Genomic DNA, 144179 nt, shown 5'->3' on the forward strand with positions numbered 1-144179 from the left:
TCCTAATAAAATTGATGAATCCATTCACATTCAGGCATACCATCGGTAGGGTGTTTGTAGGAACTCATTTGTGAGGGAGAGGCATGGAAGCTGAATGCACCATGTACTACTGTCTACCTTGATGAGCATGCAAGAATGATGATTCTGCGGTTTCTGGAGTGGTTGGAGGGAGTGGGTGCAGGTCCTAGGTTTGATGGCCACCAAGAATTGTTCTATGTGTTGCTGTTTTTTCAAAGATCAGTACTTTTGTCTTCTGTATGTTCTGCTGCAGGCAGCTGTTCTTCATCCAGTCAACGACACTTGTCTTGTATCTGTGGAAGTTGGTTCTTGTGGTAGTGGGGTTGTCACTGAGGGTGAAGATGAGTTTGGTGTCGTCTACATAGGAAATTATGTTGAGACCAGGGGATCTGATGTTGCTGGCTTCTGGGTTCTTCCGGTGAAGAAGTTGGTGATCCGTTGGATGCTGATGTGGTGGAGACTTATATTCAATGTGTTGTGGAATACAGTGTTAAAGGCTGCCAAGAGGTCGAGGAGGGTCAGGGCTGCTGTTTCTCCTTGGTCAAGGAGGGCTCAGATGACATTGGTGGCTGCGATAAGGACAGTGTTGGTGCTGTGATTGCTGCGAAAGCCAGATTGGGAGGCATTGAGTAGCTGGTACTGCTCCAGTTGACTCATGAGTTGCTTGTTCATTATCTTTTCCAGTATCTCTGCTTAGTTTGGGAGCAGGGAGATTGGATTAGTTCACAGGGGTCGACTGAGAGTTTTTTGAGTAGTGGTCTGGCTTTGGCGTGTTTCAAAGCTTCGGGAAATGTTGCATTGGTGATAGAGATGTTGAGCAGGGTGGTGAGATCCTGGTCAATCCTTTGGTTTCAGAGATTGAAGATGTGATGTGGGCATGGGTCTGTAGGAACTTCTGAGTGGATGTATTTCATGTTGGAGGTGGTATACTGGGTGGAGAGGAGGTTCCAGGTGGTCAGTCTGTGGTTAGTGCCTGTTGCAGTGGTGGTGTAAAGGTTGAGGAAGTCAGTAGGTGTGGATTGGGAAGTTTCTGTATATAGTTGCGATCTTGTGAAAGAATTAGGCATGGTGGTCGCACAGCTCCTGTGAGGGTGCAATGTTGTTTTCACTGCCAGCCGGGTTAGAAAATTACTTAACAATGTTGAAAAGTTCCTTGGTGTTTTTGGTGCTGATTTTGATCCATGTAGCTAGGGTTGTCTTCTTCTTCTCAGCAGGTGGTGGTAGAGGTTGAGGGAGGTCTTGAAGGCTGCCCTGTCAGAGGTGTCTCTGATTGCATGCCATCTCTTCTCCAGCTGTTTGCTGTCTCGTTTTGCTGTTCTGAATTCTTGGGTGTGCCAGCTGGCCTTTTTGGACGATTTTCTCTGGATGTTGCCCTTAATAGAGATGATGCTGTCTGCTGGGGCAATTGATGATCAAGGTGCTGAAGTTCTTTACTCGCTGTTTGAGTTGGAGGTGGTGGCGAGGTCGAAGGTTTTGAGGGCATCTGTCCAGCTGGTCTTTGAGATTTCGTTCCACCTCTGGTGGAGGGCGGTGCAGGAGTTGGACATGCTGAAGTGAATGATTGAGTAATCAGTCCTTGTGAGTTCTGTGATGTGGCTGTATTTGATGCAGTTCCTGGAGGTGAAAATGGGTTCCAGCATGCGTCCTACGGTGTGTGTAGGGTTAAGGACAGTCTGAGTTAATCTGAGGTAGCTCATACTGTCTAGGAGGTGTGCACTGTTGTCATTGGGGTCGTCGTTGTTGAAATTTACATTACAGAGGAAGATGTTGTCCTTGGAATTTAAGGCTAGTGGTGCAATGAAGTCTGAGATGTTGTTGCAGAAGGCGGAGCCCGCCTGGGTGTTGGTATATGAGGATGCCTCTGAGTGTTGTCTTGTCTGTGTGGAGCTTGAGATGTTCCATGGGGATGGTGGTATTGTAGGTGGTGGTGGTGCACTGCATGGTCTCTTTGTGGATGATGGCTGATCCTCCTTCTGGCTTGTTGATGCAGTCCTGGTGAGTGATTTTATATCTGTAGGGGATCGGTCGGGGATCGCTGTCGCAATGCTGGGGCAGATGTGGGATTGAGCAAGGTCTGTGAGGAAGACGATGTTGGCAATGGGGTCCTTTAATTTGGTGGAATGCTGGTGTATGCTGAGAAGCGCGCATGCAAGTTTGTGTTTTTGATCAGATGGTGTCTGTGGTGTGTTCAGGGTGGGGGTGGTCTGTGGGTTAATGTGTGTGCTGTGGCAAGTGAAGTGGCAGTGGGTGCAGAGGAAAGGTCCTACAGTGAAAAGTGGTGTGGTGTCAATGTTTGTTACAGGCAGTATTAATGAAGCGGAGGGTGCACAGCCTGGGTTAGAACAAAGTTCATGAAAAGTGATAAATAAGAGTTCAAAAGGTTGGGTGCTCCTTGAGGTGACGCGTCCGTCCCGGCACGTTAAGGATATAGCAAATCAATAGTGCAACCAATGAAAAGTGGGTGCCTTCCTCGATAGGGCACACCTTTGGTTCTTGGGGAAAGCAAGACTCCTTAGTAGTAGTAGTAGGTTCATAAAGTTCTGAATTTATTTAGGATCTGTAGGAGAGTAGGGTCTGCAATCCTATGGTCACCCCAGATTTTTGCTTTTTGCTTCACTGGTTTACGGCTTTCCCTGGCTGTGGGCCTGCTAATCAGACCCACAGCCTAGCTGTTCTCTCTCTAAATTGACATCCATGTACTTTAGGTGCATTTACCAATTGGTATTGGGTCACTCTGGTAAGTCCTTGTATAGTGTACCATAAGTACCAGGGCATAAGTGCACCCAAGGCCTACCAGGGGCTGCAGCATGTATTGTGCCACCCCTGGCTGGCCATCTAAACAGACACAACTGGCTGGTAACACAGCTGGGGCAAGGTGGTGTAATCACCCTTTGCTTTAGATATAGTATACCTATATCTAACCCTAAAATGGACACATATCCTCCTATAAGTCACTCCTATGGCAGGCCTTAACAATCCTGGAGGCAGAGTGCTTGGAATTATGTGAGATGGTGCTCTAGCATGAGCTGAGCCTGTCTGCAGCTTTCGGAACCAAGTCCTTTAGCTGTTTCCATGATAACGCTATACCATATACTCTTAAGTGCATTATAACCCCGCAGTTATTGCTAACTGTGGCATAGCATTATCAAAACATGTCGAGTAAGGTGTCATACGAATTGGAATACTACCCCTTCGCCAGTTCTTGTGACGCGGGTAGCATTCCACCCTTTTAGAGGGACGCAACATGTATGTAACTGTGAACCCCGGTTAAAGTTAACTCGAGCCTCAGCATCACAAAATAGATGCTGCCACCACAGACACAAGTCTGACTTCCTGCTGCTGGGAGTCTCTCTTTATTATACAGTTAATAAAAACCGTAATGTACAGATATAGCAATACATGTTGGAGTAAAATTTTAAAATGTATAAAAATCATGATCAGATTCTTAATGCTAAACGTTTATGCAGTGCTGTAAAAATAATATTAACGAACTTCCCAGCTCTTGCTAGGGCCTGGGCTGAATTGTTGCTAAAACACAAAGTCGATGCTTCCCTACAGTGTCTCAGTGATTGTTCCCGAAAGACAGGGATCAGTAAGCGACGTCGATCGGTAGCAAAGAATAGGCAGCAGCAAAGCAGGTGGAGCCAGAACTCATGTATGTAATTGCAAAACCTGCAAATTGGCTGCTCATTCCACCAAGCCCACTGTGGGTTAAAGTCAAAGATTGGTAGGGCAAGCAGCCTCATGTATAATATTTTGTTGCGAGTCTGGGGGTTGAGGGAGTAGTTAAAGTATAATTGAGGTTTCCCCTTGATATATGATTCATTCAAAGTGATGAAAAGTTCGTTTCTAGATAGCCCAGCAACGTCTGTCTGAAATGAAACTGAGATGATTTGTTTTGTTATTGTTTTTTTCCACATTGACAGGGGGATAGTTGAGTTAGTGAGAGAGGTTGGTTCAATCTTTAATGTGGAGATGGCGAGGTGCAACTGTTTACGCCAAAGGGAGTGTTCGTCCTTAAACGCAGCTTGTAGTTGCTCTTTCAGAGATTGTCCTGGTGCTCGTAAGGTGTGTATGTACAATTTGATTTGGTCTCCCAGGTAGTAGAGGTTTGCACGTGTCAGGCCCAGCTCGAGTCTCATCCTCGACCTCCTCGCGTGCTGCGGAACGGAGAAGATTTTCTTATAGGCTTTTATTTGTAAGTTTCCCAGAAATACATCCATTTTCCTGGGAAAGGCCAAGTGGCCGTAGGTCACTGCGGGTAGTAGTTTGGCCCGTAGCACCCTTAGGATTGGTTCGGCTGAAGGGCTATGCAAATGACGATTCAAACGCCTCATGCTGTGAATGATCCCCATACCCTTAGGCCTTAATTGTCTAAGGTGTGCTGCTTGGTTTGCCCTAGCGGTGAACCAAACTCCTACGTAGTTGTAGCTGGTACAGGTCGCTATTTGTGATCCCCCTGCTCTCCAAGTAAGATTTTTCTTTTTGTAGCTCCCAAAGATCAAAATTTTGGTTTTGGATTCGTTCATCACAAGATGGTTCTTTGTGTTATATTTATTGAGGGCAGTGAGCGATCTTTGCAATCCGATTTTCGTGTGGTCCATGATGATAATGTTGTCGGCATATTGCATTGTCTGTAGGTGCAGCCCGCCCAGTTTTGGGGCAGCCAGGGCTGCGCCTGCCAGTTCCTTTGGTAAATCGGCAGTGTAGAGTTTGAATAGTAGCGGAGCAAGTATGCAGCCTTGTTTTAGGCCGTTTTTAGTTGCAATTTTTTGGGATAATGCTTGTGCGCTAGTTTTAATCCTAACCCAGGTTTTGTGGTGCAAGGATATCAAGGCTGAGAGAAGAGGAGGTGGTATTCCCCAGGAATTTAGTTTGTTCCACAGCGTCCCTCGGTTGACTCTGTCGAAGGCTGCACTGTAGTCCACGAAGCAGCAGAATAATGGTAGCTGGTCAGGCAGGGTAGCTTTCCGCGACAAGAAGGACAGTTCTATTATGTTGTCCATCGTGAAGCAGCCTGCTCTAAAGCCTGACTGGGAGTGAGGCAGGATGTTATTTTCGCTGGCCCAGTTTTCTAGTTCCGCCAGTAAAACCCGGGCGTATGCTTTGGCTTCAATGTCCAGCAAGGCTATTAGTCTATAATTGGCCGATTTGAGAAGTTGCCCTTTTTGTGGATTGGGTGTAGAATTGAGCCCTGCCAGGAAGGTGGAATTTTGGCTGTGAGAAAAGCAGGTGCAAATAGGGGTGAAAGGAGTTCTACCCAAAACTGCCAACATTTTTTGAAGACTGCTGCAGGTATTCCATTTGGCCCTGGTGCTCCATCGTTCTTCATGCGGCTGATGATCTTGCTTACTACTTGGAGTCCTTCCATCGAGGGAGGCTTGGACAAAGGGTTTCCTGCCTTGGGAGGAGATAGCACCACCCCAGACAGGATTGTGTGTATTGGGTAGGACAGGCCTGAAAGGAATAAGACATGCCTGGGGCACACATGGTGTCCCTGTGCATACCCCGGTTCAAACCAGTTGCTGGGGCACTCCAGCCCAAGCTCTGGCGCGAAACCAGACAAAGGATAGGGGATGTAACCACCCCCCTTGCTGGTCCCACCCATAGGAGGGACCTAGTCATTGTACAGCCCCCTTCAGGCGAATAAAGGTAGGAGCTGGTCCCATTACAAATTAGATTAATCCTGACTTGAAACTTTACAAGCAGAAACTCTGGACTTCGATGTTCTGCTCCACAGAAGACTGAAGAAATCTCCCTTGTGGCCAAGGAGTGACCACCCTGCACAAGCAGGCACCATCAAGCGTTCCAGTGGTTCACTTTGTCGTCTTCCCTGGTGGATCCAGACTTCAGAGGCCGACGAGACCCGGACTTCCAGACCTCTCCGACCTCAGCTCACATTTGCAGCACAGCTGAGATACGTGGGTGCGACGATACACGTGGGACCGGCCATTTTGAAGAAACTGAACTTCGCTTCCAGCACAACTTCAGAGGCATCCTCGACGAAGTGCCTTGGGGATTGAGAAGCCCCAGCCCTGAGCAGCTCCTGCACAGAAGATCAGCCCTCCAGCATCAACGAGATCTGCGTGGGGCCCTTTTGCTTGATTGCTGCTTGACGCGTTGTCTGGTCACTTGCTTGCTGGCTAGTGGCCTCCTAGACAACGATCCTTGAAAACGACACTGCTGGTCTGGTTGCTCCAGACTGGCCCTTGCTTCCCTGCAAAGGAGAAGCACCCCGGACCCTCCTGTTCCGCACCAGACGCCTTTTCCACTCACCGCATGGGTTGCCTTTGCCAAGGCCTGTTGATGCCGATTCCGGAACCAACACTGCTGACAGCGAGAGCCTGCGTGGGACAGCTTGTGCCTCCATCCTGGTTGTCAAAGACACCTCCTGGTCCACGTGGCTGCAGAGTCAAGCGTCCACTCTTCACCTGATTGCGACAACAGCATCTGGTTCCTTCCTGGTTCCACTCCAGTCACTTGCTAGTGACTGTGAACATTGTCCCCTCTGCTTTCAGGTCTTCATCTTCCTTGATCCACTCTTGGATCACTCCGGACATCTTCCTCCTGGTCGCCTGCAGCATCTTTTCTTCCAGGCTCCATAGGCTTCAACGCGGAAACCCAACACACTTTGACACCTATGCACCCGCAGCCCGGGCATTTCGGTGCTCAAGGGTAGATTAACTCTCCTAGGGCCCGATGTAGGTCGGTCGGTAACGGCCGAAAATCGGTATTTTCGGCCGTTACCGACCGGTATTCAAGAATTGGCATGTAGGGGCACAATTTTACAGAATCGGTAAATTTACCGAATCGGTAAATTTACAGATTCTGTAAAATACCGAATCGGTATTTTTACTGATTCGGTAAATCTCAGATGTAGGTGGGACTCTTCTGAGTCCCAAAGGCCCTACAAAATCGGTATTTTACCACACAATCCTATTGTGTGGTAAAATACCGAATTCAGGTGTGCATGCACATGTGTGCATGCACACCTGGCCATGTGACAGACAGACATGCCCTTAGGGCATGTCTGTGTGCCACATGGCGCACATGCCTATTTTTGGGGTGCCAGAGGGTGTCAAAGTGACACCCCCTGCACCCTTGCAAAAATCGGTATTTACCGATTCTGTAAATACAGAATCGGTATTTCCCATTGATTCCTATGGGCTTCAAATACTGATTGTTACAGATTCGGTATTTCCACATCTGGAAATACCTACATATCCAACCTTTAGATTTACCGATTTTTAATTACTGAATCGGTAAAATTCGGTAATTAAAAATCCGTAAATCTAATTTACCTACATCTGGCCCCTAGTGTCCAGATTTCCAGTCGTTTTAGTCCTACCTAGTCGGAACTGTCTAATACTTACCTTTTCGTAAATTGTACTGTCCATTGACTTTGTTACGCATCTCGCGTGTGAGTTCACACTCTGCACACGCGTCCCGTGGGCCTCCTATTACTTACCTAAGGTTAGGGTAGTGTAGTCCCAGCGATCCTACAGCCTCTGGACAGCTCCATTCCTTCTATCGATTTCCTTATACCACTTGTTTAGTACATGGTTTCACGTGCCCCTAGGGCACCATTGTAATTTGTGCAACTTAACGTATTTTTCTTAAGAGTCTTTTTATGTGCTTAGCCCTCTGATCTCATAATGAGCTCAGAGGTGTTTGTTATTAATAAATATCTTGTTTATTTTTATAACAACCTATGTGGTGTCCTTTCACTTGGTATTCAAGGGGTTATATGTGGTAAAACAGCTGGCTTCACATGCCAAAAGAGTTTAGCCTAAGACTGCTTTGTCCATGCTACCATTAGGATAACTGGTCTATAAGGTTGACTTACAACCAATCACCATAAGGGTTTTTTGGACTGATACAAGGTGATCACTAGAACTAGTGAGCATCATATATCAGGCCAACTTCTCACAGGATCAATCTCCAATATTTCATTCAAATGTAGAAATTGAGTTCATTCCTTATATTCAATCACGGTCATCATTATACATGAATGCTCATACAGCGCTCCTATGCATTTCGGGCTAAAGAGCCCTTCATCTGGGAGCTTTGGGCAAACTGCAGTAGCGTGACGGTGTGGTAATGTGATATTCTCAGGATCAACGCTAGCTCATTCAGACAAATGTGTAGTATGAATGACGTTTAGAAAGAAGTTTGCGTCCTTAGCCTTGGTTAGTATCAACACCAACAGCTCAGATTATATGCATAAAAGGATTTAATGGCCTATTGTGATGTGATCCAAAGTCTGTTTTCAATTAAGAAATTGGTTTTGATACATCCTGCCCACTCTTGTGATGTTGGCCGTCTTCTGTTTATTAAGAAATTATATTATTGTATTGTGCCCATTTTTTTATGGTTTTAACTAACTACTCAATAAACTATTATATTGCATTATTGTAGGTGATCCTGCCAGGTTGAGCTAAAGACAGCAACATTGTCAACATAACCTGTACTAAAGAATTCCAACCCAACAAGGACTTTATTCACCAACCTATGGAAGGTGGCAGGGGCATTCTTTAGCCCAAAGGGCATAACAGTAAAATGCCTATTTGAGGTAGGTAGAAAATGCTGATTTCTCTATTGCTCTAAGGGTCAGACATATTTGCCAGTACCCTGCTGTCATATCAAAAGTACTGAGATATTTGGCTGCCCCTAACCTGTCAATTAGCTCATCAGCCCTAGGAATTGGGTGTGCATCAGTCTTGGTTACAGCATTGAGGCCCCTATAGTCCACGTAAAATCTCAACTCTTTCTTTTCACCCTGGGTATGAAGTTTGGGGACTAACACAACTGGACTGCCCAGGGGCTCTCAGAGGGTTCAATGACCTCAAATTCCAGCATCTAGTTTACGTCAGCTTTGATGCTCTGTAAATTTTGTTTTTGATAAGTAGGCTGTCCCGATTGTCCACATCATGTCTACAACAGTTGGTCCGAACAGGGGTCAAAAAGAAGAACTCACCATACTGTTTCCAATATGTTCAATATTCTTAGAGTGGGTTTAAGGTCAGCTCCATACTCATCAGACGGAGGAGGCTTTGTTGGCTTCAGATTCAATTGCTTTCCACCCTATTCTTGTACTTGTCGCTCCCAGAAGCATTTTAGTCTCACAGTGTTTTGATTGGGGGGGGTCGGGGCTTGTATCCTTCCAATGCATACCCATGTGGACTCCTTTTTATGTACCACTTAGCATTCCTTAGATGTGTGCATGCCTCCCATCTCTTTCCAGCCCATCCTCTACATGTTCTGTTTTGGCCCCCTATGCGGAAAGCCATGTTCAAAGTCCTGCTTTTCATCTGGCCCCTATAATACAACCCTTATTTATATTTTTACACAGGGAAGGGCAGCAGCTGCACAGTGCTCTGTGCCATTCATTTTTTTTTCTGGATGCTGGACAGTTGCTCCCCATACCGTTTCCCACTTTATTTCAGTGTTAATATAGGCAGGTGAAAGCGCTGCAATGCAAGTCACTCACTTTTTCGTGGTTTGTGAACGGTTTTGTTTACTGTTAGAAATTGGGTTGTTGGTTAACTGGTGTGTGAACCCTGGTTAAGCGCAACCTCAATCCTTGACATGGTAAGGCACAGGAAAAACCCAAATTAACCTGTGCTCAGCCTCTGGCAGCTTGGCACAGAGAAGTCAGACTTAACTTGAAGGCAATGTGTACAGTATCTGTGAACACTTCAAACAGTAAAATCATTGAAAACACCACACATAAAGATCCCACAACAGGTTTAGGAAAATAGTGAGAATAATAATAAATAAAACAAGATCAAACAGACAAAAGTCCTATCAGGGAAACTGGAGATATTGAATTTCAAGGTTTTGGGATAAAATAGCTCCAAAGTCCCAAGTTCAGCCCATTTACAATGGAGTGCAGGCCCGCTGCAGGTCCCAGGCTAGGCCCGCTGAAAGAAAGTTCCTTATATCCTGGCTGCGGGGCATTGCTTGGATCAGAGGTGAAGAAGCGTCATTCAGTCAAATCGATGCATCAGTTCTGAGAGGCGGATACATTTCCCATCAATGGGGTTTGCAATGAAAAGTCCGGGTATCAAGGATGTGGCACACAGCCAAGGCCATGCGTTGATACCGATGAGTTGCAAGGCTGAGACACGGGAGTCATCTTGATCGTTGAGCTGCCATCGACGGGAGACATAAGGACCTGGGTTTAAGATGCTCGCACCATTATTGATGTGCCTGTTCCAAGGATGAGAGGGTAATGCGTACCTTCTGAGCTAGGCCCAATCCATGCAGCAGCAGTGGTGCTCGGTTCTACTTAAGGATGCTCAGCTCACCTGCGGATATGCGTTGGCTCAGCTTAAGGATGCACTGCTCAGCTTTGAAGCACCTTAGGCCCACTTTCAAGGGTTTAAGGCAGGGGTGTCACCACTTGGCAGGGTAGACTCATAGCTGGCAGAGTCCAGCTGCAGATGATGCAAGGCTGTTGGAAGCCTATTATGTCCCCGAGGCTTCAGATCAGGAGGCCAGTCAACTAGCTTCTGGAGTCACTCTGGGTTATGAGTTCAAGAGATGCAGATCAAGTCCTTCTAAGCCAGGCCAGAGGGCAGTGGGCAACAGGTCCGCATAGCAGAGCAGGTAGTAATCCAGTGGAGTGACAGTCTTTGCAGCAGCACAGCAGTCCTTCTTCCTGGCAGATTAGCCACAGATCCAGACGTGTACTGGTGTGGTGGTGTCTGAAGTCCTTCTTTTATACACAGTTGTGCCTCTGAAGTGAAGAGAAACATCTAGAGACATGCCTTTGAAGTGCACAGATGTCTTACCCTGACAGCGCTGGCCTCAGCCTATCTGCAGGGGGTAGGCAGCCCTTTGTGTGTGGAGACAGGTGTAAGTGAAGCTGGGTCCAGCTCCTCCCTCCCATCCTGTCAGGATAGCCCACTATGTCACTCTGAAGCTTCCATTGTATGGGCTGTCTAGGTGAAATACACAAAACCCAACTGCCAACTACACCCTGCCATGTGATCAGATACAGGCTGTAAGTATCATAGAGGATAAGGCTAGACAATATCAACTTTCCAAAAGTGACATTTTCAGAATTGTAATTTAAAATCCAACTTCATCAACGATAAGGATGATAAATTAGGCTTACAGAGACACCAAACATGAACCATGTATTTTTTTCCATTTGGAACATACACTTATAAAATGCAAAAGGGTAATCCCAATGTTATCCTATGGGAGATATAAGCCCTGCAGTAGGGAAAAACAAATGTAAGAGTTTTTGACTACCAGGACATGTAAAACTTAAGAGTGCATGTCCTGCTTTTTAAATACATGGCATCCTGCCATCTAGGTTGTCCAGTGCCTAAGATTGGGGTGACTTTTAAGTATTGAAAAGGAAGGTTTGGGCCTGGCAAGAGGTTTAACTTGCAAGTGAACCCAGCAGTTTAAAACTGCATATACAGGTTCTGCAATGGAAGGCCCTGAAACATTAATAAAAGGCTACTTAAGTGAGTGGCACAATCATTACTACAGGCCCACTAGTAGCATTACATTTAAAGGCCCTGGGCACAGATAGTGCACTTTACTAGCGGTTCACAAGTAAATTACATATGGTAATTGTGGATAAGCCAATGTTATCACAATTTAAGCAGAGAGAACAAGCAGTTTAGCACTGGTCAGCAGTGGTAAAGTGCGCAGAATCCTAAGGCCAGCAAAAACAGGAGTCCTGAAGGCAAAAGGTTAGAGGAAACCATGCCAAGGATGCCAGGTGTAACATGTGTCCTTCTAGCTAAAAGTGGGGAGAGCTACCCAACCCTTGGGAGTTCTCCTCACTAAGGCGGAAGAACATGGAGAGACCATCAGCATTGGCATGGTTTGTTCCAGGACGGTGTTTCACAGTCAAGTCCATTTCCTGTAGGGAGATGGACCACTTCGATAATTTGGGATTCTTACGCTTCATCTGCATTAACCATCTTAGGGGTCTGTGGTCTGTCTGAACTTGAAAGTGAGCACCAAACAGGTATGGTCTTAGCTTCTTCAGTGCCCAGACCTCTGCAAAGGCTTCCATCTCTACTGCACTCCAGCTCTAGGATACGGGGTCCCTGGGGCCTAGAAATGGCCTGAGGAGTGGAATACATACCCCTCACCTTTCTTTAATGAATCTTCTTCAGGAGATAGGGTCCCAGGGGCCTGGGAATGGCCCAGGGAGAGGAGATGTATACCCCTCCTCCCCTAAGTAAATAAATTGGCCCTAGGGGAATGGGTCTCTGGGGGCCTGATACTGGTCTACAGATACCCTACCACTCCGGGCCCTGGTCGACTCAGGTGGGAGCCCGTGCATTTAAAAAGAAATGTAATGGGGATCCTCTGCGAATTAACGTTAAAAAGCAAAACAAACAATGTTTGGGCTGGGGGAGGTGGGTCCACCTGGCCCTCTATATGTTTTTCAGAACTTTGTTTCAAGGCAGGGGGCTGAGTTCCAGAATCCAAAATATGGCTGCAATCACATATTTATTGATGTGGTGGCAGACAATCAGATCGTATCTCTAGATCTGTTGGCTTCATGGATCCTTCACAGCATGAAATAACTACGCTTTTTAACTGTGATTTCTCAAGAACTAGTAATTTTCATACAGAGCATTCTTTCTGGACCAAGGTCTTACTTTCTGCTGAATATGGTGTAATTCTGTTCAGCCGATTTGGCTGCTGATAATTTTCCAATGGAAAATGAATGGAGAAAATTTGCTTTGCCACACCTTCCTTTTTCACAGCCCCTGCTTGATGGTCACCCCAAAACTTCCCAGGAAGAAGCTGAGGTGGATGTTTTTTGAAGATTTGTCAAACGGCAACAAAGTTATTTGCAAACTGTTGGACTTGGCCCTTTTCCCCAAAATTTGTTTACTTTTCGCCCCCCTAATTTGAGATGCCTCGCCCATGGTGAAGGTTACCGAATATGCCATGTGTGGTGTGAGACGCCATGTAAATGTTAAATGCAATGCAATGGTGTGTACATGTATTTTCCCCCATTGTAAACATGTACCCTGGTGAAATTCTGCATTTGTGTTTTGCTTTTAAAATGGCTGCCAAGGCTATGCGTTGTGCCACCTGACTGCAGGAGGTAAGCAGTCTATTTGTTAGGTACCCAGCCACCCCTGCATTTGGAGGGAAAGCCTGGCACCCAGGGTGCTCTACTCCTCCCCCTGAGCCAGTTAGAACTAGTTTGCCTGTCTGAGGTGGGTTAGCGGTCTAGTTGTCTGGTACCCAGCAATCCCAGCATTTGGAGGGACCTTCTAGAAGCTTCCAGCCTTTCTGGTATAGGGAGAGCAGTAGAGATGTGATGTGCAGAGACAGAGCTGGGACAGGAAGGTGAGGGGACCTGCTGCAAGGGGATTCCGCTACTTGGGCCTGTGTGCTGGGCCCTGCACCCATCTAGGACCCTCCTACTGTCCCCAGGGCTTGTGAAGCCCCACTTCAGGAGTTCAGGCTGCCATTTGGAAGGAGGGCCACGCTGCAGTGGGGATGGTGAAAACCTACCACCCTGCTTTGATGATGCCCCCACTACCTGCTGACCTGGCCCAGTAGTGCCTACTGCTCTGTCCCCCAGGCTCCTGAGGAAGGAGGGCCCCCCTATGTCCCTGGAGCTGCTGGGACCCTGCGCTACGCAAGCGCTGTGCAAAAAAGCACCCAGAAGGGAAGGAGCATCTGGGACCCTGCCACCCAGGAGGTGAGGAGTGTTATCCTGGGCCTGCTGCTGGGACTGTCCGCCCCCCTTGCGCTGTGTGTCTGGAAGTGCTGGCCTGTAGAAGACTGCTTGTGTCCCAAGAGCGCTGTGACCAAGACTGCCCTGCTGATTGCCCAAGCGCTATAATCTGGGAAGCGCTGGCCTGTTAAAGAACTGAATTGCTGAGTGCCTGCTAAGCGCTATAATCAAGGATGCACTGTTCTGCAGAAGCCCTGGGTGGTCTTAAACTGCCTGAACTTTACTGCCTGCTGCTGGCCTGAGCGCTGTCAGCGCTGTTGTGACTGCCCCGAAAGCGCCGCTGTGTACTCTAAGTGCTGTACATGCTGAGCGCCGTGTTGGGAGGATTGTGCCCTCAAGGAGCTGTGGCGCCTGTATGCAGAGTTGTTCAAGGAGGGATTCTACCCCTCATTGCCCCCGGGACTAGTGTTTGGCTGCCACGGAGGCCGTCCTGCCCCCTGGAGATTGTAGTTGGGCCCCGTTGGCCCCTGGTAAACTGAAGCGGCCTGCCCCAGACCTCAATGAGGAGCCAGTGAGCGGGGTGTGTGCTGGAGTTGGGGGGGGGGGTGTCGGGGCACAGGGTCGGTGCCCGCCCCCAGGGACAGTGTTTTTTTTAAAAAAACCTTTATTGCAGCATTCATAAAATACAAGTATGGGCTTACAACTACAGGGGCCGGCCACTAAACATAAGTAGAACCCAGTGTATCATGGTACAACACAGCTCTTCAGCCGACAACCCTGAGGTCCGGCAGCAATACAGGATAGAACTTGTATTAGAACGCATAGATAGATCAGGATATAATAAAGGTTTTATTTTATATTATTTAAATGAACGGATCAGGTGCCATACAATCTAACAAAAGGATACGGGGGACAGGCCAAAAAGACAGGATAAGTATCCAGAAACAGCCATTTATGGGACTCTGGCGTCAATGCTTATGAATCAGAGTAAACAACAATACAGTATACATTTTCATGAGCTCCAGTTTTCAGGGCCTGCCCACCCGGAAGTCCGACTAACGTAAGAAGCATGGGCACTAAATTCCAGATCACAATGAAATCAAAATAAAGCACAAACCATACTGATCCTAAAGGAATAGAGGGAAGGGAGAAAAAGGCCATAGAAAATAAAAAAGGCAGAACAAAAAACCCCTCCTCTAATCCCCCACCCTGTATCCCTGCCGATGGCTATAGCCTAACCCCACTAGCAGCATGCCTGTCGCCCCAAGTAACTTAAACCCTAAAAGAAGGAAGAAGAAGAAGAATGGAGGAGGGCATATTCGTATGTGCTCCCAGCTCCTTAGCCCCCCGCCAAAAACAGACATCCCCTGCCGCAAAAAGACGGATGTAAAGCGACTCCTTCGAAAGACAGTAGGGGGTACCGTGATACACCGCCCAGCCTCTAGAATCAAGCAGTTGCAGTTCGAGCGTCCATAATAGCAATTCCAATCCATCCTGATTTAATTGATCTTAACCTTGACCCTTTCGAACCAGCACACGAACCCTCCCCAGCGGGACCCAGATGCACACAAACAAGTCATAGAGGAGAGGGAAGTCATCGAACGTCAATCCATTACAACCTGTAGCTAGTAAGTCCACGAGAACTTCGAGCGGCAGAAAGTCTCCCTCTCCTAGCTGGAAATTCCCACTGTTTCTTGCCCCGGAATCGTAAAATCTCCAAAAAGGGAAGAGGCAACCACAAGATGAGAGAAGAGTCTACAACACAAGTCTCCGGGGGGGGGGGGGGGGGGGGGGGAATGCCATTCGATACCTCCAAAGTCAATGGTGATGGAAGGTACGGTGGTACACTCACGACCTCGGGGACACCATCTTCCAGGGCACCATCCGTTGGTTCCAATACTCGCTCCCGCACGGGGTCCGCGCACAGAGTCAAAATGGCCACGGCTTGAGGGGTTGTAGATTGCTGTTTCAACAGCGGGGCAGGGTCCGGTACCTCAAGCAGAATCCCAGTTAGGCTTGCATCCATTTTAGTCAATAAAACATCCACTTGCGAATGAAAAGCCCAAAGTTCTGCCAATATTGACCTCAGCGATAGCTCAGTCGCCATTCGGTCCATGGTCTAACGCCTGATACCAAGCACAATCAGCTCCCCGGGTGAATCTGGCATCTTTGGGGGGAACGAACAGGATCACGAAAGGGCAAGCGTGGACGGTGACCCGTCGTTATCTACAGCCGCGTTTACCCGGCTTAACACCGCAGGCCGGGGTCCCGACCCGCTGAACCCCGGCGGGAATCTATACCGGGTCCGCGGGACGGGGATCCGCACCCACAGTCAGTAACAGCAAGGTCACCTCTCTCTTAATGATGAGCAAGGAAAACAATCGCCACCAAAGTCGGTCACAGACGGAGCCTCCACTACGATTGACCGGACCCTGCCAGGGTCTCTCCACCGATGTTGTTGCACTGCTGCCTGGCCTTCCAGGTACTCGAGGCCCCGGCTTCACCGCTGGAACAGGCCACGATCTTCAACTCAATGTAATTTTGTGAAATTAGCGGATACAAATGTTTGGATTTCACCATCGGAATGAGGAACACTTCATCCACGCAGGGGCTGGGCGTAAAATCAGGATATTGTACAGGATCTTGTGGCGGAATACGGAGGTCGGCGGAGCCGGGAGCCTAAGCAGCCATCTTGTTTGCTGTCGTAGCCCCTCCCCCCCAGGGACAGTGTTGCCTTCCAGGTGCCCCATCTGTCAGTGGGTACCTGCAACGAAGGGCCAGACGATACAGGAGGAGACTGCCAGTTACCCCTGTGTGAGACCCCTAGAGTACCCTGTGACAGAAGGGGCCCAGAATGTTGAGGAGCCACTGCTGGAAGGGGACATTGAATCTGGAGCCCCCCTCCCCTTTGGGACTGCACCCATTACCACTGTTTAGATCCCTGAGGTAGCCTGTAGCCCATGTGTTGCCCCTAAAGAATGTGGGCCTAGATAATGGTGACACCTACATACTAATGGGCCTATGCCCAGGTGCTGAGGTTGAGGTCCCTTATTAAAGGTGTTTTAGGCCTGATATTGAAGTTGTGCCTATGCAAATGCCATGCCCCAGGTTAAATGCATTTAGACTAATGTTGGTGCCCAATGAAACGGTTCTGCCCATGGCCCCTTTATAATGACAGGTGGTCTATTGTCAAAGGTTTGCACCTAATGTTTTATCTGATGGTATCCTTACTTGCCCCAGGGTTCTCCAAAGAGTTATTGATGAGAGTTGTTGGTGTTTACCCTGTTGCATGACTATGCGTACATACCTGATGTGTATTAACTATCTAATGATTTATTTTACGCCTTACAGCTTGCTTCTAGGTGATGCCATGGATGAAGGCCTGGGTTTGCCCTGCAATATTGATCCTATGTTTTATGCATTTCCTGACATTCTTTCTATTTCAGCTGGACACTAATGGACTTCCTTAACCCTTTTTCTTACTCCTCCCATTTTTCCTTGTAAATAATCCCCCTTGCATTCATTGCTCTGGTGCCAGTTGGCACCCCGTTGTGATTACTGCTGTTATTGTGTTTTACCTTCGCAGGTTGGAGATAATACTAGACTTATTCTTTTTCCAACCAGAAGCAGTGTCATGTCTCTTTTGTGGTGTGCCTGGTGTGTCGTCTGTGGGTACTGCGTGAATGCTTTACACATGTCCTCTAAAGTTTGGCCTGCCCGCTCTGCTCCATGCTACCCCCTGTAGAATTGGCGACCCCATTTCTAACACAAACCAAAAAATGTACCCCATATATATGTATACACGCACACACGTGTGTGTGTGTGTGTGACAAAGTGGCACATTTCTTTCAACATTTCACTTTGGCAACTTTCCTCTATCATCCCAAATCAAATCTCCTCAGTATTTCCTCTCCTCCAAGTGTGCCACAGCCACTAATGTGCTTGTCAGCAAAGAAATGTGTCACCCATAAGATAGTCTGCGCGTCCTTTCCTGCAGCATTAACTTTTGAATGAAAAGCCATCTGTCCTCTCCCCTACATCTCAAAAAATAGACCTGACTCAGGGGCGGCTGTAGGCTCATGGCGGCCCTGGGCAGGGAGTGTAGGTAAGGGGCCCCGGAAGAGAGGGTCCGGGTGGGGCTGAGCGCAGAGGCCAGTGAAGAGGGGGGGGGGGGGGGATCAGGGTGTTTGGAAGTGGAACAGAGTCGGAGGCCGCCAAATCCCTGCCAGGGGCAGCCACGCAAATATGTATCCATCCTCAGAGGATTATTATATTAAGGATATATATTCGTGTGGCCCCTGGGGTTTGGTGGCCCTGTGCAGGTGCGCAGCTTGCCAATGCCTAAGGCCGCCCCTGCCTGACTGGTTCCTGCAAAGCTCCGCTACTCTCGGGGCTGAAATCACAAGGTCATTGTTAGAACTTATCTTCATTTGGTTGATTATCATATTGCCTAAAGCCTAAGGACCTGTCAAGAGCAGGCGCAGGGCAATTAGCCCTTGCTGCACTCCCCTAACTACTCTGGAAGGGTATGTGGTGGTAGGAATGGTGTACAGGGCGGTAGATGGAATAAAACCATGGTGGTAGAATGCCACCCCCTCAAATTACCATGCAGAGAAGGCACACCGTTTTCATTACTCCACAGGTCAGCACCTTAACCTAAAGCCACTTCTAAATGTCAGTGAGTGTGCTCTGTAGATGCTATAACTTGATTGTGTTAGTTCCTCAGAAATGCAAACTCTTCTGCTCTCATGAACCTTTAAACTAGTTAAATATTACATTTTTCTATTCAGAATCGAAGCCTGGGTACCCTGATACAAGCTCAATATTTAGGAAGAATTATATGTTCATAGTGTCCTATAGCATCTCATATTAATATCTGCGGTTTCAAAGATGTTCATTTGAACTCAGTTTTGTAGTACTATTGTCTAAGTTGTTGACATTTATTTACATTTGTTTTAGCTTTCGAGAGTGGAAATCAAGTCTTACTGGCAGTATACAGTTTATTGAAATGAACCCCTATACAAAGAGGCAATGAACCCTGTTGGAAAGTGGATTATTATCTGGGTTGGGCGACTGCCCAATTCACGCAGTAATAACACTCCTTGTCAGATGGAACCCTCATAGTCAGTTCAGTTCAAATAACTTTATTCGGATGAAATATTGCCCATAAAAGTGATATAAATACATCAGTTAAAAACATTTCCTAAAAAGTTCAAAATGGCAAAAATCAAAAAATCGATGGATACAGCAAAGGTAACAAGAACTAGCAGCCAGATTTAAAACAGCACAGTGCATTCAGCCCTTACGGCACGGAAGGAGCCTACATGTAAACTCGTTTCTGCATCAGATAGTTGCAGGGCATATGTAAATGCAACTCTAGACTGCCTGATGTTATAGCACTTCTTTGTAAACAGTGGAATTATAAACAGCCTAGTATACAATTTATAAAATGTGCACAAAAACATAAAGTGCATCATTGTTAGGCCTGTTTCACCATCACATAGACATGGAATAGCAGCTAGATTTGGATGAAAGCCGAGAGAGAAACACAGCAAATATTTAGCCATGTCGGCCCTGAGACGGAATAACAGAGAGTGCTCCCAACGCCCCCTTGGCTGCCAAAGATAAATGGGGGGAAGCTGGGGACTTTCAAAGACAGATATGTCATCATCTGTGTTTTCCTTTCCATTCTATTAAGGCGACAAGCCTTCTCGAAATCATAGAAAGCTAGTGTTACTTCTTTTTAATCTAGACTGGGGCATATGTCTGGATCAACGAAGGCCTATTTTGCCCAGTTCAGTTTTAACATATGCCTTCCACGGGATTTGGAGACTATTGCCGCAAGAGAATAGGTCAAGTATGATGCCGCCTTCTCAGTTTCTCAAATTGACAGCCAGAATATTAGCGGTATGGCTTCAATATAGTCAGTTATGTAATGCAGATTAAGTTCCTCATGGCAGTAGAAATTAGAACTGTGAGAAGCTGCCCACAAAGCCTATTTTCTTCATATTGTAGGGCCTTACAGTTTGCAATACCCATAATTCGACTTTGTGTGTTGTGATGGGTATACATTCGAATTTATATATCTGTAACAAAGGTGCCAATTGTCCCCCCGCCGTGGGGTTGAGGAGAGCTAAAAAGGGAGCCAATTACCTTAGATAATTGTATTTTAAGGTGTACAATACCCGGGGTCCACACACTTGAAGCAGTGAAAGTAATTCCTAAATATGGGTAGCTATTTACACTAGACAGCCAGTTGTCACCCACTGACATGGCAGAGAGCTGGGTGCAACGTGGGCCACCTACCATAATATGTGATTTTGAGAAGTTAGTACACAGGTCAAGAGTGGTCATGAACTCAAAAAAATCAAATATTAACAAGTTCAGTACTTTTGGCGTGCTGGCCATAAATACACTATAATCCGCATATAAAAGTGTTGGTAAAAGGCTACCCTTGATTTTTGGAACAGCCCTAGTAATACCTGCAAAAGACGGGTGCAGGTCATTAATGTATAAAATGTCCCTATGGATCTCTATATCCTTGGTCACTTCTTCATTGTCACTAATTCTAACCCTGGCTCTCATTTTTATGTGCAATTATGCAAGAAAGTGCACAAGGACTGCATCCAATGCCCGTCATATTAGCATTTGCCATCATTTTGGGCGGCTAACACAATCAAAAGCAGCAGATGAATCCATGAAAGCAAGGTACAGAGGGGTTAACTTTGCAACAGTATATTTGCCTAGCATCAAATTAAAGTTTACACATTGCTCAATTGTCCTCATCCTATTTCTAAATCCATATTGGGATGGGTGCAAAAAGGACTCCACATGGATCCACTCCTAAATTCTAATTAACACGACCTAAGATTTTAATAGTGGTGTCAATCAACGAGATATGGCTATAGCATCTAGGGTCATCCTTGTTTCTCTTATATATAGGGACAATGATTGAAGCTCGTCAGGAGGTAGGCAGATCAGCGTGTACAAGACTGCTAAAAATATTGACCAAGGACGGGGACCAAGAAATCCATATTGTGTTTCAATAAATCAATCGGGACACCATCCGGCCCAGGGGCCTTTCAGCCTCTGATTGATGTACTCTTCCACCTCGGCCAGGGTTATCTTAACATCTAGCAGTTTCATACTGTCAATTTCAAAAACATCCTCTGCAGGGGGAGCGGCATAAAACTCTCTAAATTGAGCTTCCCATGCCTCGCTAGTAATATGACAGGAGATTGAGGACACTATCTGGTTTTTGCGTCTAGTAGCCCAGTAACCCAGAAATGCCTACTATCTTTCAGGAGGGCTGCCTGTACTAGTGAATCCCATTGTTCAGATATTACAACCGGCCACCGCTTAGAGGTAACAGCCTTATATTGTTCTCTCCCAGGGTGGCAACTTTTAAAAAAAAATTTTTGAAAACCTTTATTATATCGTTCAACACAAGATACAAAAGTAACCCTGCAGCAGCAGGGGCCGGTACCATATGAATGTAACACGGATCCATAATGCCAATAACACAGCTCTTCAGCCGACAACCCGTCGGTCTGGCAGCGGTAAAGGATAGACGATGTATCGGAAACATTTCGAATCAAGGATATGAATAAGGTTTCATTTTATATTTAACCCCCCCCCCCAAAAACGAGATAAAGAAGAAAATACAGGATAGCCGGAGCTACACATTCGGAGGTATAAAATATGCGGGTAGGTGTTAAAAGCAGTCGTGGATCAAAATAGGCCAACAGTAAAAACGCAAGCGCCAGTAAGTTCACTAAGGGTAAAGAACTAAGCTACCTAGCTATAATCACAGCCACCCACTCCATACCCCTCCCACTCATTTACATCAGGATGAAACCGAAAGTTATCGCAACCGGACCCTGCGAGAAAAAGAAAAAGAAAGGGGCAATAGAACACAACAAAGGCAAAATAACAAACCCCCCTCACACCCCCCCACCCTGCTGCCCTGCAATGGCTACGGCCTACCCCACTAGCAGCGCGCTTGTCGCCCAGAGGAATACCCGAAAGAGAGAAGAGAAGAAAAAGGGGCCATAGAACAAAACAAAGGCAAAATAACAAACCCCCCCACCACCCTGCACCCCTGCAATGGCTACGGGTTAAACCCACTAGCAGCGTGCCTGTCGCCCAGAAGCATCCCTATAAGAAGAAAGCAGCGGAGGAGGAGAAACAAAAACACACACTCCCGGACTCCCCTCCCCTCCACCAGATGCGACCCCCCGGGAACAAATTCAAAAGGAAGGGCTGTGAAATACACAGTCAATCCGGGGAAGTACCAAACATACCACCCGACTCCCGCAGTTCACAGGTCACAATCCCAGCAACCGATTACATTATTGTCCCGTGTCCTGAAAAGCCCCACAAGTTAACACTGGCCAGTACGAGTGTTCACTGGAGCAATTGTAACCCAGGCCACAGCAGCAGTGAGAGCGCTAAAGCTTTCATGGAAATTCAAGTCAGTACGAACAAGCCAATTAAAGGATAAAAGTTCACAGTCTACACAAAGCAAGCAAGGAAAAGCGTGGCAGGATGATAAAACTCTCCAATAGTCACAGGTGATCTTCTTGAGGCAGTCAAAGTTGTCCACAGTGATGTTCGGCAAGATAGGGCTCAAGCAGGGAACGCTGACAATGTTCACGGGCGCGCGATCTGTATTATAGGAATCCGCAGCGCCAAAGGAATCCAGCTCCTGCACAGGGACCTCGAAGTCGGATATACGATGTTCCGTTGATAGCACCGCTGGCGAAGAAGATGGCAAAAAGCCACTATCCGGTCTCCGGCAAAGGTCGTCCATCGTTACAGACAGTGCCCGGTAGTTTACGATGATCTGTGAGTGGAGCGCTTTAATGGCCGCCATTACGGCGCGCAGCGGTAGCGTGTCTTTTGTCCCCTCCATCTCCTCTCGCAAGCAACAGATCAGGATGCAAACCCCTGGAGGCTGGCTTCTCCGGCGTAGCAGGCAAATCTGGTGCGGACACCAACAACGGGCGCTCTCACCTCACGATGTTGCTCCTTCGCTTCTGATCAGGGCTCCCGTCCGCACCCCCACGACAAGCTTACTGTGTCTCCAGGCGTCGGATACGGGGCCAGCAAACGATGTGACACGCCGTAGCGTGCGTGTTGCAGGCAGGATACGAAATCGCCGTCAAAAACCAGGAAAATTATAGCTCCGTTCGGGAGACAGGACATAGCCCAAGGTTCCAGACGATGTTGTTCAATTCCAGCCCGGATGGGTTGGAAATCGAGGCCCCGGCTTCAGCTCCGGGCTAGGCCAAGAATGAAACATGGCATATCTCTGTCGCCCGGTATCATAAAAAGTTCGGGATTGCGCCTTCAGAGTCAGCTACTCCTCACACATACGGGAGTCCGGTGTGAAATCAGGATAACTTGCAGGATATACGAGCTGCTGGCGGAGGTCGGCGGAGCCGGGAGCTTAAGCGGCCATCTTGCTTGCTAGCGTAGCTCCTCCTCCAGGGTGGCAACTTTTGCTCTTTCTCTAGGCTCCTTCCCGAGAGCTGTTCTCAAATCCATATAGGCCATAGTGCAGTTGTGGTTATATCAACAATGTAATTTATTAGGGGGCCGCACAGGTTTAAGAAGATCTCTCTTGTTGCTAAAACAGGCCTTTCAATGCGCCAACAATCTGATGCGGGGTCCCCCTCAGCCAGGCAAACCTCCACCATCCTCATATTTTCCTTGTTTACTAATACTAGTACTAGTGTTCTGGCAGGGTTGCACATTCTTCATATCAACCTTAGGTTTTCCATGCTAGGTTGGAGATTACTGTCCCCAATCTCCCTCTTATGCTTTTACCTAGGGACCATCCCTTAAAAGGACAGCCTCAAGGGGGTTATAATCACTAAAGGTAGATGGAACAACAGATCCATGTAAAAGTTTCTCCTCCATCCTCTTTGTGACAAATATATGGTCTTAATTGAGGATGCTCCTCTACCTCTTTATGTTGGTGGGGCAGTAGCTAACTCCATTATATCAACAAAGTCAAAGGATGCTAATAGGGACCTCAATTCCTGGCTTCTAGAATCAGACCCAACTGCGGAACAAGTTGTAGTATTTGGACATGAAGGGAGATGGGCTTTGAAATGGCCCGCAATAAATACATTTTTTAGAGACTACTTTGTCAAACAGGTCAGTAAGATAAGTATATAACTCTAAGAACTTAAGAATCAGTATGTTAACAAAATCATTATTATAAAAATTAACCAGGTAGAGCAGAGGTCTTCAAACTGGGGTGGGCCCCCCTGGGGGGCCTTAAGTAATCTCAAGGGGGGCACCAGTTTGCACTTTGTAATGGGCCATCACTAACAACTTTTGTCATTTGCATTCTGGGAGTATGTGAAATAGGAGTAGCACAACTTAACAGCAATGTTTAAATATGTTTAGACATATTTAAACATTGGCAATTTAGCAGAATAACTGTTAAAAAATTGTAGGGGGGCTCAATTATTTTTTTTTTACAGGGGGGTGCAGCATTAAGTTTGCAGACCACTGAGGCAGAGGGTAAAATGGTTTCTCCGTTGTACTACTTAAAAAACATCTAATAGCTGTCTCCACGATCTCTACATGGCCACCAAAAGCTATATTCAGCCACACTACTAGCCCATCCAATGATTGACCATAGTGCGACTTAGTAGCTGGGGTACTATAGCATTGAAACCCGTCAATTAAAGGGTACAACAATGTCATAGCTCTTGATAAATGACACCCAGTCAGGCAAGCAAAGCTTGGAGTGAAGTCCAGCCAGTTTCCAACACACAATTCTTAGCGTGGTGCTTTTGATAGTTGGGGGGGGGGCAACAATAAGGTTAGCAACCCATGCAATTGGCATATAGAACAGAGACTGCTCCAAAGGCGCAACCTCTAGTAGTCATTCAACATCCTCTAGACTATTGAGTACTTCAAACTGATTGTTGCAGTTAAGTGAGTGAGCCTGCCAAGAGGAAACAACTGTACAAAATGGTGGTACTGCTGGCTTATAGAAATAGCCAAGAGGTAGTGACACAATTTGAGGGTTGGTATTATGTGTCAATTCTTTCATTCTTAAAATTGTACATATAATGGATCCCGAAAATGTACCACAGTACAGTCCCTTGGGATGTCCTGACAACCCTGACCCACCCATCTTACCAGCTGCGCCATGATGATTTCTTCTGTGTTCTTAACATCCAAGCACTTGTGCCTATTCAGCCAGTGAACCGTTTTATTCTTTAATTGTGCCCAGGATTGGTCTAAACCCAACTTCAATGGAGGGGGGGGGACACCAGCAAGTATCAGCACAAATGGACCGGCTGCGGGCGGTAAGTTCAGCGTGTCTTTGCAGAGAGTGCAGTTAGGCTCCTGAGTGCCTGTGTCCTCAGGCAGATTGGTAATATCCATGGCGGCAGCCCAGCGGACAACCTCTGTGGCAACAGCCTTACTAGATGAAGTTATAATGGCTCGGGCAGAGGTTCCGTGTGAGTTGTTCACTGGTCTTGTTATGAGCCCTTCTATAAGGTCTAGACATGCTGTAATACAGCTCAGTTTTTGATCCAAGATTGCAATTAATTGGGCACATAGAGTGGAGATATTTAGCATTTCCTGAGCTTGTGCTGCTTCAAGAGGGTGTGTTTGCATTGATTGGGACTCATATTGAGGCTTGGCCCAAGTCAGTAACTGACCGTGGCGGGAACATTGTAAAGGCAGCTGTTTAGCTGTAGATACAGTCAGCTATGCGCGCCTCCTCGCGCAGGAAGTGTGCAGGAAGTGCAGCGGCTGCCCTCCTTGCCCCAAACACTGCTGGGGCTTGTGGTCTTCTGCCCCCTGCCTCTGGTGGGTGTGTCCTGCAGAGCGGGTTGCTGCAGTCAGCTATGTGTGCCTCCTGGCATGGAAAGTGCAGAGACAGCCCTCCTTGCCGCAAACACTGCTGGGACTTGTGGTCCTCTGCCCCCTGCCTCTTGTGAGCATGTACCCTCAAGGTCACTAAATAAACTTGAGCTTAACCTTTGGGAGCTAAAGCATAGAGCTGCCAGGCTTAACTTAGTGTAATGTGCAATGTATGGAGTATCAAAACAATAACAAAGTCAAAATAACAAGCAGTAAATATTCCAAACCAAATTAGAAAAATTGAGTAATATTTAATAAAGCACCAAAATGACAAAATAGATCCAAAATGCGCAAAGCGCTAATGATAGTCTATGGAAGTGGTCGACTGTGATGTATGCGCTATTTGAGGATGACCACTAGGGAACTCTGGTTGTGTACACCATGTGGACAGGTCCAGGTGAAAAGTAAGAAAATTCTAAAACATTCTAAAACCCACTTCAGAAAAAGACATTGGGCCTCATTATGATGCAGGTTGGACCGACCGTCTGACCGCTGTGGCCACGGTCTGATTCTGACTGCCTAGGACGTAAAATGTACCCGCTGTCTTACGATGCATGCAGGCCAAACTTCTGACTGCTATGGTTGGAGTGTTCTCTGCATGGGCCACAGCGGTCAGAAAGGTTGCCAGTAGGTACTCCAATGCAGTCAGGCTTGTGGTGCCACCACTGAGCTGATTACAAGAAAACCGTTGTACTGGTGGTCTCTTGCCCCCCCCCTTTTCTGAATCAGCATTTTTACAACAGCGCTAGATCGCCACGCTATGGCTGCCGCAAAGCACCACAACAGTGTCCATTGGATGCAGCAATGATCGACACAGTTGACGAAGCAAATACACCTACAAATCTCCCTACAAAACACATCCCATGCCAGACCATGATCCTTTGCCACTACACTGCAGCACAGCAAGATAGATGGCATTGTTGGTAAGAGAAGGCAGCCCTTTTCACACAATCCATCACACACACTCACTATTTTCATCGTCATTCCCTGGTTTAAAGGCATTTTCCTTTTCTTCACTGTCACTGACTGTATTTAATAAACATGTCACCTGCAAAAAAATCCACGTTTCGCTGACACCGAGTTCTCAGTCATGGTGGATGAAATAATTATAGTAGAGACACAATTGTTTGGAGCCCAAGTACAACAAACTCCTCTCAGTAGGAAGAATGAAATGTGGGACAGGATAGTCAACAAGGGGAATGCTGTAGGGACCAACCGGTACACAAAGGAGGACATCAGGAACAGGTGACACGACCTGAGGATGAGGGTGAGGAACCTGGCCTCCAGGCACCACCTGGCGGCCCAGAAGAGTGGCGGTGGTCCTCCCGGCCCACCATTAGAACTCACACCATGGGAGGAGAAGGTGCATTCCATCCCACATTCTGAGGGCTTGGCAGGAATAACTGGGGGAATGGAGGCTGGTAAGTAACACCTCACCAACTGTCACAACATTTCAATGTACCATTTGCACAAATCTCAGCTCCCGCTATAGTGTTGTCCATCTACTTTTCCAATATGCAGTAGCGAAAGTATCAGAGATATGTGCTTATCATTTACACTCATTGGCCTAACACATAAGATCACATGTATCAATCTCCATCACATCCCACATGTGAGAATGCTGTCTGTAAGCGCATTACCATCAAATCACCTGACAACCCATATTATGTGCAAATATCTAATAGTTTGGCCCAGTACAACTGCATTTTTTAAACAGGTATGTAACACAACCAGGTTTACTAGTATTGGCAACAGTCCCACATATCATTCAGCACACAACAGGCCTCACCAAACTGTTCTGTGGCAGATACCAATACCTCACATACCCCTTAGAGTGACCCAACACGTTCTTATCATGTATAGGATGGCCACATAATGTACTGTTAGGCATTGAAAATGTGGGCATGCGATGGACATGTGGGAACAGCATGCCCAGCCTGCAGAGAGCAAACCCTGACAATGATTTGTGCCCAGTGTGGTCAACGGCCCAGGCTGTGACATTGTGGCTATGAAACTGATGCATAGATTTCTCTCCCTGTAGTACTGCCAATCTTCTAATATGCCCTAAATTAGATTAACTGGACCAGGAATTGGCCTAAATGCACCTAGTATTAGAATGGTGCATGATGAGAACCCCAGACCCGAAACTACTGTCCATGGACCTATATAGTCAATTTGTGTAATTTCCTTACGACGGGCCCCTTGATCCCACATGTCCGTTTTTTACTGTCCTATTAGTGATGCTAGCATTGTACTGGAACAATGCTCATGTGAAACATGAGCACTGTAGATAGTTGGTTACATCTGCAGTGCAGTTCAGAACTGCATCGTCAGCTGTGTAAGAAGGATCAGTAAGACAGTATGTACAATGGTATGTTGATGTCACCCCATATACACTGCCACATATGGCATATGGTGTGTCCCGTAATGGCAGAAATTCCCTAACAAACACATTCAGACGTAGTATGATATCCCATTGACTAGATCACATGTCCTCACTTATTCTCCATGTGTTGCTTGTGTGGATAGCGCAGCGAGCTGGAATGTAAAGTGCTGAAGGCAGCCAGTGTCTGCCAGCTTCACCTTACAGTCAGGAGGTGACAAAGTGGGGCACCGGGTCACCTCTCAAAGTCAAGGAGAAACTTTAGGAATATCTTAATTTTTATTGAATTCTTCACAGCCTGTTTCTAAGCGCTCACCGCTGTGGCAGAGAATAGAAGTGCAGTGATTACCATATTAAATGCTTTTGTATAAATAAATGCAGCATGCTTGCTTTAAAATCTGTAAGTTAATGTGATAGGACGTCCATGTGGCCTTGAAAAGATGTGGGACGGGGTGGCCGGGGAATAATGACACCTCCCACTCTCCTGTCAGCTGGTCTGCCTGCCAGGCACCATGTTTACATTTTGGAGGTCCTGCAGTAGAAATATTCACATACAAACTTTTCTACGATTTACTGTGAATAGTAATACAGACCTGCATTCGACCACAGGCAGTGAAAGGATTAAATAGATCATCAGGTGATCGGTCGTGAACACATGCGTGCACACTTTTACTATTTTTACATTTAAAACATTTCGATTTCCAGAAAACAGAGAAGAAATAACTTGGACGGAATCACAGGATGGTTGGTCAAGTGCTGAAACTTGAGATCATAACCTTAAACCATCAGGAACACTTCTGACAGGCCTTGATTTTCATGCACTCAACATTCTGGGAATTGTAGTTCCACTCTTCCCTTACTGAGCAGTGGCCTAAAATTCACAGCATGCTGGGTGAGGGCTAAAATACACAACTCGCTCAAAGTCACTCTCGGCGTGAGGACAGTTAGCAGCTATCCATTGTATTTTAATTGACCTAACTTAAAGCCTTCCTTTAGCTGAAAAAATCTGCAAACTGGTATTTTATGTTCGGGTTTCGATTTTGAAAATAAATGGTCACTTTAAGGGATTTGGGACACCTGTGTTGTTTGTTTTCATGTCACGCAGATGGCTTTTCAGTTTTATGTCTGTTATTTCACTGGCTGGTGAAATTAGGGATGGGTGGAACTCCGCTGAATTGCACAGAGTTTTTAAGCAACTCCACGGAATTCCTCATAACGCATTCCATGAACTCCGCCCACCCTTAGTCAGTATAGGCATGATCAGGACTGAGGAGAGTTCTCAGATGACTTCAAAAGTGTGTATTCATGTGTTTCTGGTGCTCAGCATGTGAATATTACACATGTAGTGTGTGCACTATTAATCAATAGTTATGCTAGTTGTCTACAACCTCTGTTTCATCCAAGCAGATAACCTATATCCTGCATGTCTACTTAGACTCTTCATCTATTGCATCCATACAGCTCAACACACATCAGAAGCTGTCCATGTGGAAAGCCATCACCCAGAAGTGTGGACCCTGGGTGTCGGTCGTCTGCGCAGTTTTCAATGCAGAAAGATGTGGGAGGACCTGAAACGCTGGACCCGGATGATGTTGAAATCCAGATGGGGATGTTCTCCCACGGTAGAAGGGGCACGTGCCAGACCCTGACCCCACTAATGGGCTGCATACTGGTGGTGGCCTACCCAGAGCTTGATGGGCAGTTGCAAGCCCTACGGCAGCTACGAGGCGGTGAGTATTGGCCTGAGTGAAACATTTTGTATCTCCATCTACCTATTGTTACAGGCAGCTATTTCCCCATCAAGCTTTAAGGTGACTCATGTCTCACACAATGGGAAAGTTGTTGCATGTGTAGGTCTGGTTGTAGGTGCATGATGATAATGGTACACTATTGTCTATGTGACCATAAACTAACTAAGCAGGGTCCAGTCACAAGTCAGTTTCCAGAGTTGAACAGCCACATGGCTGCCCAATGTCACAGATAACCTACATTATCTTTTGATGTCATGTGCGACAGTTGTCCCAAACAGGCCGCTTGTCATCCTTGTGTCTGGAGTGATGTTCCCTCACTACTGTGTCTCAGGTGATGGTGGACCACTTACATTCGGCATGGCATAGAATGCACTCTGGGTGCAATCACTGAGCAGGACTACCCCTTGGTAAGTGGGGAATGTACAGTATCATGAGGTGGATGACACCACTGGTGCCATCTGTATTGATGCCTACATTCTGGCATATGTACCTTTACATGTTGTACTGTTATATGTACAACTGTTCAATATATGATCTGAGGGTCTACAAGGTTTTCATTCTGATTCTATCACATTTGTATGTGTTGGCCAGTGTGTACATGACAATAGTATTCTGTGATGGGGATACAGATTAGGTGTAACCACATGCAGGGGTGTGTCGACATGGGTTGGTCGCACATAACCAATGACATTGATGGAAGTTATTAGCCAGGTCAAATTGTTGGGTCAATGACACACATGGTAGAAAGACTTCCAGTACTATCTGTGGCAATGTGATTTAGCATGTGATTGAGAAGAGTGTATTCAGTTAGGTGTGATGCACATGGGCCTTTGTGGAGGGACATTCATTAGCTGGTGAAATGCATCAGGGAGTCACGTGCTGATATGTTGGGGTCATATGTGTGTGTCTGCACTCAATACTACATTGGTATTTGTGTTTGTGAGACAAGGAAGGTACAGTGAAGTCCATTCCCTTTTGGATATGAGAAAGACCTCTTTATAGACTGGATATTTCCTAAGCCTCACATACTTTCACTTTTCTAATGACATTGAGATTTGCAATGTGAAAAAGGTGTGCTCACCTGAACCATGCTTGACTGGGGATGTCAAGAATCATGTATAATGTTTTTTTGTGCAGAAATCTCATACTACTTTGAGCCACATAGTCTACATTTTACTCTTCTCTACTACATGTGACACTTAGCTAAGCCACTCGTGCGCAGCTTTCATCAGCCTCCTCTGGCAGTGCACGAATGTGAAAATGTCAATTGGGAAGTGTGAACAGTATGTCACCTTCTCCTTGGTAGCCACATATTGTTACAGCTTAGCTGTTACAGGTGCCCAGCAGTTCTACATGTTGTGGATTAGGAAAACCTGACCATTTGCTTCTGGCAGGGTCTTATGTGGATATGTGGTAATGCATTCCCTATTGACATCCAATTTGATGACATCTGGTAACTACGGTATGCTACAAAGACCTAAGTTGACAGGGTGAGGTTATCTCCTTCAACACATGAGGATGAATTTTTGACAAGGTCACACATGTAGTTGGAGTAGACTATGGGTATGACACCATTATGTGTGACTGTGCATCGGTCATATAGCATTCATGCATGTGGTCATGCCAATTTTGGAGCCAATGTAGTAATCTTGGTACATGTTGTGATATATGCAATTGCGTAATGTGTTGTGTTAGGATCTGTTTGCCCAGTGTGTTCAGGCAATTGCAATTAACCGTTTTCTACTAATATGTCAGCATCAACTCATTTTTTAAGAGTAGGCAGTGGTCCATGGGACAATGTTGTAACAAATATTCACAAAGTGGAAGGGGTCCCTTGGGGACACCTTTCCATTTGCAAATGGGTTACAACCTACTTAAAGTAGGTGGGAAAATGTGAATGTTTTCCATTTTGGTCACAAAACATTCCTACAAATCAATGCGATTTGGTATTAGGAAGGGACGCCCTAAAGACCCCCCTTCCTAATTGCGAATCATAAACCCATTTTGCGATTCGGTAACAGGTTATCAAAACGCAAAATAGGTTTTGCTGCATCTGAAAAGCATTTTTGCGTAACCAAACGGGCCCTTTACGAAGGAAAAAATACTTGATGGATGTGCCCCAAGACCCTCACAAAAGAAGAGCCATGCATCCAAAAACTGACACACCCCTCCTAAAAACCCAAAGGACCTCTTTTCCACCCCAACCCAAATATTCAAAGTCCAAACAAACCCTACAACACCTGTCTTCCACTCCCTAAACCGAGCACTAACCTCCATGGTTACAGGATCCGACGCATGTTGAAACCCAGCCCTCCCAAAGACAAACCTAGCACTCCCAATGCAAACCCCAGCGCACCCTAGAAACATTTGAGGTGCCGGGACTTTCCCGCTAGATGCCCCTTCCTGGAGAGGTTTCCCTGGCAGTGTTCTGGAAAGCAAGTTTGGTGGTACAGCAGTGTGCTGGCCCACAGAGTCAGACTTGGACTGGCCATTGGCCTTTGTTTTGTGCCATCAATTTCTTCTCCTTAATAAACAACTTGCTTGGTTTTACACACCTTTTTCCTGCCAGTGCCACTGCTGGTAATTGTTGTTATTGGATAATTTGGGATGTGTGACTACAGTTGTGTTTGTTTCATCATGATTGTGTATCCATATGCAATGGTAGGTATAGTCAGACCTTGGGACAAGTTAAGGTTGTTACAGAGGACAAGGGTAAATGTTCAATTGATGTATATGTGGGATGAGTTCCAATTGGGGCTGACATTGTATTGGTTGCTATCTTCTATGATATGTATTGCAGCTTACCATGGGCAAATTCCACATATTTTGGCTTGCAGTACTACCTGAGATGTAGGCTCGACATGTGTTTCATGTGTGCAAATTAGGTATTTGTTTCTCCACACATGCGGGGGTGTTGATTTATCATACCTAATTGGTATTTTGGATGCACATGTAACCATTTTCAGGTATGTTCTTTCCACATACTTTTACTAGATGTCTGACAACTGCTATTGTTGCTGTGTGTTTTTTTCAAACTTTGTGACAATATTGGTTGTCCCTGATATAACTCATGCCACAGGTCATGTGCGCATGGAGACTATAAGGCAGGTACAATATGGACTGTGGCCTTGGGCCATAGCCTCCCAGGATTCCCCCTGATTTGGGTAACCCAAATCTGGAGGTATTCTTTACATTGCGGCCTTTGAATGCTTGACACAGGGGTGTTTGGGATTGTCATTTAGCTGACTTTCCTTTTTCATGTGATCGATGTGTGGAGACCCATTACACTGATTTAGCAGTGAAGGTGTATTTTATTTTCCTGACACATCCATACTGATGTATGTTCAATATCACAACAGGACCTAGCTCATGAGCAATGTGAGGGTGTCATAGAAGGTGATTGTTATATTTTTCATGAGGATGCGCTGATTTGTGACACTGTTCACTGCACACATCAGTACAACTGCTTCTAAGATGTGCACACATGAGGGGTATGTGAGGGGGCGTGGCTTGGATGCCGAGCAGACTGGGGGCGTGAGCCCGGAGCTCCGCTCCTGATCCCCGCTTTTATCCTGAAAAACTGCACGAAATCCACCCTAAAGTGCATCATTCGGTCACTTAAGGACACCTGAACAGCAAGCAACCCCGAGCGACGGATTCAAGGTGCCCACGGCGCTCATCGGCTCGAAATAAGAACGAAGAAGCGCTGAAGGGGCGATGGAATAAGATGGCGACCGGAGCTGGCTTTCGAGACCCCTGATGGCGAAGTCCCCTTAGCGCCTCTTTGGGGGACGGCCTGAGACGAAGGGGTTGTCGCCTGAGCCCGCTTGATTATTCCACCGTGCTGTGAGCAGGGGAGCTTGCCGAACCTACGGCCTGAGTAGGTCGAGTCTCCTACGAACAAAGGTTGAGGAGCGCAAGATGGCGGCCTCCCTGACACCAAAGGGCCGTGGAGAGCTCAGCGTCTAGCAGTAGTGCGGGGAGACGAGAAAATCCTGGCTCAGAGGTGCACTGGGCACGCACCCGGACGCATCCTGAGAGAGGCCCCGGACTCCACGACGACAAAGTGGGAAGCGCCTCCCCGGGTTGTCGCCCCACGGAGGGGTTGAGGTGCTGGCCTGGTCGCCGGAGCGACACCAGCGAGAAGGAACCGGGTTCGGAAGACCGAGTGACTCCGGGACGACATTGACTGGAGCCAACGGAGGCTGCACCGGCGAACTGAATCCCACTCTCCCTGAGGGGCCTGGTGGCCTGGGGTCAGAGCTGACTTGAGCCTGCTGGTGACGGAGCGAGGGCCTAGGCTGCCACGCTGATCGGGTTTTGGCGCTCCCTGACGGTTTCAGACATTGGAGAGTTGGGACCGAGTGCACATTGAAGGTGCCCTCCACTGACCGGACGGAGAGAGTTCTGAGGTTTCTTCCCCCCCTCCTCTTCTCCAGTGCACAGTATGGGGAAACCTAGGGGAAAAGTGGAGGAGGCTGCGAGCTCGGGAGCGGCGGAAGGCCCACCACAATCCCCGACGGACCTGCAGCAGCTGCAAAATTGCATCTTGGAAGCCATCCAAGCAACCAAGGAAGCGATACAGCAAGATATTGCCCAAGTGGCGACGGGCCTGAGACTATTGCGAGCCGACCACGATAAACTGAAGGATAGGGTCAAAGCTGCGGAACATACCCTCAAGGAGATACTGCCCGAGCACAAGTCTATGAAAGGGAGACTAGGAGACGCGCTAGACCGCATCCAGGCCTTGGAGAGGAGGGCGGAGGATGCCGAAAACCGTAACAGGCGCAACAACGTGCGCTTAGTGGGCCTTCCGGAACAGAAAGAAGGGGACGATATGGTGGGATACCTCGAACAATGGCTGAGGACGGAGGTGGCACCAGAGGGCCTTTCTCCCTTCTTCACGTTGGAACGGGCGCACAGGGTCCCGGCTCGACCTCCTAAACCGGGCCAATTGCCCCGCCCGGTAGTGATAAAATTGCTGCATTACAAGGACCGGGACTGGTTGCTACAACGAGCAAGGGATGTGGGTCCTTTCCAGGTGGACAATAGCAGGATGACGCTTTTCCCTGATTACACGTATGAGATGCAGAAATTGCGGGCCTCGTTCTTGTCGCTCAAAAAAGAACTTCGAGCTGAGGGTCTGGCGTATTCACTTCTGTTTCCGGCCAAACTCAGGGTGGTGGTGGACGATAAGGCGCTATTCTTCCACAACTCGGCAGACGCCTGGGCGTGGTGGTACACATACAAAGCCGGCACCGATGGGGCGAAGCACAGAGCTGAGGACGAACGGACCCAGCAGCCGACCTGAAAATTGCAGAGGATCCGGAAGCGCCGACAGAGAGCCAAGAAACCAACGGAATCACAGACTGAAGGCGAGAGAAAGGCCGCGCTGCAAGCGGTAATGGAACTGTCGGGGACTACAAGATCCAGATCGTGCGACAGCTCGGAGGCGGAGGGCCTAGTTACTGGCTCAGAAGCTGAACAATCGGACTTGAACAGTGTTAAGGGCCCGGACGTCACGCCACAGACGTCGGGAGGCCTAGTGGACGAATGATACTGGGGATGCCCCATGTTGGGATGGTAAGGTGCCGGGGGGGGTGCCTTGGCTGGCAAATGGCGACAAACACTGAGAGAGGGATGGAACACTGGACTTGCATGGGGGGATCATGGGCTGGAAGTACTGGGACTAGGTTGACCACCTTCGGAGCCGAGCAACGCCTTTCGGGCCCATAAGGCCACCGTAGTGTCGACTGCGGGATAGTCGGGTTGTTGGGGGTAGGAGGCTAGGTCCTCAACAAGTTTGGATGGGAACTGCGCTTGCCAGGCTGGGCCCTGTTCTGGGGGGGAGGGCGCTTAGAGTAGTTGGGGGTGCTCGAGGCGGGGTGGGTGGGGAGGGGGGTTCTGTTGCGTTGGGACTGGGGGGGGAGTGTGACCCTGTGTGCTGGGCTGAACGCCGTTACTGGACTTTGCAGTGCAACATGGGATTATGGCTAATAATGGACATGTGAAGTGTTTAACCTGGAATGTGAGGTGTCTACACACGATGGCACGGAGGCATAAAATACATGCATACTTGGTTCAGAGAGAGGTGCAGATAGCACTGCTGCAGGAAACGCATCTGACGAAACAAGAGGGTATAGCGCTACAGAGAGGGTGGAGGGGACAATTATTTCACACCACATATTCCGCATTCGCCAGAGGGGTGCTGATTTGGGTGCGGGCGGGGACTCCTTTTCAAGCCAAAAAGCACATCATAGACCCGGAGGGTAGGTTTGTAGCAGTGGAAGGGAAACTGAAAGGCAAGGAAATAGCGCTCTGCAGTGTGTATGCGCCTAACATAGACCAGGCGTCCTTTTTCACCAAACTGTCTGGCGCTCTGGCAGGGTTTTTAGCTGGCCCCATCATAATGGGAGGGGATTTCAACTCGGTGACCGATATGGAGCTGGATAGATCTCATCCTCCACTAGGGACGTCTCTCATGCACCGGCTGGCGAAGCGTAGGGTGCTTTGGCAGGAGAGTTGGGAACTCCAAGATGCCTGGCGGGTGCATCACCCAACGTTGAGGGATTATTCCTTCTACTGTGGGTTGCACGACCTCCATGTCCGCTTGGACACTTTCTTGTGCTCCTCACAGGTGTTACCGGCGGTATCCAACTCTGAATACCTTGCACGCACGATCTCTGACCACAATCCCCTACTGCTGACCCTCAATTGGATGACTGAGACATCGCGGGTCTCGACGTGGCAACTGAGGCCGGACACGCTGGATGACTTGGTGTTCAGGGAGGCGCTGGGGGACCGGGTCACGTGCTACTTCGAGGAGAATGAGGGCACGGCATCGACTAGAGCATATGAGTGGGACGCCTTTAAGACAGTTATCAGGGGCCATTGTATAGGAAAGCACACGCGGGCTCGCAGATCTTTGTTAGACGATCTGGACAGAGCAGAAACAACATTGCGCGCTGCCTAGAAGGAGCGCCCCAACCGCCCGGAGTTACAGGAGACGGTGAGTGCTGCCAAAGAAGCGGTGGCTGTGGAGATGGAACGGCATCGCTGTTTCGATCATAAATCCTACTTGGCAAGGGCGCACGCGGAGGGGGATAAAGCGGGGACGCTGCTGGCCTGGTTGGCCAACCCCACAAGACGGGGCCACCCTATTTTAGCCATTGAAGGGGAGGACAGCCTGGTTCGCCACACCCAGGCGGAGATTTTGGAGCGCTTCCGCTCGTACTACGAGACGCTCTACGAGAGCGCGCTCGAGGGGCGGGAGACTGAGATAACTGCTTTCTTGGAGGGCCTGCTGCTGCTGTGCTTGGAACCAGAACAGGCGGAGGCTCTGGGCAGGGGTATAGAACTGGGCGAGATAAGGAGTGTAGTGAAGAAGATGGCCCGCAACAAAACTCCGGGTCTGGATGGGCTTCCGGTCGAATTTTATAGCAGGTATATTGATCTACTTGCCCAGAGGCTTCAGGCGGTGTACAACGAAGCTAAGGATGGGGGGGGCTGCCTGCTTCCATGTGCGTGGCGCTCATGATTCCGCTTCTGAAGCAGGGTAGAGAGAGCAAACATCCAGCCTCCTACAGGCCACTGTCCATGTTGACGGTGGACTACAAAATCCTGAGTACCATCTTGGCGACCAGGTTACTACAGCACATGACGATGTTGGTCCACAGTGACCAGTCTGGCTTCATTCCCGCACGCAACACGACCGCTAACATACGTCGATTGATTCGCCTGCTGGGGGAACAGTGGCCTGCCACGCACACGCCGGTGGTCTTGTCGATCGACATAGAAAAAGCATTCGACAGCCTGGAGTGGGAGTACCTATACAAGGTTATGCAACACTTCGGCCTTGGGGATGGGTACATAGGTTGGACGAAAGTCCTATACGCCTCGGCAGTTGCACGGGTACGGGTGGGTCCCCTTGTGTCGGACCCGTACCCAGTTAGTCGAGGCACCACCAAGCAGGGATGTTCCCTATCTCCCCTGCTGTTCGCTTTAGCGATTGAGCCCTTCACGGCGGAAGTCAGGAAGGGGCTCTCCTTCGCGGGCTTGACTTATCGGGGACAACCACACCTTGTCTCGCTATATGCAGACTATCTCCTGCTATACCTAGAAAACCCGAGGGAAGCCCTGGAGGGAGCGGAAAGACTCCTGGTGGCCTATGGCAGATTGTCTGGGCTGCGGGTGAATTGGCCTAAGTCGTGCCTATTCCCATTACGTCACGGTGAACAGGCACCTATCATCCGTACACAGCTGGCCTGGGCGCCAGATTGCCTGAAGTATCTGGGAGTGTATATATACCACAAGGCTGCAGACCTGCTGGAGGGCAACGTGGGTCGCTGCATACGGGCGCTACGTGGTAATATGACCTTCTGGTCTACTCTCCCGCTATCGGTCACGGGACGCATATCCCTGGTGAAAATGATAGCCCTGCCGCGCCTCCTCTATTACTTCTGCACGCTGCCTGTCTGGATACCTAGGTCGATCTTCCGACAGCTGAGATCTTTATTGATTTCCTTCCTCTGGGGTACGGGCAGGCGCAGAATTGCTCTGACAACGCTGCTCCGGCCGAAGGATGAGGGAGGCATGGCGGTCCCAGACTTTGAGTTATATTATCTGGCAGCGCAGCTGCAGACCTTCACGCAGGAGGTGGCGCGGGCGTACCGTGGACTGGAGGAGGACAGGGAGGCGGGCACCCCCCGCCATGTACTAGCCTTCATCACCTTACAGCAAAAGCTGTTTCTTAGGGATCTGTCGCTGGAAGAGCATACATACAGACTCTGTTGGAACCGGGCGCAGAAACGGGCCGAGGTGCGATGCATGTATGCGCCTGAGATACCCCTCGGTATGGTAATGGCACTCCCGCATGGGGGCGATTGGTCGAGGCTACAGGAATGGGAAGAGGCTGGACTGCCGATACTGGGAGACCTATATGAGGACGGGGAACTGATCCCCTACCAAACGCTGCAAGACCGCTTCGACCTTCCGAGGGGGGACTTTTTAATGCACGCAGCTATAACACGCGCGATGCAGGCACACTGGGGGGAGGGGACTCAAGAGCCCCCGACATCAAGAGTACAAGGAACGCCCGTTTTCAGCTTATCCACTTCTATGTACTGCATAGGGCCTATCTCACACCCAGGAGGATTGAAAAGTACTTTGGAGTGGCGGATGCGACGTGCCCCAGGTGCAACACAGTGGGGGCGGACCTGGGCCATATGCTCTGGGACTGCGCACACTTGCGGGACTACTGGAGGGAGGTTATTGAGACCTTGAATACGGTTACTGACCAGGATTTACAAATCTCCAAGGCTGTGGGTTTATTACACTGGTTCCCGCATACACCTAAGAACAGGATCTCGAGCAAGTTTGTGGATATGGGTCTGATCTTAGCTAAAAGAGAACTGACGAGGAATTTGAAGTCGAAACGATGCCCAACGCTGCGACGGTAGACTAACGAAATGCTTAAACGGGCTGCGAGCGAGAGCACGCTTAGGTATCAATTGGCCCGCCGCAGATCAGACGACAGGACGCTGGAAGCGGCCATGGAATGGGAGATGCTGGTGCAGGCACTCAGGGACAGCGCGCTAGAAGACGAGGATAGCCTCTCTGAGTCGAGTGTAGTAGCACCCAATCGCTAACCAGTTGCACACTCCCAACACGATTGCGTTAAGCACGATCGCTTGTGGAAGGTGTTGGAAGAACTTAAAGTGGAGGAGGCCATAATTTCTTTTTTAAGGCAACTTTATGCTGGGGCAAGGGCCAGGGTGAGATTTGGAACTGGAGGAGAGTGTTCCAAGCCCTTCCACATGAAGCGTGGAGTGAGGCAAGGGTGCGTTCTTGCGCCACTTCTTTTTAACTTATACACCAATGACTTAGAGGATGTTTTGGTGTCTAAAGTCATTGACTCACCCAGAATTAATTTTAAACAAGTGGTGTCCCTATTATATGCGGATGATGCCGTCATCATGGCCAGGACAGAGAGAGGTCTGCAGACAGCCATAGATGCCTATATTAATTTCATGGACTCTAGGGGTCTGAAACTGAATGTGAAAAAAAACTTTCGTGATGACGTGCGCCAGGGGTAAATCCAAAACCTGTAAGTTGTTTGCAGGCAGGGAGAAAGTGCAGGCAATTAAATCCTTTTCATACTTAGGAGTAGTTCTTGAAAGTGGGGGGCATTGGGGTCCGGCCATAAGGAGTAGGACATTGTCCTTTAAAAAAGCGACTGCAGCACTTATGGCTTTTTCGCGAAAGATGGGCAAAAAAACCCCTGAAATTTTACTGAAAATATATATGGCCAAATGTGTTAGTACGGCCATATATGGTGCTGGTGTTTGGGGCATCCAAGACACCAGGGAAATACAAACAGCGGAAAATGCTTTTTTAAGGTTTATTTTAGCTGTACTTTTTAGTTTATCTGTGTATAATTGTCACGCTGAGCTGGGTGTTCGTCACATCAGTGATCTGATAGCGATGCAACCACTGTTACTTTGGCACAGGGTTTGGACTGCAGTTGACTTGGAGCTGAACAGAGAGATTATCCGCAATGTTATGGCACTGGATAAATCAAACAAAATAGCATGGCTATCTTATATTCAAAAGGTTTGCCAAGATATGGGGAAACCTGAGTTCTTTACCGCAGCAGAGGGGCTATGTAAGATCACGAGGAAAGATCTAAAGAATAATTGTTGGTACCATATGGAATCCCTGCGGCTCGGGGTTGAGCTCGGTTGTGCAGCACCAAATGTCGCTAGTATCTGGTAACATGCAACCCTACTTGAATTGGTGCACCAAGGGATTTGATAGGTTTTTACTCACAAGGTTTAGATTCGATATCTTCTTTCGCCTTGCTTCATTACCAAAAACTAATTATTGGACTAAAATGCTCTGTAAGTGCCCATGTGATGGGTGGCCGAACAATCAACCCTTCATGTGATTTGCTTTTGTGGATTTTACTGTAAAGAGAGAGCCCGATGGATTAAACCTTTTCTGAAAAATAGCGGAACATGGTACCAGTGCCGCCCAGCCTTACTGTATCTTCAGTTGTTACATGATGAATTGTGTGTAGCCACTATGGCCGGTTTTCTAAAAAGTGTATTCAGAAAAAGGAAAAGTTTAATGTGTTTTTAAATTTACTGTACCTATAGTTAATCCTTAAACGTAACGATATATATGTGACAAGCTTCTATCCACAATATGTATTGATTATTTTTTGTGTTGCTGCTTTTATGATTTTAAAATTTTGCTAAAATCGAATTAAGCTTTCCTACTTCCTACTTCCACTCCCAACACAACATCGCCACTCCTGACTGCACACACACAGGAACTTTGAGGCAGAGCTTAGGTGCAGGGTCGGGAACTCGGGGGGGGGGGGAGGGTTTAGTTGGGGTTGGTGGGGCGTTGGGCAGAAGGGGGGGGGGTTGGGGAGGGTGGGGTGATTAGAGGGGCGTGGGGCGAAAATGTTAAAAGCAGGTACGATTACTCCGAATGAAACAGCAATCATATGTGCATGATGGTAAGCAGGTTGACCCGTTGACTGACGCCGCCCGACCCCCGGGTTGTGGGCTGAATGGCTGTGTATACCTTACCATTGAAGGAGGTCGGGCGAGGCGAAGCCCGCGGGTTTGAAACATTGTATATATGTGAATTGCATCTTTTCCTGCAATAAAAACGGTTTTAAAAAAAATGAGGGGTTTGTGAGAGTGTGCCTGCACATTGTCAGTGTTGTGGGCATAGAGGGCATCATGCAGATGTGATGGGAACATACATTCTGTGATGTTGCGTGCAGGGGCCCACAAAATATGTATGGAACAAGGATACAATTACCTTAGCCTCAACCTCAACCACGGTCTTGTGGCACCGGGGGAGGAGCGGATGTGTATGTAGTGTCACAACCCCATAATTAATGTATCTTGTAGGAGATAGTTAGCTAGGAGTGCTTTCAATCAGGTGATGTGAAGTGTCTATAGATTTTTTCCTGTTTTACATGCCCACACTGACACATACGCATACTCTCTGTCTTCTATGTTGTGGTGGACTTGATCAGTGTTGTGAATCTTGTGTTTCATTCTTTTTTTCGTGCCCTCCACAACAGGACTTTGAGTGGGATGCCTGTGGGGAGGTTCTCAGAGGGCGTGGCTGATTTACATAAGGGTGTGGCTTACAAGAACTTATGCTGTACATCTGTGATTGGCATAGTGTGGTATATCACTACTTCTGTCATTACATAACTCCAGATATCTGATACGAGTTACATTGCACCTACAACTGTGGCTTTATTGCATTGGATTATGATAATGCCTCAGTTCTGACACAACAAGACTGTGAATAGACTAGTATGAATCTCTTTGCAGTTACATCTGCAGCAGTAAAAGGTGGTACTGCTGTAGAGTTGAATTTATTTCGCACCCTGAAGGTGAGGGCAAAAAGGGAGGTCTGATGGGACCCATCTCTGCATCTGCTTTTTCGACATGCCGTTGCTAACCCCCAGCAGATCCCGGACCATTTCAAGCCCTGCTACACAACTCGCACTGCTTGCTCTTTCCACTGCCCCTTCAGGGCCCCTCATGTCCTGCTTCTCATGAAAATGTATCAGCATGATGTCCTAGAGTGATTACTTGAAGCATGTTGCTCACACACCCCCACTCACACTGACCAAGCTATGCCCCTGTTTTCCCATGGCAGGGCATTGATTGTTGAGAACCCCATCTACATGGGTTGGTGTGAGACTTACTGGCAATTGCGTCCACAAATGTGTTGATTTTGGCGATCATCAAGCAGGTGCAACAGCCATAGAATGTGTACGATTAGCTCCACAGTTGCATAGGACGTGACGAGCTGTGTACAGGGAAGTTTTGACCCAATATAGCTCCTTTTCCGCAGCTCAAATTAGGTTGTTGGACTGCCACAGTCTACTCATTGGAAAGGCACATCATAATTGGGCTGGCGGTTCGTAAGGTGGTGCAGTCTCCGACTAGCTCCATCTGTCCTTTCCGACACCCCTGCGATCGAAATTTCCTGGCGGAGTCAGAGGAACCACGACGGTCAGAAATATGTGTATACGGATGCATCTTAATCCGGCGGTCTGAGCGACCGCTTCAGACGATGGCGCAATGGTTCGACCGCCTCCGACAGGACGGTATAAGCTGATCCAACCGGCATCGTAATTAGCACCTTTTTCACTTCTTTGAAGAAAATCTCTGAAAAATGGGAATTAGGCTTTTTTGCAGAGGTGTTGGGAGTCTTGAGAGGCACCTAGCTGAAATTCAAAATGACATAGTGAAACTAGCGGTTGTATATGTTTTCCCACATGTTCTACTGGAATAATGAAATAAAGGTTTTCAACAGTTTTTAAACTTTTTCTGGTGCCCAAACAGCCACTGGTGTACATTTCCAAGGGACCAGGAACCTAAGGGGATTATTGCACTTAGAGACTCCTAAGGTGTAAGGCAGAGTTTAGTTCATGTCCAGTTGCCACTGGTCAGCTGGGTATTTCAGAGAAAAGGCCTTTTGCAGCTTGTTATGTCCCTGTAGCTACACAGTAGGTCATTGGAGTCCACTACTTTGCCCTGGGTACAGGAACAGCTGGCCCAGTCCTTCAGGGCTCCTCTCAAGTCAAAGACAGCAGAGTTAGTCTTCTTCTGATCTTTTACAGGTCCAGAAAGTATTCTAAGGATGATGCCTCATTTATGACTGGCACCAGCTAGTGGTTGGAGATGACTCCTAGGCACTCTCTAACAAATGGGGTAAATGTTTTTAGGGACAAAACTGTTTACTTTTTCCGTAGATTCTGTTTGCCTGACTGCAAACAATCCCACAGTGCCCCTCACTCTCCATGCTGGGGAAACCCTTCTCCCCTTGTGCACAGCCTATGCCTTTACCCAGAGGTAGAACCAGTGTAATGAGCAGTCGTCTCTGCTGTGGTCACTGAGAATCGATTTGGCTAGATTTCTGAACACTAGGGGCCCCATTAGGATGGCGGGCAGATCGCCCCCGCCAGGCCGGTGGTAGCCACCGCTGACCTGGCGGGGGCGAAACCGCCCGCCATCCATGCCGGAATGTCCCCCCGCCATATTATTATGGCTTGGGGGTCCGCGGCGGACGGAAAGATTGTCTGCCGCTTTTACGCCCCGGTCGCCTTGCGACTGGGCGGAAAAGGGTTATATATGGTGGCGGAATCTATCAGACACCGCCAGCCATATTAGTATGGGCCTTTTACAATGCCTTTCCGCCACGGAAAGGCATGCGGAGTCTGCTTTGGGGGCCAGTTGCGAGCCCCCAGGGACTCCAGGCAGGTGGAGGGGCCCATGGAGGGTACCTATGGTACCCCCAGCGGGTCCATGCACAACATGACAGGCACGCGTGCCTGTCATGTTGTGCATGGAAGTGCACAGCATGCCTTCCTGGCATTGTGGTGGGCGGTGCTGAGTGGACCGACCACCACAATGTCAGGAATCCTGGATGCGCCCCCCACTGTGGCGGGCGCATCCTAATTGCAGGCACAGGACCACCACCCTTGTGGTGGGTGGTCACTCTCTACGATGAGTTGGCGGGTGGACAAAGTCCACCCGTCATCCTAATGGGCCCCTAGGTTTGGTGCCAGCCTGACAGGGGGAGAAAGGCTGGTCTTTCTTTGTATTTTGGGCGCGTGTTGAATCAGAGGAAATGTTAAACCTCAATTTCAAGAGGCAATGGGTCCCAAGGTAATGCCCTTCCCAATAAATCAAAATATTTAAAACAAGCATTGGCATAGCCAATATGTTTTGTCTTTGGGACCTTATAAATGTTTAGCCAAAGTTATTGGCTTTGCCAATGTCTTAAGCTATATTGTAGAGCAGCACGGCTGCTGTGCAGCATGTCGAAAAGTTGCCAAGTGAGCTCTCTTGGCAGGAAGAATGCTTAGGCAGGAAAGACTCACTGCCCCTGCCCACAGCGGCTAGGAAGACTAGGAAGGGCTCCTTCCAGGGTCCAGAGCAGACAGCAGAGCTTTGTCCAGGAAGGGTTGTGCTTAGTAGACACAACAAAACTTCTGGCTAGGCCAAAATGGAACCTCGTCAATATCAAAAGAGGGTAGATTCCTTGCTAGGAATTGTTTCTTGCCACACAAATTACGTACAATCCTTACTAAGAAGGGTCCCCTCACACTGCTCATAGCAAGCACATTCCTGGCTAAGGATCTAAGTTATCACACTAGCAGCCTACAATTTCCCTAGAAGAATTTTCTTCAACTGCCCAGAACAAGCACATTTGAGGTACCAAAAGAAGTGGTGCTCCGAGCGAGCAAGTATTATTCCTAACTGCCCAATGCCCACAGGCAAAAACCTGCATGGCCATGAGATAGGGTGACCCAAACCCTGAGTTATTCCAAAAACATAGAAGTAGGACTATAATTTGTACGACCCAGGATAGTAGAATGACTTAACTGACAGCATTGATCAATATAGAAAGCACAGATATTATGCCACTAAAGGAAATTAAATATTACGGCACAGACCATGTGGCACTAAAGGAAATAAAATGCTACGCTTAAATACAGTATTATCTGTGTTATGTAAATGGAGTTCTGTTCGGGACTGCTAGATAATCCTGCACTAAAACACATTAGAACGTGTCTCCCTCTGTGTCCCGTCGACAATCCCTGAAAACTTATTTTTTACTAAATGTACAAAAAAACAATTGACAGCCCAGGTGTTGAAAAAAACTGTAGTATCCGAGCAAATTGAGGTCATCCGGCGACTCTACCATGAGGGGTTGTTCTAGCCTCCCAAATCGCGCACACCCCTCGCCAGAAATGCCTCCCAATAGCACAACGTTCACAGGCAGGCAAGAAGGGTTCATTCCAGTCACACACTGCAGACATATTTGTGGATAATGGGGTTTTCCTTTACTCCATGCCAACTTCAACTGAAAACCGGGGAGAAGGCACAAGTTATTTGGTTCCGGATTTGATTACAAAAACATAGGCTGCACACAAGGCATTTCCAATAACCCCTTGCGTGCATTCGTCGGCCAACGGCCGTTGCAAGCACTACCTCGGTGGTGCACCGCACGTCCGTTGGCCGACGCGGCCCCGCCAGCGCAATGGAATGCCCACACTGCGGCGGATTAGCCACCGCGGTAAACGGGTTAAACAAGTTCTTTGTGTTCCATGTTTTAACACAGAGTAAAAGTAACCTACATTTCACATGTGGAATAAGGCTCACAAATCAAGTAGTCAGCCTCGGAGAGCACACACACTGCAGTTCAACAAATGCGCACTTTTAAAATCAAGATATGCTAATTCCATTCTGAAACAAACACTTTTGGCAAGATAGCACAATGACAAACAAACTGGCAATACTATAGTGCTTTCAACAGGGCTGATTTACTGACTCATCCTGAGGGCGCACTCCAAATTAGGAATGTCTGTAACAGCGTACTGAGAGGAGGAGTGTGTGAGACCCCTGGTGTTCCATTGGTCGGAGCGTCCCATCTGTTTGTGCTCCCTTCTCTTCTGTGCACAAATCATCACACAACAGAAAATGGAGAGAAGGAGGAGGGGAAAACTGAAGTGGTAAAGAAAGACAACAGGACGGGCGGGAGTAAAAGCAACATGACAAGGGTAGTAAACAAAAATCATCATGCAGCAGAAAAGGGAGAGGAGGAGAGAGGAGGGAGGTGGCAAAGAAGGACAACGGGAGAGGATAGGAGTAAAGGCAACACGACAAAGGTAGTACACAAACAGAAAATCATCACGCATCAGAAAAGGGAGAGGAGGAGGGATGAGGGAGGTGGTAAAGAAGGACAACGGGAAGGGGCAGGAGTACATGCAGCACAACAAGAGTAGTGCTTACGTTGGGAGCAGATCATAAATATGCGTAAAGGGAATGAGAGAGGCAGCGTGCAAGCGAGAAACTGTGCGGGAACATTGAATGGCAAAAACGAAAAGAGTCAGCTGAACAAAGGATACATATACCCAACAGTAAGGGTACATGTAACAGGGCCAGTCGCCACAAAGGTGAAAGCACACCAAAAGGCGGGACAAAGAACATCACTTCAGGAATAAAAAGAAAGCCTTTACACACTGAGGGATTACAGCATGCCTCGCAGAGAGCAGCGCATGCGCGCTGCCTCTAGGCTCGACCTAAAAAATACTATTATGAATGAATAGGGCATAGTGACCTGGAGTACCATGAAATAGAGAACCGAAATTCATCTAGAACAGCAAGAACAATGTTAGTGAAAAGAAATAAACTTGATTCTATTTGACTGTGTTCTGCAGAAACAAAGAACAATCAAATGTGCACAAGAAGACATCTATTTTGGATAACATGGCTGCCAGGCCTAAATGTAAGCCTAGTCAACAAAAGCAGAGGAAAACACACTTCATAAGAAATTGTACAATATTATGTGTAATCAATAGTATAATTACTTTCTGCACATTGTTAATGATTAACAAAAATATAATTTAATAAAAATCCTCAACAGTCACCTGCCATTTGCTTGTGACAGGGGTGGTTCCTATTGTAATTGTAATTGCATTTATATAGCACTTACTACCCCTGACGAGGCGTTGAAGCGCTTAAAGATGAGTAGCACTGTACTCCAGAACCTAAGGTTAGTGATTAATCTAGCGATGCTGTTGGTTATTGATATTAGTAATGTGTTCTAAAGAAAGAAAACAAAAACATTCCATGCATATACTGCAGTTTTCTTGTAGTAGATTAAAATTAATACTGATTAGGTTATTTTTGGTGGCTATGTAGCTCCAGGCAAATGGATTGGGAGATAAATAGATATACGGATTGAGATTAGTGATTGTTAGTTATAGTTAAGTAGCAGAGACAGAAGTTTGAAGGAGAGGTTTTGGTCTGTGAAATGATGTTGAGCCATTTGCAGAATTACAATAAAAGAGATTAATGACAGACAGGCATCAGATTGAGAAGAGCCAATATACAGAAATATTAGACATGCAGAGGATGGAAGGTAAGGAGAGGGTCACTCTGATTAAAGAAAGGAGAGGTATTGTTCGGCAAGTTCCACTTTTCATGCAGAGTTTTAGAATTATCTATACTATACTATTATAAAGAGAGAACTGTGTCCTTTGAGCCAGGTAAACTCGAAAAGTACACCACCAATCGCAACACCCAATACAGCGTTGGAAAGGGGGCGTCCAGTAGAAGGACATAGGCTATAAGAAATAATAAAATAAACGTTATTAAAAAAATAAACAACAAAAAAAAAGTAGTCCCTAAGAAGTAGCGCCGGCCGTGTGCGCTAACAACGTGGACGTGCTGACATCATCTAGCGCGGGGAGGAGCGGTGAAGTCCTGGAATTGTTAGGCAGCTTGGGTGAATGCATGTGCATCTGCTTTTCAGGGTGAGCCATCGGTGCTGAACAGAAAGGCTTCTCCCTGCAGCATAACAACCCTCTTCGGCGGAGTGGTGCATTCCACTATATAGTCCTCAGCTGATGCGGCTTCAGTCTCATTACTTCTTGGCTTTCATTTTCTGCATTTTCCCCCGCAGCTCCCTTACTCTGTCGGCAAAAAAAAAAGAAACAAAAGGGTCATCTATGCTGTTGCTGAAAAAAGCGTATTTTCACACCTTTTTATGGACATCAGCTGCTGGAAATCCACTTTTTATAGTGGTTTTCAGTTCCTTTTCCCTGCCACTCTGTGATTTCGGCTTCTCACCGTGTGGCCGTGTAATATGAGAGCTGAAATCGTGTGACATGTGCGGCACCGCGTGTGAGTTGGCAGGTCTGCTTTAGCACTGACCAGTGTTTCAAATGGAAATACAGATGTACAGGTAATCACTATTTAAATAATTTCAAAACAGAAGGTACTCAGTACCATTTAAAACACTGGCCAGGCACACAAGTACAATCTCCAAGCCACGAAACAACTGCAGAAACTGAAACTTGTATGTGTTAAAAAAAATGTCATGAGCAGGCGAACAAGAAGAATCCTTTGTGAAATAGGTTTTAGGCATAAAAGATAGTTTAATGGAACAAAAGTGACTGCACTTGAGAATTAATGAGATCCTGAAGAAATGTTTACACTCTGCATGAAGGGAAAGAAGTGCGTGGCGCACGGAGGCGAGACTGGGGCTTTAATTACTTTTTCAATGAAAATGCTTTTTAAAGAGGCCTGAAAACTGAGTGGAAGGCTACACGTAACAGCAGTCGCTGAGAAGAACGCCATTGACTAAGAGCGCCTGTCTGGAAGAAGCAGGAAATCGAAACGGAGCTCAATTTAGCTCAACTTCTGGCTCAGAGCCCTAAAGGCGACATGCACAGTCGGCCTGACAGCATCCTTAAGCTATTTTCAACCCTGTAGTGCGAGGGTTGCCAACTGACCGTTTTTCTACCGGCACCACTGGTATTTTAGTATCCCGGCAAGTACAAAAATAAGTAAAATCATCTAATGATGTTATTTTTAGCCCTCATCTGTACATATTTCAAACAGTAAATACAATAAATAAAAAAGCACCTGTAAAAAAAAAAACAACAAAGAAAACCTGCTGCTCTTCGCGTGGTCGAAAGGACGGCAATTATGCCAATTTGCAAATGATATCGGAAACCACAGATTACCTGAACTTTTACGATTGCAAATTACGTTCTCCATATGCTTTTAAAGGATGGCTTCTAATTTTAATGACGTCAGGCAAGGATATGTGAAGATAAGGAGCAGACGCTTAGGTGTAAGTATATTTTCATTTTCCTTGGATGGTTCCAATTGCCGGTGTATTCTTGCCTCTTCAGAAATAATTAGGCTGCAGACCCTCGTGTAGCAATGAAATGGCCGCCTCTTAATTTAAATCTTAATGCATTCTTATAAGTAGAACATCTTATGACAAAATCAATAGCTCAAATCTGTCTATGTTAACATAATCCCTGCACTCACTACATTACCAGGCCCTGTTAAAAGCGCCTCCATTGTAAAGAGCTCCTGTTTCCTGGCTGACATAACTTTCCACTTGATGCATTATGCTTTTTCAATACTAGCAGGGGAAAAATTGCTTTGAAGAATACTGGATAAAATAAATCTTTAGCAGAAAATGGGTTTAGAGGGCGGTATGTGCCAGTGAACTGTGTGCGGATGATTGGGGGCCATGAAGGTGGCGGTTTGGCTGATTGGGGCCCTGAAGGTGGACAACGTCGGGACGGGCTGCGGTCCTGAAGCAGCCTTTTGCTCCCGGACAACGTCGGGACGGGCTGCTAGTATTTTTATAATTATAGTGGGCTAACGCCTTTTGAGATCACAAGCAATCTGAGAAAGTAAGCCAAAGAAAAAAAAACATTTATACATAATGCTCCATGTCTGGGGCAGGCAGCTCAAACATGTGGATCCAAGTGTGTTCATCAATAAAACATTAAGCTCTAGCCTGCTGTTTGCCAAGCCTAGGACAACCCTCTTTCTGGAGTATCACATCCCCTTGGTATAAGGGCCGTAAACTGCACAAGCATTGCACAACAAAAGTAAGCATTTGTTGATCTTTCCTCACTATTCTGTATTAAAGGTTATTTCATTAACTTACTAAAATTAATGTATTTGTCCTGGGCTATGAGCATCTCGCAGATAGATTTATGCCATGTTATCTAATCCACTCCAGGTTCTTTCAAGTGGAGGGCGGGACATGAGGTGTTTTACTCCACAGAATTCCAGAGTTTCCGAAAAACTATTTCAGAATACCTGGAGGTAGGCCCACCCCTGGTTCCAATTTGCCTCACACAGGCCAATGCACATGCAGGTGACAAGCTGATTAGTCAGGAAGGCTGCCCTGGTTAATTAGCCAGCACCATGCACAAGATTGATGCCTCATGCACTTCATTAGTGAAGTGCCGCTGAAGTTGCAACGGCAGTGTTACGAATGAAGGAAATGACTAAAATGGCAATTAAAGATAAATGTAAATAGATTCCACTGATTTTCAAGCTCTGCAATGCTGCATACTGCACTTGACACTGCGCCAAGCAAACAACAAAAGGGAGAAGTCAGGTGCAGGGAGAAAACTATCCTCGAGCCTTTAACATGAGCCGGACTCCAATGTACACTTCATAAGAAATAGAACCCGTTCAGTAAACTTGACACCATTTCAGATCTCACTGCTTTTTTTTCTGTGCTTTATTTTTGTTACAGGACAAATCTATATGGTTGCAGGAAACATGATGGAATCCTGCAGCCCTGCTTGCCACCCTGGACGACTCTGATGTACTACAGATTGAAGCAGCAGAAGACGTTGAAGAACTCAACAATATTGGTGACATAAAACACAGAAACACTTAACTCAATAAACATTGTCCTGCTTCACTCATTAGCCAGCATCAAGAAGTCTGTAAATAACACCCTTCTGGCAGCCACAAACTCCCTTACTTGCCAATGCCAAATACTGGAACTACAAGAGTCTTACAACCACTGATAACTTGTGTGGTTGAGCTCGAAACAAAATCATACTTAATTGACTGCAAACTACATATATTAGTAGACCCGCAATTAGAGCAGCTGTGCGCAGCTCAAGACAACTCAACTCAGAAGTTAAGCTCCCTAACCTCAAAGCATTCGGGGAAACACGTATGAGGCCCAGAAAACAACAGACTCGATAGCAGCTGCTCTGCAATAGTGGACAAGTTATGCTCTCTCCATGACTTATTACAGCTCCTAATGGAGTATTTAAAAGCATTCAAGATCCGCACTCTGAGAATCTGTAGAAAAGCAGACAGAGTACTCTGCACAGTTCCCAGTCAGAAGGAGGCAACTAAGAAAGAGTACAAACATGTAGACAATAGCACTCCAAAGAACACTCCCCCAGTCATCATGGTGAGTAGGCAGGTGGAACAGTGCTCTCCTGGATGAGCTGGGTACGGGATCGAAGACTCATGGATGCACTGTAAGGGTATTGCCTACTACTGTTGTGACACTTGGTGGCCTGTGGAAGTATATACTCTTCTTTCCCACCCCCATAGGAGTAGTTGGTCGCATATTCCTGGGTACTCAAGCAAGCAGGTCATGCCGCGGAGTAGGTCATTCCAACAAATTAAGCCACCCCAGAAGTGTTGTCCCAGAGCCTGTAAACCCCTGAGCGAAAGAGCCACTAGGTGGAGGAGAGAGCCCAGGCAAGTGTGATTTGCCCACAAAAGCAGGTGCACAGTAGGAAGCCCTTAAAAGAAGGTGACACATGGGAAGGGTGTGTCTGTGGAAAACACTCACAGCTCGGAGCTTGCTCCACTATGCCATAATACGTCCATGTATCTCTGTGCACCCCTTCATATGGGCAAAAGTGGGTGGTGTGGTACTCCTAGAACTGGAGGATTCCCAGAACGTGTCGCCCGCACTCTCATCTCTGTCTGGTCCATCTCCTGCTGGCAAATGGAAGCTCCTGCCTTTGAGTCCCCGGGGTCTGCAGGCTTCAAGTGGTGATGTGGACCCCGTACTCTCTCCCAAACTGTCTGTTAGAGGTAAAAGCAGATGCATATCCTAGGGTATGGGCTACCCCATACAACTCACCTTCACATACACCAAATACCTGCTGCCCGTGGCTCCCACGCAGCTCTGACAACTATAGTCACACCCTGGGTCCCCTGATTGGCTATCTGCCCAGTTGCTAAAGAAAATCCATATACGCCATTGGTGATCTCAATCATCCATCACTGACTCAGCCCTCACCCGCTTTCGGTTACGAGAGCTGGAGGCAATTGGAAGTGCTAAGATAATATGAGGATGTGGTCGGGATTGTTTATAAATGAGCGTGCGACCCTCTCGCAACACACGCAGTGTCCCCAACTGAGCATGCGCAATAGGGCTGTATCTTGGTGGGATGTTCCTACATCATAGAATCCTGATCCATCTCCAAGCTCTTCGTGTTCTAGGGGTGAACGCCGCTAAATTCCACCATGTGGCAGTTTGCAGAGTTTTGCTGAACCCTGCACTCCAAGCGGATTGGCAAAACTCTGCTTACTCTGCTGGCAGAGCAGAGTTTTCCGGCCATCCCTAGATCTTTCTACAGCAGAGCAACTGTAGATACGAAAGGTACTTATCGTCAACCTGCCAAGTGTATGTTACGTGTGCTTGTGTATGTTGCCACTGTAGTGCATGCATTGCATGTGTTAGTGAAGGAGGTCAGTGGATTCCTTTTTCAAAGCCCCTGGCCTGTCCATATGCACTACAAGATTCTGGTGAGGTTGTTTTCCTAGACGGTGGAAGTTTATTGCTGGCATTCCTGAAGCAGAAGGGAGAGGCTAAGACATGCAAGTGAGGACACAGGAGGCAGGTGCCCTATAAAAATTCGATTTGTTGTTTTTACTGAGAAGATCTGCTGATAAGTCATCTTGTATCAAATACATTTTAGTAGATGGTGGGAGTGAAGGGTGGGACTCCAGTCTCTATTCACCTGAGCATGAAGGGTCTTTTAGGCAAGGGCAGACTTTTGTATCCTTTCCTGATCACTATCTGTGTCACTTTTGGTATCCAAGTGCGGAAAAGAAGTTAATGAAGTTGCTGAGTATACACCAACTAGTCTTTCTGCAAGGGGAAGAAAAACACCTCCTCACATCCAGGTCATTGCTTAAGAGGGAAATATTCAATTTTTAAAATCAAGATTTCGTACCTGCCGAAAGAGTGTCTGTGCAGTAGGGTTCAATTAGTGGATGTCGGGCTACACGGTAGGCCTGAAGCAATATTTTCACTACCACTGAACTAGATGGCACAATAGGTACTGTAGTCCACATGTGGCATTTAACCTCTAGGCCCTGGGCACATTTTCTACATTATACGGTTGGGACTTATAGGCATATTGTATATTGAAAACATTGGAAAGCATCTCAAGAACACTTGAAAAGTATTCTCTTTAGTATAGTGGACTATGGGCCAACTAACCTACCGACCTATTAACTGTTAATCAACGTAATATTATTAAGTGATCTATTAATTGTTTAATGGACATTTTATATATATTTGAGTGTTAATAATTGTTGAGAAAAGATTTTTAAATCATAAGGAATTTACAAAAAAATGTTTTAACAGTCCTTTCCTGTTCTTTTAGAATTTATATTGCTATTGTTTTAATTAACTGAAAAATAAAACATTGAACTTGAACTTGACTTATAGGCAAGTTAAGTAAGTTAAGTAAGTCAATTGGGGATACGACAATTTAACTGTGTTTAAATGGGGAGCACAGGCACTATATTATTATATGGAAGACGAACTTTACCAGGGAGTTTCACCGCTGTAGGTTTACCACGCGGGTTTGACAACGCAAGTCGTTTCAATGACTTGCGCTGGAGAGCGCTGTAAGCTAAGGAATAGTACGATTTACTATCCAACACCTTCCCTACTGTAAGTAGACTGGTGCTGGAATAGAAAATTGTACTATCCCTAAGTCCAGCACCCTCCAGCGCAAGTCGTTGAAACTACTTGCGTTGTAAAACCCACTTTGTAAGATACCGCGATCAACATGATCGCGTGGTATGGTCATATATTCCTCCTATATAGCACCTAACACCGGCAAAACAGATAGTGCACAATTTGGGTGCACATCACACAAAAGATGCTCATATCCTACAAGGACTATCAATGTTCAAACAAGCATTGGTAAAGCATTGGTAAAGCAAGTAGGCCTGGCCTTTGCAAGTATGCATCCATTTTTCAATTTACTTTTTGTAACCATATGCAACAGCCATTAGAACTGTAAAAGTAATAAAAAAATTGCACTACCTAAATGTGGCACGGAAATGTTGGCAAAAGAATGTGCAAAAAATGAATAATTTGAGATTGAATAAAATGAAAGTTGGGGTTTGCGTTCGAGCCCTGACATTTTAGATGGATGTGCACAAGCAAAATGCTGTCATTTACAGTAATGAGAGTCAATGGATGAAGTAGGTTGGGCCATTGGTGAGGTGGGAGGAAAATACATTTGAATGACATATAAATTAGTGGATGAAAATGGTTGAATTACATGAAATACATATATTATGGAAAAACATGAGGCTATTGAATCAGCTAAAGTTGTTTCTATGGCTGCGCTAAAACTACCCCACAATCAAAGGTACTGTAATTACAACTCCATTGCCGCAGGTTACTTATGGCATGACAAATGGACTCACAATTACCTTGTTGCTTGAGTAAAGACAGAAAATTAAAAAATAAAATTCTTCTTGTGTGTTTGAAAACCCCGGCATCAAGCTGTATTCAGGTCTATGACCGGATGTCTCAATTCTAATCACGAAATGCTCAAAAGCAATCTTCTAGAATCCAGAGCAGGGCTTTTAAGGAGAAACTACTTAGCGCCATGAGGCATTTTTTGCTAATGTCTTTATCTGTGCTTGATTCACATGACTTCCCTCCATAAGAACAGGTAGCAAAGAACGTTTTTTTAGAAAAAACACAAATTTATATCAGTGTCTCCCTCTTTGGTGTTACTCTCTCTTTCTATCCTATGCTTCCCTAGTCCTTATGTTCTTTCTACCTTTTTCCGTTCTAATGCATTTCCCTTTTCCACAGGTGCCTGAGAGACTGTTGCCCAGATGCATCAACGTTTACATTTGCGATTCTTTATTTGCGAAAAATAAGGAATCGCAAATATGGAATCGCAAATGGCTATGCATCATTTTTTTCGCATATTTTTTGCGATTCGGTAAAAATCGCAATTTTTACCGAATCGCATGAAATATGCGATTCTTTAATTGCGAAATCGCAATATGCGATATCGCAAATTGCGATTTTACACACATGATGCATCTCATTGACTCAACTGCCTGAAAGCCAGTACAGCAATCAGGCGCCGCTGCTACCTAGCTTGAAGGTGTGGTCTGGCAGCTTGCTGAGTGAGCCTTGCCTGGAGGTTGCTGCTGGAGTCTGTGCCTTTCTTTTCTCCTTCAAAATGGAAAATGAGAATGCAGTTGAAGAGGGGCCATCTAGAAAAAGAAAAATTAAGTTTTCAGATAAAGAATTGGAAATACTCATTGAGGAGGTGACTGCAAGACAGGAGCAGCTTTTTGGTAAGCTGTCTCTTAAGGTCCCTGAAGCTGTAAAAAGGAACCTATGGATTGCCATACAATCAAAAGTTAATGCAGTTGGAGTTGCACATCGTGATATTACTAATCTCCAGAAAAGGTGGTGTGACCTGCGCAGCAGAGCAAAAGAGAAGCTTGCAAAGAGGATGAAATCTGCGAAGCTTACTGGAGGTGGAACACCCAGGGATACACCCAACACTCCCCTGGAAGAAATGGTGGAAGCCACACTTTTGCCTGAGGCTGTGGTTGGAATTACAAACATTGATACTTCAGAGATACCAACTCCTACTGAAGGTAAGTTAATTGTATGTGGTACAAGAAGTGTGAATGGAGACCATTATTTTCAAAGTGCTGATGTGTGTTCAACATGTTTGAATAACTATTAGGACAAATGTGAGAGAGTCCCAATCCTCCTCCTAGTAATGTCAATGAACTCAAAGCAGTGCATTGTGGTAGTTGTAGTTCTTTAGACATAGTACACAATGGATAACATTTGCAGAATTCCAAAACATTGATACAAGAAAATAGTCAAATTGAGACTACATTATTTCAAGTGAATTTATTCTCAAACTTTATTATTCATTGCAAGGGTAGTGCAAACGAAAAGTAACAAATGTTTTATTTTTTCCATTCATAGAGCAACTCCAAGATTTAATAGAGAAGGACTTAAGGGATTTGCACACCCAAGATGTAACTCAAAATGAATTGGAAAATGCTCCCAGTACTTCTACTGCCAATTCACAGCCAAGTGAAAGACAGAGGGTGCGACAACTGCTCCAGACAGATTCTGAAACAGAGCAGAATGTCAATCTAACTCCAAGCCAGCCTCAAAGTACTCCTACAGGCACTAATTCAACGAGGAGTAGGCGAAGGAGACTGCAGCAGTTCACAATGCGTGGAACATCAGTGCGTGAAAGTGGTCAGGATGGAGAGGGTACCTTCACTGGCAATGAAGTAGAGGACAAAATTTTAAAGGTGCAGCGTCTGCAAGGGAAAGACATTAGGATTATAAAAGGCAAAATGGGGCACATCAGCAAACAAATGGGTACTTTGGCAAGCAGTATGAATACAATGATCAATGTCATGAAATCTGGCCATGATTCAACTGCTATGAAGCTTGACCGTATAGCAAACTCATTGGATACAATGTGCACATTGATGCAAACACATCAAAAGATCAGTGCTAAAAGGCAGGTTAAAGTCCTGAACAACATGCAGGCCCATAACAGGGAGTTGAGTTCCCTTACAAATTGTACCCGTGCCCTCTGCAAACAAACACTGTCAACACAGGTACTCCTGATGAAAACTTTTAAACAGATTCAAAAAGGCATGGGGGGCACCTTAGAGCCATCTGAAAAATCAAGGCCCAAGGCATCCCCTGAAAAGCTATTGCCAATGGAGGAGCAGTTGAACAACAGTGCTGAAAGTGGCACATCTGACCATTGCTTGACTGGCACACGGAGAAGTGTTAGGAAGCAGAATGAGGACACAAATGCCTACATGCACCCTGGAAAAAGTCCTGGGAAGGCATTAGGAGTGCGTGGCCACAAAAAATGACATTTCAATACATCTTGCTGGGTATTTCTGTTTATAATTTGTTATTGATGCACTGCTTTTCCATTGTACATGCCTGATTTGAAAGGCCTCAATTAAGTTTTTAATACTGTGTAAGTAGTTTCATTAAAGTAGCTATTTTTTTCCATGTACAATTAAACTTCACATTGCTTGCAATCAAATTACTTTTTCAGACAATTTCTTACCTCATTTAGAAGTAATGCTGTGTGATGTCTGCTCTTCTCCTTCTGCCCTCTGCTGCCTCTGGTCCTTGTGCTCTTGGTTGTGGTTGAGGAGGCTGAATTATATTTGGAGGTAACACATCGTCCGCTTCAAGTTCTATTCCACTTTCAGTTGCTAGATTATGTAGCATTGCACATGCTGCTACAATTTTACAACAAATTTCTGGTTGGTACTGCAATGCTCCTCCAGTTTTATGCAGAATCTTGAAGCGTGATTTCATCACTCCAAAGGTCCGCTCTATGACATTCCTTGTTGATATGTGCGCCTGGTTGTAGTGCTGCTCTTTCCTTGTACTTGGATTTAGGTATGGAGTTAAGATGTAAGACCTCACTGCATAGGCACTATCTCCTGCAATGGAAAGCAATGTAAATGTAATGTAAGCATACATGTGTGCAGTTCAAGTATAAATTTCTTGAGTGGAATGAATCATTTACCTAGTAGGTATCCATCTCCAAATTCACCAGATAGCAGTCTAGCATGAATGGCACTATGTCTAAATATGAATGAGTCATGGGCACTTCCTGGGTAACTAGCAACTAGGTCTGTAATTATGGTTTTGGCATTACAGACAGCTTGAATATTAAGAGAATGGAAGCATTTTCTATTGCGATAAATATATTCATTTTCTGAGGGTGGACAAATGGGGACATGTGTACCATCTACACAGCCAATTACATGAGGAAATTGTGCCATGTTGTAGAAATCCAGTTTTGTCTTCATTAAATCCTGCTGTGTGCTTGGAAATTTGATATGAAACCTAATTCTATGTAACATGGCATTTAAAAAGGCATTAAAAAATCTGGAAAGGGAACTCTGGGACACACCACCAGCAATGGCCACTACACCCTGAAATGACCCAGATGCAAGGAGGTGCAATGAACACAATACCTGCACATGGGTAGGTATGGCTTGTGTCCTGCGTGTTTGCCTCTGCAGGATTGGGTCCAATTCCTGGATTAAATCTAAAATTAAATTGGCATTCAGCCTATATTTCTTATATATCTCAGCCTCAGTCTGCCCCAATAAGGTAATGCGCACTCTGAAGATTCTCTCCTCTATGAGCCTTCTCCTCCAACCTGCAGCTGCTCTCAGCCTCTGCCTGCGTGCCAAAAAGTAAAGTGCAGCCATCTTGAAAGACTGGGTCAAGGTCTGAGAGGTCCTTAAATGCTGTACAAGTGATTGACAGATCCAGTTATACCACTTACTGAAATTAGCACCAGGTTCAACTTCTTCTTATTTTAGGAATTCCAAATAGCGAATTTCAACAAAATCGCTAATTGCTAATTTTGATGCATTGCTTTTTTTCGCAATTTTTCAAGGAATCGCAAATTTTGCGACTTTTTCAGAGAATCGCAAAATATATAGCGATTCCTACATTTGCGAAAAACGGGAAAAAAATGATGCATTCCAAACACATGAATTGCATTCGCAAACGGCCGAATTTTGCGATTCGCACCGTTTGCGAATGCAATTTTCGTTGATGCATCTGGGCACATGTCCCAGCCTGCCCTGTGACCATGCAGGTAAGTACTCCCAATCCTCTTTACAGGGCACTAGGGCCTAGAGGTGATTTTCAAATAATTCTGGGTTGCATAGACAGACATCATGTAGAAAATCAGCACAGTGATTTTATGTGTTATACTATGTTATGTTATAGTATGGTACGGTATGTTATGTTATGAAGATGTGTATTGCTTACTAATCACCCATGAGGGTATTCAGGTGCTTGAGCAGGTGTGTAAGCAGGTAGTCCCAGAGGAGTTACACCAAGAGCCAGGTCTTCAGCTTCTTACAGAACTCAAGAAATGAGTAGGAAGCTCTGATGTGTTGAGGGAAGTTGTTCCAAGTTTTAGGTGCGATGTACGAGGATGACCAAACTGCGATTCTTTTACACATGTGGGGGGCCTGTGCGAGTGAGTCAATCATTTAGTGGATATTTCTTGAGCATGGCTATTCACCCCCGAGCGTATCCAGGGGCTGAGGTTTCCCTGGTCTCAGTCAAAAAGCCAAGTTTTGAGTCCCTTTCTAAATTCCGAGAGGGACAGCGATGTTCGCAGATGGAGTGGTCGGTCGCTCCAGAGTTCATACAATTGGAAAGGGGCGACCACTCGGTCCCCCCGAACGTATGGTGGAGTACCCCGATCCCCCCGGGAAGCCATTTTGGGCGGGAGGCGAGTCTCGGCTGGTATGCCCGAAGCGGCGTAGCCGGGGCGCGCCTTTTCCCGCCCAAGAGAGGGTTGTCCTAGACACCGACACCGCTAGCCACGCCCCTGAGGCGGATTGGAGGTGGGTCCACGCCCACCCGAAGAAGGATAAAAGGAGCGACAAGCCAAGGAAGCATCCTCTTGTTCCTGTGCTCTGAAGCTGCACCTCCCCGTTGCACGTGAGCTCGAGACGGAACGAAGAGCCAATTTTGAGAATTTAATTTTTGTGTTTATTCTTTCAGTGAGTTCGGAGTTTCCTGGTCTAGGACCTCGTGGAGCATACGTGGACGATGCCTAGCAAGAAGGTCGGAAAGAGGGTCGGGACCGATCAGATGCTTCGTATGCTGATGAAGGACATGGCGGATATGAAGAAGCAGATGGCGGCAATGAATGGTGCGGGGGGACCTAAGAGAGTCATCGGACCAGCATTGCCGGGATTGGTCCCTAACGGGAGAGGTAGAAGGGCCAAGAGGGGAGCGTCGGGTGGGGAGGCCCCGGTTCCCGAAGCACCCCCAGTGCACCCGGTCACCCCGATCGAGGCCCCGACTCCGGTCCCAAACGCGGGGCAACCAATCCCTGTGGTAGTCACTCCTGTGAACGGGGAGGATATGCCTCCTGAGCTGGCTGCCCAGTTGGCGGCATGGTTGGGCAAAGAGAACGAGGGGGCCACGGCTGATGAAGCCAGGGCGATAATGAAGCAGTTGTGGCAATCGAAAGATGCTGCGAAGGCACCGTGTCCTTTTGTTTCCCCGCAGGCTCCCGTGGAACAACCAGTATCGGGCGTTGGTTCGGCAGGGACTACGGTCACAGTTACCAGTTCAGGTAAGCAGCCATTGCCGATGGCGGGGGAGGGATCGGTACCTTCAAGGAGGGAGAAAGTTGTTCAGCATATCCCAATTGAGGTAAAAGAAAGGATATGGGCTGATAAATATGTGGAATGTGTGAGGCCAGACGGAGTCTGGTGTCATCCCTGATTGGCACACATTTAGATTGCGTTCCCTTGCTTCAGGAAAACACTTTCATTCAATGTTCACTTTGATCATCATTTATTTAATATTTTTCATGGTTTACGTTGCATTTTATGTTGTTTCTTTTCAAAGTTCATCAAACTGTTTTACTGTTTGAAATGTAAAACAGTTTGATGAACTTTGAAAAGAAACAACATAAAATGCAACGTAAACCATGAAAAATATTAAATAAATGATGATCAAAGTGAACATTGAGGGGGGCGTGGCTTGGGCGCCGATGGCGATGGTCGCCTGAGAGCTCGGCTCCGGGACTGAGCCCGGATTTATCCTGTAAATCGGAGGCTGCGGGGCACCCCAGACCCCGCATTCGATTGAGCGGACCGACGTAGACCTGCCGGGACCCTTGGTGGGGCTCGGACGGGGGTTGCTCCGGAGTGCAACCGAAGTTTGCGGAGTCGCGGAGTGCGACCCAACATGGCGCCCGGACTTCTTTGTCCCCCTGGTCGGACCCACTGACTTGGAAGAGCGTCGCAGGCAGCGACAGGCGCCCGTCCTCGCCATCCCCGACTGCTCTCTGCACTGGCTGTCTATTGGATTGGATTTCTCACGACGAGTTTGCACTCGGTTGGGTGGCCGGGCCGATGCCCACGTTATAGGGGACCCCGGGAGCGGACGCCCTGCGATCCAGGCGGTGGCCCGTCTCGCGACTCCGCACCTAGCTGCGTCCTCCCGGCCAGCCCACTTCCATGGGAGGCGCGACACCTTGGCGCTACACATCGTCCGGTGGAGTTGGAAACCCTCGCCCTGGATCTCTAGCGGGTGAGCGGGCCTGCCCGGCACGGCGACGGTTATCTCCGCCCCCTCATCGGTGCCCTCGGACGCCGTGGCAGTGGCGTGAGTCGAAGCGGAGAAGTCTCCACAGGCCTTGGAGACGGAGGTCTCCCATACGCGATCTGAGGACCAGTAGCCGGGAGAGTCGTGACCGACGTCTACTCCCGGAGACACCTACTCCGGGACCTTCACGGAGTGCCCCCGGCGACATGGGGAAACCTAGAGGAGCCAAGGGGCCTACCCCGACCGCCTCGGACTCGGAAGCCCAGGACAAAGAAGAGCTTGGGGACCCACAGAGTTCTGGTGGCGCGTCGATGCAACGGCATTTCGACCGCGTCCTGGAAGCGATAACGACCACGAGATCGGCCCTACAACAGGACATTGCCCAGGTGGCGACGAGCCTAGGTCTCCTCAGGGCGGACCATGGCAAACTTTCGGACCGGGTCAAAGAAGTGGAGAGCTCGGTGAAAACCTTGGAGCCGGCGCAGCGGACCTTGGCTGCGACGATGAAGGACGCCCTGTCCCGGATTGCGACCCTGGAGCAGAGGGCGGAGGATGCGGAAGGCCGCAACCGGCGGAACAACATTCGTGTAGTGGGCCTCCCGGAAAAAATCGAGGATGGCGACATGGTGACATACTTGGAGACCTGGCTCCGCGACACGGTGGCCCCGGAGGGGCTATCCTCCTTCTACACTCTGGAGCGTGCCCACAGAGTTCCGGCGCGGCCGCCGCAACAAGGACGCACCCCGAGGCCGGTGGTGGCGCGATTATTGCATTTTCGAGACAGGGATTTGATCCTCAACGCCGCCAGGCATAATGGTCCATTCAAAGTAGCGAACAGTCAGGTGAACATCTTTCCGGATTACACCTACGAGACTCAACGCAAGCGCTTCTCCTTCCTGGCGGTCAAGCGCGAGCTCAGGAGCGAGGGCATCCAGTACTCGCTTCTCTACCCTGCGAGGCTCCGCATTATAGTCGACGACAAAACTCAGTTCTTCGACACCCCGGAGGATGTCTGTGCCTGGCTCGAGCTTTACAGGACAGGGAAAGATGGCTTCGGCTCCTCATCCCAACAGGCAGATGAGCCGGAACAGAGACGGCGATCCAGGAGGATCAGGAATCGCCGCGGCCGCACCGGAGGGCCCTCCACTGCAGAGACGTCGTCGGAGCGGAGGGGAGTGCTGGAAGTGTTGTCGGAGTTGTCGGGTGCACGGGACGAGGCCGTCGAGGAGGAGGAAACCCTGGGCGAAGAGGTGGCACCGTCGGACTCGGAGGACTCAGTGACTGATAGTGCCCATACACCGGTGATCACACCGAAATCGGTGGAGGACCTCTTGGATGGACAAGGGTAACGGGGTGTGCTGCTTTATTTTGGGTGGGGGCCCGGCAGGGGGGAGGCGGTTGCCGTCCATGAGCTGCTGACAAAGAAGGAGGGGGGGGGTGACCCTGTTTCTGCCCCGGGAGAGGTTGTCGACACTGTTTAGGGCTTGCTATGGTCCTGGTGGCCTAGGCCTCGAAGGCCCACTGCCTCCGCCCGGCCCGCACCTGGCCCTTAAGGCCTTCCCACGGTGGCGACCGTGGGATTAGTAGGGGTTATTGGGTTGGTGGAAGGCGAGGTTTGGATGGGATCTAGATGGTATAGTTTGGGTCCTGTTCTGGGGGGGGTGGGTGAGGGTTTGGTTTGTTCTTGGGTGGTTTGGTTTTGGTTGGGGAAAATGGCCGCCATCAGTGCTGGGAGGAATGATGTCTTTTCTTTGTGGGGACCCGGATGGGGAGATTGTGCGAGAACGTTATGGGACAATGGCTGATGTTGCTAACTTGAAATGTGTCACTTGGAACGTAAGGGGGCTTCATACTATGTCCAGGCGCCACAAGGTCCACGCTTATTTAGTGCGTAGGGGAGTGCAAATGGCGCTGCTGCAGGAAACTCATCTGAACAAGGCGGAAGGGGCGGCGCTACAGCGTAGATGGCGGGGGCAGGTCTTTTCCACCTCGTACTCCGCTTATGCCAGAGGGGCGCTAATATGGATCAGGGCGGGGGTCCCCTTCCAGGTCACGAGAACAGTGATAGATCCAGAGGGGCGTTATGTGGCCATCTCGGGTACTCTGGGAGGGAGGGACTTGAACGTTTGTTGTGTGTACGCTCCTAATATGGACCAGACTGCCTTCCTTTCCGGGTTATCGGGCTCGTTGGCCCACTTCTTCTCCGGGCCCCTTCTGCTTGGCGGAGACTTCAATTCCGTAGTGGACGTAGACATTGATCGCTCGCATCCACCGCTTCGCGATTCTCCGGTTCGTCGCACAGCTAAGGGTCGTCAGGATTGGCAGACTCGCTGGGGTTTGACGGACATCTGGAGGGCACATCACCCCGCGGCTCGGGACTATTCGTATTTTTCGAGACTTCATGAGTTACACGTCAGACTAGATGGCTTTCTTGGGTCGCCCGAACTGGTCTCGGCGGCGGTCAGGTCCGAGTACTTATCCAGGACCATTTCGGACCATAACCCCCTCCTGCTGGACCTTCGCTGGTTCCCCGGGAGGCCGACGGTGCCCACCTGGAAGCTGCAACCCGAGACCCTTGAGGACAGTGCTTTCAGGGCGGACCTGGGGGACAAGGTGTTGGAATTCTTTGCATCCAACGGCGGCACCGCGAGTACCAGAGAGTTAGAGTGGGATGCTTTTAAGGTGGTGGTGAGGGGTTACTGTATTTCTAAGAAGGTGGGCATGAGGCGTGTTATCCTAGCTGACTTAGATGCAGCGGATCGGAAACTCCGCGAGCTTGAACTTCGGCGCCCCGGACACCCGGAATTGCAAATACGAACGGCGGAGGCGAGGGAAAAGGTGGCGGCTGAGGTCGAACGGCTCCGCTGTTTTGACTATAAGGCCTACACGGTCCGCTCCATCGCAGAGGGGGACAGATCGAGCGCGTTGTTGGCGTGGTTGGCAAACCCTACGCGCCAATCCCAATCGACGACAAGTATGCGACAGGCGGATGGCACCGAGGTACACACCCAACCGGAGATTCTTAGCTGCTTCCGGCATTATTACGAATGTTTATACCGTAGTCGCTCCGCACGAGACCCTAACCGACTTGAGGATTATTTACGTCCACTGGAGCTCCGCACGGTGGAGCAGGAAGTGGCGAAAGCCCTGGGATCCGACATTGAGCTGGGGGAGATCCGCGGGGCCATTAAACGGATGGCGAGAAACAAGACCCCGGGCCTTGATGGCCTGCCGGTGGAGTTTTATGCAGCTTACGCTGACCTCCTAGCCCCTCGACTATTGGTGGTCTACAGGGAGGCGAAGAGGCTGGGGCGACTCCCGAGCTCGATGTGTGAGGCGTTGGTGGTTCCTCTCCTTAAACCAGGCCGAGACTCGTCCGACCCGGGGTCCTACCGTCCCCTATCGATGCTGACGGTGGACTATAAAATATTGAGCAGCATCTTGGCCTCGAGGCTGCTGGGACACATGAGTTCTCTGGTTCATGTAGACCAAGCTGGTTTCATCCCACGGCGGAACACGACTATGAATATCCGCAGGTTGTTCCGTTTGCTAGGGGAACCGTTTGTGGATGCCCCGTCCCCGGTCGTTCTGTCGGTGGACTTAGAGAAGGCTTTTGATAGCCTGGAGTGGGACTACCTCTGCACGGTGCTGCGGGGATTCGGCCTCAGGGAGGGCTTTATCAGGTGGACCACGGTTCTGTATACCTCTGCATCGGCCAGGGTCCGGGCGGGTCCACTGATTTCCTCGCGGTATCCGGTGGAACGAGGCACGAGGCAGGGGTGTTCATTGTCCCCACTTCTCTTTGCGCTGGCGGTGGAGCCACTCGCGCTGCACCTTCGATCGGGAGCCCATTATACGGGCTTGTGGACGCCTGCGGGCCCGCATTATGTTTCACTATATGCAGACGACCTGTTGCTTTTCCTGGAGGACCCGCTCGACGCTTTACGTGGAGCGGCGGCGGCGCTCACAGAGTTCGGGGAGGTCTCGGGTCTCCGTGTGAATTGGCCCAAGACCTGTCTTTTTCCGATACGCAGGGGTACTCCTGCCCCTGCCCTCAGTAGGGAGATTAGGTGGGAACCCGACTGCTTTAAGTACCTCGGGGTATTTGTTTATCACGAACACCCTGACCTACTAGACGGGAACGTTGCCCGCAGCATTCGGGCACTCCGGGGCTGCATGGCCTTCTGGGCCACGCTGCCGCTTTCGGTGGCGGGTCGGATCGCCCTGCTTAAAATGGTGGCGCTTCCCCGGTTATTATACTATTTCCGGACTCTACCGATTTGGGTCCCACCGGCCACGTTTCGACTGTTACGCTCTATGGTGGTCGGATTCCTCTGGGGATCGGGCCGCCGGCGGGTTGCCCTCAAAACCCTGATGAGGCCGAAAGACGAGGGGGGGCTTGCGGTGCCGGACTTTGAAAAGTACTATCTGGCGGCGCAGCTCCAGACCTTCACCCAGGAGGTCGCCAGGGAATTCCGGGGCCCGGAAGACGGAAGGGGAACGGGCATGGCCAGGCATGTTCTATCCTTTATAGCGCTGCGCCAGCGATTGGCCCTTCGAGACTTGTCGATGGAGGAGCGGACTATCCGCCTGTGTTGGAACCGGGCCCACGCCCGGGCCAACTGAGGATCCCGTATGCACCTGAAATACCGTTGGGGATGTTGACGGCCCTCCCCCATGGAGGGGATTGGTCACGCTTGGCGGCCTGGGAGGATGCCGGCCTGCAGCTGGTCGGGGATCTATACGAGGACGGAGCGCTCTTGTCCTTCCAAGATCTTATTGACCGCTTTGAGATCCCCCGCGGTGACTTTCTGCTACACTCGGCCATTATGAGAGCGATCCAGGCACACTGGAAGAGCGGGCAGGAGGAACCCCCCTTATCTCAGGTGTGCCAGTACGTGATGATGTCGGCGGGCAGGGTGAAGGCGGTCACTTGCCTCTACGGCAGGTTGATTAACGAAGGGTTAGCTCCTCTCACCACTCTCAGAAACCGTTGGGAGGAGGACATTGGTAGGGAGATCCCGGAGACGACTTGGTCCCAGTTGGTGAGACGAGCCAGGAAGGGCACACGCAACGCCCGTTTTCAGCTGGTACACTATTACGTTCTCCATAGAGCATACCTAACCCCGGTGAAAATCAGGCGATATTTTGCCACGAATTCGGCGGCATGCCCTAGGTGTCCGGCTCCGGAAGCGGACCTCCTACACATGTTATGGGCCTGTCCAAGTCTGTCATCTTACTGGCGGGAAGTAGAGACGACCCTGGAGGAGGTGACGGGGAGAGCCCTATCATTCGATGCGGCGGTGGGGCTCCTGCACTGGTTCCCCCATACCCCCAGAAATAAAATCACTAGTAAATTTATTGACCTAGGGCTCCTCCTGGCGAAACGAGAGGTAACCAGGAACTGGAAGGCACGGGTTGGTCCGACAGGCAGCAGATGGCACAATGAGCTTTTGAAATGGGCGGCGGGGGAGAGCGCGCTGAGATATCAACTAGCTTGGAGGCAGCGTAATGAGAAGGCGCAGGAGGCCGCGTTGGAATGGGAAACGTTGGTGCAGGCCCTCAGGGATTATTGTGCCCCCAGCGACTCTGAGAGTGAAGAAGCGACTCGCCCCGAGTCCCGGTAAACGTTTGAACTGATGGTCCTATTGCTTTCCCCGTGGGTCCCAAGGCAGATCCTGTGTAGGTGGCTCCCTGACGCTGGTGGTGGGGTTGGGTGGGTTTTCTTTTGATTAGTAGTTCTTTGTGGGTGGGGGGTTCTCTTTTCTTTTGGGTTTATAGGCTTGTTTAGAAAAGCAGATGACGGACAGTGAATCATCCGGACCAGCTCAAACATCTAACTGATCCCCCTTTGCATTTCGCCGCCCGACCCCAGGGTTGTGGGCCGGATGGCTGTGTTCGGGACTGAAGGTGGGGGGCCAGTGGGTCTTGTTCAGTTGATATTGTTTATGATACAAAGCTGGTCGATACTGTAACGATTTACTAATTCCTGCAATAAAAATATATTTAAAAAAAAAAAAAAAAAAAATCAAAGTGAACATTGAATGAAAGTGTTTTCCTGAAGCAAGGGAACGCAATCTAAATGTGTGCCAATCAGGGATGACACCAGACTCCGTCTGGCCTCACACATTCCGTAATTTTCTTGACGTCGTAGGGCACTCGACGCCTCCTAATTGAGCACCACCAAACCTGAACAACGTACATTTAACTTGAATAATCTTATTAAAACAAGCAGTGCATCTACCCAACTCAACTATACTGATAAATATGTGAACATGTTTTCCTTGCTGACCGATCACTATGAGATTGAGCATGTAAAAAATCAAAAAGAGTTTCTGCATCCTAGTGTATGGCGCGCCAAGATGGCCGGTTTCAGAGTTGATGAATCGATAGGCAATTGGGGCAGAGCGTTTGGAATGTTCCCTGCAATTATGGGGGAACGTAGGCCCGAATTATTGGTGGAATTAGCCGTGTATCAGACACGTATCATGGAATTTTATGAGACATATGGTGGCAATCAATGGTTTTGTTACGATAGCATATTTCGTAAGTCCAAGGAGCACGACACATCCCTGACGTGGGATTGTTTCGACTCCATTTCCTGGCGGAAAATGGAGAAGTCAGGCACGGCGAAGTCGCCATCTTTAGGGGGAAACGTGGTCGAGTTTTCCCGCCATTCGTCTGGGGCGCCCTTTCGGGCGGGATCAAGCAATGATCAGCACTCAAGGAATAATGGCAACTCAGGTAAAAAAGGGGCATGCTGGAACTTTAACAGAGGCAAATGTACTAGGCCGCAGGGGTCTTGCAGGTTTAGGCATGAATGTGCAGGGTGCGGGCAGTCCTCGCACCCCGAGACCATGTGCAGAGCCAAGACTGGTGATACGGGAAGTAGAGGGGGCGCCAAACAGGTCTGAAATAGTCCGAGGGGCGCCTCTCCCTACCCCGGTTGATATCATGGCAATGATTCCTTGGCTGAACGAATATCCGGATCATATCTCCGCTGGGGTGTTGCGAGATGGTTTTTCGTATGGTTTCCGCATCCCGGCGGGGGATTTTCAGGGTAAAGCACAATGTAGGAACCAACTGTCGGTTCTGCAGAATACGGCGGTGGTACAAGCAAAGATTGGGAAAGAGGTGACCCGAGGTCGGGTTGCCGGACCATATGACATGCCACCAGTTGCTAATTTTGTTTGTTCGCCTCTGGGAGTGGTCCCCAAAAAGGACCCAGGGGAATTCAGGTTGATACATAATTTGTCAGCTCCAAGGGGTCTTTCGGTGAACGATGCGATTGACCCGGAAGTTTGTTCGGTGCGGTACTCATCTTTTGATGAGGCCGTCGCCGTGTTGAATCGCCTGGGGCCCGGAGCGCTGATGGCCAAATCAGACATTGAGTCGGCGTTCCGGTTGCTCCCGGTACACCCAGATGATCAGCGTCTCCTTGGTTTCATGTTTCAGGGACGCTATTACATGGATAAATGTATGCCAATGGGTTGCTCCATCTCTTGTGCGTATTTTGAGAAATTTAGTAGTTTTTTGCAATGGGCGTTCACAAGAACAACGGGGTTTACACATGTTATGCATTATCTTGACGATTTTCTATTCCTGGGGGCAGCTGGGGACATAGAATGTGCACAGGCTTTGAATGAATTTTGTGATCTCATGAATCGCTTTGGCGTGCCATTGGCACCAGGTAAGACAGTGGGCCCGGCTACTTCGCTCGAGTTTCTTGGAATAGAGCTCGATTCTGAAGAGGGGTGCTTCCGTTTGCCTAAGGAAAAGGTAACGAAATTTAAGGCATCGCTTGAAACATGTATTAGCGAGATGAAGGTAAATTTGCATCAGTTGCAGCAGGCTGTGGGCCAGCTGAATTTTGCCCTTAGAGTAATACCGATGGCTCGCCCCTTTTCCCGCTCTATTGCTCAAGCCATGGTCGGCCTTAAGGAAGGGCACCACCGCACAAGGCTCTCGGCAGAGGTTCGCCAGGACATGCGCATATGGTTGGCATTCCTGGCGGATTTCAACGGTCGTGTCGTGTGGAACAAACCAGCGGTTTCCTCCGAGGAGCTGGGGTTGTGGACTGACTCGGCAGGGAGTGTGGGCTTTGGCGCCATCTTTGGTAATCATTGGTCAGCACGAACCTGGCCGGCATGGTGGCACGAGAGTGGGCTGACGGGTAACATTGGGTTTCTCGAACTGTTCCCTATTCTGGTGGCCTTAAAAACATGGCCTGAGGGGTTTCGTGATCGCTCTGTGGTGTTCTGGTCTGACAACATGACCGTGGTGGAGTGTATCAATAGTCAGGCAGCACGCTGCAAATGGATCTTGAGATTGTTGAAGGAAATTGTCCTGCTGTGTATGAGACTAAATGTTCACTTTAGGGCAAGACATGTGCCAGGGGTGTTAAATCAGGCAGCTGATGCACTTTCTCGTTCCCGTATGCAGGCCTTCTGGGGTTTTCTGCCCTCAGCGGACCCGGTGCCGGCACCATTTCCCGAAGCTCTCTGGTCTCTCGGTGCCCCGGATTACAAGACCTCGTGGGAGAGAGTCTAGCACCCAGGACAAGGAAGGCTTATGAAGGGGCGTTCCGTTCTTATTTGTCCTTTTTGGGTTCAGCTAGGGTGGAGCTTTGGGGCCAAGAGGAGTATGTCCTGAAATTTTTGTTATCATTACATCAGGCAGGCCAATCAGTGTCTACGGCCAATAGACACCGGGCCTCCATTTCTTTCATGGCACGGGCCCATGGCATACAGGACCCCACAGCGTCTTTCTTAGTACAGAAGGCGCTGCGTGGGTGGCAACGCCGTGAGGGTTGCAGAGTGGATGAGAGGCACCCGATAGGTCTGGAAAGGTTGGCCCTGTTACTGTCCGTACTCCCCGCGACATGTTCATCTCAATCAGAGACAGTGCTATTCCGGGCCGCTTTTGCATTAGCATTCCATGGGGCTATGCGGGTAAGCGAACTGGTAGCAAGGAACAAGCAGGATACGGGGGGAGGTCTGTGCCGAGAGCACATTCAAATTAAGGGGGAGACAATGGTAGTCTCATTTGCCAGGTCCAAGACCGATCAGAGAGCGATCGGGGACAGCGTAGTAGTCCAGCGGATTCCGGGATCCCCCATGTGCCCGGTAGCATGCGTTGAGGAGTATTTGGCCCAGAGGGCGGCATCGTGGGGGGGAAGCTTGCTGAGGCACGCCGATGCCACCCCACTGACTAGGTTTCAGTTCCAGCGGGTGCTAACAATGGCAATCGCAGCTGCGGGCTTGAACCCGTGCGAGTTTGGGACCCATTCCTTCCGGATTGGGGCTGCTACAGAGGCTACAGCCAGGGGTCTGAGTGTGGAAAAAGTGAAACAGTTGGGGCGTTGGTCCTCGAATTGTTATAAAAGGTATGTGCGGTTGCACATGTTGTGAAGCTAATGTCATGCACTCACGCTTCTTGTTTTTGTTTGGTTTACAGTTTCGCGAGCTTACGAGGCGGGGCGGACTGTGCAGTCGACCCGACACCTGGGAACCAGCGGTCAAAGATCACCGGCTGAGGAAAGAGTGGTGTGGGTCGTGGGCCACTCATACGTGAGGCGTGCCGCAGACGTATTCAAAGCAGGTGACATGATTCACATGGCTGGGGAATACGGGTACAGGGTGACCTTCTACGGAAGGGGCGGGCTCTGTATTGACCAGTTCCAAACTTTTATGGAGGGTTTGTTAGGGCGGACGAGGTCACCGCCATCTGTAATCATAGTGCATCTTGGGGGCAATGATTTGGTGACCACTGGTCGACGAGTACTTCTCGAGTTGATACTATCCACAGTAAGTTGGTTGGCGAGAAGGGTTCCGGGGTGCACGATTGCATGGTCCCATATGATTCCACGGAAGGTGTGGCGGGGGGCTAACTCTGTGTCTGCTATAAATCATTCGGTGAAGAAAGTGAATAACAAACTTGGTAGATTGTTCCGTACAAGTACATTGCATTCTATTTCTCATGGATGTATCAGGGGGGACCAGATGTATCTAGAGGATGGGGTCCATTTGTCCCGGGTGGGGAATACTTTACTCATAGGAGACCTCGTAGCTTGGTTAAGGAGTTTACAGCCATGACCTTTAAGTAGGAGTTTTGTGGGGGGTCCGGATAGCCGGTCAACTATCCGGCCTGTGGCGGTAAGGTCATGATCGGTGAGCAGTAATTGGAAGATCCCTAGAGGTGGGGGCACCACCCATTATGGATGGGAGCGCCCGGGGGGAGGCGGCCATTGGCCCCTCAAACGGGGAGGCGGTCCCCTCTAAGGATGGGGACGCCGAAAGGGAAGGCGGCCATGGGCCCCTCCCTGGGGAGGAGGGGCTACGGGCCCCTCCTGGGAATTTCCCAGGGCCAGGACATCTGCGACGGCAGATGTGGTAAGTTGTGTGGGGTGGGAGAGGGGTCTACGCTACCTTCTAGACACCTCACACGAGTCCTCGGACGACCACTAAGATGGCGTCGAGTTAACAGGGGGCCCCCACTAAGACAAGGGAAATTGGAAGTAGGCACAGAGGTACAGTCCTCTGTGCGACCGCCCCTCACAAGTGAGGGGGGAGTTCTGGTATTGGGGATCTGACACCGGTTACGACCTTGCCGTTGGCCCGTAATGTTAGGATGTACAATTTCAATTTTGAGAAATGCATTTGCAGGATGTTTAGTATCGGCTAGGAGAACCTTTGTATTAGAGATGTGTTAAGGTCAGCCAAGAACATCGTAATGTGGAAATGAAATTATACATGATATGAAACTGTTATTTTAATGTTTTAATTTTGTTTCATATTTTAATAAATACGGCCGGGAGGGTAACTCTCTCCAGCCTTCCAAAAGTTCAGAACCGTTTCCGTCTTCCCATCCTTGGGGATTGTGTTGAGAGGGGGTGGCGGGTATCTCAGCCATATGGAAAGGGGCGACCACTCGGTCCCCCCGAACGTATGGTGGAGTACCCCGATCCCCCCGGGAAGCCATTTTGGGCGAGAGGCGAGTCTCGGCTGGTATGCCCGAAGCGGCGTAGCCGGGGCGCGCCTTTTCCCGCCCAAGAGAGGGTTGTCCTAGACACCGACACCGCTAGCCACGCCCCTGAGGCGGATTGGAGGTGGGTCCACGCCCGCCCGAAGAAGGATAAAAGGAGCGACAAGCCAAGGAAGCATCCTCTTGTTCCTGTGCTCTGAAGCTGCACCTCCCCGTTGCACGTGAGTTCGAGACGGAACGAAGAGCCAATTTTGACCCACCCACCAGCCCCTGATGACAGCGATTTGTTTGAATAAAGTCGAGTGACGTGATATTGTTTCTCTTACAGGTTGTTCTGAATAAAAGTTGGTAATTTGGTATGTAATAAAGTTGATAATTTTTCTTTTCAGCATGTTTTATTCAGCAAAGTAGTTGCACCAGAGTTGAACAGTAATGCTCAGTAGAACTTTTGAATTGCTTAAGTGTAATTGTCTTTTCTCCTCTTTAGTCTTCGATTGTCGTATTTATTTTTGGTCGGGCGGTAAGGTCATGATCGGTGAGCAGTAATTGGAAGATCCCTAGAGGTGGGGGCGTCACCCATTATGGATGGGAGCGCCCGGGGGGAGGCGGCCATTGGCCCCTCAAACGGGGAGGCGGTCCCCTCTAAGGATGGGGACGCCGAAAGGGAAGGCGGCCATGGGCCCCTCCCTGGGGAGGAGGGGCTACGGGCCCCTCCTGGGAATTTCCCGGGGCCAGGACATCTGCGACGGCAGATGTGGTAAGTTGTGTGGGGTGGGAGGGGGGTCTACGCTACCTTCTAGACACCTCACACGAGTCCTCGGACGACCACTAAGATGGCGTCGAGTTAACAGGGGGCCCCCGCTAAGACAAGGGAAATTGGAAGTAGGCACAGAGGTACAGTCCTCTGTGCGACCGCCCCTCACAAGTGAGGGGGGAGTTCTGGTATTGGGGATCTGACACCGGTTACGACCTTGCCGTTGGCCCGTAATGTTAGGATGTACAATTTCAATTTTGAGAAATGCATTTGCAGGATGTTTAGTATCGGCTAGGAGAACCTTTGTATTAGAGATGTGTTAAGGTCAGCCAAGAACATCGTAATGTGGAAATGAAATTGTACATGATATGAAACTGTTATTTTAATGTTTTAATTTTGTTTCATATTTTAATAAATACAGCCAGGAGGGTAACTCCCTCCCGCCTTCCAAAAGTTCAGAACCGTTTCCGTCTTCCCATCCTTGGGGATTGTGTTGAGAGGGGGTGGCGGGTATCTCAGCCATATGAGTGAGTCGCATGCTGAGTAGCATGCATTTTAGTGAAAGAAAACAGTGCCAATGAGCCATTGTAATGGGGAATCAGTAACTCTTTTACCAGTCATTTCCTGGCTGGGAAAATGTGTTAAGGGGACGGGGGGCTTCTCACTCTATTCGTTTCTGATAAAGCATCACAGTGTTGACATACTTAGGGCCACAGGTCAGCCAATTGCATGTTGGCAAGCAAGCAAAACAGTGCACTTTAAACTGGATAGCTGAATAGAAGTGCAACGTTTGCAATGTTGAATATTTTTAGAGCTGCCAAGTTGCCAAATTTGTTTAACCAGTCCTGGTATTTCTCTCAATAGGGCTGGCATTTTTGGATTTGCAGTTTTCTATTTAACATTGTAAGAATGAGCTCAAAATTATTGCATGCATAGAGCTTAGATAAGGAGTCAGGACTGGCTGGAGGTGACACACTTGACGAAGTGCCAGCTGGGTAAGAAGATGTGACAAAACAAAATTCATGAATGAATATCAAATTTTGTTAACAATTTTGTGAGACTATTTTGTGCCCTTTACACTTTTTGGCTCCTTTGGTTACATTTTTCCATTTCACCTATGAGTTTTGTAGTAAGGAGAAACGAGGAGAGGACATAGCTTCTGGACAATTCTTTTAACACGTCCTCTCACCTGTAGTTTCACTTGAAATATTTATTTTGCTTACTATGGTTTATCCTACTTATATTTTGTGCGAAACATTTAAACGCACTACTGTAAATCAGCTTTCTCTGTGTTTGTTAGAATGTGTGCCTCGAGCCCTACACAATTCTTTAACTTACTTGTCATATTCAACAGTTTATATGAGAATTGGGGGAATTTGCTTGTCATTATGAGGGCTCTAAACACTAAAAGGTTTGAAGACCATTGCCTTGGGCCCTCCAGCTACACCAGGCTGTTAGCACCAGAAAAAGAGGCAAAGGCACCAGGCAAGGAGCAGTGGCTTACAGCAAATGCATAGAGCAGAGATGCTACCCTCTTCTTGCTTCTTCCTGTCCAGAGCACTGACGCACTATCGACCTTTATCCTGTTCCGTGCACGTTTCATAATTGCAAGTTACTTCAATATGATGACAACACGGGCACCTGCCAGATGGGAGCCAACATGAGTGACTCTCATGTATATTAAAGGTGTTTATAGGTGTGTCACAGCTAATAAGAAGCCTCATTATGAGAATTTCACAAGAGTGAGTTTAATGCGACCGGAAAACGTGTTGCAATCTTTCTCTTTCATAAATCGCCCGTGGGGCTTTCTTCTGTTCCTCTCTTTCTGGTGATGGTGAAGGTGGTACTTTCTAGCTTCTCCCCTGGGCTCAAGAAATATGGAATGTGCGTCTTCGAGCTCATCTGAGTAAACTCATTATTACTGAGAAGAATACAAAGTTAGTGGTATTAAATGACGCCAACTCAGCAAATTTTTCCTCACGTAAAAAATGTCAGCTAAATCCACACAAAGTTGCACTGTTTACTAATATAAGAAATAGCAAGAAGTTGTAAATTCTTTTTAAGATTACACAGGCTACATACCGAAGGATCATTTGTGAGATTAGCAGAATATTTTGGCAACAATTAGAATCGGGCTGTCAATCCTGTTTGGACATAAACAAGTGTGCACCCAAATCTCGAAACTGTCACTCTGGCTTATCTTTGGGATGTGTATGGTGCCTAACGATTGATTTTTGTATTGTAACATGTGACGCATTATTGCCAGTCCGATTATTGCCTTATCATTGCTTTGTACCTCATTTTTCTTTTCCTAATAAAATTGTTTAAAAAAAAAAAGTTTGCACCGAAAAATTGTCCTGCAGGGTAAGAGAAAATACTTGGGGCCTTGAAAAATGACAGGGCCTGGGGAACAGCCGTGGCCCGTGCAGTTAAGAGCGGTGGGGCCGGGCTGAGGGGGATTTCAACAGAAGTCGGCCGTGGCTGCTGGGGAATAATGAATCCATTTTACTCACCCCCTCACCTCCTCACAGCCCAGTGGAGAACATGCCCAGCCTCCAAGGTACTGCCTGAGCGGCCAAATAGGCTGCTCAAACCAATCACAACGCTGAACCTGCAGCGTTGTGATTGGCTGGGAGAGTACGGGAGCCTGGGTGCTTCCGGTAACAGAGAGCGAGAACGGAGTAGAGACTTGCGGCGACGAAGAAGGTACGTTTATTTTTATTTTTTTCATGCCTCCCCCCGCTGCACCACCCCTGTACTGAGACAGGTGCCACAGTACCTGACACACCTAGATGTATATAGCAGATGCTTTCTCCTGCAATTTCTGGCAGGGCAATCGATGGAACAAATAGCACGCATGCGTTGCTTGTCTATTATGTATTTATTTAACCCAAAAGTGTGTCCCGGCGCTTAGCAAAAGAGAAGAAATACAGATTACAGCTTAAAACATCCAAGTCTTTAGACCCTTACAAAATGCAAGCAATTAGGTGCCTTTTCTCAGGGACTCGGGAACAGAGTTCCATAGTTTCGGACTTAGGACTGCAAAAGAACAACCAACCATACAAGCCATGTGAAACCTATGCACTGTACATAGGGCCTGGTTCAGCCTCCTCAGCGAACTTGGAGGCAGGTAAGGCACCTCCAAATCTTGAATACAGTGTGGGCCTAACCCGGCTCTTGCCTTGAACATGTACACAGGGCTTAAGAGAGTAGTTGTATGAATATAGGCACGTTAGCGCCCCAAGGATAAATCACACTCTTATCTGTATTTGAAGTACACAAATTTTGTGGACGGTGCTGTAAGGTGAGGAGAACCACCAACCTCCCCAAATACTTGGTTGAGATCAACACAAACAGAATAGTAATCCTCAGCACATGTCAAGGTAGAAGCAAACAACTAATCAATGTGATTCATACACATAAATAAAAAGAATTGTAAATATGATTTCTTTTCTTTAATCTTTGGTTTTTCATGAGCCAACGTGTTTCGAAGCTTACAAGGGAAATCGTACCGTGACTTTCTACCTGGAGGTGGCACAACTAGTTAGCATGGAGGAGTCTAGTTCGTTTTCGGAATTAACCAGACAAATTGCTCCACCAACTAAGAAAGGCCATTCACCACCACCCACAGAATCGAGAAAGAGCTATCAATCTGTCGATCCATTCCATGTCCGGGTCCGGTGAGGTTTCCTGTGTTGGCGATGAAACACGTGTTGGCTGATGCAAGACGCAAGACCAAAGATTAACCCCTTCGCTGCGCTGGCTATTCCGCCGCAGCGCTAAGGGGGTAGGGCGGCCGCGCGGCGGTCACGTGCTTGTGACGGAACCGCTCCGTCACGGCTCGCGGGTGAGCTGTGCTTGTGACGGAACGGTTCCGTCACGAACCTGCCCACCCATTAATTTATCAGCGCAGGCGCGGAATTCGCGCCGCGCCGGCGCTGCGAGCGGGCCTTGACGGAACCATTCCGTCACAAGCACAGCTCACCCGAGGCTTGTGACGGAACGGTCCCGTCACAAGCATGCAAGGGGTTAAAGAAAAGAAATCAATATTACAATTCTTTTTATTTATGTGTATGAATCACATTGATTATTTGTTTGCTACTACCTTGACGTGTGCTGAGGATTACTATTATATTTCTTCATGTAGCACAGGGATTTGAAGTAAATTCGCTTCATGACTGTAAGCCAGAGAAGCTCTTGAAAGAGGTGTGAAACAGAAGTGTGCTTCAGGAGCAAAAACGGTCTGGCAGCGTTGTTATGAACCCTCTGGAAGCGGCGTATGGATGCTTGATCTATACCTAAGTAAAGGACATTGCCATAATCAAGTCTAGATAAGATCAAGGCTTGAACTACTGTCCTTTGGACTGGCCTGGGAATCATCCAGATGATTTGTTTATCCACTTGAGCACCACAAAGCAGGTTAAGGTAACCTTGATCACCTGAGGCTTCATGTAAGGGGGGAAATAATGTAAGCTACTAGCAAATTCCCTCTCCAAGGTGTCCAACACATAATCATGCACAAATATCTCACCTGCTGCTTTACAACTCATGCAATCACAGCTAGGCGGGTGCACAATTTTTACCTGATTTTAATAGGCTAGTTGTTATATGTATTTCTTGAATTTTATTTTGTGTGTTTGTGATATACTTCATGCCATATTATTGCTGCTTATAAAGTGGCTCTTCAAGGAGGAGAGTAAAGGGCACTGTACAGTTCAGATGTCAAGGCGTCTAATGTTTATTAATAGGTCAAGCCACAATTTGAGATATCAGACCGTCTATGGATGACAGCATACCATTATTTAGGCTAAGCAAGGGACCAACTCCCCCCTTCCACATCAATTGGACCGGATCTACTGTTGTTAAATGCTTCCATTACCACCCTTACTAGTATTATGATCCTAGGCAAAGGAGTGTGAAGGATAAGGGAGATTGGTAATATCATCTGACAGAACTATTGCGTCTTAAATGTATTTAACAGAAATATAAACCCATTGGAGTTAATAATTGAAAATCTACACTCCACAGAGCAAAGTGTTTGTAAGCAATATTTAGGATACAATATTTCTGTCAGACAATATTTTTGCTAATGATATTCTGACTCACAAGAACACTTATCACCCTCTTCCTTCACCCTCTTCTCAGTCTCTTTATCTGCTTTAGCTAATTTGTGAGGGGCTATTTTGTAGAAATCCAAACAAGGCCATCTATCACATGTCAATATTGGTGTAACCAGTACATCACTATGTGTTGTGTTGTTACAAGTGTAAGTTTTACTCCTTTAAGTCATTTGTTGTGCATGCTTTTTCTTCATTGTTATTCTTTGTATTGGTTTGAGTTCACTTACCTGCACGGAGTTTCCTCAAGCGCCGTAGCCGGGAGAAATGGTGGACATATCTGCTAAGATGCACCTGCAGTGGTGCACTAAAATAAAATCCTTGTGACCAGTGCATGTGGCAGATCTCTTCAGTTATTTCATGCGTGTCCATTTGGTGATTGGTGGGTTCATCCTGTGGTCTAATACAATCCTGGGCAAAAGACAGGACCTATACTAATTTTGTCTTATGTGAGTATAAGACTGTCAAGCAGTATAAGGGAATTATTATTATGCACTCTGACTGCCCAACCGCTGAGTAGTGTTATGGAATTAGTATTAGGCTGTGTTACATATTTATTGTATTGTAATTGCACTTATACAGCACTTACTACCTCTGATGAGGTGCTGACGTGCGTTATACCTGGCAGCACTCTGATCTGGAACCCACGGTTAATGTTTTTGTTTTTGGTATTGTTGATCATTGGGATTATTCTTGTATGCTTAAGGAAACCCTGCCATGCATGTACTCCAGTTTTATGTGGTAGATTAAATTCAAAGAGTTAGGAGTGATCTTTAGGTAGCATGTGTTAGAGCAGAAATCGTAACCTGACAGGTATGCAGAAACAGGTATGTCTCTGAATTATGCAAAGGAAGGCAAGGCCACACGTTCCAAGTCGAGTTTCCCTACATTCCAATCAAATTGCATAGCATGGATGGATGAGTAATAACTTTCGTTACCTTCAATTACCGCAGTAAAGACTTTCAATGAGATGGATGGATACGTCTAGTAAAAGAGGGTAGATTTTCACTTCCAGTAATAAAAATACCTCTAACATCCCTATTGCTGGAAGTGGGGCCTCCGGTCTTTATAGGCCCATGGGGTTTGATTTGCAAGCTACATTTTCCAAAGTGTTGACAGATACTCAGGGGCATACTTAACGCTTGCGCAACAACTATAATTGGTGTGAGGCTTTGAGCTAGAGTCATATTCAATAATTGTGGTCTACTGTTTTTTTCTCCGTCTGTGATGGTGCACACGCATGCAATGCTATGTGCATGCTGTCTGGCATAGGTTGAGTTACTGGGAGGGTATCTTTTCAGTAGCAACATGCTATGCTTAGACATACTTTAAAACTGCTCCCACTTTGTGTGTGCCGCCTGTCAATCATAGGTCATTGGAAGAGGAGCCTTGTAGTACAAAAACTATATTTTAATACTTTTACCACTTTGTATTTGTGCTCTACAATGCTGTGCAGTACTCATGCAATGTTTGAAAACTTCAACGGAAAAATGTTTCTCTTATTTTGCCGCCACGTCCCCCTCCCCCAAAAAGGGGACATTTTTGGGCACAACGCACTGTCTATTATTATTATTAGTAGATAGGGCTTTGCATCACAAGAGATTGATGGTAGCACAGGGACACCTAAGTGCTACCCATGGAGCACTCAAAAGAAGCAAGTAACACCAATCAACTCATGGCGTTATTTGTGATTTGATTTGATTTGATTTGAAATCTTTCCAGTGCAAAAACGAGTTCTGTGCTTGAAAGTAAGTAGCTTATTACATCTTTGTGCCAATTTGCACACCTTTTTGTGATTTTGTACTGGTGTAAGGCCTTGATCAATCTGGCCATCAGTCAATTACAGTCTTTTGATTAAATACAAAATGTAAATCCCCAATGACTGAGCAAAATGAGCCTGCACGGATGGTTGCAATAAAAAGGTAGAGACTCTTTCAAGACATCTTTTCTTTCTTCCGAAAGATTAGACTAAAAAGATTTTTTGAATCACATGAATCAATAGAAAATTCACAGAATACCACCAAAAGTCTATCATTACCTTCTACTTTCACTCCCACCCTTGAACAAATAGGACCAGAAGTATCTACCTTTAAAAATGTAGTTCTAAAACAATTAGAACAGCAACTTCGATTTATCCCTAAGCCCATGTACAACCTCAACAAAAATGAATTTTCAGCCATGAAAGATTTAACATCCAATAAATCACTCACTATAAAATGTTGTGAGAAGGGCGGAGGAATTGTGATTCTAAATACTAAATACTGATGATTATGAAAATAGAAATACAAGAAATGTGGTTTTGGGTATAGGGATTTTGGCTCCTCAAGGTCGGATTGCACTAACTGTACATCGTTTAAAAAGTAAGTTAATGGTGCTCAAATGTGTGGAGAACCACTAAACTCCACTAGGTACATACATTCTACTCCCAAGCACCCGTTTTAGGTTATAGCAAGATTTCCCTATTAATGACAAGCATATACAGTAAAGACAGGACATACACAATTGTTTTTGGTTTTCTTGTTCACGCTTTATTCTGGTGTTTTCAGCCACAGCCAACACGTGTTTCATCGCAATAGGGCGTGATCCAGCGACTTCCTCAAGGCTATATTGTTCAAGTTGCAGAGTACAGCAAAAAATCCTAAGAATCAGCAAACACCATGTGCGGTGTGCGAGCTTGCATACTACACACGGTGTTTGCTAGTTCTTGGGATTTTTTCCTGTACTCTGCAACTAACGTAAGATAAAGACAAACTGTATGGTGAAAAACTTGGATTGGAAAGTGAAAGGAATTGAGTTTCTGAATGATCGTGATACTCCTTAGAACCCCTTTGTGGGTCGGAATTAACACCACATTGACAAATCACAAACTTGAACAATATAGCCTTGAGGAAGTCGTGGGATCACGCCCTATTGTGATAGCTGAAAAAATTCTGGTGAACAATAAAACCAAACACCCGCTCTCTCCAGAAACATAGTGGAGAGGTGTACTCACTGCTGGAGGATGGGGAATTCGATGTGTTGGGGATCACGGAGACGTGGTTGGAGGATTCCTCGCTACCGGATCTGGTGGCTGCCCTACCGGCAAGCTTCTCGGTCCTACATCGCAATAGAGCGGGAGAGAAAAGAGGCGGAGGGGTGGCACTTTTCTTTGCTGACCGCATGCGTGGAGAAACAATCTTGGCCGAGGATATAGGCGGGGCGGAGGTTCTAGGTGTTAAACTTAGACTGGGGACAGATTGTTTAACTGTCCTGGTAGTTTACCGTCCTCCCTGGGCCATGCCGGAGTTCCCGGATTTATTTTTGAAACTTGTGCAGGACATGCGCTCGAGGTTTGATAATTTGGTCATCCTGGGAGACTTCAATTATCATTGGGAACCTACCCCAAGAGAAGGGCAGGCTGGCCACATTGACGGGGCATTATCTTCGCTAGGTTTAACCCAACAAGTAAGGGGACCGACACATGTGAAAGGTCACACGCTTGACTTAGTATGGACGTCAATGCCGGTACAGGGACCGACGACCCCACAACCGTGTGTCTGGTCGGACCATCACTTACTGAAGGGAGATCTCCTGATGAACTTACATAAAACGAAACCGGCAGAAGGCCAGAGGCTGGTGAGGAAATGGAAGAACATCAATGGAGAAAAGATGGTGGCACATCTTCTAGCGAATTCTTCTCAGACCCGTTTAGTTGACAATCCTGATGCCCTCTGTAGTAACCTAGAGGAGAGACTTCGAAGTGCGGTCGACCATGTGGCGCCAGCACGCAGGGTCAATCTAGTAAATAGAGGCCGGAGGTCCCCTTGGTACAACGACTCTCTAAGGGAGAAAAAGAGAGCCTTGCGCAAGACGGAGAGAGCTTGGCGCAAAGCCTATGATACTAAGGCGAGAAGTATCTATATGCTTGAATTAGCGAACTATAAGCGGGCAATAATAGTTAGGAAGGCAGACTTCTATGAGGAAAGGATCACCACAGCTATAGATCCTCAAAAGGAAATCTTTCGAGTCCTAAATGAACTCAAGAAAGTAAAAGAACAAAGGCCGGAGTTCACTTTAGAGGACTGCCAGAGATTTCAGAACTTCTTCACCAGCAAAATTAAAGATCTTACTTCGGAAATTGCCTGCACTCCCATACATGCTTGCCCCCCATTGACTACGTCGGCTAAAAAGCTGGTGGATAGACCTCTGGATTTCCTTCCTCCCATTACGAAAGAGGAACTGTCCCTGCTCATTGGGAGAGTTAAGTCTGGCTCCCAAGCTGACCCTTGTCCCCCTGATGTCTTCAAACTGGCTATGCCAGGAATAGAAGAGGAGGTGCTGAATCGTTTGAACTCATCTTTAGCATCAGGAAAGGTTTCCACTGCCTTTAAGGAAGCAAGGTTGATCCCTCTGCTAAAAAAGCCTGGGGCAGACGTGAAATGCCTAAAAAATTTTAGGCCTATTTCCCAGATCCCTTTCCTGGCCAAAGTGCTGGAACAGCATGTTTTGGCCGACCTTTCTGACCATCTAGAAAGGAACGGTCTGTTGGAACCAAACCAATCGGGGTTCCGTGCAAATCACAGCACGGAACTGGTCATGCTGTCCATCATAGACGAGCTCCGGAATAGGGCAGACAAGAAGATACCCGGCGCCCTGGTGCTGTTAGACCTCTCCGCGGCGTTTGACAACGTTTGTCACAAACAACTCCTGTCGCGGATGAGGGACTTCGGCATCCAGGGCACAGCCCACGCCTGGTTTGCTTCTTTTCTACAAGGGAGGACACAAAGAGTTCAGCTGGGAGAATTGCTCTCTACTGCAACACCAATCTCTTGTGGAGTGCCACAGGGGTCGGCTTTGTCGCCCCTGTTATTCAATATATATCTCCAACCATTGATTGCACTCCTGAATCAAATGGATTGTCAGGTATACAACTATGCGGACGACACCCAAATCATTATCCAAATGGATAATGCGCCTGGGGCGCCAGCAAATCTGCAAACCATCTTGAAGCATACAGCTAATTGGATGTCGCTGAACTCCCTAAAAATTAATCCGGACAAGACGGAAGTTCTACCTATTACCATCGCTGGCAATCCATGGCATGATGGATTCTGGCCGAGGGAACTTGGACCGCCCCCGGAGCCGGCAGTGGCTGTAAAAAGCCTAGGCATCTATGTGGATGACAAGCTTTCCATGCGGAAACAAGTTACCACGGTGGTAGGAACTTGTGTTGGCCTGCTTCGTCAACTTAGAAAAATTGCGCCATTACTGTCCCATTCCACACTGAGACGGGCGGTTTCCGCTATGATCCTCGCAAGACTGGACTACGGCAACTCGCTCTATTTGGGTTTACCCCAAAAACTCCTAGACAAACTTCAGATGGTGATGAATGATGCCGCTAGGCTCATTCATAAGAAACCCAGGAGCACGCATGTGTCCCCACTTATGCGTGAGCTACATTGGCTCCCAGTAAGGCAGAGGGTGCTCTTCAAAGGGTTATGCATTGCTCATAAATCGCTTTATGGTAAGGCACCAAGATACATTAAGACCCGCCTGACTCCATATAAACCTGCCAGGGTGCTAAGATCTGCTGAGGCAACTCTTCTCATGCAACCTCGTTTCAGATTGGCGACAGTGGGCGGTCGTGCCATCTCGAACACCCTCCCAGCGGCTTGGAATAGTCTACCGGCGGACTTGCGCAAAGAATCTAATTTGCTGTCCTTTCGGAAGAGGTTGAAGACTGTTCTTTTCCAGAAGGCCTGGGGAGGGCTATAAATTTCTGGGAAGTGTCTTTTTTGGTTTCCTACGGTGCTTACTGGACAAGCGCTTAGAGACCCCAGGGTTATATAGCGCTATACAAATCGAAAGAAATAAATAAATAAAATAAATTGTGTATACCCTGTCTTTACATTACTGTCTATGCTTGTCATTAATAGGGAACCCTTGCTATAACCTAAAACGTGTGATTGGGAGTAGAATTTATGATTATGAAAATAATATGCTCAATATGCTTTAGGATGATAGTTTCTATTCAAGTATCAAAACTAAACCAACATTAAAAATTTAAAGAAGGATCTTAAATTTAACAGATCTGGCGCTAAGAGAAGGTTACATAACGACTAAAGGATATGACTATCTTAATAATTCGAAAGGTAAAACAGCATGCATTTACGGGGTGCCCAAAATCCATAAAAATACAGAAAATCCTCCATATAGACCAATAGTTTCTACGATAGGTACCACAACTCAACCACTGTCCAAATTCGTTGATAATTTATTAAGACCTTATATCCCTCTGACTAAATGTTACGTACAAGACACCAGGGGTATCATCAACAAAGTTGAATACCTACCTTTCAATCACCATCATGAAGTACTAGTGACTCTAGATATTGGGTCACTGTACAATAATATACCGCAGTTCGGAGCCATAGAAGCCACTATGGTTTATTGATACTTTCAATATACCATGCTCCAAACCTTTCATCCTTCAATGTCTTCAAATAATAATCTCTCCTTTGGCAGCCATCTTTATCGCCAAACCAAAGGCGTAAGCATGGGTGCGTCTGTAGCCCCGTCAATAGCCAACATTTACATGGCTATGTGGGAATCCAAGTTCATTTTTAATGAAATCGCCCCCTTTTATCAGTCTGTCACCCACTGGTCCAGATACATTGATGACATCTTTTCTATCTGGACCGGTGGGGAAGATACCTTAGCTGACTATATTCAACGGCTCAATCTCACAGACTCTAATTTTAAAATTCACCTTTAACAGTAGCAGTTCACAAGTGGAATTTCTTGACATCAACATATTCAATCGATCAGGACAATTGGAGGTGGACCTACATATCAAACCCACTGCACACAACACACTCCTCCATTTTAAAAGCTTTCATCCCCGTAATCAGAAAGAGAGTATCCCTTTTTCCCAGTTCCTGCACGTTAGACGCAATTGCTCCTCCCTTGCTGATTTTGACAGACAATCTATCGCAATGAAACTTAAATTTCAAGAGAGAGGGTATCCACATAGGCTCATAAGAGAATCATACAAAAGAGCTAGATTCTTTGATAGAGACAGCCTACTAAGATGAGAAGCTAGACACAAAAAAGACCAATTGGTGTGTATAACCAGACACTCTACTCTAAATTCTGTGATGAAAAATGTTATAAACAAAAATTGGCATATCTTGAATTGTGACGCTAATGCTACAACCCGATTGGAGAAGCCTCTATATGACCACCGCAGAAATAAAAACTTAAAAGATATCATGGTTCATTCGAAATTTATAGACCAGAATTCTAGACAACACTTCATAGAGAAATCAATAGACAATCAGCTCCCCATCAAAGGCACCAATAAGTGTGCCCAATGCAAATCCTGTAATTCTATAATTCCAGGAGAAACATTTAACCATAATGGCATTAAAACCCAGGCGTCCAACATGTGGAACTGTAAGACACAGAACGTGGTACACCTCATCTTGTGTCCTTGCAATCTAGGCTATGTAGGGGAAACTGTTGAAACCACACATATTTGCATTGCAGAACACAGATCATCAATTAAAACCTTAAAAATGATGGCCCCTCTAAATAAACACTTTCATGAATTCCACCATAAATCAGACGATCTGCGTTGGCGCATTCTAGAGAAAATTAATACACCTGACTCCAATAATGGCAACAATATAAGAAACAAACGACCTTTTTCTCCCTTCTCCTTTCTTCTTTTTCCTTTCCTTTTTCTCTTTCCTGAGTCTATATTTCGGGACTCGGTTTTTGGGCGACAGGCACACTGCTAGGGGGGGGGGTAGGCCGTAGCCTCTGCATGCGTGCTGGGTGGGGGTTTGGGGGGTGGGTCTTTTGTTTCGTCTTGGTTCTATGGGCCTTATTTTTCTCCTTTCTCTCTTGTCTCTTCTTACTCTTTCCTTTTTCCTTTGGGTCAGTTTGGTGGTTGGGTGTAGCGCTGCTTATTGTTCTGCTGTTGGTCTCTCCACTACCGTTAGTCAGGATGTTCCACGATCATGGGGCGGGTACTGACCAGTATGTATTGTACTGTTTGTTCCTAACTTCAAGTTCTTCTGATGATCCTCAAATTATTGCCTAGTTTGTTGCTGATTTGCTGGATCATTGCCCGCCATGTGTTATCGAGGAAGTGACTGCGTCTGATCCTTCTTACCTATAACTTTAAAAATTAACCTCACTTATCCTGTACTCAGTGGTCCCCCCTTTTCTCCAGTATGTGATGCATCGGATAATTGCTGTTCCTCGTCTTAAGGACTGCTGAGCTGTTTTGATTTTGCCAAGAGTGCTACCACTTGATTTCGCGGCCGGCCTGCATGGTTGTGGGCCCGTACCTGTAAGCTTTTGTTGCACAATAAAGGTTTCCAAAAATTTTAAAAAAAAATATATATATAAGAAGCAAACGTGAGGTTTTCTGGATATTTACTTTAAACACCTTCAAAAATGGTCTTAACAACGACCTACCCTGGGAAAATGCCATAATTTAGCCCAATAATCTGTCAATATCTAAAGTGCCACCTGAGTTCATAATAGTAAATGCATAACCATCTAAGTATGTCCCTTTAAATAAAGCTATATCAGTGATGTAACTCCCTTAGTTGATCATTTTATGTCATTTTTGTATTTCTTTTAATATATTAGATTGTCGAAATAACTGAATAATGTCCCAATATAAGATACTATCATAAATATCACTCTAGACCTTATTATAAAAATACCGGATAGCAGTATACAGTTTCAGGATTCATCTTGATTTAAACTAAAAAATACCTTATTCATAGATGTCCCACTAACCCCCTATAGTAGTACACATAGTGAACCGCCCTTGTCCATTTTTCCTTTTTATTTCTTCTTTTCTTACATTTTGAAATTATTACTCATTTTTCTGGTACCACAATTATATTTTTTCTCTTTATTGATATAGATTCCACATATCTTATATTTCATAATTGCTACCCATTTTTAATGTTCTATTCGTAGCACTATTCCATGTCTATGATGACGCCAGTCACATGACACCGAAGCCGCGCCGGCAGCACTCATCACGTAGTACGCCAATCATTATTGGCGTCCCCGCAGCCTCACAGCATTTAAAACCGCAATATTTTTGCTTCGTCATTCTTTATCCCCATGAACACCAGACTGCCGCTATTCTAGGACAGTCAACAGCGCGTACCAGCATCACGAAAACAAGATAAGTGCCAATAGGTCTGTATCTCAATACTTCAGTCATGTAACCTAGATGACTGTACCAGCCCCCAGACAGAGCGTTTTGAAGGATATATAGTACCGTAACAATAGACAGCACAGTTGATGTTTTATTGCCCTATGTAACAAGCTCATATAATCCTGTAGTGCTCTATATTATACCCTTTGTTACTATATACAGAGTTTACCCTTCTGCCTCTGCATTAATGAGATCATACCTTTAAGATTCTTCTGGCACAGCTTATACCAAAAGTTGACATATAGCTGTTAGACCTCCTAAAGATATATTGATAACTAGCCTGACATTGGATGTTCTGTCATTGTTTCAGGGCATCCATCCCTATATATGCGTCACCTCTGCCAACCAATTGATTTTATATATCTACAAATGATGCTTTTGCTGCTTGATTGTCCATTTCCATAATAAGGTAAAGCATATACATCCTTAGCAACCCTAATAATACATTTTTTGAAATATCCCTCTCGAAATAATATTCATCATCGTTATTATTTTCTTATTTATAGATTTTATTCTATACCTTCTGATACCTGTATCACACTAAGGACTATTTGATCCTACCATTGCTTCAGGACCAAATTATACATCGAGTAATTTGACATTGAAAATCGTCCTAAACCACCCTTATCTATATGATATAATAAGGTTTGTTACCATATTCTAAAATATAGTCTGCTTATTTCATTGAAATCTGAGTTTCTCTATATAAACTAATGCTTACATCTATTTATTACCCAATATTATTAGGTGTTATTTTATACAGAAGCATTCATCTGTTAACATATATCCAGGCTTCCTGTCTCAGTTATACAGGTATAATATATAATAGCCACCTATATTTATACACTCTCTTCATGACACCGTTTATTCTGGGTCAATTAGGACTTATCTTTTTCCATCTATTGAGCTACACCTAAGATCTTTTAGTTGTGTATATATGGCCTATTAATTGATATTCATGAGTATTGTTGATATATTTACTAAGATCAGCATATCATTGACTTACTCAGAAATCTATTTCTGTATAAACGTATTTTACTTTATCCCAGCTCTATCTTTATATCTATCGCTCTACCATATTCTCTGATTCTATTTAAACTAAGATGCTGTATTTTGCCATCTGTAACTGATAGAGCGTTGTATACCCTATGGTCACCATAGCCATACAGGGAGTATAAAACTTCTATAAAATATATATACATCAATGATCTGTAGTTTCTCTTTTTAAGTATTTGTTAGTTCGAAGGCAAACTAAATATCATCCCCTCTTTTTAAATATGTGTCCAATGTCATGATTTTCTGTTCTGTAATTAAAACTCAGACCTTATTAATTGTATTACTATGTCAAACATTTATAGGTCTATTGACTTAAGTAATGTTTTTATGAATTTTAGGATTTTGTGGCCTTACTTCCTGACGAAGGCTTCTCTAAACGCCGAAACGAGTGTCGAATAATATACAGCTCAGCCACAGCACTATTATTGGATCATATTCTTTTCAAATATAATTGTCATATACATGTTTTGTATTTTTAAACCTTTTTTAATAGTGAATATTATATGTTGAATGTTTATATTGTTTTTATACTCCAAATATTGAATAAAACCTAATAATTTGTCTTCCTATAAAATAGTTCCAATTTCATTGTTCATGTTTGTTTGACATTTTTTGTACATGATTTATGAGACACATACTTTGCATTTGTTTATGGTGTTTTATTACTGTCTAGGAAGATACTTGCATTGTGTTTTGCCCTGTCCTAGAAGATTTCATGTCAGGGGGTCTTTGTTACTTCATATAGAGACTCTAACTGTAACATTAAAAGTAAATCAGAAAAAATTGTTTTAGTTAGTAAGTGCTTTGATTGCTCACATATCTACTGTCTGTCAAATAATGTGTCTTTTCTTAGATAAGAATTACTTTTTTTAGTTATATATTCCAGGGGTAGCAAAAGATAGCTTTCTTGCTGTCAAAAATCTCATCCCACTGAAATGTTTCCTTGGTATTTTGGCCTCACATTTATTGACCTAGGAGGTCACTTGGGTCATGCACAGCAATCTAAGTTATTTCATTGGTATGTGTCTCCTTGCAGAAGCTTGTTTAAAAAAAATAAAAAAATTGGGAGATTTCATGGTGAGTTTTACCTGACAGTGACGTAGAGCAAAAAAGAACCATCGGATCACGACTCTAAATTGGACGAGCAGTCGGATGGCTAACCTCAGACAGCTTGCACTCCTTTGGGCTATCGGAGGAGTATGTTGAAAACAGAGCTGGAATAGGCTTCATTGTCAACATGCTTCAGGTCCATCTGTCTCTAAAACAAGCGGACCTTGGCATTGTGGAGACGGTACACCATCCCCTTTGCAACAGAGCACCGTCTCCATCAGACTCTAAATCAGTCTTTGAGCCTCTTGAAGCCTTATTAAGTTAGCCAAAAGCCACCATAATTCACAGGTGTTATATGTGGACTCCTGATACCAAGGGACAAAATCAACACAAATTATACATTTGGTCAGACGTACATTTACTTTAGGAACTTTAGTCCCATCCAAGCTCAATGGTGCAGCTCCACAGTGATGCCCTCACTTGAAGACAAACTAAATTGTAGTGTGTATGTGTGTATGTTTCTGTGCATGTGTATGATTAGTTTTCTCCAACATTTCTCCTCTTACCACATGACATCTTCAGGTTTTAGTTAATTTTGCTCAAAATCTCCAGAAATCCATGAGAGGCCATCTGACATCTGTAGAACATCAATTCTTTTTTTGCTACTACTTGACTGGAAAGTGAACTTTTGACAGTATTTATCACAGAATGGGTGCAGAATAGGATCATTATTTGTTTTCTGCAGTCTCATGATAGGTGCTGGAGCTTGCCAGAAAAAGCCTAACTGGAATAATCTCTTAGACCAGGTGCCCAACTTAGGCAACCTCTCCATTAAACAGTAAACAGATCTGCTCTTTTACACGTGTTCATGAAAAAGGGGCTCCAGAATTCTGGATAATGGCAGACATATGAATTCACAAAAGCACTCACTCGTCTACTATTTAACCACTCATGCAATTACTCGGTCTTTCCATTGCTCAAGTCTCATAGAGTGGATGCCAATCTAAGACAATCCAGCCCCCTTTGAGTTGAAACAGGCAATGCCATTCTAAGTATGTTCTTGGAGAATGTATTCTGACTACAGCAGAATAATTAGGTTGCAATTCCACACAGTCACCTACCTATTTATTCTTCTACCAGACCAACTGTTAGAATTGGGGGTCTCTGGTTGGCGCAAGTATTCACTTGTGACAAGCAGGGAACCTCTCCTCTAAGTCAGGGCAAAGGATGACCCCTTAGAATTACCCTTGCTCACCCTCTAGGTGCATGGCGTGAGCAGCCAAGGCTATTCTCCAGGCGTTGTCAGTTAAGCATTTGTAATAACACACACAGTAAATACACCAATCCCCCCCACAAATGGACACCAGGCTGTAGTTATATAAAAATATGTCTTCTTTATGTAAAAATATATATGCAGGCAAGTATTTATCACAAGACCATCAATAACGCTTTTTTTAAGTATGCCACAAGATTGTAAATAGGCAAGTTCTCTTCTGTTTATAGTTCAAATATGGCTTCTTAGTCTCTTTCACTTCTAGAACTGTTCTTAGCTTCTTGGTACCTGTTTGGGGCTTGTTAGCTGCCTTGTAGCGCTACTGGGCGCTTTTCCCGGTGCGAACGAGCGGCACCCTACCGCGTCTCATGCATCCGGCGTGAGCACGGGTACGACGCGTACCGCTCCCAGCTGATGAACACAATGGTGCGAGCCGTACCCAGCTGGTGCGGCTCGTACTGCGGGGAGGGAAGAATTACACAGCGCACTGGCGAACTCACCGCGTGCACAGCTCTCAGTTCTGGGTGCGCTCCGGCAATACGGGGCGTACTTGTCAAAGCGCCCTGAAGGTGAAAGGCACAGTTCTTTGTCAGGCTACGAGGCGCACAGATGATTTCAATTTGATCACGTACCTTTAGGATGTCAAACTTTGTGAAGGCGGGTGCGGGCGCACAGCGGCTCTTTAGTGAAGGGCGGCGCGGCGTCCAGGGCTCCGAGCTTCAAGGGGTCTGGTCTCTGAGTCTGGTGAGGACGTCATGTGGGAGCGTGGGGGGTGCACCAGCGAGCCTCCAACAGCGGTGATGCAGTGATCTCCCTCAGCGGGGGGAGAGCGGCTCGGCGCAGCGGGGCTCTCCCTCGGCGGGGGCGGGGATACATAGTTTGATCACGGCCTCGAGGAGGGGCTGGGGGGCACCAATGGTCACGGCAGCGGGCCTCCCAAGGCGAGGTGACTCTGTGATTTCCCTCAGCAGGGGGAGAGCGGCTCGACGGAGCGGGGATCTTCCTCGGGGGGGACAGGGAAACACGGTTGGGTCACGGCCTCAAGGAGGGGCTGGGGGCACCAAAGGTCACGGCTCTGGCGGGGCAGAAGTCCTTGCAATTCACCGGCAGACGAGCAGAGAACAGGTTGAGCCAGATGGTCCTGTGGCTCAGGTCAGGGGGCAAGCTCAGTCACGCCCTTGGAGACAGTTTTAGCACAAGTCTGCAAAGTCTTTTCATCAAGTCTTTTCCTCTCCTTCCTCAGCAAGGCAAGCAGCAGGCCAGTCCTTCAGCGTCTTCTTCTCCTTCTAGTTGAGCAGAGGTTCTTTGTGGAAAACAGGATTCAAAAATAAAAGGAGCAGGGCTCCTACTTTTATACAGCATTTCTTACAGGCTAGGGAGGCCTCTGCATAACTTCATTCAGTCTCTGAGCACTTTGTGGGGTGTACTCTGGTTTCTGCTTTCGGTGTGAGTGGCAGGCACATAAGACGCTCCACAGGAGGTGGAGCCAGCTTTGTGTGGACGGGGGCAGCCAGGAGTACCTTGTTGACAGTGCTTCTCCCTTCCTGGGCCAGGTGTCGGGCTGAGTCATCAGTCGCTCCCCAGGGGGCGGAGCCAGCATTGTGGTGGCAGAGCACAGCCCTATTCAGAGTCCAGGGGCACTCCCACCTCCCACCAAGGTGTAATCCTTGCATCCACCACCTGTCATCCACCAGCCCTGTCACTAACATAACCCAGACAGTCAAATACACATCCTAGCAGAGGCGGGCTAAAATGGTTAGGCAAGCAAATGCTAGCTTTCTAAAAGTAGCATTTGCAAACACAGGATATTAAAATAAACTTTACTAAAATATGTATTTTATTATTCTGAGTTCAGGCATACTAAACTTGACTTTCTACTCTGTTCCCTGAGCCTGCTGGGATTATAGGGTGTAATAATTCCCGCAGCCCATCTTGGCCTAAGAGAACAGGTAGCCTTACAATAGTTAAAAACAAATTTGGCTGTAATTCACTATTAGGACATGCCACACACATCAGGGCTTGTCCTACCTTACACTTACAATGCACCCTGCCCTAGGGCCTACCATAGGGGTGACTAATATGAAGGTAAGGGAAGGTTTAGAGGCTGGCAAGTGTGTGCACTTGCCCAGCCAGCATGACAGTACCAGACTGCAGGCAGGTTCGGCAATGGCAGACCCTAGACACACTTTAAAAGGCTGCTTCTGTGGGTGGCGCAACCAGCGCTGCAGGCCCACTAGCAGCATTGGCATTTACAAGCCCTGGCACTCCTGGTGCCCTTTACTGGGGACTGACAGTAAATCCAATGAACCAATCATAGAAATCAATCACATATATACTTTACATAGGGAGCACTTGCACTGCGGCACGGATTGGCCGTGGCGCAGAGCCTGAGCGGCGGACACCAGCAAAAACATCTGAGGCACATCAGCAAAAAGTGGAAGGGAAACTCACGCCAAGGTGCCAGGTCTAACACGTCTCCAGCTGAAATGTGGGGAGAACTACCTTTCCCCAGGGAGTTCCTCATCACTAAGGTGGAAATACCTGGACAGACCGTCAGCATCGGCGTGATCTGTGCCAGGGCGGTGTTCCACCGTGAAGTCCATACCCTGTAGGGAGATGGACCACCTCAACAGTTTTGGATTCTCACCCCTCATTTGCATCAACCATCTGAGGGGCCTGTGGTCTGTCTGAACCCGGAAGTGAGACCCAAACAAGTAGGGTCTTAGCTTCTTCAGTGCCCAGACCACAGCAAAAGCTTCTCGCTCTATTGCACTCCACCTACTTTCCCGGGGAAGTAACCTCCTACTGATGAAGGCTACAGGTTGGTCCCAGCCCTCCTTAGTCATCTGTGAGAGAACAACCCCTACACCATGCTCTGAAGCGTCTGTTTGCACTAGAAACTCCTTTGAGAAATCAGGAGCCAAGAGCACGGGCGCCGTGCACATGGCAGTTTTCAGGGTGTCAAAAGCCTTCTGACAGGTGTCAGTCCGTCCAGATCACATTCCTGGGCTGCTTCTTAGAAGTCAGCTCTGTCAAGGGGGTAACAATAGTTCCATAGTCCTTGACAAACCTCCTGTAGTACCCAGTGAGCCCCAGGAAGGCTCTCACTGCAGTCTGGGTCTTGGGGGGCTCCCATGCCAGGATGGTCTCAATTTTGGGTTGCAAGGGTGCCACCTTGCCACTTCCCACTTGCTTGCCTTGATTGTGAGGCCTGCTCTGCGCAGTGCCATCAACACTTCCCAGAGGTGTTGCAGGTGTTCTGGCCATGTGCTGCTGAACACTGCGATGTCATCCAGGTAGGCGGCGCTGAACTCGTCCAGCCCCACCAACACCTGGTTGACCAATCTCTGGAAGGTGGCAGGGACATTCTTCATTCCAAATGGCATAACCCGGAACTGGAAACGCCCATCTGGTGTGGAGAATGCTGACCTCTCTTATGCCCCATCGGTCAAGGCGATCTGCCAGTACCCAGACGTTAAATCAAACGTGCTGAGGAACCAGGCAGCCCATAGCCGATCAATGAGCTCATCAACTCTGGGGACGGGTGCGCATCAGTCTTAGTGACCGAATTGAGTCCTCTTTAGTCCACACAGAACCGGAGTTCAGGTGTGGCTCCCGGCGCAGCAGCCTTTGGGACCAAGACCACGGGGCTGGACCAAGGACTGCTGGAGGACTCAACCACCCCAAGAGCAAGCATTTTGGAGACCTCCTCATTGATGCAGGCTCTGACCTGTCAGTTACTCTGTAGGCCTTATGCCTCGCAGGTAAGCTGTCTCCTATGTCCACATCATGGATGCACCAATCTGCGACACCAGGAACCAGGGAGAACAGATCTGGAAACTGTCCCAGCAAGTGGCGGCAGTCATCCTGTTGTTCAGGTGTCAGGGTGGGTGAGAGGTTAACTCTATCCACTGACCCATCTTTCTCAGAGGCTACCAAGAGGTCAGGAAGAGGCTCAGTCTCCTCCTCCATTCCATCATCAGTTGCCAACAACATGCCCCCTTCGGACCTCTCCAAGTAGGGCTTAAGGCGGTTAACATGTCGGACCCTCAAAGGGTTCCTGGGAGACTGCAAGTCCACCAAGTAGGTGACAGGACTCTTGCGCTTCACAACCTCAAATGGACCAGTCCACTTATCCTGAAGTGTACACGGCTCCACTGGGGCCAAGACCCACACCTTTTGCCCAGGTTGAAGCTCTACCAGAGTGGCATTCTGGTCGTACCACTGCTTCATCTCTTCCTGGCTGGCTTCCAGATTTGCCTCAGCAAGTTGCCTGAATCGCCTGGTCTAGTTTCTGAAGGCCAGCATGTAACTGCATACATTATGGGGAGGTTTCCTGGGAGATTGCTCCCAGCCTTCCTTTACCAAACTCAGAGGTCCTCTCACTGGGTGACCATACAACAGTTCAAAGGCGCTGAACCCTAGGGACTTCTGTGGCACCTCACGGTATGCAAAGAGAAGGCATGGCAAGAGGACGTCCCACTTACGCCTCATTGGACCTTCCAGGCCCATGATCATGCCTTTTAGGGTTCGGTTGAATCTCTCAACCAACCCGTTTCCTTGGGGATGGTAAGGGGTGGTGAACTTGTATGTTACACCACACTCTTGCCAAACGAATTTCATATACTTGGATATGAAATTGGTGCCCCTGTCGCTCACCACCTCTAGAGGGAAACCTACTCGTGAGAAAATTCCCATCAGTGCCCATCCCACCACGGGGGCCGTCACTGTCCTCAGAGGGATGGCTTCAAGGTACCGGGTGGCATGGTCCACCAAGACCAGGATGAACCTGTTGCCCATGGCTGACTTGGGGTCCAGAGGCCCAACAATGTCAATACCCACTCGCTGGAATGGCGTACCGACCACAGGGACGGGTTGCAGAGGAGCCTTGTGCTTCCCTCCACTCTTACCACTTGCCTGGCAAGTCTAACATGTCCTACAGTAAGCATCAGAGTTCCTGTGCATTTGGGCCCAGTAAAAGTGGGCGACAAGCCTGTCATAGGTCTTGTCCATCCCCAAATGTCCTGCTAAAGGCACATCATGAGCCAGCCCCAGTAGGAAGGCTCTGAACTACTGGGGTACCACCAGCACACGGGCTGACCCAGGTTCAGCAACCTTAGGCTCTGAATACAGGAGGTCATTCTCCCAGTACACATAATGTGTTCCAGACTGAACACCATTGGCCTGGTCTGCAGCCTGCTGCCTCATACCCACGAGAGAAGGGCATTCTTTCTGCTCCCTGCACAATTCCTCCCTGGAGGGGCCTCCTTCTTGCTGCCAATGAGTCAGCTCAGGCAGGTCCCCCAGTTCAGCAATCTGTTCTCCTGTAGGCTCCAGGGCATCCCCCTCAAGGGCTGCTTCCTCCCGGACTGTGGGAACTTCAGGGGCCGGTTTCCCGCGCCCCCTGCGCCTTCTCTCTAAGGCTGATTCCTGGGCCTCTCCTTCAGACCCCAGGATCTCTTGAGCATCCTATTGGCTGCCATTGACCGGGTGGTCACGCACACCCAGTCAGGTAGACCCACCATCCTCAGGTGAGTCGTCTTCTCCACCTTTCCCCAAGGGGAGTTCTCCAGGTCATTCCCTAGCAAACAGTCTACAGGCATGGACGTTCTCATAAAAACCTGCAGAGTACCAGAGACCCCCCCCCACTCGAAGGGAACTTGAGCCATCGGACACTGACTCTCTGAGTTTTCAGCATTGATAACCCTACAGTAGGCATGGGGCACAACCTGCTCTTGAGACACCAGGTGCTGCCTCACTGCAGTCACACTGGCTCCTGTATCTCTAAGAGCCTCTGCTTTCTTACCATTGATGGTCACCACCTGCCCATATTTCTTAGTGTTAGAGGGCAGGTAGTTCTCGGGGACCATCTCACTGTCTCCTACAGAGACTGGGGTCATCTGGACAGGATCTCCACCTCCAGGGACTACTACCTCTAACCTCAAATTAACACTAGCTACTTGCCGGGGTGGAGCACCAGTGGGTGCTGCTTTACCAAACAGGCAACACTTAGGGTCAGTGGCAATATGACCCGGGTCACCACATCTGTAACAATTGAAGGGCCCCTTTGGAACAGGTCTACCTGTCGGGGGCCCGTTCTGGTTCGGGGGAGGGGGAGGCTGAGAACCTCTCTGCTGGTTCCCTTGGGGATTACTTTGGGGGCCTCGCTGGAACCCTCTTGGTTTACCCCTGTCCCCTCAACTCTTCTGCTGGGGACCCTGCCCACCCTTTGCTGAGTCTCCCATTGGACCCATGTGGACCCTGGTGCTGAGCCAGCGGTCCGCCTCCTCAGCAAGCTTCCTCAGGTTGGACAGCTTGCTATCAATCAGGTGCTGGCGTAGCTCAGGAAAACAGTGATCAGACAAGTGCTCCCATGCCATTAAATCAAGAAGCCCTTTTAAAATCATTTACCTTACTACCCTTTACCCATCCATCCAGTGCTCTGCAGAAACCGGTCACATACTCCACATCCGTACTCCCAGGACGCTTGTCACTCCCCCTGAACTTCTGTCTGTACATTTCAGGGGTAAGCCCATCCCTGGTCATTAAGGCCTCCTTCATGCGGGGGTAGGAACTTTGTTCTCCAGTGGGCAAATCTAGTAGGGTGTCCCGCCGTTCGCTAAGGATCCTCCCCCACAACCTCGCTCCCCAATCCTTGTCAGGGACCCGGTGGGAGGACATGGCTACCTCATATGCCCTAAACCACTGTCCTATGTCATCCCCCTTAAAGAACTCCTCAACTACATCTTTGGGTAGGTACACCCTGGACTGTACCTGCAACAACGTTGTGCTGCCACCAGAAGGAGTTGTTCCCAAACCTCTCAGCTCCATCTCCTTCAATCTTATGTCATGGTCCAGCTGGCGTTGCTGCGCCTCCATGGCCAATCTTTGCTTGTCCATTACCAATTTTTGCTTCTCCATTTCCAGTTGTCCAGCTAAATTTGCCATCTCCATTGCATGTGCCCTGTCTGCTGCCCTGTCTGCCAGCTCCTCTGGTGATAGGCCTCTGCTAGGATCCACAATTCCATCTGGTGGTATGACATCCACCGCATTCTGTGGATCCCTTGACTCCTTCCAGGCTCTCAGCGCTGTTATGAGTTGGGTCTTGTTGTTCAATCCATGTTTGGAAATTCTGCACTTTCCGCAGATTTCTTTCAGCCGCTCATTTATCAAGCCCTTCAGGGCGTCCTTTCCCCAATCTATGTCATCTTCTCCAGAGAAGACAGAGAGTGCTCTTCCAGCAGGGAGTGAGCCAGGCATGGCTTCAACAATGGCAGATGTCTCAACAAAATTAATAAACTGGAAATCTGTGGCTGCGTTATAGGTCTACTCTCACTATGTGGTGATCAGCAATTCACTGTATGTCAATTACAAATGCAAATTCGCAAATCCTCACCGCTGCGTCCAATGTTAGAATTGGGGGACTCTAGTTGGCGCAAGTATTCACTTGTGACAAGCAGGGACCCTCTCCTCTAAGTCAGGGTGAAGGATGACCCCTTAGAATTACCCTTGCTCACCCGCTAGGTGCGCGGTGTGAGCAGCCAAGGCTATTCTCCAGGCGTTGTCAGTTAAGCATTTGTAATAACACACACAGTAAATATACCAATCCCCCCACAAATGGACACCAGGCTGTAGTTATATAAAAATACATCTTTATGTAAAAATATATATGCAGGCAAGTATTTTTCACAAGACCATCGATAACGCTTTTTTTAAGTATGCCACAAGATTGTAAATAGGAAAGTTCTCTTCTGTTTATAGTTCAAATATGGCTTCTTAATCTCTTTCACTTCTAGAACGGTTCTTAGCTCCTTGGTACCTGTTTGGGGCTTGTTAGCTGCCTTGTAGCGCTACTGGGCGCTTCTCCCGGCGCGAACGAGCGGCACCCTACCACGTCTCTCGCATCCGGCGTGAGCACGGGTACGACGCGTACCATTCCCAGCTGATGAACACAATGGTGCGAGCCGTACCCAGCTGGTGCGGCTCGTACGGCAGGGAGGGAAGGATTACACAGCGCACTGGCGAACTCACCGCGCGCACAGCTCTCAGTTCTGGGTGCGCTCCGGCAATACGGGGCGTACTTGTCAATGCGCCCTGAAGGTGAAAGGCACAGTTCATTGTCAGGCTACGAGGCGCACAGATGATTTCAATATGATCACGGGGAAATAAGAACGTTGCGGGCCCCGAGCCCGTTGGTGCTGCGACGTACCTTTAGGATGTCAAACTTTGTGAAGGCGGGTGCGGGTGCACAGTGGCCCTTTAGTGAAGGGCGGCGCGGCGTCCGGTGCTCCCAAGCTTCAAGGAGTCTGGTCTCTGGGTCTGGTGAGGACGTCAGGCAGGAGCGTGGGGGGTGCACCAGCTAGCCTCCAACGGCGGTGATGCAGCGATCTCCCTCAGCGGGGGGAGAGCGGCTCGACGGAGCGGGGCTCTTCCTCAGCGGGGACGGGGAAACACGGTTGGGTCACTGCCTCAAGGAGCGGCTGGTGGCACCAAAGGTCACGGCTCCGGCGGGGCAGAAGTCCTTGCAATTCACTGGCAGACGAGCAGAGAACAGGTTGAGCCAGATGGTCCTGTGGCTCAGGTCAGGGGGCAAGCTCAGTCAAGCCCTTGGAGACAGTTTCTGCACAAGTCTGCAAAGTCTTTTCATCAAGTCTTTTCCTCTCCTTCCTCAACAAGGCAAGCAGCAGGCCAGTCCTTCCAGCGACTTCTTCTCCTTCTAGTTGGGCAGAGGTTCTTTGTGGGAAACAGGATTCTGATTTACAAGGAACAGGGCTCCTACTTTTATACATCATTGTCTTTGTTCTTACAGGCCTGGGGGCCTCTGCATAACTTCATTCAGTCTCTGAGCAGTTTGTGGGGTGTACTCTGGCTTCTGCTTTCGGTGTGAGGGGCAGGCACATCAGACGCTCCACAGCATTGTGTGGACGGGGGCAACCAGGAGTACCTTGTTGACAGTGCTTCTCCCTTCCTGGGCCAGGTGTCGGGCTGAGTCATCAGTCGCTCCCCAGGGGGGGGGGAGCCAGCATTGTGGTGGCAGAGCACAGCCCTATTCAGAGTCCAGGGGCCCTTCCACCTCCCACCAAGGTGTAATTCTTGCATCCACCACCTGTCATCCACCAGCCCTGTCACTCACATAACCCAGACAGTCAGATACACATCCTAGCAGAGGCGGGCTGAAATGGTTAGGCAAGCAAATGCTAGCTTTCTAAAAGTAGCATTTACAAACACAGGATATTAAAATAAACTTTACTGAAAGATATATTTTATTATTCTGAGTTCAGGCATTCTAAACTTGACTTTCTACCATGTTCCCTGAGCTTGCTGGGTTTATAGGGTGTAATAATCCCAGCAGCCCATCTTGGTCTAAGAGAACAGGTAGCCTTACAACAGTGAAAAACGAATTTGGCTGTAATTCACTATTAGGACATGCCATACACATCAGGGCTTGTCCTATCTTACACTTACAATGCACCCTGCCCTAGGGCCTACCATAGGGGTGACTAATATGAAGTTAAGGGAAGGTTTAGAGGCTGGCAAGTGTGTGCACTTGCCCAGCCAGCATGACAGTACCAGACTGCACGCAGGTTCTGCAATGGCAGACCCTAGACACATTCTAAAAGGCTGCTTCTGTGGGTGGCGCAACCAGCGCTGCAGACCCACTAGCAGCATTGGCATTTACAAGCCCTGGCACTCCTGGTGCCCTTTACTGGGGACTGACAGTAAATCCAATGAACCAATCATGGAAATCAATCACATATATACTTTACATAGGGCGCACTTGCACTGCGGCACGGATTGTCCGTGGCGCAGTGCCCTGAGCGGCGGACACCAGCAAAATCCTCTGAGGCACATCAGCAAAAAGTGGAAGGGAAACTCACGCCAAGGTGCCAGGTCTAACACCAACCATTAACTAAATCTCAAATGAGTCAAAAAGAAATGTCACTTATAAGAATAAAACCAGATGGACTGGCTTTCTCAGTGCTGGAAGGAACTTAGCCACACATTTTAATTTCATTATTTCATCACAAAAAGATGTGAATAGCAAAACTCCTATATTGTTTGAACTTGTGAATGTATAGTCTATATTCATTCATACCAGTCTAACAACATGAAAAATATCATAAGGAATACTCACTGGAATTCTCGGCCATACCTTAATAATCACTCGAGACTAAATACGGTTACTGATCACCTAACTGAGGTGGACATTCATTCGCTTTTACTTTCATACAACTCAGTTCTTACTGAACAAGTCCCCTCCACATTCAATATCTAAACTATTCCCTCAAATTTGTTTGGGGAACCCAATGTCAATCTCTGATCTATGAGCAAAGAAAACTTACAAACCATCCAAATAACACACCTTGAAACTATAAGGACGAAATCCCACGGTGCCGTACTAGATCTTATCCTTGCCAAGGATAATAGCATATAATTGAATGACATATTGCCTTGCAATTGGTCAGGTCACCTCTTAATCTCCTGCTGGATCTTGGAAAAGGTGTTGATCAGACATGGTCAACCTCGAAAAAATAAATAATAGGTACGTGAGTTGAGTAACATGAACATAAATGATCTTACAATCATGAGCAGTAATCTTCTGCCGCCACCCCCTAACATGACAAATCTCGAGGAACTCACCGATCACTACACCCACTCCATGACTGATATCTTCAATGCACTGGCTCCCTGCAACTCAAAAGAATCCCTAGCAAGCATTCTAAACCCTGGTTCAATGGCGCCCTCAATGTGGAACGACGTAAACTCAGACCTAATGAAAGAACGTGTAGAAATTCTCCCTTCCTAGACAACCTAAAAAAACTAATAAAGACGAGTAAATATAACAAACATATACGCATCACCAATTCTGATCGCTTTGGATCACAGCTGGAAACGGCCAAAAACAGACCAAAAAAACTCTTCGAAATTATCAATCAACAAATGAACCACTCTAACCAACCCGGGGCACTCAAGGACTCAATCCCAAGCAGCAAGTAATTTGGTGGAATCAGTTGCCTACACTCAAAAAAATGATGCTTCTTTGAATACTTCCACACTACTGTATGATGCTGAGCTGCTTAATATCGTGACTGCATTGTGAAATGCACTACATCCATCCTATGCCCTCCAAACTCTTTAATGAACGTATTTAATCCATTTTCCTTCTATGGTCGAAGATTGTATATGAATCTCTAACACAAGGAGTAATTCCTGATTGCCTCAAGATCGGGCAAGTCACCTCCATCCCAAAAAAACCTAGGGAGGACTTATCTGATCCTAACAACTTCCGACCAATCTCCAATATCATGACTCTGTCCAAACATATTAAGAAGTATGTTCATTCACAACTCTGCAACAACATTGAGCATTTCCAACTACTTGACCAACACCAGCCGGTCTTCAGATCTGGTCACAGTACTGAAACTGCATTAACACACATAGTAGGCAATGGCTTAAGAATACCTGCCAAAACGAACCATGCCTAATTATTCTGCTGGATCTTTACTCAGTCAAACCCGACAAACTAATCAACCTTCTAGAAACAAGGATAGGGTTATCAGGTCCAGTCTAAAATTGGTTTGCCTCTTTCCTTTCAAAATAGATCTGAAACAAATTAAAATCAACAATGACCACTCCAACAGTAAGCCTGAGTTCCACAAGGATTGCACTCTCACCCACTCTCTTCAACCTCTACTGGGAACCTCTCACCAAAATTCTGAAACGGTCAGACATATAATATCACATGTACACGGAGGATACTCACCTGTATATGAAAATCTCCTTACCGGACGACATAACTACTCTCAACCATGCTCTTTTGAAAACTCAACAGTGGTTATCTCACAACCACCTTATGTTAAAGACACTCAAAAAAGAATTACTCCTGCTTGCCCCCACAGTCATACTGCACCCATCCAGGATCGACTCGAACAACTAACAGCCCTCAATTGCACCCCTCATGTTGTGAGCTCTACTAGATCACTTGGCTTAATTTTGGACAAATGCCTGAATATGCAAGATCACATCAGTGCAACAACAAGAGGAGCCAATTACCAACTATGCACATTAAGGAAAATCAAACCGTTCCTGCCGCTTACTGACCTGAAACAAGCTGTCCAATCCCAAGTTATCTCCTGTTTAGATTACAAAATTGCAACTCTGGCAGGGCTACCCAAAGCTAAACTGGCCCCTTTAAGGGCACTCTGAACTCTGCTGCCAGACTCATCACGGGCTCAAGAAAGCGTGACCACACCACACCAGACCAACTCAAACTCGAATGGCTCTCCATCGATTCAAGGATCAGGCGTAATATAGTCTGCTTAATGTACAAAGCCCTCCTTCAGAACACGCCCACTTACCTGGCAAATAAACTTGAGTTATTGAGTGGGAATCATGCACTAAGAAGTTCACAAACTCTACTTCTAAAACCACCAAAGTTAAAAAAGAAGAGAACTTACCTTCTCATGTCTTGCTCTGAGAATTTGGAACGCTCTCCCACCAGAAATCAGAATGAACCCCTCGACCTATGCATTTAAAAAAGAAGTCAAAGGCTTTTTCCAGAATAGTTACTTGTGACAATTGTTCAGTAGCCTTACAAACTAATGGTGTTGACCTACAACCTTGTATTCCTTTGTCAACTATGCAATCTTGATCTTGTTAACTGTGCACATTTCTTCTTTGTCTCCATTGTTCTTCTACTGCATAAGCTTAGCTATCTATTATGTCATCCTGTACCAGCCTATCAGCTGGTTTTGTTGTACAGCTCTCTGATACACTGGGTTGGGTCGTGCTTTTCAAATAAAAATAAAAACACAGATTCCAGAAAATCATCACAATTACATTTTGAAGCCACCCAACTTGGGAAAGATAACTTCTACCTGGGTAATCATTTTTAGGACGAGCCTTGCGACAGCGCACAACCACTGCTCGCTTTGCGAGACTGCTGTAGCAGAGCATGGGAGAGAAGCCACGATCATAGTCTGCCCATAATTTTCATTGGCTAGTGTCATTGTCTTTCATAAATTCTGCCTTCGGATTCGTTAATAGGCTTTTTAGTCCCTCCTTAGGACAGACTAGCTTTTATTTGTAACCTCCCATGGCTACTGACACCTTTACTTCAGTTGTTACACGAGACCTGTTCTTTAGTCTGTAAGCACTATTTACTTTATTGAGTTTCTCTTACTGCAGGCCGGAAATGAGCAGCTTCAGCTGAAACAGCTTGTATTTTTTAAGCAGCACGGCCGCCCACATAACAAGGCGCCCGCTTTCAATTACTTTAACCCAGCATTATCTTGTGTCTGTTTCAACCCCGAAGTAAAATGGATTTAGAAAGTATTAGCAAATTAGGTCATGTGAATTTCAGGTAGCCCATAATTGTGTGCTAATGGGCTGAAGCTGATAACAGCGCATCTGTGTTACATGTCATCTCCACTAAAGCCACCTAAAGGGTTGTTTTCAAAATCCTGTTTTATTAATAACAACACCACCGATACCGCAACCACCAATACCACCACCACAATACCAACACCACTATCAATACCACCACCTCAACCACCACCAATACCACCACCTCCACCTATAACACCACCACCACTACCAATACCACCACCACCAATACCACCAACAATAGTACCACCACCACCACCACCAATAATACCACCACCACCAATACCATCATTACCACCACCACCAATACCACCACTAACATGACCACCAATACCACCACCATTAATAGCATCAATACCAACAACACCACCAATACCAATACCGCCACAACCAATACCACCACCAATAATCCAATATCACCAATCCAATACCACCACCACTACCAATACCCCCACCACCAATACCACCACCACCAATACTACCACCAATATCACCACCACAACTACCACAACCACCACCACCAATACCACCACAGCCAATACCAACACCACCAATACCACCACCAATCCAATACCACCACCAATACCCTTGCAAATACCAATACCACCAGCGCTAATACCAATACCACCACCACCACCAGCAATACCACCACCAACACCAATACCAATACCATCTCCACTAATGCCACCACCAATACGACCACTAATACCACCACCACCACCAATATCACCACCACCAATATCACCACCACCAATACCACCACCACCAATACTACCACCAACACCAATATCACAATCACCACTACCACCATCACTAATACTACCACCAATATCACCACCACAAATACCACCATCAATACCAATACCACCACCAATGCCACCACTGTTAAATATTGCAGGGATTTGTTAGCATGAGCTGAAAGCCATTTTGTATTTCTGGCAGCCATCTTGTTTGCCATGTGCTGCCACGTGCTCGCCATGTGCTTTGTCCTCCCTCAGTGTTGACTGCTCTTGTAATCTGCCTTGACACAAACTATATTTAGCATCTTCCACCTTAGCACATGCTAAGAAGGGCCTAGCTAGTAGAATGCACCTGCTCATTTTGTAGAACTGTCAGACTATTTCTACTGCTGTATGGAGAAGTAACTCTCCTCCCACTTTGTTGAGAAAGCAGATCTTGCATGCCCATATCAAGCATTTTGCCACTTACATGAGCCCGGACTGCCCCTTGGTCTTAAGCTGACTATGTAACCCTAAGCACATATAAGGCCCCAGTTTTCTGTACTCCTTAGACTGCCTCATTCAGTTGCTAAGGCTTCTGTGTGACGTAGTCTCCCTCATTTGAGGTTAATAAAGATGTTACACTTTATATTCAGCCTCTGTGCCAATTTCTTCTTTGTTGGTTTAAAAGGACCAAGTATCAGTGGGACCCCTGAGAAGTGGCTATCTAAGTAGTGATCTTGTCAGGAGACAGAAATCTACTGAGGAGGACAGGACAGGACTCTACTAAGGAAGTACTCTGTGCACGGAGATTCTGGGGATTCTCTGTCTCTGCAGCCCAGTATATTTCTGATCTTCCTGATTTTGATCCTCCACATGATGTCACTCCTGACTGAGAACCTTTTTGGCGTGAGTATTCTAAAAAAAAAAACCATTAGGTCATTCAGAACTTGGCAGTTAGAATTTGGACACCATTTGATTGGTAGGAGTCATTCTGCAGCACTTGCTGTTGGTTTTTGATGCCTTGGATTGGTAAGGTAGTTTAGTAACGCTTACTGTGGCTTTGGAATTTTGGGATTTGTGTTGGCCAACTTTGGATTTGTATGGGATAGATATACGAACTGCAATTTGTGTAGGCAGGTAATGAGGAGATATTTCTCTGTTTGAATTTGTTTGAACAGCGCATCGTACGAAGAGTACCTTAAGCACTACTTTGATTATAATACTGCATATTCTGCACTATTTTTGGCATGCCTGTTTCAAGCACACATCGAAGAATGTGTTGCTTTTTGGAGGTACCATAGTGAGATGTGAATTAAATTAGCCGGCTCCCCTGAGGAAATACCTAAATAGGTTTAGGTATAAAAACATATTTCTTCCTTGGTGACTTATCCCCAGGGAATGAAAATATGACAAAAATACAAACAAGGATCCTTTTTCTGTGCAATTTTATGAATGGAGAAATGCAGAGCAATATTTTTGGTGTTCTGCCAGACAAAGCTAGTGAATTGAGTGTATTTTGGGCTGGTTTTTTTTGCCGTCTTTTGGAATACTATTGAGAAGCTCTTCTTGTAAATATGACTTACAACTAGTATTTGCAAATGGTTTGGTTTAAGTACAGTCTCTGGGCTGTCCTTTGTTTCTGTCCTAAGTGTTGATCTGTGGTTTAATCATGTTTTTAAATGTCTATGTGGTTTGTGGTTTCACATTAGTGAAACTTCTGTGAGTAAATAGCGATTGCGCTCTTTGTGTAAGGATTGCTAGCCTTAAGCACGCTGTATTATGTGTCCTGAGTGTATGACCCCTTCTGTATATGTCTGGAATGAGCTCAATGTGTTTGTTTGTGTTAATAAAGATGTTACTTTTATATTTCTTCTGTGCCAATTTCTTCTTTGTTGGTTTAAAAGGACCACATATCAGTGGGACCCCCTGAGAAGGTTTCTATTTTCTAGACCACCACCACCAATACCACCCCAACACCCATACCTCCACCCCCAATACCACCACCATGACCAATACCACCACCACCAATTCCATCACCAATACTACCACCACCAATAGCACCACCATACTACCACTAATACAACCACCAATACCACCACCACAGCCACCACTACCAATACCACCACTACCAATACTACCACCATCACCAATACCACCGAAGCCAATACCAACACCACCAATACCACCAACACTAATACCACCTCTACCAATCTGATACCACCACCAATACCAAGCAATACCCTTGCAAATACCAATACCACCACGACCAATACCAATACCACCACCACCAATACCACCACCACTATCACCACCAATGCCACCACCACCACCACCAACACCACCACCAATACCATCTCCACTAATAACACCACCAATATCACCACCACCAATACCACCACCACTACCAATGCTACCACCAATATCACCACCACCAATACCACCACCACCACCACCACCAATACTACCACCAACACCAATACCACCACCACCAATACCACCACCATGACCAATACCACCACCACCAATTCCATCACCAATACTACCACCACCAATACCACCACCATACCACCACTAATACAACCACCAATACCACCACCACAACCACCAACAATACCACCAACACCAATACCACCCCCACCAATCCAATACCACCACAAATACCAATCAATACCCTTGCAAATACCAATACCACCACCACCAAAACAACCACCACTATCACCACCAATACCACCACCACCACCAGCAAGACCACCACCAACACCACCACCAATACCATCTCCACTAATACCACCACCAGTACGACCACCACCACCAATATCACCACCACCATCAATATCACCACCACCAATACCACCACCACTTCCAATATTACCACCAATATCACCACCACCAATACCACCACCACCACTACCACCAACACCAATACCACCACCACAAATACCACCATCAATATTAATCCCACCATCAATGCCACCACCGCCACCAATACCACCCCAACACCATTGCCCCCACCACCAATACCACCACCATGACCAATACCACAACAACCAATACCACCACCACCAAATCCATCATCAATACCACCACCACCACTAATACCACCACACCACCAATATCACTACCAACAATACCACCACCACTAATACCACCATTAATACCACCACCACCACCAATACCACCACCATTACCACCAGCAACAAGACCACCAATACCACCACCCTAATAGAGCACTACCACCAACAATAATCCAATATCACCAATCCAATACCAGCACCACCACCAATACCCCACCACCAATACTACTACCACCGCCAATGCCACCAATACCACCACTGATACAACCAACAATACCACCACCACAACTACCACCACCAATACCACCACAAATACCACCAACATCAATACCACTACCACCAATCCAATACCACCACCAATACCACCACAAATACCGCCAACACCATTACCACCACCACCAATCCAATACCACCAATACCAATCCCCTTGCAAATACCAATACCACCACCACTACCACTACCACCAGCATTACCATCTCCACTAATACCATCAACAATACCACCACCACCACGAATACCACCGCCACCAATATCACCACCACCACTACCACCACCACCACCACCACCAATACTACCAACAACACCAATACCACCACCACAAATACCACCATCAATACCAATACCACCACCAATGCCACCACCACCAATACCACCTCAACACCAATACCCCCACCACCAAGACCACCACCATGACTAATACCACAAACCACCAATACCACCACCACCAATTCCATCACCAATACCACCACCACCAGCACCAGCAATACCACCACTAACACCAATACCACCACCAATACCACCTCCACTAATGCCACCACCAATACGACCACACATACCACCACCACCAATATCACCACCACCACTACCACCACCAATACTACCACAAACACCAATATCACCACCACCACCACCACCACCACCAATACTACCACCAATACCACCACCACAAATACCACCATCAATACCAATACCACCACCAATGCCACATCCACCACCAATACCACCCCAACACCAATACCCCCACCACCAATACCACCACCATGACCAATACCACCACCACCAATTCCATCACCAATACTACCACCACCAATACCACCACCATACCACCACTAATAAAACCACCAATACCACCATTACAACCACCACCACTACCAATACCACCACTACCACCACTACCAATACTACCACCACCACCAATACCACCAAAGCCAATACCACCACCTCCACCAATACCACCAATACCACTAACACCAATACCACCACCACCAATCCAATACCACCACCAATACCAATCAATACCCTTGCAAATACCAATACCACCACCACCAATACAACCACCACTATCACCACCAATACCACCACCAGCAGCAATACCACCACCAACACCACCACCAATACCATCTCCACTAATACCACCACTAATACTACCACCAATACCACCACCCCCACCAATACCACCACCACCACCAATATCATCAGCACCAATACCACCACCACTACCAATACTACCACCATTATCACCACCACCAATACCACCACCACCACTACCACCACCACCACCAATACTACCACCAACCCCAATACCACCACCACAAATACCACCATCAATATTATTCCCACCATCAATGCCACCACCACCACCAATACCACCCCAACACCAATGCCCCCCACCACCAATACCACCCCCATGACCAATACCACAACAACCAATACCACCACCACCAATTCCATCACCAAGGTTGTTCGGCTACCTCCTTTTTGACTGTTCAGCCGCAGGTGGCGCTGTTTAGATGTGCAAGCAACAGAAGCAGAAGCAGCGAGAGGAGCAGAGGAGCAGGCAGTGAGCAGTGAGCAGCGAGCAGCGAGTGGAGCGGCGAGAGGAGCAGAGGGAACCTGAACCCTGAGCCTGAATAGGAGCCCCGAGCCTGAGCCTGTGCGAGGGGGCACCCGAGCATGAGCTCCCGAGCGTGAGCAAGGTGAGGAGCAGCAAGTGGCAAGAGGGCAGAGGCGGCAGCAATAGCGGTGAGGAGCCCGAGGAGCCTGAGGTTTTAGCGAGTCCGTGGCTCACCTGCCACACAGCTCCACCGTCATGCTGAGGCCCCGCCTTGACATTAAAGGAGGCATCGTATGGAGTGCTGTGCGAGCAGTGTGAGACCTGCAATCTGTGGCTCTTGCGGGCATTTCAGCACTTCTCCTAGTCCTCTCCTGATTGCCGCCTCTGTGCAGTCTGGGACTTGTAGTTTTGTTTTTGAATGTCCCCATAGAGGTACATTGGACTCCCCCGCTCGCCCTGTCAAGCAAATTTCACTGTAATGGGTGAGAAGGTGCCCTGTGCAGGCAGCGGTTGTGTAATTTGAGCACTTCAGAGCAGAGTGAAGCGGAGCAGTGTTCTCTGGATTGCTGGAGAAACCCTCGACCTATATGCCCCCCTGCTGGGTACTCATGTTTTGGTTGAAGCCCAGCTTGTCTCTAGAGAAGTAGATGATACAGGTGTCCACAGTGTGAGTGGGCTTCTGGTCTGTTGTCTCTTGTGTTGCCCCGAGGTGTACAGTGCTCAACCATTCCACCCCACTCCACAGTTATCCTACAGCTGGGAAAATATCGATATCACCATGCCAAGACCCCAAAAGGCATCATAAAGACACCCCGGCAGCACTCAGTATCTCCAGCATCTCCAGCATCTCCTGCAAGCGATCCGAAAACTAGAATCTATCCAGGAGTCAAGCAAGGGGGAGGGTCTGCCAAAGCAGTGGGAGTCAGTGGCAGCAGTGGGAGCCTTGAGTTTAACCAGAGAACTTCTTTAAGCGGGGGAGGGCAGTCTGCCAACCTGCCAACCTGTCAAACCAGCAGGAGGGAAGCAGGGAAAAGTTGCTGGGAAAAGTTGCTCCAGCTGCGCTCTTCTCCTCCCTGTTTGGTACAGCAGCGAGGAGCACCCAGAGAGGCTTAAGAGGGAAAGAGCGAGCAGGAGCAGGAAGTGAGCAGGAAGGGAGTGGCTTTTCACCAGTATAATTAAGAAAAAAAAAGAAAAAAAACTCGACACCAGGAATTGTGGCCACAATAGACAGCTAACAGACAACCAAGACAGCTTCCTCAATCTAATAGCTTGTAACTCTCAGCATTTTGCACGCAATAATGCAGACCGGAAAGACAAGGCAGCAGGCACCAGCAAACCCTGCCAAAGGGACAAGGAGAGCAGCTAAGCAGACATTAAATAAGGGAGGTGCCGAAGCAGACGCGAGGATATAAGGCAAAGTCTTCAATTTCAATTTATTCTCTCTGCTCCTTACCAACTCCGAATCCTTGTCAAGTGGGAAAGCAATCGGTACATACAGCGATCCAATCCTGACTAAGTCATGCTACCAACCCAAAATCTACACACAGTTTTAATTCCTAAAAGATGCAGGGCCGGCACTGTGTATAAACAGCAGCAAAGTATCTAATCTACCCGAGCCACTCCAACCACTACATGCACATCAAACGGAACAACAGCTGGCAGGATAACAGCAATGTTAGCAACAACGGCAGCAGTATGTTCTAGACTGCAGAAGCTAAGCAGCCACCGGCAAAAGCTATGGTAGCGGAAACGAGAGCCCTGAAGAGGGAGAAGTAGAACCAGCCATAACTAAGAAGACAAAACCCCAGGGGTCAGAGAAAAACTATTGCCCGGGACACGTTGTGCTGAGTCAACTGGAGACTTCTTTCCCTCTAATCATTGCAATAGACAATGAGCACAAGCAAAACACGCCCGGACAGGCAGCCAGCTACAGAGCACCAACAGCAGAGGGTGGAGAGGAAGGTACAGAGGAAATAAAGGGGGAAATTACTAATAACTGCACCTCCCATAATTATAACTGCACCTCTGACAAGCACGCCAAGGACGGACCCTTAGACAAAATGTCCCCACATGTACACGAAGGAGATGCCAAAACTCACGGAGAACAGGAGCTCAGCATAGCTTCTCATGGTCCCCTACAGCAACTGGACATGCTATTAAATGTTAACACGGAGGATAACTGCAACGAAAACCACCTGACCTTGGGCACCTTGGTGCTGGACTTACTGGAAAGACTGGGGTCACGTAAATACAAGGAGATGTGCAGAGTAAACATGAGCATGGCTAACACGAGTAAAGGATACAGTGAAGAATCCTTCAATATACCAAAAAATAACAACATTGGGGAATCATCGTCAGTACAAGATGGCCAGGAAAAACCTAACACTCAACATGATCTCACCTCTCTCACTGTCGCAGCTCAACAAGCTCAATTGGTCCGTAATACGAATCAAGTAGCAGTAGGATCTGTAAAGTCTCACGGAATTGAACCTGAGTCATCATATCTTACTCCTGAAGAATGGGAGCATTTGGTCGCGTCTTATCCCTCTGTCTCTGGAGGCAAGCCAGAAAGAAGAGATAACAGTTCTCCAATATTCAATAATGAAAAAGCTAAAAGACAAAGCAAAGACGACGTCTGGTGCACTTTATTGCAAACAATGCAAACGTCTGTGAATGCACTGCAGTACCATTCAGACAAGATGGACCTCCAGCTGTCAGTCCTCAACACACTCTCCATTTATGTCGCTGGCATAGACGACAAGTTGGCAGACCTCAACAATCTGATCAAGAGGGCTCAGTCAGAGACAACATTTGCACAGGCTAGCTGCACCTGTATAACAATTGTGGACAAACTAGCAACATTACCATCAGCACTGGACAACCTCCTTGCCGATATCAGGAAAGCAGTGCCAGCACAAACAGTGCCTGTTTTGGCCCACACCAGCATTAGTAGTCAGCAAACAACAAATCCAAGAAAAGCCTGGGGGCCCAAGGCCCAGGTCAAGCTAACTGCAACTGCGGCCCAGACAGCAGACGGGAGGCAGGCTCCTGAGGAGAGGGAATTACTGATATCAGGGTTAAATAACGGTGCATTAGCCGAAGGAACAACAGCAACCCTGACGAGAAAGATCATTCAACCCAGCAAATCCCCGGAAAATCAGGAACTGACAGACGGTGCACAGTTGTCATTTAAACAGTGGAGAAAACAAAGGAGGAAGGGGCGAAATCCATTCAAGAACTGCCACAGAGTAAGGAAGAAACACACATTCCCCCGGGTCGAACTAACAGAGGATCAACTGATCCATCCATGTAGGAAAGAAGCAAAAGCGGTCTCAGGTCGAGAAGAGGAAAAGAGCCCAACCCAGTATAAAGCACTGGAAATCACTGTGCATTCAATTGCCAATGACTTAATTACTGATGATCTGGTACAAAACCTAAGGACCAAGAATAGGAGTACGATAGGGGAACCATCGATAACTACAACATTAGAAATCACTGGACCGCAGGAGCCAGTAGGGGAAAAAGCATCCTCACAAAGAAGCACTTGCAGGGAGGGAGAGACAACTAAAACATCAGCGTCAAGCGCGGGGAAAGCCGCAGCAAGCAACAGCCAGTTTCTCAGTCTGACTATACCAGTGCGGAGGCCATCACTATTAACAGAGGTCTCAATAGCGATAGAGAACACTCAGGACTCACAAACAGGGCAGTCCGGTACAACAACTAAAATTATGTTCTACCCAGAGTATATGTCAAAGGGACGGGTCGACATATTAAAACAGAGGCAACATTTTGTGCTTGCTAAGGGCCATCAACGCTTTAAAGAACATAAAAACCACTGACCTGGAATCAGTTGAGTTCAAAGAATTGCCTGATCACCCATGTGCAGAGTCAACGAAAACAGTCTGGGGCTACACCAGACCTAGCTGAGAGAATCCTAAAAGAACAAAACAGGTTCAGCGATTGGGTCATCAAACTTTGGCCACTTGAAAAACCAAGTTATCCTGACCCCTTGTTGGTCGAAACTAAGCACCGGGAAGAAAACCCCGGCTCAGGACAACTAAGCCCACGATTATTCTCAGTACTGCGAGGGGCGCATAGTAACAGCACAGAGCACAGGGGTAGTAGAGAATACATTGCACTTAGGGCACCTGCATACAGAAGTAGATCAACACCGGAGTGGAGCACGATTACCAGGACAATAAACATCAAAACTGAAAGACCATGACATTCTCAGAAGTATGCACTCCCACTCAAAAATTCATTGAAAATCTGCTCCTGGAATATCAATAGGCTGGGAGATAAGACATCGGACCCAGAACTGTAATCTTACCTGCAAAGATTTGATATAATTTCACTCCAATTTATTTATTTATTTTATTTTTGACATTTGTTCAGTGCTCTGTTACACGTAGGTGTTCTGGCGCTAAGTGTCACTCCTGAGGAAGGGGCGGGTCGGGAATTAGTTGGTAAACAGCCAGGTCTTCAATGCTCTTTTTTAAAGGCCATAAGGTCAGTCATTTTTCTGAGGGCAAGGCGTTCCAGGCTTTGGTTGCGCCCAACAAAAAATCTTCTGCCTCCCCAGCGCGCTCTTATAGTACGAGGCATTACAATCAACCTCAAATCTGCTGATCTGAGATTTCTAGTCGGACAATACCAATGAAAGTACTGCCGAAAGAATGATGGCCCCATGCCTTGTAAGGTCTTAAAAACTAGGCATAATGATTTGAATAGAATCCTCTTTCGCACTGGGAGCCAATGGAGTTTAGCCAGCTCCTGGGACACAGGGGCAAATTTTGGAATCCCCAGAATGAGCCTGGCTGCCGCATTTTGCAGTACCTGCAGTTTGTTAAGTACCCCCTGTTAGGCACTAAGAAATAGACTATTGCAGTAGTCCAGTCGCGCAATGACCAGCGTCGTGACCACTGTTTTTCTGTCACTACCTGGAATAAATAGTAGGATCTTACGGATGGATTTGAGCAAAAAAGCAATAGAGGAAAACAACGAATTGACTTGGGGACGAAAGGTAAGTTGATCATCGATCAGTACCCCCAGGTTTTTCAACTTAGCCACGGGGTAGGCACCTTGCCCATCCGCTCTGGCCACCAATTTGGACTCCTAAAGTTAGTATTTGACCCAAACACTATGACTTCAGTTTTAGCTGAATTTAGTTTGAGGCAGTTAACTGCCAACCAGTTTCCGACCGCCAGCATACAGTCCTGAAGATTCCTTGCTATTTCATCTTCCATCCCTGGTAGTTAAGACACCACGATCTGGTTGTCGTCCGCATATGATGTAAGATCAAAGCCGAAGGCCCGAATTACTGGTACCAATGAACTGACATAAATATTGAATAACGTGGGGCTTAGGGACGAGCCCTGAGGAACTCCACAGGGCAAGATGAAAGGTTTTGATTCATAGTCTCCTAACGCCACGCTTTGGACTCTACTGGACAGGAAGGCTTTAAGTATGTCAAACGCCTTTCCTTGTACTCCGCAAGCCTTCAGACGGTCAAGTAAGATCCCATGGTGGACCGTGTCGAAGGCCGCGGAGAGGTCCAACAACACCAGGGCAGCCCTCCCTCCCGCATCGGTCACAGCTCTAATCTCCTCAGTTGTTTTGATGAGGGTGGATTCCGTGCTATGGTCGGCTCTAAAGCCATGTTGGGAAGGATTAAGTGTTTGAGTGGCCGAGAGGAAGGAGCTTAATTGAGTATTCAAGATCTTTTCTATTAATTTGGCTGGTAGAGGGAGCCTCGCTATTGGGCGGTACTTATTTGGGTCCCTGATATCCAAATTTGTTTTTTTGAGAAGGGGCAGAATAGAGGCATGTTTCCAATAAGATGGAAAGCCTCCTGTCGTAAGCATATTATTAAAGACAGTCACCAGCGATGTAACTATCGGACTTGGGGCCCGTTTAATCGCAGCCACAGGGCAAGGATCTGACGGAGCGCCTGATCTTGCCTCTAGCAATAAACGCGTGATTTCTTCACCATTTACTCCAAGAAACATGAAGCGAAGCACCGACGGCACTGCACGGCTTCAACATGCTTCACCTACCGGCAATTAGAAACGCTAAATTCTGACACAAAAAGGGAGGTTTAGCTACATTTATTTATTTTATAGTATTTATAAGGCGCGCAGCTACCCACAAAGGGTTTCCCGGCGCCGAAAAGGAGGATCACGAGCCCAGCTAACCAGAAAGAGAATCCAGGGTACTTATAGGTCAAACAACCAGGTCTTTACACTTTTCCTAAAGATCCTGTAGTTTTCCTCTTTGCGTATTTGAATGGGCAGAGTGTTCCACAGGGTTGGACCCAAATGTGAGAATGATCTCCCACCCATTTTGGACCGTTTATACCTGGGAACCGCAAACTTTGCTGATGTGGCTGAGCGAAGATTGCGATTGGGAACGTGGAGTTTGGCAAGATCTAGGAGATACTTGGGGGCTGTCCCGGCTTTAATTTTAAACAAATAGCTCAGCGTTTTAAAACGAATCCTGTTTTCGACTCTGAGCCAGTGTAGATCCCTAAGATGTTTTGTGATCCTGGCATGTCTGGGTATTCTGCAAAGCATTCTGGCTGTGGCATTTTTTGCACCAGTTGTAAGCGTCTTACTACTGCTTTGTTTGCACCCAGGTACAAGATGTTACCGTAGTCAAGCCGAGAAGTTACTAAGGCATTGACTACGGTCTTCTGGGTGGGGAGTGGCAACATCCAAACAATTTTACGGAGCCATCTAAGAATCGTAAAACATATGCCCGCTACTTCGTTAGCTTGCTGTGACATTGAGAGGTTGTCATCGATGATGACCCCAAGATTTCTGACCTGGGTGGCTGGAGGCGGTAGCTTGCCTAATGATGTCGGCCAATGGGGATCACTCCATAGGTCCTTATTATTTCCTAGCAGGAGGACCTGTGTTTTGTCCCCATTCAATTTAAGTTGATTGGCCGACATCCAGCGGAATATCTCATGGAGGCCTATTTTGAGTGCAGAAGGAGCAGACGTATCCGACTTAGAAAGAGAAAACACAATCTGGGAATCGTCGGCATACGTCATCAAAATAAGACCAGAGTTCTCAGCAAGGTTAGCTAGGGGACGGAGATACAAGTTAAACAATAGGGGACTCAGGATGGATCCCTGTGGTACGCCGTGGGGAGAGCAGACGACATTGGAGCTGGCCTCAGCAGAGATGATCTGGAAGGTGCGTAGGGATAGGTATGATTTAATCCATTCTAACGCCCTGCCCTCGACACCACACTCTTCCAGCCTGACAAGCAGTCTGGTATGAGAGATGGTGTCGAAGGCCGCACTGAGGTCTAACAGGACCAATGCTACCGTTTGCCCCAGTTGTAAGCGTATAGCATATAGTTCTATAAGTAGTATCTACGCAGCATAACCTTTACCATACAACTTAGCGCCACCAAACAAGATACAAGTAATCCGAATTACTTTACAAGGGAGGATAAGAAAAGAGCACGTCACAAAAATAAAGGGAGTCAACAATTAAAGGAGGAGCTGGTGGAAATTATAACAGAGGAGAAAACAAATAACTGGATAATCACAGAGGACTTCAACCTAAACATGCTGAGGAAACGAGTTGTTGACATCAACTCCGAAGACGATCCATTTGCATGGGAGCAAATGTTCTAAGACATCAGCACAGATGGAAGACTCACATACACCTCGAAAAATCTGTTGTAACTTTTAGAACAATTGGGCTCACGAGCACTAAATGGCAGATTTCCTGGAGATCGTCCACAAACAGCAACTTTTAACAATGCATCAACAAGGTCTACAATTGACTATACATTTTGCTCTCGCTATATTTTCACAAGAGTAAAAAACTACTGCATTGGAAGTGTAGATTTCAGCGACCACTTACCCCAAGAAATCACAATAGAATATCAATCATTATATAAACTACCCATAGCAAACACAATCTGCTCAGATTATACTAACAACGAAAGAAGAGTAAAATGTAGAACCAATGATGCTGAGGGACTCCTATCTTCTGCAAAACAACTCTGGGAAAAAGGGAAAGCAGCCAACTTCAACATAATTGCAGGCTGGGAGGAATTCACAAACGCCCTACGTAATAGCTACGGAGATTGAAAGGGGCATTCTCAAAGTAGGAGAATCAAGTTCCATCAAAACCTACGGTCAGGCTCCATCTAACGGAACAACGTTAAACTATAACAGCTAAAAGTACGGATAAACAACACACTGCGGAGGCTGAAGAACGATCACTCAGCACTGCCAGAATTGCGGCAGTTGAAAGCTACAAGAATAAACTTATATGGCAAGATAAAAAAGAAGCAGAGGAATCTCTTTGGGCTACACTCCTGTATAACATTAAAAGCAATAACAACGCACAGTTTTGGAAAAAGATTAATGCCCTATCTAACCCGCAAGGTCAACACATCAGCTCCAATGTCCCTGAAGAAGCTTGGATAAATTACCTCGAATCCCATTTTAACAAAAAACAGACTTTCAAAATTGGCTTAAATAACCCCGCACCCAGCATGGAAACCCACCTGCATCCGGGACACCTGAATAAAGAACACGACCAGAACCTCACAATCACAAAGAACCAAGTTTATAAGAGAGAATTTTGAAGGGTAGGCAAGAGGGAGCTCCTGGCCCAAATGAGATCCCGCCTATACTGTTCAAACAAGATCCTGAATTTTGGTCCATAGTCCTAAAACCGATCTTTGATGAAATCCTACAGACATCAATAATACCAGCATCGTGGAGGGGCTCAATAATCTCACCCATTTACAAAAAAGGCAACAGGAGCGACCCAAAGAGCTATCGCTGGTAGCACTTCTGGACAATGAGACCAAATATTACGCCGGGGTTCTTCTACAAGAATAACAATATGGGCCACAGAAATCAAAGCAATACCGTATAATCAAACTGGTTTCTGCAGAGACATGGGCACTGCTAGTAACATCTTCGCCCTCTCACTAATGATTGATACCACACTTGAAATCAAACAGCCTCTATTCATCTGTTTCATTGATCACAGTTCAGCATTTGATCATATAAACAGAAATATTCTGTGGCGCAAACTAAAAACGTGAGGTATGGCACCATTTCTCATGAGACAACTAATCCTTTTGCATTGTAACACCTGGGTACAAGTAAAGCTGGGGGCAGGCAACCACCTATCAAAAAAGATCAATACAACTTTAGGACTAAAACAAGGGTGCGCACTTGCCCCGACACAATTTAATCTATTTATGGCCGAGCTTTCAGTCCAACTCAATGGAATTAATGCGCACGCCCCGAAGTTAGGAGGTCATCAGCTATCTAACATTCTATATGCAGATGACTTAGTACTCATCAGCAGGACACCCATAGGACTACAACGCCTGCTGGATACTACACTTCAATACTCAGACATCAATAGACTAAGCATCAACCAAGATAAAACAAAAGTCATGTGTGTAAACCAACGGAAAACAAAAACAAAGTATAACTGGCACCTGGCAAAAGTTAAACTTGAAGTCGTACAAGAATATAAATATCTGAGAGTCATGATAGATAGCAAAGGCAACTTCAACGCACAATGCGAGGCAATTAAAAAGAGGTGATTAACAACAGCGATTGCACTAAGAAACTTGAAAAATACAACTGCTGGGCCAAGCTTTCTCCCTCTGACCAAGGTGATACAGGCCAAACTTATTCCATCAATCACATATGGAAGCGAAGCTATGAGAGGGAGGGACGTGGAAACATTGAATAGCATCATCGCCAAAGCGCTGAGAATAATATATGGGTTGCCTAGATATACAGCTCCTGCGCAAATCCGGCTCGAATTTGGGATACAAAGACAGGACCTAGCCAGAAAAGGGGCTTTTGTTAAAACCTGGTTCAAAATCAAAAAGGGGCAGCCAGAAACATTAAACTTCTACTTGTGGAGAGAAGTAGAAACCACGGAAACCTGCCCAGCCAGACATTTTCTGGACACTGCACTTGATCAGCTGGGGTTATGGCAACTCTGGGCAACGTTGGGGAATTTGTGGCAAGCTTCAAAAAAATTGTGAACAACATCGTTATAAAAGAGTCCATTTTACAAGACAAAGCAGCTTTGGCGGAGCGTTCACATGGCTGGCTCACTATTCAATCTTACAGTAAAGCGACTCCTCAAGCTTATCTACTCGCCAACTTCTCTAAAGCCACCAAAGAGAAGTTTTTGAAATTTAGGTTAGGAGTATTACCAACAGCATACCATCTGCCACCTTGGCTGCGCCCGCCTAAGCCAGCAACGTGCCGCCTGTGCAGGGAAGAAGAGGAGGACATAGTCCACATCATTACCATCTGCCCTGAGCTGATGCAGGAACGCCGGTCACTTCTTAGACCCATTTTTAACAAAAACCAAATACGGAGGTGCCGACAAGCAGTGCTTGCAAGCTTCTAAGGCGATGACATTCAATTAAGCTGTTACTTGGTAAAATGTTTAACTGCAGCAGATCTTCGATTAAAACAGCCATCATCGGATCATCGATGAAGCTGTACTGGAACAGAGATGGCGACGACCCGTCAATCCTTTGCGCTCACATCTGTGAATTTGTTTTTAAGCATACAATTTTCAAGCATTTTATTTTGCACATACAAGTTCTAAAGAAAAATAAAAAAAGGTTATTTACCCTTGTATAAACCAATAAATGTTGAGACGGGACTATGCACTACAAACATGCACTGATCACTGCCTTACGAACTGCTGGTTTACCTCAACCGATAAACAACACAACGGGTCATCAAAGTTGGGGGAGGGGATTCGCTCCGTGATCTTAATGTGCGCTTTTTAATTGAGGTCATAAATTTATTTTAAACGAATGTTTTATTGCTTATAAACGATGCTCATAAATCTTTTTTGTAATGGTTTTAATTAACTGCACAATAAAATATACCTTACCCCATTACCATCACCAATACCACCACCACCAATACCACCACCACCACTAATACCATCACACCACCAATAGCACTACCAATAATACCACCACCACCAACAATACCAACACCACCACCACCACCACCAATACAACCATTAATACCACCACCACCAATACCACCACCATTATAACCAGCAACACGACCACCAATACCACCACCACTAATAGACCAATACCACCAACACCACCAATACCACCACCACCAATATCACCACCAATACTATCACCAATAATCCAATATCACCAATCTAATACCAGCACCACCACCAATACCCCCACCACCAATACTACTACCACCGCCAATGCCATCAATACCACCACATATACCACCACTGATGCAACCACAAATACCACCAATACCACCACCACAACTACCACAACCACCACCACCAATACCACCACTACCAATACTACCACCACCACCAATACCACCACAGCCAATACCACTACCACCAATACCACCACAAATACCACCACCACCAATCCAATACCACCAATACCAATACCCTTGCAAATACCAATACCACCACCACTACCACCACCACCAGCAATACCACCACCAACACCACCACCAATACCATCTCCACTAATACCATCAACAATACCACCACCAATACCACCACCACCAATATCACAACCACCACCAATCCTACCACCAACACCAATATCACCACCACCAATACCACCACCACCACCAATACTACCAACAACACCAATACCACCACCACAAATACCACTATCAATACCAATACCACCACCAATGCCACCACCACCAATTCCACCCCAACACCAATACCCCCACCACCAATACCACCACCATCACCAATACCACAACCACCAATACCACCACCACCAATTCCATCACCAATACCACCAACACCACCAATACCACCACTAATACCACCACACCACCAATACCACCAACACCAATACCACCACCAATACCACCACCGCAAATAGCACTACTACCACCACCAATACCACCACCAATACTGCCCCCACCAATACCCCACCACCACCAATACCACCACCACCACTAAAACCACCAACAACACCAATATCACAACAAATACCACCACCATCAATTCCAATACCAGCACCACCAATACCAGCACCACCACCCCAATACCAATACCCCACCAATAACAATACCGCCACCTCGGATACCACCACCAATACCACCGCCAACAAAACCACCAATGCCACTACCACCAATACCACCATCACCAATACCAGCATCACCAATGTCACAATTCCATCATCACCAATGCCACGTATACCACCACCACCAATACAACCACCTCAGCGCCTCTCACTCACTAGTAATAGCAGGGGCACTGTAGGAGGTGGGAGCTGCAGCCGAGAGCATCCCTCCCTCCCTCCATGCCTGCCATAAAGCACAGCCCACCCTGCACCAGTAGGTGAAGCCAGGGCCCTACTACAGTTGGAGTCTTTTTTATTAGGCCAAAGATAGCAATGACATTACGCAATGCAACACTGCACACTCAAATTATGGAGAGAGCAGGAAATCGCCCCCCTCCCACTCTTCCTTCTGAGCCGTGACTGTGTAATCACAGAGCGAAAGGTATTGGAGCGCTTTGTTAGTGTTTATAGCTCGGTTCATATGTAACTCTCACTTCACACTTTGTTTCTGTGTAATTTACAACACGTACACATCTTCTTCACTGCACTATTTATCACTACTTTGAAGACATCGCAGGCCAGTCTCTTCATCTGATATTTACAATCTAACAAGCGGTCGAGAAGGCCCTTTATTGCAATACAATAGTACTAACATTTGCAAGAGTTTAAGCTATTAGTATTGTAAATGACAATGCCTTCTATTTATGTTTTTAAACCCAAAACATAAATAAAAGGTATTGTCATGTACAATGCCAATAGCTCAAACTTGTGTGAATGCGAGACCTATTGCATCGCAAATGCTTGTTATCTGTGCCATTCACTCTTGAAAACAGGATTAGCATACCTCTTTTCCCATTGTCACAATGACACAGAGTGTCTTCAAGAGTCTAGGAAACATCATATGGTGTACAGAGACTGTGATCCGGTCCTCTACTTGGGATCACAATCATCTACGCTTAGCATTGTGGAGTGCCATTATAATCAACACATCCTAACAATTGGCCCAAAAGCATCACAGCTCAAGTCAACAATGAATCATATGGTCCTGGGTACCAATACCTGACTGTAACCAATTGCACAGGTTACAAAGCAGGAGTGTCAAGACTGGTATACTGATGAATCTTAAAAATAGACATGCTGTGAAGCTAGCACTAGCTCCATAGAAGACATAGTCCTCACAGGAAACTGTACACTACTTCCTGTTTCTAGAACTGGTCAGGAAGTGAGAGAGGAGCAATGCATTCTAGTAAGGGATAGGGTAAAGAGAGCATCAGTGAAGACAACCTGCCCCACAAGCAGAGGAACACATATGATAGAGAGGGGATTGATAAGAAATAATAGGTATGGTACCCTCTACTGGTCCTGCATCTTCTGCTCTCATGCAAGCAGAGACATTACAATGATCACCAGCGAGTCCACCCACATAATGGTCGTACTATAGTATACATTGATCGGACCACCATTAGTTTACAAAAGCAAGACAGATGCTTCTCAATTTAGTGATTATAAAAATGTATCTGAAGATGCCAATGTTAAAATCACTGCTACAAAAAGGTTGCAAAACGTGTGCTTTTTAGGTCTCGCCTACGCAGCGCACATGCGCTACATAGGAAAAAGACCTCTAGCCATCGATTCCCTTTTTCTGCCAAAAACGTGCATGCGTTGCATTGCTTTCAATGGCAACGCCTGCACGTTTGGAAATTCCCTTGCGGGATCGAGCAGCCGCACCATATGTTAGCAATTATCGCACCTTGCTGCTCGCTCCCACAAGGGAAACCGGCGCAGGCCCCCTCCTCTCTCCCCTCCCCCTGCTGCCGCGCAAGGCGTGCACGCTTGTTTAAAGCAGTCTCCGGGTTGGGCCAATATATATCCTATGTGTAAATCAAGAAAAGATTTACCTTCATTAGTTGGTTTCATTGGGCTAATTTGGGATACCTATGTAGCAACCATGCTAGATAACTATCATAAACATGTTGTAAAACAGGCAATGGTTTCACCGCGTAAATTTCAGCTCATGCAGCAATGGTTTTTTCATGTATTTTGAATCATTATGCCATATTTATACTCTTTTACTGGTGTCAAAATCATACATTTTTTAAGAACTCTTTGGAAATGTGATACTTACCTTGTCAAAGTCTTGCATGAGATCATTAATCCAAGTATGCCATAAAATAATTTTAGACATCAGGCTGCCTGGGCTTCTTCTGGAGGAAATTCTTCTCACAGTGATTTAATCTCCTTCGGTGGTGCAGAAGCTGGTACCACAACTGCAGGGTCACTGTCACTAAATCAATACCTTTCAATTCTTTTTACCACCAGGAAAAGGAGGCAGGGTCATGATGCGAGTGCCTTCTGTCTCATGATTTGGAACGGTTGGCTTGTTTTAAAATCCGATTTGTGTCTTTTTAGAAATGTTCTCTTGGACAATTTTCCTGGTTTCAGGAGCCGGGCTCCAGCTGCTTTGGTTTTGGGGCAGAGTCTGGTGATGCCTTCATTGCTGAAAGTTTCATTCTTGTTTCTTGGAAGGTCTGCAATAGATTGACATTTTATTCAGGCTGTGACTCCACTTATTCTTAGAGCAGCAGATCTGGAGTCTAATACACCTAATAACATTATATACTGTACAAGATTTTATAATACATTTTTCAGATTGTTATTAAGTGCTCTTCTCACCCTGACACAGGATGTGGTACCTCAGCAATTCAGTGTCAAATACCACAGCAGCCAAGGCTTTTATAAGTATACCATTGGCTCACCTAAAAATTCCGTATATTGCAAATGGAATTAATGTGAGAGTAGCAGGAGGTCTCCTTCAGCAGGCATTGTGCCAGCAAAAGCTTTCACAGTGAATGCTGGTCCACTGTCTGAATTAAAGATCTGCATTACTCCTATCCTCACTGACCACTGCAAGACTCATAGGACCACTCGAGCAGTGGCAGTTTTTCTGGCAATTCCCAAAGGAATCAATAGCAGTGTTAGAACTAGTATTTCTGGTAGGCTAAGGCTGACGCCAAAGCCAGGCAGAAACCACCATTCTAGTCAGGGCAAGGGAGTCACATGCCAAGATAACCCCTGCTCACCCCCTGGTAGCTTGGCATGAGCAGTAAGGCTAAAGTCGGAGGCAATGTGTAAAGCATTTGCGCCAGCACACAACAGCAACAACATACTAGGCACACCACAAAAGGAATTCCACACAAGGTTATTTATAAAATAACTTTTGTATTGTAAAAACACATCAGATAGTATCACACAATATACATGGTGCCAACTGGCACGGGCAATATTCACAAGGGATTATTTACAGAACAGGGCCACATGGGCCACTGTCAGAATCAACACTTTTAGAAATAGAATAAGTATAGCACAAGATAACAGTTATAAATCACATCCAGTAACTACTGGGAACAGGTAAGTACCACCTACGCAACCCTAACCACCTTAGGAGAATGTCACGCAGAGAACCAGGACCTTACTAGGACCACCTGTACTAAAAAGAACAACCACCTACGTATCACACAGCATTTAGGGGTATAAGCACAACACATTACACATGATGCATGAAAACACATTCAGCGGTGTAGTAAAGGGAAACACATGATGCCTAAAAACATTCAGAGGTGTAAGACAAGGGAAACACATGATGCATAAACCTACACATTCAGCGGTGTTCAGAACAAAGCACAGGATGCAATAAAATACATTCAGAGGTGCAGCGCAAGAAGACACATGATGCCTAAAACATTCAGAGGTGCAGCGCAGGGAAAAGGAAGACACATGATGCCTAAAAACATTCAGAGGTGCAGGAATAACACTTGAGACTTGAGACAATTCATATGAGAACTTCCTGAAATTAACAAGTGCAACCATAAGATTAAGTGCAACATTTACCTGAAGAAGAAATTAATGTATATTGTTGATTCTTACTGCTACAAACTAGATAAAGATATATTTTTATAAATATACTTACCTGTGTGGTTTCAGTTTGTGGTGGATTGGGGATCATTGTTTGTGTTAAGTGCATCTATTATACACATTGCCTTGGGGATAAGCCTGCCTGCTCGTGCCAAGCCACCTAGAGGGAGAGCGGAGGTTATCTACTGTGTGTATTCCTTCACCCTGACTAGAAGCAAGGGTCCCTACTTGGTCTAAGGTACTTACCTCTGCCAATTAGAGACCCCCAGATATAACATTGGTATCTAACCACCTGAAGTGCATCCTGCTCAACACCCGCTCGGTCCACAGACACGCCATTGAACTTTGGAACCTACTCGACACCACATCGCCGGACGTCGCCTTTCTTACAGAAACCTGGATGAACACCTAATCAACGCCCGACATCGCCATAGCCATCCCGGACGGCTACAAAATCATCCGAAAGGACTGCATCAAACTAACAGGAGGAGGAATCGCCATCGTCCACAAGAACACCATCCACATCACAACCAGCTCAGATGACAACCAAACAACCGCCGAACACCTTCACTTCCAGATCCACACCGACCCTAAGACCACACTCAGAGGCACCCTCATCTATAGACCACAGGACCCTGCACACAATTCAGTGAAGACATCACTGACTTCATCAGCCCTCACACCCTCCCCTCTGAGGACTACATTCTACTGGGAGACCTCAACTTCCACCTAGAAAAGAACAACGACAGCAACACCACCACCCTTTTGGGCATTCTCGCAAATCTCGGACTCAAACAACTTGTTGACACCCCCACCCACTATGCCGGGCACACGCTCGACCCAATCTTCACCTCCAGCAAGCACATCTCCTTCAATCATACCACAGCTCTCCATTGGATGGACCGTTCACTTCAACTACAAAAAGACTACGACCCACAACCACCCCCAACCAATCCCACGGAGAAACTGGAACAAAATTACCACCGACCAGCTCTTCACATCGCTTCACCAAAACCCTCCTGCAAAATCATCCGACCCAAACCAAGCAGCCACCAACCTCACACAATGGATCACCCACAGCGCTGACGAATTAGCACCCTTGAAAAACCATCAAATCAAGCAAGGCAGCAAAAAAGCCCCCTGGTTCAATGATGACCTTAAAAAATCCAAGAAGATCTGCTGCACCCTCGAGAAAGCCTGGCGAAAAAACCCAACCTCTGACAACCTGGCAACCTTCAAGAACGCCACCCGCAAACACCACCAACTGATCCGATCCACCAAGAAATCATCATTCAAGGATCGACTCGACAACAACGCCCACAACAGCACAGAACTATTCAACATAGTCAAAGAGTTTACCAACCCCACCGCCGGCACCAAGGACATCACTCCCTCCCAAGACCTCTGCAACTCTCTAGCCTCGTTCTACCACAACAAAATCGCTGACATTCATAACAGTTTTGGAGACCAGTCCACCCCACCCACCTCCGTACTTGAACCCCTCTCCAACAACCTCTGCACCTGGAACCCAATCACCACTGAAGACACCATCCGCCTGATGAACTCCATCCACTCAGGATCGCCAACCGACCCTTGACCCCACCACATTTTCAACAAAGCAGACTCCATTATAGCACCACATCTCCGAGACGTCATCAACTGCTCCCTCAACTCCGCTACCTTCCCGGAAAGCTGGACATGCCGAACTCAGCGCCCTCTTGAAGAAACCCACAGCAGACCCCACTGAACTTAAGAACTACCGCCCCATTTCGCTCCTCCCATTCCCTGCCAAAGTCATTGAGAAAGCCGTCAACAGTCAACTCGCCGCCTTCCTCGAATCCAACAGATCCCTCGACCCTTCACAGTCCGGCTTCGGAGCCAAACACAGCACGGAGACCGCCCTCATCGCAGCAACAGACGACATTCGAACCCTACTGGACAACGGAGAAACAGTTGCCCTCATCCTACTTGACCTCTCCGCAGCCTTCGACACAGTCTGTCATAGCACCCTTATACAACGCCTCAGCAACGTCGGAATACAAGGAAAAGCATTGGACTGGATAATCTCGTTCCTCGCCGGAAGAACCCAGAGAGTCCGCCTCCCCCCTTTCAGATCAGAGGCCACTGAAGTCATCTGCGGAGTACCCCAAGGATCTTCACTAAGTCCCACCCTCTTCAACGTATACATGAGTCCCCTCGCATCCATTGCGCGCCAACACAACCTCAACATTATCTCCTACGCAGATGACACCCAGCTGATCCTCTCCCTCACCAAAGACCCAAACACCGCCAAAACCAACCTACACGAAGGGATGAAAGAAGTAGCCCAGTGGATGAAGAAAAGCCGTCTAAAACTGAACTCGGACAAAACGGAAGTCCTCATCTTAGGATCATCCCCCTCCGCCTGGGACGACTCATGGTGGCCACCGCCCCTGGGAACCGCACCCATACCAACGGTCCACGCACGTAACCTGGGCTTCATTCTGGACTCCTCCCTCACGATGACCAGACAAATGAACGCCGTCTCATCATCATGCTTCAACATCCTACGCATGTTCAAAAAAATCTTCCGTTGGATCCCCACCGAAACAAGAAAGACAGTCACCCATGCACTGGTCACAAGTCGACTGGACTACGGAAACACCCTTTACGCCGGTACCACAGTCAAACTACAGAAAAAACTCCAACGCATCCAAAACGCCTCAGCCAGACTCATCCTAGACATCCCCCGCCAAGCTCACATTTCAGGTCACCTGAAAGACCTCCACTGGCTCCCCGTCAACAAGAGAATAACGTTCGGCGTCCTCACCCACGCACACAAAGCCCTCTATGACCTAGGACCCGAATACCTCAACAGGCGCCTGTCCTTTTACACCCCCACCCGCCAACTTCGATCGTCCAATCAAGCCCTTGCCGCAATTCCACGCATCCAAAGATCCACCCTGGGGGGGAAAATCCTTCTCCTACTTAGCGGCCAAGACCTGGAATTCTCTCCCCACCCACCTCCGCCTTACACAGAACCACCTCTCCTTCAGAAAACAACTAAAAACTTGGTTATTTGATAAGTAAAGCTCCGCCCCTCCCTCAAGCGCCTTGAGACCCTCTGGGTGAGTAGTGCGCTATACAAATTTAAACTTGACTTGACTTGAACTTGACTATGTATTTACTCTGACTAATTGAGAAAATGGCTAATGTCACTGAGGTAGACTGAATTGTCAATCCCATATTACACATGATTCTGAAAAAGTACACAAAGTGGTTGATTAACCATTTCAACCAACTGTGGCTTGTGAGGACTCAATGTTTCAGCCAGTAGCAATAAATTTAGGCTACTTTCTGTAACCTATGGTAAAAACAATACCTTCACATATATAGGATACCACAGGTTACTTGAACAATTTGAGTAAATCAAAATGTGAACCTGTCTACAGCAATGACCCTCAGGTTGAGCAAGTTGTTTTATAGCACAACTCTGGGCACCAAAATACGTCTGAACAGAATTACACCACATTTGGCAAAGCGTTAGAAAATTACTCAAAAGCACGCCATGTGTAAAGAGTGGCTCAGTTTGTGTATGAATAGGGTTAATCTTCAGAAACGTTTAGGTATGTGGGCAGTTGGTCCCTCAGGAGTCTACTGTACCAACACTTATAAAAATAGCCTATTCTGGTCGTTCTAGGAAGCTTTTACTCCTGTTGGCAATTTTGGTCCACTGGACCATTCCTGGTGCAGTGGGACCGCAGGATCTGATTAACTGCCCGGAACATTGAACAAAATGTTGCATGCATCATTACAAGACTCAGGGACTGGATCTGAGTGCTGAATTTAAAAAAGATCCCACAAAACGAGTCACAGTAATAGGACCCTCCCCATGCCGATGTGGAGGATCCATTGGGTCCACCCCACTAATTAAATTTTTTTTTTAAATGTGTTGATTTTTGTAAGGATTACTGTGGTACTACTGAGGGACTAAGTGTGATTCCACTGTATTTAAAATAATATTAAAACAAGCATTGGCAAAGCAAATAGGTATGGACCTGGTTGCCAGCCTTTTGACTATTTTTATGTTGTTCTCTCAGGGTTTTTGCAAAACATTATTGTTAGGGAAGTTGCCCAGACCTCAAAAAAATCATTGGCTAAAGGCAAAAATATTTTTCTAGACTCAAAAAAGCACAAATTACGATAGACATCCCTGGCACTGTAGGGAACTACTTTGTGTGTGACTGTGCTTGTTGTGAAAATGCCACTACAATCTAATTGGGTGACTGGGTGAACCTCAGGACCTGGGTAAACGTTTAGTACATGCAACAAAATAGTCCTGTCAGTGGCAGAAGCCATTCAGCAAAACCAGTATTACTTAAGGTAAACCAAAGGCATAACTCAGTATATGAAAGTAGGAAAAAAAGCAAGAAAACACACAGTCAGGAGGGAAATTACTGCACAATGCATGTATTTTGGTGAATGTTCATGAAACTCTCTATGCACATGTCATTAAAGGTTGCTTCAACATGTACAGAAGTGTGATATAAGTGCTCGTGCTAAGTGGCATGGGAAAGGTATGGTGACTGAAAATATAAAATACAATAAAAAGACAGGAATAAGCAATGCGCAAGCTGTCTGCCCCTCAAGTGCAGTTCAATCCAAAAGAGGATGGCCAAGGCATAAGCCAAACCATACCTTTCAAATGTCACTTTGCACAAGCACTTACGTCACACTTCTACACATTTTGGAGTAACCTTTACTGACCTGTTCATAGAATTCTTTCATATGTTGAGATATGTTTTTGGTTTACCTTAAGAAATACTGCTTTTCCAGAATTGTTTTTGTCACCGAAAGGATTGTTTTGTTGTATATTGTGAAGACGCAGCATGCCGTAAGTCCCAGTGAAGTTAGTCAGTGGCTAAAGTGGGTTGACCCATTGCCACATGATGCATGCAGGAGTGGGTGGAAGAAAAATGTGAATGACACAATAGACTCCTGGAGGAAACCCCCTATAACTATCTTTTACTGATAATTTGGTTAAATCAAAATGTCTTGGTTAACACTAGACCTAAACATGCAAATAAGTCTGGCATTGGCTGCCAGACACTTGTCTTTGTAAATGCTTTTCTGTTATTTTTGTGCAAATCTGTATTACAGACAGAAAGAGAGGCTTGCAAAGACAGACAGAGAGATAGATTTGCAAAGACAGATATAGACAGATTTACAAAGAGATTGATAGGGTTGAAAAGAGATTAGAGAGAGATAGGGCTGCTAGGAAACATAGATACATCAGGTTGCTAAAGTAGACAGATATATAGATAGACAGAAAGATAGGATTGAATAGATAGAGTTGTGAAGATAGATATACAGACTGCAAGACTGATGAGTTGCAGAGATATATAGATAGATAGATAGATAGATAGATAGATAGATAGATAGATAGATAGATAGATAGATAGATAGATAGATAGATAGATAGATAGATAGATAGATAGACAAATAGATAGATAGATAGATAGATAGATAGATAGATAGATAGATAGATAGATAGATAGATAGATAGATAGATAGATAGATAGATAGATAGATAGATAGATAGATAGATAGATAGATAGATAGATAGATAGATAAGCAGACTAAATGACCAAAAGATAGATAGGTAGGGAGACAGATCAACAAGCAGATAGACAGGTTGGTATACAGGTAGATAGTGGATAGTTAGATAGACAGACAAGTAGATAGCTAGGCCGATGCATAGGTAACATGTAGATAGTTAGGCAGACAGATCAGACTGATAGATAGCTAAGCAAACTGGTGGATGGATAGGGTTGTACTGACAGATAGACAGATATAGATAGATAGTGCTGCTAAGATAGATATAGATAGGGTCACTTAGACAGACTGATAGAACTGTGAAAACAGGTAGGCAGGCGGACAGGTAGATAAACAGATAGGTAGACAGACTAACAGGTAGATAGATAGAAAGGTAGACAGACAGAAAGACAGGTAGATAGATGGACAGATGAGTAGATAACACTGGTGGATAGATAGCTAGATAAATAGATAGCTAGATAGCTAGATAGATAGATAGATAGATAGATAGATAGATAGATAGATAGATAGATAGATAGATAGATAGATAGATAGATAGATAGATAGATAGATAGATAGATAGATAGATAGATAGATGGCACAGCTCTAATTAGTAATATTATAGTTAAATATCTGTATAAGCACAACATACAAGAGCACTGAAAGCAAACTAAAAAGCCATTTAAGCAGGACAAACCCTATAAATGTGTTTAAGAGTATAATTGCAGTCTTCAATCAAAGTTCATATCTGTATGAGACACAAAAAATGCAGTTATTTATTTATTTATTTTTTGTCCTCATATCCACCATGGTTTAAGAAAGCCATTTAGAATAAGCATAGGTTCAGTTGACACAGTATTATAACTGGGAGGGATCATTTGGAGGGGGAGGGCCATAAATCCTGCAACTGTCGTTAGCTTGATATCCATTTTGACTACCAATGGGGAGGCCTAAAACAGGGCCTGGGCCGGGCTGTGACCGGATAACTTCTGCATTTTGGCACCATAGTAGTGTAATCATTGGACCCGGGGGAAAAAAAAAAAACGGATCTTTATTGTGCCCATACAAGCATATGCCAAAAGGCCCTTTTACTGTGATTTCCTGGTCTGGCTAGATCCATACGTGCCGTCTGTAGACTGGATGTCAACCAATCCCCATGGAAAGGAGGGAGAGGATCCTTTCACCTCCTGCAGATCTCCCTCCTTGCCAATAGGACAGTGTAAAACACCAGGTTTTTGGCTGTGTTTTGAGATGTCCTCAGGACTCCAAAGATTACTAACAGTAAATCCATAATAATTGGGAGACCTAACTATGCCGTAAGAGTCTTACCTATGGCATCCCAATATGCAGCAATCCGGGGACATTCAAAAAACATGTGAATATCTGAAGCTGCAATCAGCCCGCACCTTGCACATGCCACTGAATTTCCTGAGGCAAATTTGGATAGTCTTTGGGGAGAGTAATACGCCCTATGAAGGGTAAAAAGATGGTTTCTGCGAAGCCATGAGGGTTTCACCAGACTTTTTAAAAGCTCAAATGAGGTAGAACAGAGTTCTAGTATGTCTTGACTCGTTGTTAAGTCACCCCAAAGTTGAGTTGGTAACTTAAATTCCCCATCAGATTCATCAAGTACGAGTTTATACCATTGTGAGATCTCACTTTTGGTTGGAGGGATACTTACCAGATTGGTTATTAATTGACTATGCCCTCCAAGAGGAAACCTGTTTCTTTTTGTAGGTGGATCTTTATATGCCTGCGTCCAGCTGCTCATTTGTATGTATTTAAACCTCGAAAGGGTCGGACCTATTTTATTTTGTAAATACTCCCATGAAAGCAGGTCCCCCTCATAAAAGAGATCCCCCCATTCTTTAAGGCCTGCCTCTCTCAAGGGAGTGGCTAGAGTATCTTCCAACCAGGCTGGACTATCAATTAACTCCCAAAGCGGTGTTTTATCGCAGTAATACCCCTGTTTAATTGATTTTATTACCTCAGACCAGGTTTTCGCCAAACCAAGCAGGACCTTCAATTTGATCTTTTTAAAGAATTTCGGGTTGCCAAATTTGAATAAGTATCCCGACTGGCTGAGGCTTTCCCCTTCCAACATGGCTGAAAACATTAATCCTACCCCATAGTCAGTAGTTTTTTTTTAGAAGCATTCGCATGTGTGATAGCTGAAAAGCCCACAGATATAATTTTAAATCTGGTGCGGCTAATCCCCCCTTCTTCCATCGCCGTCTAAGCTTCTTCCAAGCTATTCTTGGTACTTTTTTGTTCCAGATAAAAGAAGTGATATCCGACTGTATTTTAGTTATATGAGTCTGATCAAAATAAAGGGGAATGGTGTTAAAAAGAAATGAAAATTTAGGCAAAATTGACATTTTTACGAGATTAACCCTCCCAATCAAGGATGATTGAAGGTGGGACCATGCATGCATTAATTTCCTACACTCTTTAGTGATTGTTATAAGATTTACTGCAGGAAGCTTATTAATATCGTTTATGATATTTAAGCCCAGATAGCGCAATGATTCACCCGCCTGTATTTCCAATAAACTCGGATCATCATTTCAGACCAGCATCTCTGTTTTTAATGTATTGATCTGGTACCCTGATATCTTTCCAAACCCCTGGGCAAGTTCAAATATGACAGGGAGTGCCATTGTTACGTCTGATGTAAGAACAAGCAGGTCATCAGCATATAACGCCACCTTCTTTTCCCACCCTCTGTGACAAAAAGGAATGATGGCATTCTCTCTCCTCAGTTGTTGTGCGAGAGGTTCAATATAAATGTCAAACAGAAGGGGGGAAAGCGGGCAACCCTGCCGAGTCCCTCTAGTTATATTAAAAGGGTCTGACAACTCCCCGTTGATTAATAGGCTCGCCGATGGACTGGCATACAATAGACTAACTACACGACAGAATCTCTTCCCCACTCCAAATTTGGCCAAGGCCTCCGACAGGTAAACCCAATTAACCCTGTCGAAGGCCTTGGTTGCGTCCAGAGTGAGAGCAGTCAAGGGCAAATTCTGTGACACCGCGATATCTATTGCCCCTATTAAGTCGTATGTCAGTTCATATAACTGTCGGCCCTTTACAAATCCTTTTTGATCTACATGGAGGACTGACGGGGCTACCAAGGCCAACCTTGAGGTTAAAATTGTGGTGAAGATCTTATAGTCCACATTTAAGATTGATATTGGCCTGTATGATTCACAGGCATCCTTAGGCTTCCCAGGTTTCAATATGAGTGTGATTGATGCGTTGTCCCATGATGACGGGGGAGTCTGGCCTTCAAGAAGGATCTGATTGAACATCTTAGTAAGGAAGGGGGCTATCTCATCCTCTAAGATTCTATAAATTTCTGCAGGTAGCCCTTCGGGCCCCGCTGCCTTTCCCTTCTTGCTTTTTTTTATAGCGGCGCTAACTTCTCCTTCAGTGATGGTACCCTCCAAAATTTGAGACTGATCATATGTAAGACTGGGGAGATTCATATGTCTTAGCCAATCGTTGACCTCCTCAGGACGGGTTACAATGTCCTCCTCATAGATAGACTCAAAAAATTTCTTAAAGGCCTTTCTAATTTCAACGTCCGATGTAAAGGAATCGTTGCCCACCTTGATATTTGCAATGTTGTTCCGGAGCTGGTCTGATTCAGTCTTCCACGCAAGCATTTTACCTGCTCCTTCGCTGTACTCAAAATGGGCTAATTTGCTTGCTTCCCATCTCTGCTGCAATCTAAGATTCAATACTGAACCCAGATTGGCTTTCAAGGTCGCCATTTCTTTTCTATAATTATTTATGATGGACTCAGCTGCCCCAGTACTACTGTCTATAAGACATTGGAGATTTATTATCTTTTCCTCTATGGACAAAATGTGTTCCTTATATTGCTTCCTTTTGTATGACACTTTCCCTGTTATGAGTCCCCTTAAAAATGCTTTGAACGAGTCCCAGATGATCCTTGTGGTTGCTGAGTCGTTGTTGATCAGAAAAAAGTTGTGTGCTTCTCTACTGAGATATATTATGTAGTCAGGTGAAGAAAGAAGTGAACGATCAAAGGACCATCTAGAAGGCAATCTCTCCGTTACATAGGTTAGGTCCATTAGTACTGCAGAGTGATCTGAGAGATGCAAAGGTAGGTATTCAATAGATCTTACGTGTTCAGCCAACCTCCGGCTGATTAAAATAAAGTCAATCCTTGACTGGTGTTTATATTTATAATTCCGGAAAGACACTCCTTGCTGGTCCCCGGACCTTTCTCTCCATATGTCAAGGTAACCATATGTTTTCATTGCAGATTGTAACACTAACCTAGATTTTGACAAAGCTAAGGATTGACTATTGGGGGATTTATCCAAAACTGGGTCTAGGACCATGTTAAAATCACCAGCTATGATAGTTGGCTCAGAAAAGGAGAGCAAATGTGAAAACATAGTCTCCAATATAGTAGGATCGTCCTGGTTCGGCCCATAGTAGCCCAAAACTGTGGTTTGGGAGCCCGCTATTACCACAGAGGCTATGGCCCATCTACCACCTGGGTCGACCTGTTGAGATAGCAGCCTAGCTTTAGCTCCTTTCTTGAAAATTATAGAACCCCCTCTAGTATTACTGGCCTGAGTAGTTGAGACCGCAAAGTCTATCCACCTATTTCTTTTAATTAAATCCATCATCTCTGAATGTGTTAAATGAGTCTCCTGGAGAATAATGACCTGCGCATCCAGATCCGGTAAATATTGCATGATTTTGTTTGCCCTTGGTTTGGTACGCAGGCCATTAATGTTCCAGGAGAGGTATTTTATGTTAATCATCTTGGGCATACGTGTCCAACAAAAGAGAGAAATAAGCAGATAAAACTAGACCGACCCATTGTTGTCTAAAACTCTTTTGATAAGATTGCGATATCACTTTCTTTCTATCAAGTCTATCATATCTTGGCTTTCTGAGGACATTTTTACTTTTTTTCCACCCCCCACCACCTACCCTAGCTTCGTGCCTCCCACCCTCCCCCCTCCCATTCCCTGGAAAACCCTTGCGACATCTAACCGGTACAATGTCCGGTTGATAGCGCCCCTCCGTGAACTCCTGGAGAGATACCCCACCAATATAAGTGTGAAAAAATGAAAGAAACTAATCTAATAGTGACACTCAGTTAATTGCATTGCTTATTATATCATTAAGGGAATTAACTTTACTCTATGTGCATAAGAACTCAAAGAAGTCATGGAGTGGCCATAGACACCGGCTCTTCTTAATGAATCTTATAGTTAAGACTTCTTATTACTTCCCATCTGCATCAGGAGTTCATCAGCTGCTTGCACTGTTCTAATATTGGTCATCTTATTGTTATACATTATTTTCATGCCAGCAGGGAATGTTAATTGAGCTGAGGCACCCGATGCTCTAAAAGCTTCCAGGCGCCTCCCGAACTCCCATTGCTTCTCCAAAGTAATTCTTGAGAGATCTGACCTTATTAAGAATGTAAACCCCTTTGCAACCAGAGATTTTTGCTTTAGCGCAAGATTAAGTATTTGTTCTTTCAGTACGTATGTATGAAAATTCACTAAGATTTTACGGGGTTTAGATCTCTGGGGGTTACGTTTAAAGGGATCCCTGTGAACTCTTTGGATGTCCAATGCTAGCTCTTCTAATGAGAGGTCTAAATTCAGGGACTCTTTTAACAGACCCGTTATAAACTGTTTTAAGTCCGAGCCCTCTGAGCCTTCGGGCACATTCAAAATTCGGAGATTTCCCCTCCTCGCATTGTTTTCCAAAGTCTCCATCCTTTCACTAAGTGCTTGCTCCTCTCTAGAAAGCTTCTGAATATCTACTTTCGCCTCGTCCAAATAGACAGAAAATGTTGCTGTAGTCTCTTCAAGGACTCCCGTTCTTATGGCGAGTCCCTCGATTTTATTTTCAAGGGATTCACAGTAGCTTCTTATTTCGGCTTGATTTGCAGCTTGATTTGCAGAAAACTCCGCGAAGCCCTTTCTTATTTCCAACGTAAGAGCTGAAAACATGCCTAGTATAGACGCTGGAGTTATGTCATCTTTGGCCTGAAACTTGGATTGATCCATGAGGGAGTCTATGGAGTATTCAATTTGATCAAAAAGATCTCCCCCAACTGCTCCGGCTTCTTCATTCGCTCCGCTAGGAGCAGCCTCAGTGACAATCAAGACCTCTGGGTCTCCTAATGGGGAAACTGGTACTGCCTCCTCCTGAGCGAGAAAAGATTGCGATCCTGACCCTTTCTCGTTATCTCCATCTACTAGACTTAATTCACTGACTTCAGGTTCTATAACCCCTTCTTCTGGTCCTTGATCTATTACCTCTATTGCCTCAGAAGCCTGAAGGGGAGAAACCTTATCCGTTGGAAGAGAACCTTCCAATTCAGGACCGGATGACATGGTTTGACCCCCTAGAAGATGTAATATTTGGGGTATCACTTTAAAGTAGGAGCGTAAGGAGGGGGTAATCTTGGCGCTTTTCTCAGATACAGTGTTCTGCGTCTTAGTTTTCATTTTCGTTTTAGTTTTAGACTTTAAGCCGTGTTTAGTGCCTCTACCTTTGACCTCTGTACTTAAGTAAGAGGAGGATTTTTTGTCTACTCCTACTACTGTGTGATCTACCACCCCACTAGGTGAGCCCAATACACCAACCTTATCCTCTAGCGGAGCACCTTTCTTCTTCCGCCCTCTTTTGCCGGTAGCTTTACTGAAGGTGGGTGGCACTTTTGCTGTAAACTCAGGGGCAACTACTGTCTTTATTGTCCCCTCTTGCCCTGACAATGTTGTAGTGAGAGGATCCAATGTATCTAGAATCTCCTTACTTCCACCCTCCACTATATCCGCCACCGCTGATGATGTTGATGCTAGTATATGGTTATGTGTTAACTGTATGCTCGGCTGCTTACTTGTGAGTCCTGGGGCACTACGCAAGATTTTATCAGAGGAGACTGCGTGATATGGCTGCCCCAGACTTCTCAGTAACCTCCCTCTCCTCAGCTCCAGCACGGCTGACCGGAGACGAGGTAACGGTGATTGTGGTGATTGTGGTTGTTTTTTCTCAACCGCCGTCTCCTGTGTCTCCTGCGTATATGGCTGCAATATTTTCTCAGAGTAATCTAAGAAATGATAAGGGGGCCTCTGTTTACCAAAGCCAAGGCTTACCGTATCTTTAAAAGCTTCCTCTGCAAGAATTAAGTTCTGTTTACTTATCTCGCGTTGTGGAGACTGCCACAGCCCCAACCGTGGGAAGCACGTTGTAGTCCCCAGCCGTCCGGCTCCGCAACCTCCCAAGCAGCTGTAGTGCGAGGCAGAGCAGAAGTCAAGCACTCGTATCCGACAGCAACCACCGTTCTCCCCGCCCTCAACTGCAACTCCGCACTCGAGCAGAAAGCGGACTGCCGGTGAATCAATCCCGATGTAGCGGCTCTGCATCCCCGTCGTGAAGATCTCCGGTGCGGCAAAGAGTGGGTGCCTCGAGGACAGGATTCAGCTCCCCCAACTATTGTGAGTGTCGCAAATGAAATTTCAGGATAGTTTACATGATGTAGCGATCTTCACCAGGAGCTCATACCGGAGCACCGCGACCGCTTCACCAGCGGTTATTAATGCATTTCACTGAGTGCATAGTGAAACAAGGATTACTGTATAAAAATTGTTTTCAAATGGACACAATCCAGTATGCTGTGACGCAGTAGCAGTCAGATAAAGACAGGTCACTGAAAACAAATTTACAAAAGCATTAGCAGGAGACAGAAACATATAAATCTGGATTGTGCCCTGTGCTCACATCTGTAGGTATCACATCCGGTTGCAAGCACAAAGAAAACCCCGAACAGTCCAGTGATAACAAAAACACTGGCACTGAAAAAAACGACATGGTGTGTGAATGAGGTTGTTGTAAAAAGACAAAATGCTGTCACTCAAAGTGCAATAAGGCAGTGTCCGAAGTAGGCTGACCCACTGCCCTGTACTGTATGCTGTTGTTGTGGAAGGAAGCAAAATGTGAATGATACAACAACAGACCAATGGATGAAGAGAGCTGACTGAAGTCTCTTTAATTAAGTATATTATGCATATAATTTCAGTCAAATGGAAAGGCCACACCTAAAAATGCATCGTGCAGCACTGGTGGACATTCCACTGCAGGTTGGCTGCAGACAACTTCAACTGTGCATGGTCAAAAGCTGTGCACAGAGTGAGTTGGCTGCTTCTGGGTGTTGGGCGAAAGATCTGGCAAGACACCAAGCCCTGTGGCCAACGCTCGCTGTGAACAGTCACAGCAGGGGTTGTACATTCTGTGGCGAGTAGGGAGGTCCAGGCCCTTATACCAACCCCTGCTACACACATTCAAAGGTCCACGACCCTACACACATCTAAGGCCACATGCTGGATCCTATCTTCACCTCCTCCAACAGAATCAAATACAGCCATGCCACAGAAATCACATAGTCCGACAACTCGTCCACTTCAACATTACCACCCCCTAGGACCTCCGACCCCACGCTGCCTAGCGCCCCCCATCACAGCTGGGACAAAATCTCAGAATCTGAATGGATGGAAACCCTGGCTATGCCCAGTCCATTCACTTCAACAACCTGGACCAAAATATCATAAACTTCAACAACTGGCTCACCCCATTTGCAACATAAGACACAGGAGAGCCACAAAACAAGCCATGTGATAGTCTCAGGAGCTCCAAACGCCTCTGCAAACAACTCAAAAGGAACACCATTGACGGATACGCCTTCAAAACTGCACTCAACAGGTACCATCTACAGTTAAGGGACACTCAAAAAAGACCCTGGTGACATGCATTGAAACCAGCTCCAACAACACCAAAGAAGTCTTTAGCCTCATAGAGGAGTTCTCCAGCACTGCAGCAGCAATGCAGAAGATCACCCCCTCACATGACGTTTGTAATACCCAAAAACCGTTTCCATGACAAAATTGCCTGAAGGAATCTCACGGTCGGAAGCAGACTCACTGACTTCTTCAACAACCAGCACAACAGCCCCACACACACAATGGAACCCCAACTCACTGCCTGGAACCTCCCCACCAGAGAGAAACCCATCTCCATCATGAGATCAATACACTGGGGGCCCCACCGATCCTTGCCTGAACCACATTTTCAATCTCAGAACCACAAGGATCAGCCGAGAACTTACCACCCAAATGAATGCCTCCCTGACCACTCCTACCATTCCGAAAAACTGGAAGCTTGCTGAAGTCAATGCCCTACTGAAAAAGCCATCTGCGGATCAATAAATACAGACCAATCTCCCATTTACTGTTCCCAGCCAAAGATATTGAAAAGGTCATCAACCATCAGCTGACTACCTGCCTGGAACAAAACCACCTCTTGGACAACTCCCAATCCGTCTTCCAAAGCAAGCAAAGCATAGAAACAGCCCTGATTGCAGCCACCAATGATATCCGGACGTTCTTCGATCAGGGGGAGACATCGGCATTAATTCTCCTAGATCTCTTAGCTGTGTTCGACACTGTCTCCCACCACATGGTCATCGCCAGATTGCATGACTTCGGTGTCGAAGGAACCGCCCTCAGATGAATCGGCTCCTTCTTCACCTGCAAAATTCAGCGGGTACAACTTCAACCTTTCGCCTCCCCCCAAGGTGACTATATGTGAAGTTACCACTCATTACTCAGTCCCACCCTCTTCAACACCTACATGACATTGCAAGCCAGCATCGTCGGATCCCATGGAATTAACATCATCTTCTACATGGACGATACCCAACTCATCCTCTCCCTCTTAAAAGACCCCTCTACCACCAGTACAAACTTTCCCCACTGCATGACCAGCATCACAAACTGGATGAGGGACAACTATCTCAAACTCAACATAGACAAGACGGAAGTGAGATCTCCCTATGATGCCCCATGGTGGCCGGATGAAGTCGGCCTCACGGCGACCTCAATGGACAATGCTAGAAACATAGACATTGTACTTGTTGTCGAACTCTTCATGACATCTGAGGTCAACGTCGTATCATCGTCATGCTTCTTCATTCTGCGCATACTACACAAGATCTTCAAGTGGCTTCCCCAAAACTCCAGACGCACTATCACCGAGGCCCTGATCACCAGCTGACTGCGACTATGAAAACATCCTCTACACAGGAATCACAACCCGCCTTCTCAAAAGGCTCCAAAACACCTGGACCGCTGCAGCTACGCTCATCCTCAAACTCCCTTGGCGATCATACATCACCCCACATCTCAAAGAACTCCACTGACTCCCAATCCAGACGAGATGCCATTTCAAGCTGCTAATCCATGCTTTTTAAGGCCATGCACAACTCTGGACCAGCTTACATCAACCACCACCTAAGCTTCCATTCACCTTCCAGAAACATCTACCCGCCTCCCTCTCGCACGCCAGCACCCCTCACATGGGACAACCTCCCCTCCACCTCTGCCACTCTCACAGATTTCTGTAAGACGCTCAAGACCTGGCTCTTCAGTTGAGCGATAGGTCCCTGACAGCACCTGGATACCCTCATGAGTGACAAGCAGCACTTTACAAATTGACTGATTGATTATGCAGCAGGAATTTGGCTGCTTCTGGGGATGGACACAAGGCCTGACAAACTCCACGCACGGGAAACATACTGACATGGCAAACAACGTTTTTATTTCTTTCTATTTTTAACAAAGAAAGGTGGTTCTAACTAAAACTTTGGGGGAGATTTACAAACACTTTTTAAAACGTTTTCTTGAGTTTTTCATTTTTTGGAACGGTCCCCACTAACAATTATATAAAACAGGACATCAGAACTTGGATCTAAAAAATATATATATACCTTTTGCAATCTGGTTGATAGGCAGCCCCCACTTTGCCCAGCGCTCCAGAAATTTGCTCTCCAAACAAAAAACTTTACAGCACTAGGTGCAGAAAAACCTAATGTGACAGCATAAAGGGTTGATATCTCTCTGTGTTGCCAGGACTAGTGGCAATATGAAATCAAAGGGTTACACAGATAGACCTGCGACTAAAGAGAAAGCCTACTGTTCCTCTTCCCATCTCCTTTTTGCACAATTCGATTGGCGACTGTGCCATGAGTTTAGGTGCTCTTACTATGGTGCCTCCTCTCCTCCAGATGTCATGTTTTATTTGTTGGGGTAAAATGCTGTCCCAAGTGCAAATCCCTAATGGGGGTAATGAGGCTGGATTTGTGCAAAAAGCAGTAGGATGTGCCTTTACTGTGAATCATAATGATGCACTGACACATACTGGTACAGTATCCCTTTGGCACACCTTTAGGCTAAATGTGGGTAATACATTTCCCAGATTAAGTAATCAAAAAGTTAAACATTTTTTCAAAAATGTTTTTAGGTATTCACTTTATTCTCTTCTTAAATGTTGATTTTCATAGTAAATTAAATGTAAACAGTCCATTCATTCGATCAAATCCTCCTCAAATCCTCAATGCATTTCGGAAATAAAAGTCCTTCATCAGGAGGTGAATTATGCAATGCCGTGTATGCTGTTCAAAAAGTGCAATTTGAATGTGTGGTGTATAATGTAATGCTGCTGTTGTTCAAATGCAAAACCTTTCAGTAAATGTCATGTATTTAGAGGTCTAAGCGGTCATGTACAACAACAGGTAGTTCTTCTCCCAGGCATTTGGTACCTGCAGCCAGTATCCTGGGTCACCTGACTAGGTGGAGCTGGGAACTGATCGTTGTGCATTACTCTTAAACAGTGAGGCAAAGGGGGATAGGTGTTGGCAGGATTGGCCATCTCTGACTTGATAGCGGACGGACCACACATGCAAATCACAAAGACTCTAACTTTCACACTTACAAAGGGTTTCACACTAGCCTTTTCTGCCCCCAGACAAGCCAGGGCAGGGAGGAAGGGAATTTCAGACACCTCTGTAGGGGGAAGGCTCCGGAGGTTTATCTTACTTTAAAGTGAGCACCAGGGATAAATGTTGGACCATTAGATCCAACACTTAAGTACACTTCTGGACTTGTGGACGACTCGGAAAGACAGGCTGCAGTGCTGCTCTGCTGCAAAGAAGGACTGTCTCACTGCTGCCCTGCTACTGGAATGTGCTACCTCCACACATGCACAAATGTACGGATCACCTTAAATTCAGAAAACCTCTGAAGACTGAGCTGTTTTTGATGTTATATTTTGTTGTATTTACCTGCAATCTGAACTATGCCAAGATACCCCTCCCTGGGTGATTAGTGCAGATTATAAATTAAACTAACAGAACATACTCTGCTGCTGCCTGAATGAGAAGGGCTGGACTTACATCTTGAACCCAGGATCACTAGAGTGATTCCAAGGGCTAGTTGGCTGGCCTCCTGATCAGAGCTTCAGGGACAGAAAAGGCTTCAACCACCTTGAACCTTGCAATTAACTCTGCCTGCTGAGAGTCCTCCCTCCCAAGTGCAGCTCCACAAGTCCTGGACCCTAGGAGGTGGGCTTGAAGGTGCTCTGTCAACTGCTGTCCTAGTAGAAATGTAGCAGTGTGACACATCGCCTCACAGCTCTGTATCGGGACTGCTGCTGCTCGAAGCAGCCTTGATGCAGGACCTCACAGCT

This window comes from Lissotriton vulgaris, chromosome 8, assembly GCF_964263255.1.
Source record: "Lissotriton vulgaris chromosome 8, aLisVul1.2, whole genome shotgun sequence".
NCBI classification, from domain to species: Eukaryota; Metazoa; Chordata; class Amphibia; order Caudata; family Salamandridae; genus Lissotriton; species Lissotriton vulgaris.